Genomic DNA, 118,848 nt, shown 5'->3' with positions numbered 1-118,848 from the left:
TCCCGCAATGCATATTTTGCGAACGTTTAATTGGCTGCAATTATTAACTAGCACGGACGCTGGAAACCTGCCAGTCAGGGAAATAATGAACCGTTTTAATACAAATTCAGCCCGTAAACAAACGCGGCTGCGGCCGCCCGATGCTCGGCGGTGATGCTCGAGGAGGGGACTGAGGTGGGAAGCGCCGTTTCCATTGTCCCACTCGGGTCCACGTCCCTGGGAACGGCCGTGCCCCAAATCCCTGCTGTGGGCACCTCCTGGCATGCCCTGTCTGTGCTCTAGGGCGGGATGGGGCTCCCCATCTCAGATGGGGGCAAATCCATGGGGACCCTCCGACAAAAGCAGCCTGTGCGCCCCAAAGCTCTGCTGCTGTATTTCTGCTGGGGAAAATATTCCCGCAAAGGTGCAGAGCGCGGCTCTGCTGCTTTTGGTTTATTCTAAAAAGGGTACAATTCTCCATGCTTAAAAAAAAAAATCTCTCTTTTTTTCCTTCTATTTTTTTTTTCCCCCAGTAAAATGGGCTGATGCTTCTTTTAACTTTCAGTAATTTATAGAAATTAATAATAAAAAAAAAATAATTTGCTACGCGACCCAGATTTTAATAGCACTCGAAATGAATGTCTCGGGGCTTTGTTTTATTTTATTTATTTCTTTCTTTTTGGAATGAACTCACTCCCAGATCTGGATCTGGATCATATACAAGCGGTTCTGAATTGTTTCCCTGATATAAAATAGACGCTTCCGACCAATGAATTGTTCTGCGTCTGAATGGAGATTAAAACCTTCTCCCTTTCGCAGGCAGAAGCATATTTTGCCATTATAAAATCTAAATTTGGTAGAACGGGGGTATTTAAAAATGTGTATGAATTAGTGGCAAGGTGGAGCTGTGTGTCTCTGCTGTCGGGGCCATCGCGTATAAAGGCGTTTGTGCAGCTGTCTGGGCTCGGCGTATTGATGCCTTCAGCACTGACTCCTTCCTGTGGATCAAGCAACAAGGTAGCGAAGATACAGCATTTAGAAGGCAAAAAAAAAAAAAAAAAAAATCAGGCACAATTTATTAAACAGCCACAACGTGACAATAAATAATTTTTACGTCAATCAAAACCTGATTATTGTCACTGAAATTTGGATTGAAAAGATAAAAGCCTGAAAGGGAGAACTGAAATCAAACCGCAGAGAAGATCCCGATCCCTTTGTTCTGAGCGATAAATATTTTGGGTGATGGCTTAAAACAGACAATTCTTAATTTGGGGGGAAAAAGGTTGAATGCGGTGAGCTTGGAGGAAATTTACTAAGAACGATGTACTAAGAATACACAGGCAGCATGCACGCAGGGTTGGGAAGCGGTGAGAAAAGCTTTTGCTTTTGTAGCAGCAAGGAAAAGGATATATATTTTTTAATTAAAACAGACGAATAATTTAAAATAATTTCTGCTCATCGCAGTGCAGCGGTGGCAGAGAGAAAGATCTCAACTCACAACACTCCCCTGCGTCCTTCCGCGCCGGCCAAACAGGGAAACAGACTGACAGGGACGCGGTGGCTGAAGGCGGGCACGGCGGGGCACAGCGCCCCGGGATCCACCACGTCTGCCGGCACTGCGAACTTCAAAGCTGCCGTGCAGCTGCCGCAGCACAGTGTGGGGACGGGGATGCGGCTGCCAGGGACACAGCTGGGGACACGGCGTGATGGCAATGGGTGCGGGCCGGCTCTGCCCTGCCTGAAATTGTTTCTAAAGGAAAGCGAGGTGGCTTTTAAACAGTGGGAGAAATAATGTGTTTTCCTGTAACCCCTTTTTGGGTGCTGGAGGAGTGAGATCTTTTACCCGAGAGCGGAGGCCAAGGATGCAAGGTGCATCTGCGTCTTCTTTTTTACCCCAAAATGAGGATTGTGGAGGGGGGCCTGGGTAGCCCTGGGCTGGGGAGGTGTCCTGCTCTGTGCTGCCCTGACCCACCTGCACTGTGCTGTGGCTTGGCACTGTGTCCAGATGGTGCCTCATTTGGGGATGAAATGCTCATATTAAAGCAGAGTGGCAAAGGCAGCAACGCTCCACACGACGTTGCAGGCATTCATCCCAACAATGCCTGGTTCCTCCTCACCTCCCTGCTACTATTATGGTCGTACAGGCAGGTTGTGGTTGAACTTGATGATCTTTAAGGTCTTTTCCAAGCTGAGCAATTCCATGATTCTATTATTATTATTATTGTTCTTATTTTGAAAGGATCTGGGGACACCACATCAACAAATACACCTATAAACATCCACCTCCATAGAGGTGCCCAGTATTGGCTATGGGGATGCAGTGATTTCCACATTTGCTCCTGATGCTGATGGATGGGTGAGGAGGACCCTGAGGGGGCCGCATGCCTGCCATCAGCTACAATAGTTGGGGGAAGAAGGGACCTGACATCCTGTATTTGTATAAATCACACCCATAAAAAACAGGGCGGGGGGGGGGGGAAATAAATGAAGGGGAGATGGCAATGCTTTTAGTGCCAACTCAGTCCTGGCGTTGGAACAAAGCTTTGCCAGCCAGAAATAAATGACGCTGCGTCTTAACGGCTCTCAGCCCTTCCCTGGTGCCTGGGTGAGATGCAGAGGTGATGGGAAGCCGTGCCTGGGCCTGGTGCTGGTCTGACTGGTGCTGGCAGTGGGGCTGGCAGCAGGGCTCGGCCCTGTCACCCCGCTCCTGGGGCCATGCTGCCGGCGGGCTCCTCTCTCTGCTCAATTGCACAGCGCGCAAATGGAATCGCTCCGCTCGCTGTGTTTGTGGCCACGGGAGTGGAAGAATTACATCGGGCTGAAAATAGTATTTACTTTTACTGATTGAAAAATAGATGTTTGAAAAAAAAAAAAATGCAAAAGCAGGAATTGAAACTATAATTACAACAAACCGTATGTAAACTCCCAGGTAAACACTGATTATACTGTGTCATTTCAGCCAGACTTTATTAGCAAGGGAAGAAGAGAATCTTCTCTCTCTCTGCCTGCGGCGGATGCAGCGCAGGATCCCACCTCCTGCCATTTGCAGAGAGCACTTTTCACTCTCCAAAATCCCGTATTTGTGGCCTCTCACCATCCCAGCCATGCACATACACGGGTGAGGTGTTGGGCTCTGCAGGGCCGTGCCTCGGGTGATGTACAGGATGAAGCACTCCGGGCATGGTGCAATGTCATTGCTTTGGGATGAGAAGGGATAGGATGGGATGGGGTGGAATGGGATGGAGTGAGATGGGATGGGTGGGATGGGATGGGATAGGATGAGTGGGATGGGTGGAATGGGAGCCCTGGTTGCAGCATCCCCTTTCCAGCAGGAAGGCTCTAAGCTCAGGGAAGGGCTGGTGCCAGCCCAAGGCTCCATGCACAACCCCACCAGGCCCACGCTCGCACCCCATCCTTCAGCTGAGCCCCTTTGTTGAAGTGATGGGAGCGGAGTGGGCACCCTGCACCCATGCAGGTGGGCACCTGGTGGGTGAGGCAGCATCTCCCCTCACTCACAGCCCAGAGCCGTTGGGATTTCTGCCCCCGCTGGGACTGGATGAGATGGAGTCTCACTGTCCCCATGTCAGGACACCATGGAGAGACTGCATCACCCTCCCTATGCCATTCCCTCGGGCCGAGCCCCGGGGTGTCCTGCGTGCCCTCAGGCTGTGCGATTTGGGGGGAGCAGCACGAAGCCCAGCGCCAGGTAGCGCTTACACAACGGGGCCACTTCCAGCTTTGCCATAGTGGCACCCTGTGGCAAAACGCATTACTGCAGCCACCGGGGCCCTGGCAAGGGGACACGGGGCCGGAACCGGGGATGGGGGACGGTCTGAGTGCGGTTCCACTCGGGGAGCGCTCCGTCGGGGAGCGGCTGCGGGGACGGGGACGGAGCTGAGCCCCGCGCGGTGCCACCCGGCGTCGGGGCAGCGGGACCGGGAGCCGGGGGGGGGGGGGGGGCGGCACCGCGCGGCCCCTCGGAGCCGGGGGGGGGCGGCCACGGGAGGCTCTTTGTCTGCCTGTCACGGCTCCCGGCGTTTCCCAGCCACCTCGCGCAGGGCAGGAGCTGTTGTGGAATCTAAATGGGGCTGCCCCGGCCTCCGGCATCCCCGCCGGGAGAGATCCATCACCAGGCAGCCCCTGTGACAAAGAGGAGATTGGGGAAGGGTCGCTTCCAGGGGAAGGGCCGCCTCTGCGAAGGGGAGAGCGTGGTAAAGTCCCCACGGAGGAGAAGCAGGGAGGGAGGTGGGCAAGGAGGTGATTGTGCTGCGGAGCAGGGATGGGGAGGGCTATTGACACAGAGGGCACGCTGCTAAAAATGAAATTCTCCCTTCCTCAGGCAGTGTTGACAGAAGAGGATGGGTAGGAGATATCGGCAGCAGACACGTGTGTCCCAGGAGAGGATCTGCAGGACTTTGGGCATCGTGCTGGAGAGAGAAACGAGCACGAGCATGGGGAAAAACCTCAAATCATGCGTGAAAGCTGGAGGCCCCCAAAGCACCATCTGACATCTTCCCCAGTGCTGGGGAAGGTGATGTAGTGAGAAGATCCCTGAACCTGCTGAGCACGAGGCTCCTGGTCCACACACCCAAAGACGAGATGTGGAAGATGAGATCCCGGGATTTTCTGCTATGGGATAAGGCTTGGAACAGAGACGCTCCACTTCCACGAGCCCCCCCTTGCTGTACTAGGTATCAGCATGCAGGATCGTTCTGGCACCCAGAATGTTGGCCTGAAGTTTATACATTTGAAGCAAAAGCCAATGAAGGAGAAAAAAACCATTTCTGGAGCAGTTCAGGTTCAACCCAGGGCACCAGGCAGGTGTTTATAGCAAATATCGGGCACTGTGCAGATTCCAGGGATAAGTGTGATTTAAACGGTGCTGAAGACGTTTTGTGAAGGATGAAACCAAGATTTAGCTCCTGTCAAGCAGCCTCACGAGGGCCAGAGCTGCCGTCCACCACATCCAGCCATCTCAGAGCCCCCTCTGAGAGAAATGGCACAGACCAGCAGCTTTTGCATGCTGAAAGGATGCTCAGATCCCTCCCCCCTTATGGGGAGCACCCCCCATCTCCAGTGGGGGGCTGCTGGTAGTGATACCTGTGCTCATCCATGGGGCTCCGCACAAGCTGCATGCCCTTCCCCATGTATGCATTTACAGACCTCAGCAGATATAAGGAGGGGGAATAAGGAATGGGTCCTCCCTGGGCACTAACCACGGCTCTGTGCCCCCCTCTGCTCCTGTGCTCAGCACCTCTGTTTGCTCTGCCCTCCCTCTGGCTGTCCTCACACCTGCAGACAATTGGATCCCCAACCACCCCCACTTCCCTCCTCCTTCCAAGCTCCCCTCAGCTGTCTTGAAGCCATATCTGAAATATGCAGTATGTAGGAGGAGAAATTCAGTCTGACAGCAGTTTAAAACACTGCACTACTTGGCAGATTTAAATGCTATTTTAAATATAAGCTATGACACAACGGACAAAAATAGCATTGAAAATACCCTGTCATGTTCCATATTGCGAGGAGTAGAGAAGCAGACCAGGCTAGAAAGGAGCTCAGAAAGAGGCCAGATGGAGAAGAGAGGTTATTTCATTTGTTTTAAGGAAATGGGATAAATGTATTTTGCATGTGACCAGGTGAAAGTGTTTTCTGGAGCACGGAGCCAAAAACAAACAAATAAATAAACAAACAAATAAATGTTCTCATGAAAATCGAAGTTCCATGTGGGATCTGTCAAGCGAGTTTGCTGGCAAATATTGGGGTGAGAATGTATTTATCAGTGAGTGGTAACACCCAACGCCAGGACCACTAGGCTGCTATCGGACTGCATTTGGTTACCTCTGAGCCTTTTCTTATTTTTTATTCTACAATTTAAAGGGAATTTGATCTGCTAAATTCCCTAAAAAGATCCCCTAAAATAGCTGGAAGTGACAACCTCAGGCGCTGTGGGATGCGGGGCAGCTCTCCTCCCAGCTCCTTATCTCCACACATGCAGATGTACGGGGGCAGGACATGCAACACCCCCCTTCTTTGGTCTTGTGCCAGAGGAGCAGATTTCTGCTGTAGCAGAGCCAGGTGCCCACCATGTGGGTGCTCTACCCCCCATCCCAAAGCAGAGCAGGGCCAGCACACCTCAGCACACTGCAGAACATGGGCTTCTGGGACAGCGTCAGGCAGGGAGTGAGAGAGGAGAAAGCTAGCAAAGCTCCCAAATGGCACGGTGACCTCCTCAGGCTCAGAGTTAAGATGTCTGTCAGAGAAAGGCACCCACACCACTGCATCTCTGTGAAGATTTCAGAAGCCTCCAGGCGCTGGGATCTGGGTCCTCGCGCCCCACGTGTCAGCAGGTTTTCCCAGGCGCTGCAGCCACAAGCAGCAGCAGAGATGCTGAGTGGGCACGAGACGTTTCCCCAGCGTGGCCGCCTCACGCCCAGAGATGTCCCCCCTGTCACAGCACATCATGATGCTCAAGTACGGTGCACGGAGCAAGGGACTCGGTGCTGCACGGCCCGGCGGCATCGCCATCCTGCATCCCCTGCCCTGCCCAGCTGCAGCGGCAGCTCCGCTCCTTCCTCGCTCTTTGTTAAGCGCTGAATTCATCTGACAACTCAAAGGGAGCGAGCGAGGGAAGAGACCTCGTGGCCGCAGCGGCCGCAGCGGTTCCCCGGCTCCCCCTCTGCCCTCATTTGCAATGCTTGAGTGGGGATTTCTCTATTTACTAAGCTAACAATGTGGGTTCCCAGGGCCGGGGCTGATGATGACATCCCGGCGCTGGTGGGTGGTGGGGCCGGGGGGGGGATTGCATAATGCCGAGGCGGGCGTGGGAAACCCAAGCATCTGCGAGCAAAGTCCCTGCCAGCCGCTTTGAGCGAGGCTCAAAGGGCTCCCGGGGACCCGGTGCCGAGCGCCTGGCGTGGGAGAGGCTGAAGGCCGGGCGATGCCGCAGCCCCGCGGGCACACCATGGCCCCGCCGTCGGCTCCGTGCCCGGAAGGGTTAACGCAGGTCTCCTCATTACGGGGTTAAGGGGGAGATGGCACTTGCAAATCCCTCAATTACCCGGGCCAGAAGGCTGCTCAGGAAGAGCTTTATTAACGGTCGCCGTCTTCATTAACCGCTTCTCAACAGCTGCCTAATTACGGCCGCCATTAGACTTGGCGGGGTCTCCCCACCACCGCCCTGACCCCCGGCCCTCTGATTAACCTTAATTACCCCTCCTCGGCCGGGCGCTCACCTGAGCAGGGCCGGGGCCGGGGCTCGGGGCCGCCTAATTGCAGGGGCGCAGGGAGGGGGCCGGCGGCCGCCTGCTCGCTGCACGCCAGATGTTCGGCGCTGAAAAGCAGAGGGCTGCCCTCGCACTGAGCTAAGCGGCGGCAATGAGATCGCTAGCAGGGCATTGATGGAGGCGGTGAAAGGCGCTCCCACCTGAGCCGATGGGGCCGGGCGGGCTGTGTCTACAGGGAAGGCCGCGACAAGGGACGGGCAACGGGGCCTTGGGTTGCACTACATCGCAGGGCTTCCTTGTGCCGTGAGGGGACAGGATGACCCTCGAGGGACAGGGGATGTTGCACATGGGGTCCGCACGTGCTCGGTATTTTGGGCTGTCCCTCACGGCAAGGCCATGACGGAGGTCGCAGAGGGGTGAGGCCCTGCTGCCTACCGTTCCTACCCAAGGGCACAGCCACCAGCACCTCAAAGCAGCCCTGAGCATCCCAGGTGAGCCCAGGGACATCCCCAGCCTTCTCTTCCTGTGCCCCGGTGCTGTGACACGGCTCACGGCCATGACAGCAGTGGGTTGGGATGGTGCAGCCTCCTCCTGCCTGCCGGTCCTCCTCCCCAGGAGCTGCCACAAAAGGACGGCCGCTGCTTTTCTTCTCTCCGTCACCGAACGAGGTGAAGCGCAACTCTTCGTTTGCAGGGAAAATGGAGACTCTTTCTCCGTCTCCTGCTCGGCGAGATGCCCCCACCACCTTCTTCTGCCACCCCTCCTCCCCAGCGCGCACCTCCCTTTTGGGATCGAAAAAAAAATAGATAATAAAGTTCTTATTTCCACCACATTTGCCATTTCCTGGTCTAAGTAAAGAGTGTCATAAGAGTGACAAGCTAAAAGCCACTGATTACTGTGGATTCATGGCATTTATTCTCCTCGTGAAAAGAGCAAACATCAGAAATAATGTGGTCCGGCCTGCCTCAGAGCCTAACCCTGCAATTAATCAGCATTCATGTGCAGAAGGTGCACGAGCATCTGATATGCAGAGAGGGAGTAATTAAAGGCAGATGCAATCCCCGCTTCCCGCAGGCCTGGGAAGGGCGAGCAGCTCCCGCCGGCTCTGTGCCCCCACCCCATCCCCTGTCCCCAGAACCGCTGCTCCTGGTCACCCCTCTGCACCTTGGCTGGAGGCTCTGGGGTTGAGCGCTGCTCTGGTTTTTTTGCAGCAGGAATAGGGATGCGCACCCCACGCCGCGCCCCCAGCAGCACTGGATATGGCTTTCCATCCAAGCGTTGAATCCAAGGGGCACGAAATGCAGAGGGAGGATTTGGGGAAGGCGGTATTTAGCCGAGCTTCCGATGCCTTGAACCCTGACACGGCTCGGTGACACCGCGAGGAGGGGCGAGGTCCCCGCGGGCTGCTCGGGGCTGGGCCCTGCCCGGCACTATCGCTGTCCTCCTCCCGTCGGGGTCTGCACCGCTGCTCCCGCTGATCCTGTCGAGACCTTTAATCCGTGGGGGATCAGCAAATTAATCCACTAAAGCATGAAGGGCCTGAGCTGTGTTTAATCGCTCCCTTTTGTGTCGGGGGACGGCTAAATGACCATACAAGAGAAAAACCCACAGAGGGGTCAGAGGGGAGGCGGTGGGCGATTAACCCCCGTCACCTCCCTACTGGCTGCGGCACGGGGGGAGACGGAGCCGATCCCACTCCCTGCATCCCCGCGATGCTGGTGGTGAGCGTGCTGTGCTCGGCAGCCCCCGGCCACTTCCTATCCACGGGCAAGAGGTCTCGGCCCGGCTCCCAGCGGACGCGCTGTTATCACAGCAATTACACCCCGATGCGCCCTTTGGGAGCTATTTGGGCCTAGGGGTCAGCGGGGCTGACGGTGGCCGCATCCTCCCCTTGCTCCCGGGGAGGAGGCTGTGCCGAGCTGCCTGCCTGCTGCAGCGCACATCGTGCCACGGTGGATGCTCACAGTTGGTACCCTGCAAAAGTATCCATGGGGAAACCGGTGCCACCACCTCCCCCTCACCATCCTCACGCTGTAAAGCCCTCGGCCCCTCAGGGGCAGCCACGACAGCATGGGTGCTGCGGCCCCCTCGGCCCTGCCCCCCCAGTTTGCTTCAAAAGGAGAATAACCTGCAATATCTATATATTTTTTTTTTCCCTCCTTTCTGGAAACTAATGGACTCCTTAAATAGCAAAAATTGCACCCTGTAATTAAGATCTTGCTTTTTAAATGATTAATCATTCTAACCCCTTCCAGCGGCATCCCACTTACTGCTGCTCTCATATTGAAATGCAGATCTGAGAGGGAGGGAGCCGAGCAGGTCTGCGGAGAGGAGCAATTAAATCTTCCAGCTGTCGCTGGTCCACCGTCCTCCTGCATTTTGGGAGCCCTGGGTGCTGTCCATCGGGGTTTGCTCTACATCCCACACCGCATCTCCAATTTTGACCCTCTGATCTCCCTATATCCAATCCATCTTCTGTTGTCTCCTGTTTCCTGGGCTCGGTGGTACCTCCTCACTGCAAGGTTTGACCTTTCATTCCCTGGGAAAAAAAAAAAAAAAAAAAAGTAAAAAAAAAAGTGACCTGTCTTTTTTTTTTCCAGGTGAGGGGAGGAAGATATCATCAACCTGGTGCAATGGAGAGCTCATGACCTCTGCGCCTGCACCAGGTCTCACCTCCCATCCTCCTCTTGGTCTTCCCTTGAACAGCATCCAGACCCCATCAAAAATAAAATCCTGAAAAATACACTCACTAACTGCAAAGTCTTCCCAAGACCTTGACATATCACCTCCTCATTCATACTTCCCTGGGACAAGCCATGGGTTTCTTAGGAGACTTCAGCAAGGAAACAGCACAGCTGTGTAGAAAGCACAGCCAAAAGAAGCTCATCCAGTTTCAATCCCACCCTCTCTGCCCAGGCTGGACATGAGGTGGACCTATGGGTGTGTGAATGTCAGCCAGAGGAAATATTCCTGAATTCATTCTGCTGGCTTGGGAAAGACACAGACTCTCTTGAGCAGCCACAGAGGAAGGACTGGGATGTGTTTTTCTATTTTAACCTTCTCCAACAAAACTCATCCCTGTCCTCCCCCTAAGCTGTTCTCCCTCAATAGCTATCCCAAGGTGGAAAAGGGTGTTCCCCATAGGGTGGCAATGACACAAGGCAGCTGCTCTCCATCCTTATCCACCTGCCATGAAGGTATCTGAGAGGGAAGAAGGTCCCTAGATTTTCCTCATGGAAAGGTGCTTTGGTCTTTGTGGTCATCAGGGTGGCTTGTAATGGTGTGCACAACGTGCCCTGGAACTTTATTTCCTGCTCAGCTAGAGGCCTTTTTCCCACAACAAAATGGAGACAACATCAACAGGCTTTGCAATAAAAGACGGGAATATGCAATCTGTCCTTTTGTAGCAGTGCCTCTTAGCAGCACTGAATTCCCCATTGCTTGGACACCCTTTCTCATACAGGTTGGTCTCTTCCAAGCACCCGATGGTCCTCTGGGATATGAAAGCTTTAAATGCCTGCTTTGTTCATGTTTTGGCCTTGGTTTAGCTGAGGAAACCGCTTAGGCAGCCTGGTGTGGAAAGATCCCAGGGCCAGCTGGCTCTGGGCTGGTGCAGCTGGAAGCACTGGGAGGGAATGGAGGGACCTGATGGGCCCAGATTTCCAAGCACCAGCAGGAAAGTGGTAAAAACCCACCAAGCTCACTATTTACGGGTCCCTGCATCTCCACACGGCCCCTTTCTTCCTTGCCTTTGCTTTCCTCTTTTTACTCTTTGCCCAGGCTCCAAGACGCAGGACCCCAACCCATCCCCAAGCCCCCTCCACGCCGTCATTTGCATTTCCACCAGCCCTGATTAATGCCAGAGCCTGTTTATAGAGTTACAATCTCCAAATTAGGTTGCCGAAGGCATCCCGGGCCAACCCTGGAAAAATCTCAGTGGCTGAAAGGAGCCATAACTAAGCCTTAAGCAGACGTCTTTATTCAGCTGTAATTGACGTTTAACAGACGTCTGTAACTTCGTCTGGACTTATAAAAAAAAAAAAAAAAAAAAGAAAAAAGAAAAAAAGTTCTCCCCTCTCTTTATGTTCCCCCCTTTTATCCAGCAGTCAAAAGTGTAAGAAACCACCACACAGCCCCACTCGGTCAGCCTGCAGCAGGGGCCGTGACAATAGTGGCGCTGAGACAAAGCCGCAGCCCACGCTGCACACACTGGCGCCTTGTATGTCTATTTACCTCCTAGAGTGGTTTATGCTAATTTATTGGCGAGCGGAGACCACTTCTGCATACTGATTTGCCTCCCTGTCTTCTTGAACGGGGGCCCTTGTCTGTAGGGTGGGGGCAGTGGGGTGATCCCCTCCCAGTGGCACCCCCAATAACGATTGGTTCTATCGGTCCCCATCGTTTGTCCCCCATGTCCTCCTGCTCCACCAAACCGCTGCTTCCATGGCATGATGGCTTTTTGGTTTGGTCTCTTTTGACGATGGTGAAGGTGAGGTGCATGGGGGCAGTCCAGATGCTTGAGCTACTCCAAGGGAACCAAAGCATGGGATGGAACCATGGGCACAGACAGAGCTGCTATAGATAGCTGTGGAGACAGCAGGATTTTCATATAAATATCTCTGCTGTGCGCTCGTTCTGCTGACATGTGTGAGGATGGGAGGGTGTGCACAAGTCAGGAAGACACTAGAAATCAGGATAAAATTATTTGCTTCTTTCCTGAGTGCTTATATTGTGTACTATTCTTTCCTGCACAATGGTTTATTTCAGCACCGGGACATGAATTCTCAGGTCAGGTTTTGCTGACTGTTCCTGGAAGGCCAATTTTCCTTCTTCCTACCTGAAGATGTGGTGCTGGGGAAAAGCCCCTGTGCTGCCCATGGGTTTGGCGTGGAAATTGGACAGCTGGACCCCTCCCAGGCCTGCCAGTGGAGCTTTCTGGGGCCTTTTCTATGCAGAGCAGAATAAATGGGTCCTGGTGCTTTAAGAGCTCCAGCAGAAATGCAAAGCTCTTGCCACAGAGTCCCTTTCAAGCAATGGTCCCAGCAAAGCCAAGGCCTGGGAGTAAAGCCAGGAGGAACGACTGAGGCAAAAATAATGAAGTCAGGAGCACTCCGTGGGATGCTGGGGGCCTGCCACCCACAGCACATATAGGTCCTAGATACCTGGTCACTGCCATCAAGATGGGAAGGTTGGGGCCAGTCAGATGCATGTCCTTTTGTCCATGAAGTATTGGGTGAGGTGATTGCAGACTGCACCGTGAAGGAAAGGGCAGCCTGTCCTGGCTGCACAGCAAGGCAGAGATCTGCCATCATCCCATGCTGGAGGAGAGCTCATCTTGCCAGAAAAGCCATTTTTTTTCAGCTGCTTTGTGCTGCTTGAGCTCCGGAAAGGAGCTGTGTCACAGGCACAGATCCGGCTTTTTGTGTTTCAAACCCAAAGGCTGGGGGGTTTCTTTCCTTTCGGTGCTGCTCAAAGTGGCAATAACTCTCACAGCCCTTCTGGCGTCTGGTTCAGCTGAAGGAGAGTCCCCTGCCCCCCCTTTCCCCCCGACCAGGGCACTGGGATGGTGCCAGCCCAGCCCCTATCCTGGCAGCGGGCAGCCCTGCCTGCATCACTGCCTTGCAGGAGAGGAGGGATGTGAGCACTATGGCTGAGGCGAGGGCACCTCATGCTGGCAGCTCCAGAAATCGCCTGGGAGACCTTTGTTTTAGTGATTTCTTTCTCACAGGGTTGGCTGGGGTGGGAAGGGGGTGAGGGTGCTCTGGAGCAGCATGGGGCTGCAGGGACCACAAAGCTAGCCCAGGGCTGAAGATTGTCCCCCTGTTCTCTGCCTTGTGTTCCCTTCTCACACTATAAGCAGAGGCATCAAAGCATGAAGACAAATTACTCTTGATGGCCCTTGATGGTGGCTTTTGCTTGGCCAGCACTGGAGCATCCTTTAAGGCCACTTCCCCAAGGTCCCTATGCACCTCGATCCAATGAGATACAGGGGCTGTAGTGAAACTCACATGTGTTCCAGCACAACCCAGACATTTAGGGCTGAGTTCCCAGCCCTGACACCACTCTGCAGAGCCTCTTGCATCTTCCCTTCCCCAGGACCAGCAGTGCAGCGGGGGCATCCCTGGGCCTCGCCTGCGAGCTGTTATCTGCCAGTCAAAGGTGGGGGAGAAGAGAACTCCCCCCCCCAAAACAAGATGTCTGGTGTGAATCTCCTGATCCCACTAACCCAAGGGCTCCATGCAAGCATGCAACAGCCCTGGGTCTCACTTAGCAACAGGGCACAGAGCAGCCTGTGGCTCGCGGGAGAAAAAAGGGCCTTTTCTTGTCGGTGAAAGATTCATCGTTGGGCTGAAAGTGGCCCCTCCCCTCTTTCAAATACTTGTCAGCGGGGAGAATACAGCTTAGATACTGGGCTGATCAGATCATGGCTAATCTGTTATTCCTGCCCGCTAAAACTGCCGGAAGACTTTCAAACAACTTCACTGGGAGCGTGTGCGGTGAGGGAGCAGGCGGAGGCGTGGAGCCACGGGCAGCCCCAGGGCATCTCCTGCACACTGGGTGCGTGGGGTGGGCAACTCCAGTCCCCTGTGGGCAGAAGTGATGGGTTGGCCAAAGTGTGCCCTGTGGTGAGAGCTGGGTCCTCGCAGTCCTGCTCCTCCCAGCCTGGTTTTGGAGACGCTTGTTGGTGTGGAAGGATGTGCCTGGGCAGCTCAGCAGTACAGAGTAACAAAAGAAGGTGGCCAGCTCTGAGGAAGATGCCTTCCTGGTTGTTTCCTCCCTCCAGGCTGATGAATTTTCAAAGGGAAAAAAGCCAGACCAGATGAATCAAGCAACTTATATTCAATAGCTTACAGGAATTTCATATAGCGGCCCCAGACTCCCATATGTGGGGGGTTAATCCCAGAGGTGCTGTTAGTGGGAGAGGCAGGAGCACACAAATGCCTCCTACCAGCACCCTGGGGACAATGCAGCCTGTGCCCCCCTGGCTGTTTGGCTGTGCTCTCACTGCTCCTCTGCTCAGCACTCACTGGATCCAAACACTGCTATGCTTATTCCTGAAAGCCCAGACAGGAGTCTGGTGGGAGTGAAGAGGGGCAGTGCGAAGGTGGTGCTTTTGGCTGGGAATTGAATACACTTTGGCCCAAACCACGGAATTTACAATCTTTGATCCAAAATGCAGAATTTTAAAATTCAAACACACTGTTCTGCCTCTCCCTAAGTGCTATGTGTGCCTGAGCATCTTGCCCACATGCCCTGCTCTGCTCCCTAGCTCTCTCACTACCTTGCCCTGCTGCAAGGACTGCCAGCCCAGAACGAAGCCAAAATGTTCCCGTTTGGCTCAGCACTAACCGTGGTTACCTTGCAGACCATCAGAGGGACAGCTTTGCCTGTGACAGAAAGGAAAACTCCCTGAAGTGACCTGAGCTAATGGAATCTGTTGGCTGGGACACAGGGTACCCAGCGAGCCTAGGGACAGGCTCACGCCCCAGCAAGCTCCTCTTGGTCAGGAATAATTAATTACCTTCTTGAGGATCTTAGCTTCAGCCCTTCCCTGCTCATACACAAGCCCTGGAGAGGAGGGAGGGAGGAGACGGCAGTGAAGAGGGTAGAGAATTAATTGGACATTGTGTTGGGAATCGCCTCCTGGTTGCTGTCAATCTTGGGAGTGAACAGCCTCTTGTCTCACTCAATAGGAACTTTATATGCTCCTTTAATCCTTCAGTCTGCATTGTCAGGGTTTCCCCCCTCCTCCTGTCTCTCCTTCCCACCGCAGGACTTTTGATGACCCCAGCTGTCTGAGGCAATACAAAGAAGCCCCTTAACAAACACCCTGTGATCTATACAGGCAATAAAGAGGCTCCCCTTGACAAGGATTTGCGGGCAGAATGTATGCAAATGCTGGGAGTGGGTGGGGAGGTGTGTCGGAGGAGCTTCTGTGCAGCTTGGCACAGCTCCCGGCCCTGCGACGGGGTGAGGAGGGGACGTGGTGCAGGTGAGGGAGGTGACACAAGCAGGAGCCAGCAGGAGAGGGCCCCGGTCTTCTGGGCTGCATGAGAAGGCATCCAGGGGCATGCAGAGGGCACTCCCAGGGGCACACATGTAATTTACTCCCTGCTGTCCCCAGGCAGGGTGGGGAAAGGTGGCCTTGGGTGGCAGTGGTGTGACTGAGAGCCTTGTGTATGTCTGTCACAGCGGCATCTGACAGCTCATGGATGCCTGCAGCATAGGTTCCTGTTACTGTCACCTTTTCCTCCATGTCCCCATAGGCTCAGGACAAGTGGCAGTGCCAGCAGGCAGCTCAGGGTGTGCATGCCCTTTGCCTGCTCACAAGGTATGAGAGATGTAGGCAGCATCTCTCCTTGTCCATCAATGGTGATACCATCTCTCCCTGCCATCATTCACCACCTCTCTGTCCATGCTGGTCTTGAGGTTTTGTTCCCTCTCCAGAGTCAGAGGGGTGAATCCCTTGGCATGGTAGAGCCCTGCAACGAGATGAGAAGCTCAAGAAACTCAACACTATGTCTTCATGTCCATCAGCATGCAGAGACCAGAAGTTCTCGCTGAGGCATGGGGAGGCAGCAGCCTGTGGACACGGGGCTGGGTGCGGGCACCGCGTGCTGCTCCTCGAGAGGCCACGGCCACCTCCTAAAGTCAGGAGGCCATGCTCCTTCCCACATTAGCACATGAATGGGGCCGGGGGTGGGGGGAAGGCGGGAAGGGGGGCAAGCCCCCACTGTCCACTCAAGCAAACAATTTGGCTAGCAAATTGACATAATTACAAGGGACAGAGAGAAAAGAAAGGCAAGCCCCCTCCCCTGCGCTCCAGAGGGCCCGACCCCTGCCGAGTTACTTAGACCCTTTGTGAGACTCAATGCTAGGTACTGATTAGGGAACGTATGCCCTTTTCAAGGGCCCTAAGTGATTGGCTGCCTTAATCTGATTACAATTTACAGCACTCCTGAAGAAGGGGCTGGAGAGTCTTTCACACAGACGTGGACGCACCAGGTCCGACAGGCACGCACTCGCACCAGCACAAAGGTGCACGGATGGGCACGGCCACGATGCGGCCAGACAGCTGGCACGTGTCCCTGCGGCTGTGGTGAAGGGCACACGCACGTGCAATGCCGGCACGCACCCGCAGATGTGCCAACACTTGGCACAGGGCGCTCATTGTGCCGGGCAGCGTGTGCGTGTGCTCAGAAAAAGTGTGTGCCGGGGGTATGGGCATGGGAGATTGCACCCACACACGGCAGCGTGGGCACCGGGACAACTTTGGGTGTGCGGTGAGCCCACAGCAGCCCCAACCTGGGGTGACATCGCGTACCCACACCTACACAGGCACACACACAAGCACAGACATAAGCACGTGTCCTCTTGCCGCAGATGGGGATCCTTTGCAAGGATGTGGAGGTCCCTGCCAGTCCGCACGGCCGTTCTCCAAAATCTCTGCAGCAGCTTGCAGGAGCGGGAGTGTGATCTAAGCCCACCACCTGCCTATTAAAAGCAGGATTAAATGGTGCCGTTCCCCCCTTTCCCGCCCCCTTCCCTCTCTCTCTATCATCCCCTTGGGGAAACCACCATCTTTACACGAGATTTTCTCTCCCTTTTTTTTTTTTTTTAACCTCTTTTCTGCTTCGTGTTCCATAGCTCCCAGGGGATTAGCAGCCAGGCTGGCCCTTCCAGCCTCCTTGAAGGAGGGTTGTTTCAGGCAGCCCCCCCATGGGAACCTGCCCCAGGACAGCTCTGGTCAATGCCTCCGGTGCTTCCCAGCCAATTTGTACCACCTAATCCCCATGGGTATCAACAGCTCCTTTCTCACACCTCCTCTGCCTGCCTGCCAAAGCAGGCCAATCCTCCACTCCCCGTTGAGAAACCCTCTGTCCACCGCTGGGGCCGTGACCACACTTCAAACGCGCTGGCCCGACCCCGGCATTGTTCATTAGGGAATTAAAACTGCAAGGCCGGCCCCAGAGAGTGATTTAGGTACTGAGACCAGACTGAGCCCCGCGAGAGCACGGGCAATAAAACGCTTCACTGCCCAGGAGTCTGGGCAATTCAGGTGTCTTCCCACGAGGAGGAGGCAGAGCCCAGAGGACAAGGAGTGGGGTTGGGACTCCCCTCCACATCAGCACATGGGGCAGGACTGTGTCCTGGTGCTCAGAGAGGAATGAGATGGGGGCTAACAGCTTTGCTAAAGCAGTGAAGGCTGCTTGGTTTTTTGGTTACTGAATCCTGAGATTGTTTTCAAGCTTTTGGAAAGACAGACCAGAGGCTCTGGAGCCAGATCTGGCAGCCTCCCCACAGTGGGACATTGCCTCCCCAAAATGTGTAGGCTGACGTGTCCAAAAACTCAAAACTCCTCATTTTCTTGTCCCCGTACCGGTTCAAAGTGGAAAGAGTGATCCAGCTGGACAGTCCAGGGCAGGAGCAAAACTATTCCGGCCAAAGCCTTCTGAGTTACAGACAACATCAGTGCCTGGCATGAGATGGGGAGATTCATAGCTCACATCTATTACTTAGGGATGCTGAACTGCTACACTGAGTGATGCCCCAAGCTCATCCCACAGGGGGCACAGCCAAGGAACCAGGAATGCCCCGTTAAATCAGCAATTTAGCTGAGCATCCTCTTAGACTACAAAGCTGTCTCCCTGCATCCTACGCTGCTGCTGTGCTGGTGATGATTCCTGTGGAGGATTTTAGGCCTTTTCCTTTTTTGCTACTCCTCTTTTTTTCACCAGTGAGGTTGTCTCAGGCTAAGCAAAGACAACCGTGGTTCAGAACAGTGCATTTCCTATGCCTTGCTGTCCCCGTCCCCTCGACATGGCGGGGGAACACAGTGTTTCGGCACCTCCTCCTCTGTCACAATGTTTTTCAGCTCCACCAAGCAAAGTGTCCAATTAGAGCAGAGCCTCTTGCTTCCATCTTTGCCGACATTTAATTAACATGCTGCTGCTGGCAGCCGCTGACAAATTCCAGAAACATGTTGTAAAGGGTTTTTGTCTTTACCCAGCATGGAAAATGAGGGTGTCATATCCCAAGGGGATGTGAATAGCTACTTTTGACTCCCCCCCTCAGGTGTGAGAATTACAGCTAGACACGGTGAAGAGACCTATCAGCCCTCCCACCTCCTTTTTTTTTCTTTTTTTTTTTTTTCCCCCTCTTTTCCTCTCCTGCTCTTCACATATCATGCTGGCAAACACACAGGTTTTAGGCCTGATTTTTACTCCTGTCTCCTTCGACTCTGGTTGAAACCTGATGTTTTTCCTGGCTGGAAGATGGTCCAGTTAACAGATGGAGGCAGTGATCTGTTGTTGGGCCGTTCCCACCAGAATAGCACCATAAAGTGGAAAAAATGGTGTGATCATAGAATCATAGAACAGTTTGGGTTGGAAGGGACCTTAAAGATCACCCAGCTCCAACCCCCTGCCATGGCTGGTGTCCCCCACCAGACTAGGCTGCCCAGATCCCCATCCAGCCTGGCCTTGAGCACCTCCAAGGATGGGGAATCCACAGATTCTCTTGCAGCCTGTGCCAGGGCCTCACCACCACCTCAGTATAGGATTTTTTCCTAATATCTAACCTAAATTTCCCCTTTTAGTTTAAAGCCATTTCCCCTTGTCCTATCATTACCAGACCATGCAAAAAGTCAGTCGCCCTCCTGCTTATAAACACTCTTCAAGTACTGGGAAGCCACAATGAGGTCTCCCCAGTCTTCTCCAAGCTGAACAAACACAACTCTCTCAGCCTTTCTTCACAGGAGAGATGCTTCTGCCCTCTAAGGATTGTTGTGCCCCTCCTCTGGACCTGCTCCCACAGATCCACATCCTTTTTGTTCTGGAGGGCCCAGACCTGGATGCAGTACTCCAGATGGGGCCTCACAAGGGCAGAACAGAGGGGGACAATCCCCTCTCTCTGGCCACCTCTCTGTTGATGTAACCCAGGATACTATCAGCCTTCCAGGCTGCAGGCACACACTGTGGGCTCATGTCTAGCTTTCCATCCACCAGGACCCCCAGGTCCTTTTCTGCAGGGCTGCTCTCAGTGGGTTCTTCTCCCAGCCTGTAGGCATACCTGGAATTGCCTGGAGCCAAGTGCAGCATCCTGCACACGGCCTTGCTGACCCTCATCAGGTTCTGGTGGGTACTGATGATACTGTAACAAACACGTGACACTGAAGAAGAGGAGAGGGCCTTGCTGGTCTGCATGCCGCACACAAACAAGGCTCACAAAGAGCTGGCTCAGTAAAGAAGCCAAGACAAAGTGATGACGGGCAGCACAAGAATATGGTCTGATTTTTAGGTGGTTCTTTGTGGAGCCAGGAGCTGGCCTTGATGATCCATCTGATTTCCCCCCCATCTCGGGACATTCTGTGACTCTACAAGCAGGCCTAGGGCAGCACTGTGAGCTCCCACACCCCACGCCATCAACCCCACATCACAGGACAGGGGCTCAGCCCCATCCTGGATGCCGTGCCCCGCTGCCCTCTGCTTTCACCAGAGGCCTATACTACAAAAAAGAGCCATGCTTTTATTTTGTTCACAGGAACTAATTACAAAAGTGAGCCAGTGGGGAAGTGGGTGTTCCCCCCCCCATGCTTTCCCCACGAGGCTTTCTCCTCACAGGCAGGGCGGTGCGCCTGACATGGCGGCCGCCATCTTCCCGCCCCCGGGGGCAGCCCCGCCGTCCCGCTGAGGCGCGGCAGCCCGGCAGCATGGCGGCTCAGGGCGAGGCGGCCTTGTCGGGGTTGTGCATGTGGTACACGTCGCTCTCCTCGTCCTCGGGCACCTGCAGCATGGCGCGGCCCGCTCAGCTCCGCCGCCGGCCCTCATGCGGAGGGCGGCAGCGCCATCTTGTGCCGCCCGCCACCCCCGGTCTCACCTCCCAGTAGATGTCATCCTCGAAGCAGTTCTCGTCGGCCGCGTCGCCCCAGATGGGCAGCTTCAGGATGGCTCCTAGAGCGGGGCCGATTGGGGCTGGTTTTTGGGGCTTGTCTCCCACAAACTCCCACCCCATCTCCCTGCGAGCAGAAGTGGAGGCTGTGGTCTGACCCACGCTTGCAACACTAGCGGCAAGGACCCATCCAGCCAAGGCAGAAAAGCGTGTGAATGTCTCCATTTCGGCTGCAGGCTCTCGCCTCTCCATGCTGCCCCCCTGCTTACCCACAAGGGTTCCCCCAGCGAAAGCCATCAGCAGAGAAACGACAATGCCGGCTGCCTGGAACCCTCCTTGAATGCTGGGCGTCCGCGTCTTGTAGCTGCCAGTGAAGTCAAATGCCTTGATAAACCTGCATAGGGTAGAAATTGTGAGGTCTGATTCTGACAGAAGATCTTCACCAGTCAGAAAAAGGTTGTGCTGAGCCAGGGTACAGGAGCTCTGTTGCCCTGAGCCCTTGTGGACTCCTCCTTAATCCCATCTGCCTTCTGCAATGGATTAGGAGAGTGTTGTAAGACATAAAACACTGCTCTTTTCCTTCTTTTATGGTTCATGGCAAGGTTTTACCTAGGAAGAGTTCAAAATACAAACATTTATTTTGTATTTCAGAACTTCAGCCTTACCTGAGCCCCAGAGCAAGGCAGAGCTAAAAGGAGTATTTTCACATCCTCTGTGCCCCAGAATATTACCAAGGAGTAGGGCTACGATTCACTTTTTGAAGACACCAGAAGTCACTAAGCCCAACATAGCGCACTCCATGTGAAAGAGATAACAGTGAACATAGAGCAAATGCTATTAATTGCTTCTCTCTTCCACCCCGAAGAGCCCCAGAAGTCCCAGAAAAAAACTTGTGAAAGTTTCAAGCTGTCTTACCCTTCCTTTCCATATACATCCTCTGTGGCTGCAGCTGCAGTGATGGCTCCCACAATGCCCCCTATAAGGCCTGGCATGCCATGGAGGTTGTGGATGCCACATGTGTCCTGGATGTGCAACTTGGACTCCAAAATAGGCTGAAGGAAAGGGAGGTAGAGAGAAATCAGAAGAATGAGTGTAGTCCTGGGAAGGATTAGTTCCTTTCATGGAGGACTGGGATAAGTAGAGAAAGAAGAGTGGTATTATGTGTCCCATTGTGTTCCCATGCTAAGGAGGGGGAATATGTAGAAAAATATGTGAAATGAGCTCAGGACAAAATAAGAGCTCTTCTCCATTCTCTTGCTGGGAGACTGAGCCTTACTTAGCATTTTGAGACAGAAAATGGAGTCAGAAGTGCATCTTCATAAGGGACAGTGGAAATCAAGATCCCTCAAAGGGAGGTGAATCCATTCCTGGTCTCCTCAAGAGAACAGGGCTGCAGACCTCCAGAGCAGCACTCACCGTGAGGTAGACAAACCCCACTGTGGACACAATGCCACAGATGAACCCAACAATGAGGGAGCCATATGGGGTCAACATCATCTCCGCGCTGGTGCCCACAGCCACTCCACCAGCCAGCGTTGCATTCTGGATGTGGACCTGCAGGAGTAACCACTCTGTCTTGGCATCTCAGAGAAATCACAGTTGTTCAAAGTGTGTGCAAATGGTAAAGCAGGAGAATCAGCTCTGAAAATACTTTCAGGGCAAATATCGGGGCCCACTTTCCTGCTTGCTGGTGAAAAACAAGAGGAAAAGAACAGGCAGCCTCTGTCTGTAGCACAGGCACACATAGACTCCCACTCTCCATACCACACACATTCTTTGCTTCCACCAATCTGGCTGGGGAGTTGTGATGAGATGGAAATTGTCTCACCCATGTGTCACGCCAGCTCTGCTGTCACACACTGTGCACCCACACACATAACACGTACAAGTCAGCCCCCCGATTGCTCACAAGCTGCTGCACAGGCCCTGCTCAGCTTGCTGGAGAGTGCTGCCAAACACGGCTCTGAATTATGCCCATCAGTAGCTCTCCTGGGAGAGTAAATGCAGCCCTTGCTGTGCCATCAGCACATCACATGCAGGGACAGCACCAGCTTGCACTGCGAAAACATCAGGATTCACTTCCCATCTGCTTTTTCAGTGCAGCCTGAGTTTCTGGTTGGAGGCCGGTTGCACCAACACTGTGAAACGCAGTGCAGCAAAGGACGAATGTCACCCAATTCCTGGGCCCTTGGTCAACTTCACTGCGAGTTCCCTGGCTAGTGTAGGGCTCTCTGCTCCCTGCTTACCATGTCAAGCTTGCCTTTCTTCTGCAGCATGCTGGAGAAGGCCATTGTGGTGAGGACACAAGCAGCCAGGGAACAGTATGTGTTAATGGCAGCCCGATGCTGGGCATCCCCATGTTCAGAAATGGCTGAGTTGAAACTGGGCCAGTACATCCACAGGTATAGGGTACCTGGTGGGATGGGGAGGAGGGAGCAAAAAAGAAGAAGGGGAAAGAAAGAATGTAGACGTAGAAAAAAGAACTCTACAGGAGGTTTCTGCAGAGCGAAGTTAAATTCCCTGGTTATGATGCTCCAGAGCTGTGCCCTCCATGATGGGATCAGCACCAGAAGGGGCTTGCAGTGAAGAGGAACCAAAATGCTGCCTTGTCTTCCCAGGCACCACCTCAGCCCAACCATTAGTGAGGGGAGATGAGTAGTTCCCAGGTGTTGAAAACTGGGATGCAGATCTTGGTCCCAGATCTGGGTTTTGGTCTGGTTTTCCCAGAGACATTTGAGTGAACAGCTCTCTGCAACTGACTGGTGCACAAATACCAATGCTGCAGAGGTTATGGCTGACTCACCAATCATAGCAAAGAGGTCAGAGTGGTACACAGAGCCTTCCTTGTCTTTACTCTGCTCCAGGTTGGGTCTGTATAGGAAACGTGTCACAGTGAGGCCAAAGTAGGCTCCAAAGGTGTGAATGGTCATGGAGCCACCCGCGTCCTTAACCTGCAGCCGTGGGAAAACTGAGGTTCATTTCTGGAGTCACTGCTTATTCTGGAGATGAGTTGTGGTCTATGTCCTGCCCAGCTTGTTTACCCATCTGTCTTTCCAAACTGTACTCAGTCTTGGGGACACGGGGTCTGTTTAAAGCTTACGTGAAGCAGCTCGAGGAGGATGTACTCATTCACTGCAAAGAGTGTGACTTGAAACAAAGTCATGATGAGAAGCTGTACTGGGCTGGTTTTGCCCAGGATGGCTCCAAAGGCAACACACACAGAACCCACGCAGAAATCAGCATTGATCAGGCTGGAAGAGGGGAAGGAAAACGGTGATTTTATAAGGAAATCCTATTCCATAATTACTCACCCTCACCCACACTGAACTCGAGTGATCCCACTGTAAGGCATATAGTCGGTTAGGTTTCCCATTGACTTTCCTCTCAATATGACATGTTGCCAGGTATGGAGCTTTCCTCCAAATAGTTTAAATAATGAGTATGAAGGATCTTATGTGCTCTTAACCTTGGGGTCTGTGGTGCTCTGCTTGGGTATTAAGAGATGGCATTCATCTCACATTTCTCATGTGACAGTACCACCATCAGACAGGTACCTGTGGACTAAAAGGTGGAAAGCAAGTGGGGTTATGTAGAAGGAAGACAACATTTTGGAGGCTGCAGTTTGCACATAACACAGGGACAGGCACTGGCTCTCATCCCAGCTCTTCCACTGTACAGTCAAGAGGTGGCACCCCATATCTCTCCTTACTTTTCCACTCCAATAAGGATCTTCCCATTCTGGAAAGAGTGGAACCAGCCTTGCATCAGGAGGGCCCACTGGATCCCAAAAGCAGCAAGGAGGAAATTGAATCCCACAGCTCCGAATCCATAACGCTTGAGGAATGTCATGAGGAAGCCGAAGCCCACAAAGATCATCACGTGAACGTCCTGGAAAGCTGTGCACAGGGAGGGAATCATCAGTTCTGAGGAGAAGGCAGAGCTGTCAATTGAATTTAGCAGTGAAAGGAAACAACATCAGTGGCTGTAAGGAAAAAAATTCAAGGAAAAATGTATGCATTTGCCCTGCATCCTCCCATTTCTAAGTCTGAAAATGGCTGGCTTTTGGAAGCTGGCTTTTTGGTGAAAAGGTTCAGTTTTGAAACCCAAATATCTTTGTTGCAAGCTGTGTGCAAGAGAAAACTGGACACTAATGGAGTGCATGAAGGAAAACTTCTCTATTCAGATTGTCTTTTTTTCCCATTAAAAAACCAAAACCAAACAATTCCAGAAATGTCACGTACCATGAACAGTACCAATGAATGAACCACACTAATTTTTGTTGTAACCACGACGGGTTAAAACACATTCGGGGTAAGCCTATGCAATATAGGGTCCTGATGGTGGCTCGGTGCAAGCGCTTAGGGAAAAGACAAGGAAAGTTTACAGATATGTTTTTATTTGCCACTGAAATCGGTGGCAAGATACTTTTGCCAGGAGGATCCCACCCTGTGGGATTTCGAGTGCTTAAACCAGAGAGACGCAGTTCTTCCAACAAGTGCTCATACCTGCTAACTGGAGCCCCTCAGATGCCCTTCCCTGGGGGAAACTATACCTGCATGAGCCTCTTGAGGGAAATTCTTGGTGCGATAAACCTGCTGTACTTCTTAATGCTAAACGCTTATTTCAGATAAGCATCACTTTGCAATTAAGTGAGCTGAAATGCTGCATAATTACAATCTGAACCATGCAGACCATCACACTGGAGGCCACTCCAGTGAAAAGAGCAGGAGATGTAATAAGCTCAGGGCAGAAGAAATTCAGTGATTAAGGATCTGCTGTGTCCCCTGACCCTGTGCTGGCTCTAAGGCATGCTGGCCATCCAGGAACATTGGAGCCCTCCTGCAGGGATGGTGGGGCTGCACCCACTGCCTCTGCTATGCGCTGGCTGAGGATTTGGGTGTGTGCAATTGCAGAAGTCTCGGCTTCTGTCCTCTGGTGCTTTACAAGATCTTGCAACTTGTGTAAGGACAAGCATTTGGACAGGCTCCAGTGATGTAGTGTCAAGTTGAGACAGGTTAATTTGTTTGCTTTCAGAAATGCCCCCACGCCTATGAAATTACTCATGAGAGATGAAGGAGACTAGACTGCAGGTGACCCTGCTCAGCTGAAGTCTCTTCATGTGGACTTCTCTGCACGCCCTAAGAAATGGTCTTGTTAACTCTACTTTTAACCATGCAGTCATACACACTTTCCCTCTGCAGCTATATTTTTTTCTCATCACCTTTCTTCTCAAGCCTAAGTGACACAATACGCAGCTAGAATTATCTGCAGCCGTGTGCATTATATGTATTCTTAATTTCATCCTGAAAGCAGAAATACACAGGTTGGAGTTAGGGCTGCAGACTGTGTGCCCTCTGAAAATACTGAGAATTTCCACCATGTCTTCTACCCTGTAAATGCCCAGGAGGAAAAGCAGGCTTTTCTTCAAACTGCACCCAGCCTAAAGCATTTTTCTAAATCTTGCCTTTGTTTTTCCTTTAGAAGAATAATACTTGTGTTGCAAGCAGCCCAGGTGCTGCCATGCTCAAGAGGTATTGTGACCTTGCTTTTGTGGGAAGGCAATTGCAGTCACTATCCAGAGGAGGTGTTTGGGCTTTGAGAATACTACCTGTGCTGAAGGATCTCATTTCTTTTCCCTAGAGAGCAGATGATTCACTCACTATGGAGTATCAATGTGTGATTATAAATTAGAAGAATGTGTCACGTTGCACTGGCAGCCCTGGCAATGGGCACCGCTGACACGACCGCACAAACATCCTGCAGTAGCTAATCATCTCAGGCTGTCACTGCTCCCCCACTGCAGCGTCTTTGGACAGGTCCTACAGGCAGTAGCAGTCACAGATGTGATAGCACAAATGATCCTCGGGTGTTTAGCCATTGCATTCTCTTCTAAACAGGGCTGGATGGACATGGATCAAAATGCTCGGCTTCTACCATCTTACCACTTTCATCTATTTTTGCAGAGAGATTTTTTCTGATTATGTAATGGAGGAAGAAACAACCAAAACAAAACTGATCTTTGTACACGTGAGCCCTTCCTCAGGTTTGAAACAGATAAAACTCAGCTAAACTGAGGCTGATTTAGCTGCGTGAATCCTCTCAGCCATTTAAGAGGGGAATATTTGGCGCTTCAAAGTGGAGATGGGAGATGAGGACAGTACAGGCGCAGTGTCCCGAGCTCCTACAGGCTCGTTCTCGGCCTCTCTGCTGCTCTCCCGTCCTGTCAGAGATTACAGCAGCACTGCTGCTGCTTCACAGCAACCTGTGTGGATACATCCACAGGTAGTTTGGAAGGAGAGCTCAGGGCAGCCATAGCATATACTAACCAGGTCAGCTGAGCAGCAAGTTTCTGCAGGCAAATCCTTGTCTGAACCAGTTAATCCTCAGCAGCTACAGGTTTCTATAGCTCCTTTGATTTAGCAGGTGTTTTTTAATGGAAATATTCTAAATAGATGCATGACTCAAGCCCGTTGCTTCCTTGGAAACAATTGCCTACAGAAGCAGCCTGTTCCCATCAGCTCACAAAGAAGATGACCAGCCACAGAGATCAAAGCCAGCCAAGTGCACCACTTGGCCTGAAAAGATTTGACCACCTGAGCGATCCCCATGGCAATAAGGCATAGTGACCGAAGGACCATGGCCAGCTGACAGGTTGGGAGGACTCATCAAAATGGCAGCAGCTAAAGAGCTAGTGAGGGGGAGGGCATAGGAAAAGGGGGAAGATGTCACAGGATCTCGACAGCCGTTCCTCCGTATGTAGAAGGAAACTGAGCGAGGGGGCAGCAAGCTGAAACTTGCAGGGTGCTGGGAATGCGTCAGCCTTATTCCTGGAGAAAAGGCATCACATGCTGGTGGCACCCTGTCGACAAATCCCCAGAGCACTGGAGGGCCACAAGGCTCTTCTCTCATTCTTTGGGGCACCCCACAGCAGTGTCAAGGTGAAGCTCAACTCCCCAGCAGTCACTGCAGACTTCACCTCTGACGGATTCTGTCCCAAGCCAGATTTAACTGGGAAAGACAAAAGAATCACTTAGGAACTCAGAACTACTATCCTGAAACCTCTCTATCACCTTTTCCCAAAACCCTTGAGGCAACAAGAAAGAGGACAGGATGGGATGGGGTGGGATGGGATGGGATGGGGTGGGATGGGATGGGATGGGATGGGATGGGATGGGATGGGATGGGGTGGGGGTGCGATGGGGTAGGACGGTGGCCAGCCAACACCGGGACTGGGCTTCCTGAATACTCACAGGGGTATCGGAAGTAGAAATCATTCTCAATGTCACTGGTAAGGTTCATCTGATGCTTCTCTTCCTCCCAGTGTGCATCAGCTTCAGGGCCGAAGTGCACAAAGACCCCAAAGAGGATGATCATCGCTACCTCCCAGAGGAGGCAGATGAGTGGCAGCCGCCAGCGCATGTAGGTGTTCTTTGCCATCCCCTGGTGCCTTGGCCGCTCCATCTGCAGGGATGCTGGGGCCCGGGCACAGTGTGTCAGTCCGTGTCCCCTGTGCCCTTGGCGAGTGACATATATATGTTGGGGAGCGCAAGGTGGGGCCCAGGGAGGTGCCTCCAGCAGGATCACATTTCAGACACGGGAGGCTCCACGCTTGCTCTCTGCTCTAACCCTCCTTGCTCTCTGCAAGGAAGGATGGGGCTCCAGCACCTCTTCTCCCAGCAGCTTGCTGCAGTAATGAGCCCTGCCTCCCCAGGGACTCCTAGCTATGGAGCCTGGGTGTCCAGTCCAGCCCCCTGCTCAGTCCTGCCCCACACCCTTTCCTGTCCCCTTCCTGGACCTGGGCCAGACATCCTGACCATGTCACCCTGGCAGCATCCCTGCCTGCATCACATCCTTCTCCCCTCACCACTGGTCCTGCTCTGTATGTGCCCTTCCCCAGCACCAGAACCGAGGATACCAAGTCAGCCTGAGTCACTGGGTGCAGGTCCTGCTGTTTGCTGATGGGAAGAAAGACTGTGGGACAGGCCCAAGAGGAAGAGGAAGATAGGTGCTTCCAACCAAAAGTCAAGATCATGCGCAGGCATGCAGTGACCTTGCCAAAGCTGCTGTGTATCTACAGGGATATAGAACTGACATGTCTCATCGTTTCCTGGTGGTTTAACCACCTTGTCCTTTTGACAGGGCAAGCTAAGCTGGTGCTGTGTGGACCAGGGCAGTGCCTTGAAATGGTCACAGAGAGCGGGCTGGAGAGCTTGGCACTACAACCCTCAGCTGCAGGGTTCATGTCCCCTCCTCCAGCACAGGGCTTCCTTTAGTGTTATATTAAACATAGCTTTCCTTTTTCTGTGGTTTTGAACCATGTGTTCCTTCCCCACGAGCCAAGTCCTTCAAACGCATCCCAGCTCCTTCCTCTGCCTGCAGATCCGAGAGAGGCCTGTCAGTCTTCCAGAGATGAAAGACTGCAGCCCAGGCAAGCTGCCCGAATTTGCTGATGGCATCTAATTGTGGCCTGCAGGCTGAGCAAGCAGCACTGATTTCTGTGTTGATTAGGCAATAATTTGAGTTGATTATTATTTCTTGTTTCCTTTCTTCTCAAACTGACAAATGGCAGAAAAATGCTGGGGATGATCCTGAAGAGACTGATGGCTACATAAAATCACTGTCAGATCTCATTTGGGCCCCATACAGGGCTTTGGAAAAAGCCTTGGAAATGCAGATCAGGTGCAAGGAACACTTCTCTATGGCAGAACAACAAGCCAGCAACAGGCGTACCATGTAGGGTCATCTGGGAGTAGAGCAGCAGGTAAGCTGTGCTGCTGCTGAGCTGAGCTATCTATGTGACTTTCACTGGGCATCCCATTACCTGTGATTTCTGCAGGGCAGTTGCAGCTGTACACACTGAGACCTTCAGCCAGCAAGAAGCTGAACCCCAAGCAATACTGAAGCTCTGATTGCCAGAAGCACTGTTGATAGTTGTGTGTTCTCCTAACATCCAGGACCAGACTTCCACCCTGCCCTGCAGCAGCTCTTAGAAATCTTGAGATAGGAGACATAGAGACACAAAGGAGCATTTTACAACATAAAGGAACTTGCTATATCCTGGTAGCATAGTCACTAGCAATTACACTGTATAGTTACATTTCAGCAGAAGAAACCACACTGCAAAGCTTTCCAATCTGGGTTCTCACTGAATTGGTGATGTCTCCCAAATGTGCAAAGCCCTGTTTTGCAGAGTCCAGGAGGATCTGCATGGGCCACCTGTGGCAGTAGCTCTGTCCCTGCCTCCCTCCCCAACTGCAGGCAGAGCACAAAAGATAATAGCTTTTCCACTGGCCTGATAGTCTCACCTTGCTGCACTGCCTTGCATGGCCCCTTCTTATCAATCTGCAGATCATCACCATGCTTCTACTGGCCTGTTGGAGCTGGCATGCTCTGCTGGTTGCTTGCACTCAAGACTCACCCCTCACCTGCTTGTACCCATAATTTGGGAACCTCTTTCAGTAGCAGCTACTCTCAGGCTGCTTGAATGGGCAATACTGGAAACTCCACATCAGGGTTGTCCCATCACATCCAGCATCCATAAAACGAGATTCATTGCAAGCTTCCCCTCCCTCACAGCAATTAGCACCATTGAGATTCAGCCACCACCACTTCCCCATGAGTATGTATGTGACTGTAAATGAATCTGAGAGGCGTCTTGCGGGGGGCCCCCCCCCCTCCAAGATTTCCTAAAGAAATCAGCTGGGTTGTGCAGGGGACTTGGAACAGGTCTATTTGTCCTTCTGATCTGAGACATGGCACTGGGCAGGTCCCGGTCGCCTTGGGAAGGCTCTGGGTGAGGGTTGTACCGTACTGGTCCCAGCTGGGTCTCTTCCAGTTTCTCAATTTTATGAGCACTAAAAACATTTGAGAGGCATAAACACAAAATCTGAAGTGTGCAGAAATCCCTCCCTCTTGCCCGGAGCACTCTGGGCAGTTTTGCCCAGGAGAGGAGGGCATGGGGACTCCTTGGTTCACTGCGAACTGTCCCAGCAGATCTTATCACCGCCAGTGCTGGGACACAGGCACTGGTCCCAGAGGTGACCTCAGAAGGTATGTGCCAGAGATCACCCTTGTCTGGAGGGAGAGTGGTGGGACATATCCTGCTCCTTCCTGGATTTATGCTGGAGCTCATGCTGGCAAACAGATGGCAACGGATCTCATCCATTAAGGAATTTGCCTCAATTGCAGGCAATCACAACACCGAAGCCATCTCTGCGGTCTTTAATGTCCAGCAAGCACATCCAATCCTCTCAATTTCCTCCTCCATAATTAGGAGCAAAAGAACAGCAGCCACTACCAGCAGTGCTGGGCACACAGCATGGGGAAGGTGAGGGGATGAGGGGAGGATCCAAAGCTTTCATGCAGCACTGGGCAGTGCCCAGGCATCGTGCAGCATCTCAGGTGACTTCTTTCTCGTGCAGGTCCTTGAGAAATGTCCTGTAAGCAAAGCATTTGAGGCAATCCAAAACAAAACCTTCTGCCTGGCTCGGCAGAACAGAAAACAAACTTTCCTCTGGGGCTGAAGAGAGCGTTCATACAGCAGGAGATCAGATCTTTCATTTAGGTGTGGGGTTTTGTACGCAGCGAGGCTTGCCAATAAATATCACTCAGAAACATTGGTAAAAGGTCACAGTGGATCAAGAATTTTCTAAGTAAAAGCAAAAATAAAACCAACTGGCAAGCAAACAAACCAACCAACAAACAAAAACCCCAAACCAAAACTTTTCAAGTCAAAGTGCCAACCAAACGTGAGCCCAATCTACAAATGATTTTTCTGGCATCCTTCCCTTCTTCCCATGAAACTGCATTTATCAGCAAGTAAATGATTGCCCAGCGAGAGTCCAATGACTCTGCTGGAAAGAGAAGTCAGTGGTGTCCTTGGGGAGAGGGCGGAGAGGGCGAACGATCCAGCGAGCAGCAGGGCAGTGTGACAAGGAGTGGTGTGAGCAGCTCCAGCTGCCAAACAAACAGGTTCCCTGGGGCTCAGCTATCTCCTGTGGCTTTCCTGAGAGCTGGAGCAAACACCTGGAGCGGGAAGGGAGGGAGCAGCACAGGGAGAAGGGAGGTGGCAGTCACCAGAGCAGGGCTGCAGGGTGCCACACTGGGAACTGCCACGCTGTCCCCATGCCCTGACTGTGTTTCTGGTCCCAGGCAGCCCACGGTAAGGCGGTTTCGGTCACACTGTGCTGAGTGTCCTGGAGGCTGCTGGGACGTATGCCAGCTGCCAATAGTGGCAGCGACGGCTCAAAAGCTCTTTGTCAGGGCTGGCACATGCTAGTGATGTATGGGGCTGAGAGCAGCCCCAGCACGGCTCCTGGCCCACAGGACAGGACTTGGGCAAGCCAAGGAATGGCTCTGATGCCAGCAAGGGAGCGCTGGGGCTGGAGCCAGGCCAGGTACCCTGGGCTGCCCACCTAGCCAGCATCCTTCCTTGCTCTCAGTGGGACAGCCCCAGCCCTGTTCCAACTCATTAACACTGCTCACAAATTTGGAACCCACATGAAGGCCTGTTTTAATTCTGCAGCATTCTGTGCTTAGGATCGATCACAAAGCAGCACCCCCAAACAGAAGCGCATTATTTATGTGTGGCTGTTCACAGATCGGTCCTTGCAGTTTCTAATCGGTTCCACTTTGCTGGGCTCGTGTGTTACGGGTAGAAGAGACCAGATTTGACACGGACAGCTGCTGTCTGGTTACCACCATACCCACAGTTTGGTGTGTGACCAGCCCCGAAAGAACCTAGAGGTCACTTACAGCATGCTTCCTAGGCCACTTATGGGGTACATTATCTCACGTGCGGCAAACTTGTGCCTAAATTGCCGTTTTTTCACTCATATTTGTGATCAGTTGTCTATATTTCCCTGTCCTTGGCAGACTTTGAACTCCCCTCTCTCAGGCTGTGAACCCGAGGTTTCTGTTTTTTTCTCCTCAGCCGACCGCTCCTGTTGCTTTATAACAGGCGCTGGTTCTGGGCGGGCTGCTCGAGCCGGGGCTGCAGGCGAGCACCGCGAAGCTCCCATCGCCCCCCGAGGCCTCAGCAGCCAAATCTGCCCGAGAGGAGGTGACAACAGTGACGTCACGGTCACGCGCTCCCTCCCACCTTTAAATTTTAAATTTGCAGCAGCGACCAATCAGCTCGCTCGCACCACTGGCCCCACCCCCCTCCTCAATGCCTCACGGACAGTGGCCAATGGAACGCCACGCTCCACCCCGCTGCGAACGGCCGCTGGCCAACGGGCGGAGAACTCCTCTCCAATGGCCGCCCTCGCTCCGCTCTTCCGCTCCGCCCTCAGCTGGTGGCGAGCGGCGCGGGCGCCTCACCGCGCAAGCGCGCTCTCCCCACGCTGCGTCAGCGGTCCAATGAGAAACGGGAGCGGAGGGGGTGGGCTCGAGGCGGTGGCCAATCAGAGCGCGCGGTGAGAGCGCGCGAGCGGTTGGAGAGGATGATGGCGGCGGTGGGCGCGTAGGGGTGGCCGCTCCGTGAGCGGCTGTGGGCGGGCCGGCCCGCTATGGCGTGCTCACCCAGCGCCGTGTTCTTGTTGGACACCGCCAGCCCGGGGCAGCGGGAGCGGCTGCAGCTGTGCGCCCTGCGCATCCTCAACCACCTGTGCTGCCGCTTCGGCCTGCCCCGCCTGCGCTGGGCCTACCGCTTCTTCGACTCCCTCGGGGGTCGCGGCGGGGCCTCGCGGGGCGGCGGCTTCCGTCCTCCGGCACCCCGGGCCTGGGCGCGCTTCGAGGAGGAGCTGGCGGAACGGCTGGTAGCTCGGGGTTCCGCCGCGCTGCCCGGCCCGGCGACCCGCCTCGCCCTCACGCACAGCGGCCTGAAGGAAACGCTCCTCGACTTCCAATGGGACCGCCCCGAAATCGCGTCCCCCGCCAAAGCGCCCCGCGGTAGCGGCGGGGCTGGCGGGGAGCTTTCCCCGAGCGACGGCTTCATGAACGCCGTGTTCCTCTTCTCGCCGTGTCCCCGCTCCAGCCGGGAGCTGCGGCAGTTCGTGTCCGGAGGCGGCGCGGCCCCCGCGGGGCCCCCCACACTACTGGAGGTGGCCGAGAAGCTGCTGCCCCGCAGCGTCCGCGAGCTGCTGGCTGAGCAGAGGATCATGCTGTACTGGGTGGACACCGCCGAGAGTTCGCAGGTGAGGAGCGAAGGGAGCGCGGCTCTTCGCTGCGGTGCCGATAGGCGTTTGTGTGCCGTCCTCCCGTTGGTTCTCAGTTGAGTGGGGGAGGTGTGAAGGGTCTTCGCTTACTGCTGAGTGATTCTGTTCTGCGCGAGGCTGAAAACGAGGAGCGATGATCCCTGTGGAGGTTGAGCTGTGTCAGCAGTTTATTGATGGGCTGTTTTGTGCTTGGAGTTGGGTGGAAGTTACAGGTATCCAGAGTGGTAGCCCAATAGTTCGAGTACCGTAATGCTAAATTAAAAAGGCCACGCTTGAAAATACCGTTTACACCTTAATTCAGTGGCAGTTTTACCTTCGTTGGATTTCTGAGAAAGTTCAAGTCCCTGAAAATACTTAGAAGATGCTGCATTGAGGTACTCTGTATGGATTTCTTATGCTGGTTCTTCTAAAATGATGCAGTGCAGTCCTTGTTGGTTGCTTGTATGGATGTAATCTCACTGTTATCATTAGAATCATAGAATCAGAAGGGTCATTTAAAGATCTAGTCCACTTCTCCTGTAATAAACAGCTCAGGTGCTCAGCGCCCAGTCTGGCCTGATCTTGAATGTTTCCAGGGGTGGAACATCCACTGCCTCTTTGGGCAGTGTTAACTCGAGGCTTTTCTGTGTCTTCATTTCAGCTGATTAAATCCCCAGATCACGATGGATACTGGATAATGCTCCAACTGCTCCAGCAAATAGGAGGCACCATTTTGCCATCTGAAACCTTAGTGCAACGTCCAAGTCACCACAGGGCAGACCTTGCTGATGTCTTTCTCAGAGACTCGGGTTCCCCACTGCCACAGACTGTGCCATGGACAACACTTCTGCCATTGGACTCAGCCTTAAACAGTTTGTTTTCAAAGCCCCCTGTATTTCGTGCAGTGTTCCCCCAACAAGAAGGGACGTTATTTCTCAGCATGCCTGGTAATCTTTCTTCTTTTTCTAAGACAGTATAATTGGTCTGTGATGTAGAGTTCTTGATGAGCTTCTGTTGTGAAGAGTATGTATGGCAGAAACTTCAGGTATTTAAAGACCTGTTTTTTTATTATGATTAACAAAGTTATCAAGGTGCTCTAATTGCTTTCATACCAGAGTTATTGGTCTGCATTCCTCGTCTGCTCTCTATGTACCCAGACTTTGGGGAAGCTTAGGAGTCTGATGAGCTCTTTGCACACACCTCTATAGTGTGGGTCCAGCACTCTTTTACATGCTTATTTCAGTGTCTTCAATATGGTTGAACTAAAGAAACTAATTGAAAGGCCTGTCAAAAGAAACAGATTACCTTTAAAGCAACATGTTGTGTGCATCTGCTCTTTCTTTAGTAGGCCCTTTCTGCACTCTTCTCTTTCGTGAGAGAAGCTGGAGGGAACTCACTGTGGATCTCTGTGATGTTGCAATTCATCTTCCTTGCATTGAAGTTCTCTTCACATAGATGAGAAATACATTTTGTACTGCTCTAGACTTACATTTTCTTTTACCCTTACACAGAAGGAAAGAAGGAAAGCTGTGCTGTGATTCTGGAACCTCTAGCCATGAGCCAAAGACAACTGCATTGTCCACTCAACATCATCCTGAAAGGCAGCACGATGAGCTGGAACTGGATGCAGGCTGTCAGCTTTCTCACAGAGAGCTGGATACTGAGAAGCTCTGAGACTGAATGCACAGAGCAGAACTGGTTCCATCAGCTGCTACGGAATCTAGTGATGAAAGAGCTGCACATGGTAAATCTTTCTCTTTGCCATCAGCTAGGAGCTAGTTCTAAATGAACTGTGTCAGGAAAGGTGACAGTCTCACATGTCATATCAAGACAATAGCAGTGGTATTTGTTATGCAGCAAGTTGGTCATTTGGAGCTAAATTAGAACATCCATCTAATTAAGTCTCTGTATATTTCTAGAAAATGTAGATACATTTTCTTTTTGAATGTAGATTGCTGAAGTGTCTCAAGCTAAATCTTCGTGCCCCTGCACTGCTGTTTTATCACCACTCTCTGAGAGTGCTGCTGTCCTCGCTCTGCTCTGTGCTGAGAAGACAGCTGAAGTTCAGCGGTGCAACCTTGAGGGAGCTGTAGTGGAGACCTCTTCCCAGGATGGTGCTCTGCACCTCCCGGATGTTGTACACAGTGTGTTGAGTGAAATCGACATGGCAGTGGAAGACTCTCTGGCTACTACAGGTAGGTGTTAGGAAATGCAAAGCAAGTCTTCTGTTCATCTCTAGATCTGATTTGGGGTGGAAGACTCTGGTGCTTATGAGTTCGTTAATGAGTTATGAGTTCCTTAATGAGGAGCCTCATTTCTTGGGGCTTGTTTTTTTTTTTTTTTGTGGCTCAGGCTTTGCTATACAGAAATCTGCTCTGATGTACTTTACAGTTTTATTGACAGTGTTAGTTTTTATTGGCTTATAGGTAAAGCACAGCTGCACATGCATGGGTGCAGGCTTTTATAATGAGGGTTCCTAAAAACTGTCACGTGGATCATCCCTGGCCAGTCAAATCTTTACAAGTGCTTTCAAGATAACTGCATTTGGCTCACCTGTTTTGTGTTGTTGTGAATCTTATGAGTCTCTAAGCCTGGCGAGTAAACTACCCCTCCATGAGCAGAGCTTTGGGAACTGCTGCCTTAGAGCCTTTGTGAAGGCCAAGCTTTCTACCATTTCATTTAGAGCTTTGTTCTGATATTTTTATTTCTCTATTCAGAAGAAAGTCCTATGCCAGAGTGGGTCAAACGAGAGCTGTGCAGTACGGAGGGCTGGCACCCTTCAGTGCTTGAAGCGTGGTATTCTTCTTCAAATGCTTGTGGAGCCAGCTCAGATCTGATGGATTCATTCAGGTACTTTTCTGAAACAATGCTATGCTTCTTTTCACTTTGGTGCAGTCCTTTTAAGATTGCTTTTTGTTTTTCCTCAGTGTTTCCTAGGTAAGGCTTTTAGGCTTTGGAAGAATACTGGCATGTGTTACTTGTGGTATAGAATTGTTTTCCCTACTGCTTGGATGTAGGAAAAACAGGTCCTGTGGAGTAAGGACAAGTAGTGTGCTTTCTTCTCCATTGCTTTTCATACCTGTATTGACTTGTCCTTGTCTGCAGACTCCTGCAGGTTCCATGTACTAATGTGAAGGATGATGCAGACCAATCTGAAGTGGAACTTTCAGAAAGTCTGTCTGAGCTGTACCAAAGAAAATCAAGAGAAATATCTGCTGGAGCAGGAAATAACAAAAAAAGACGTATGTACAGTGTGGGGTTGTGTGTATTTTGTCCAGGAATGATGATAGAGAAGCCTTAGTGCATAAACCATAGTGCTCTGTGCTCAGGATCTCGAGTAGTGGCATGCTTTAGGTTTTGTCTCCATTTTAAAGGCAGCGTAACTTACATACCAGTATTACTGTTTAGAACAATCCAAATGACTCCTAAATGCAGGGTGCTCGGTGACTGGCAGATCTGTGAAGAGAGCAGAGAGCAGAGCTCTGCAGTTTCACTGGTTCTTGGAACAGACTGCTGCAACTTCTGAACATTGGAACACTTCTACTTCATTTGAAAGTGGAGAAATTTCAAATAAGAGTTTCATTGCTTTTTAATGTACAAACCAAAGGTGCATATGAACTCATCTGATGTATACTTAAGTCAGCACAAGATTTCTTTCCTATATATACAGCTGCCAATTCTACTTCATAAGCAGGGCAAAAGCCTTCATCTGCTTTTGGCTTTAAGAACTTGCTGCCTCCTGTGCTGCTTGTACATCTGTTTTATGGAGAAATAAAAACCTTCTAGAGTGTGTTCTTAACTATTGATTACTTATCTTGCTTGACTGCAGTGCAGAATTCTATGTTGTGTTCTATCTTGATAGAATAGTTCCTACCCCACCCAGTGTGTCTGAAATTCCCTTCTCGTGGTGTTACAGGTGGGGTTCCTCGGACTCCAGTCAGGCAGAAGATGAAGACCATGTCCAGATCCTTGCAGATGCTCAACGTAGCAAGGTTGAATGTAAAAGCACAGAAGTTTCAACCTGATGGTATGCCAGCAGTGAGCGAAAAGGTTCCACAGAAGCTTCCAGCAAAAAGATTGGATGAGAAGTTGGAAGGGAAGGAAAAGGCACTTAAAACATCAGTAGGTGTGTACTGACTTACCCTTTATTCTGATGTGGGGTAAGGCTTCTCCTTGCAGCTGCACAGGGCTGGTGCTGTGAGCAGTGAGACATTACAGTAGCCTAGAAGCTTGGTGAAATGCTTGGGTCTGAAGTTTCTATTTGTTCTGGAGCTAAGACCACTTCTGTTAGTGTTCTGAGCCTTGCATGTGTATTTGCATCATGACCTGTATTCTGTTCTTCAGCTGGAGTTAGTTTATTTTTTTTCTACCAGTAATGTGTGGTAAGCTGATATTTGGTTGACGTGGACCATTTCCCTTTCAGACTTGAAAACTGAAGAGGAGCTGCAGTCTCACTTAATTAGGAGCTATCAAAAGGTGGTTGCTGAGGAAGTGCTTTCATCTGTGTGTGCACAGAATATGATCATGGCCATTAAAAGGTTCTTGAAAATACAGGATACCAAAGAGAAAGAGGTAGGTAAGAACACGTGAGCAGAGCTGTTACTGGTTTGAGTATGAAGCAGCAAGGTCTTTAAAACTACTTTTCCTTCAGTGTAAGTTATTTATATGCACACTTGGTGAAAACCATAACAAGTTGTTCTATCTGTGCTGAATCAGTAGTAGAAAGTATGAATAAAGAACACAGGGTAATCCATTTCAGCTAGTAGTTTACACCTCTGTGTAACACATTGAAATAGATTTTTGTTTCCCCGTACATTGACCTCCATCTGGATTTTCATTTCATTTAAAGACAGCGTTTTCAAAAAAGAAAATTCTTATAAGACAACTCTTAAAATATGGTGTCTGTTTTTGCTTTTCATGGTTAATCTAGGCAGATTAGTTCTCCAAGGGAGAGAAATAGTCAAAAGTATTTCAGTTTGAGTAGTGTTATGGATTGTAGCTGGCTTTAGCTAGAATTGGTAAGATTGTCACTAGTCAAAGCAAGTGCTTTCAGAGACAGATCCATAGGTACTGAAAGCCTGAAGCTGCAAGCAACCCTGTGCCTCTTGTCATTAGGCTGTATGTTTTTCTACACCTTGCATTGTGACTTTACTACTGGAAGCAAGAGAGAATTCCTTCCTTGAAGGAAGAGAACAAAATTAAGTTGTTCTAAAAAGACTGGGAGAAGAGAGGGGTGGGAAGAACCTGTCCTGCATACAAGGAGCAGACTTGACGTTTTTGCTCTAATTGTGTGTATCTGCAGGTCGCCTGTGTGGAAAAAGTCAGAAACCATCTCCTGAAGACAAGCAAGTTGCTCAGACAACAGGATGGCTCAGAGAAGGAAACCAAAGTCAGAGAGTATGAGACACCCTACTTCCTTTAACTCCTGAGATGCATTGGAGTTGGTTGCACTTCTCAGTGGTAGCTTTTTTGTGCAAGTGAAAATACTTACGGTGGTGAAATAGAAACATTAAATGCAAATACATGTACGTTATATGATAAGCATTGCAGCCTAAAGGTAAAATGTGGCATCTCTCCTGCTGCCAAAAGAAGTGCCAACCAAATTATGCTGTCCAGACCTTACTGCTTTATGAGCAATTGTTTTGGGGTAAATACCCTGTTCCCACCAGGAAACTGGGCAGTAAATGACTGCTTCTTTTCTAAGGTGTCGACTTCAGGTTTTTTTGCGGCTTGAGTTGTGTCTTCAGTGCCCTTCACTGCAAAACAATGCTGATGAAATGGAGCAGCTGTTAGAAGAGGTAAGTATACTGTAGAGAGCAGGAATATAGACCCAGGACTTGTAATTTTCCCCTGAATCTATTGTGACATTCTATGTTCCTTGCTAAAAACGTGGTGTTGACAACTGTTACACCTTAATCCTTTTTTCCACTTGATGTTCTCTTCCAGATGACAGATATGCTGCGCATTTTATGTCTGACTGAAGACCCAGGGTACCTTACAAAGTTCTTAGAGGAAATACTGGAATTGTAAGTTCTTTGGGGTGCCTTGAATGTTACTGGGTACTGTGGGTTTTGTCACATACCTTTTTTGAGAGAACAGCAATGTACAGATTTGATTTGGTGTGTTATTGTGATGTTGAGGGTTTAGACTATTGTTTGCTGCTAAATGTAGCTAATGAGCAAGTAAACTAATAATGCTTTATGTTTTGAACTGATGCTTAAAAACAAAGCTTTGGTTCAAGCCTTGGGGCTGTTAGTGTTGACTGTTTTGTTGGTGATTGTATTTGATGTGGGTTCTCTGATGTTCTAGGTATATGAATTCTATACCAAAGACCCTTGGAGATCTTTACTACAGTCTGGGTACACAAATACCCCCAAAGCTGGCTGCAGTCCTGCCTTCAGACTTCTTCAGTGATGATTCAATGACTGTGGATAGCAAATCTCCAGGCCTTCCACCATCTTTATCATCAGTCCTAACTCCCACTGCTGTTTGCCTACGCAGTGAGAGTGATCAGCTGGAGGAACTGCGCACTCGATCTGCCCAAAAGAGAAAGTAATAATCCCAAATAAGGGAGCCAGCTGGTTGTGATCTGACCTGTGTTGGTGGAGCTATCTGAACTATAGCTCAATCATTCTGATTTCTGTTGCTGAAAAGCTAGTTAGGGTGAGCGCATGCTTGCTGAGAACTCTGAGCCTGAGGAACATAGAAAGGACTCCTGTTTTTCACGTTAATTGCTTATTGTTACTGTGTGCTTATCGTTAGTGTGAACTTGGTGGGTTCTGTGTGTCTGCTCTATGCATTAATAGAGTTTGTAAGTCTTCTGTAAGAGGAAGAGGATGTTCCAGTATGCACGAAGTGACCCTGTATCACTGAAGTTAAGACTGAGATTTGCTGTGGACCTCTGTGGTGGGGATCCTGTGTTCATTTCTGCAAACTATGAGATGAGTTTTAATACCAACCTTAAAGTTAGCTACAGCTGTTTATATTGCAGATGAGTTGTAATGTAGGCGAGGTACCGCCACAGAGAATTTGCAGTCTGAGTTCAGGTTAAGGCTTTCTATCTCTGGAGTCGAGCCGGTGTTGAATCGTCAGTTAGATTGATAACTCCATTTCTGATCTTATTTTAACTGAATCTTTGTGTAACTTCTAAAGGAATAATGTATTAGCCAGACACAGGAGCATGACAGAAGCATCGCAGAACTTGCGTCAGATTGAGATTCCCAAGATAGACAAGAATCTCATCAGAAAGGTAAAACTCTCCCAGAAGCACTGTGGGTGGGTTGCTCATGCAGGGGTGTAGCAGTGCTGTGAAGTGACACGAGTGCAAAAAAAGATCTTGCTTTGTAACTCAGTAGGCATATAAGAACTACTGAGGAGTCTAATTTAATTATCACTGTTCTCTTTATTTCTAGGAGAGCTCACGTTCTTACCTTGCTACTGAGAAATCCCAACCAATGCCTTTGCTGCAGAAAGAAGCAGTGCAAGGTATATTGACTTCTAGCTTTTCTGTGGAAAGAAAAGATGTGCGCCTTCAGCACATTATCCCTGCATCCCTGTAAATTTCAGTGAGCTGTGGTGCAATCATGCTGAAGCGTGCTGGAATTCTGAAGGAAGTTTTGCTGAATTTTGAAAAAAAGAAAATAAAATTGAGAGTTAAAAAAGTAGTTGTTTTGTGTGCTTACACACAGCAAACTTGTATCATGAAAAGAAAATGCCTCAGGTCTTCCTTGGTTCTTGCAATTATTTCCATCTATTGGAAAAAAACATTGAGGACAGGAGAAAGCGTTTACACCTGGAAACACATCTCTCCTCAGAATGTTTAAGAGAATTAAATCCTGTATGTGTTCCCTGAGCCCACGTGTACTTAATCTGGGTAGCATACTTTCTGCTGGGATGCCTGCTAATAGCATATTCCTGTAAAGAATGAATAATATGAGCTTGTAGGAAGTCCAAGATAGATTTAGGGAAGGACACATTCTGGTAATAACTATTCCAATAATAATAAACTATATTCCAATAAACTATTATATTCTTATATTCTATATAAGATAAGAATATATAAGATCTATTCTTATAATTCTTATATTCTAATAAACTACTCCACCTCAAGACAAAAAAAAAAAAAGCCAAAACAAACCCAAACAAGCAGCCCCTCCCAATGTGCCTAATTTTTGTAGGTTTTTTTCCTACACTGGTATCTGATCCCTGATTGAAATATGTCTTTTTTTTCCCCTTTTAATTTCTTGCTTTCTCTCCTCGCACAGAGGTTACGAAGGTAAGGAGGAACCTCTTCAATGAAGGGATGCGTTCACCATCCAAAAGAACTGCAAAGAAAATGCCCAGAAGTCAGTCAGTATCTGCTGTGGAAGGCTTAAGATACAAGTGCACTGATGAAGGGGCTAAAGGTAGGATATGGCTTGTAGGTGTAGAACAGCTATAAGAGCTGCATTGATAACTAATTTGTGCATCCTTTTCAGTAAAGGAGAAAACGTTTTGGATCACAGTTGTTACTGTATAGTGAATAGGATGGTTTTGAAACAGAAACCTACTTTAGTTAGAAGTTGATACACCTCTCAAATGAAATGTTATAAATAGTTACAGAAATGATGTGTGAATGAAGGATGAGGAATGAAAGTTACCTCAGTAGGCCTATTATGTCTGTCACATCAAAGTCAGTACCATTAATAAATAATACTGAAGGAGTAGGGGATATATTTCAGAGTCCAGTATGTATAGCTGTGATTATAGCTTGTGAGTGCTGGGGGGCTGATACACAATGATTCTGTATTGGCAGGCATTCTTAAGCTGAAACCCATGTGAAACTACTTGTTCTAACTGCTTTATAAATATGTGCTGTTATATCCATTGCTTCCATTTATTTACTTCTGTTCTCAAGATCATCACAAGTTACTGACCAAGAGAGTTGCAGAAACACCACTACATAAACAGGTCTCCAGGAGACTGCTGCATAAGCAGATTAAAGGCCGGTGAGTAAGCTCTTAATTTCTTCAGTAAGTGCTGGATGTTTAATTAATGGCTATGAGCACGAGAACCAGCTCTCCTTTCTGTGGTCAAAGTGTTGTTTTCACCTAAGGTAGCAAAGAGAATTGGTGGAGGCATGTCCTGTTGTATGGCTGTGGGGAAAATCTGCTTGCTTCACTGTGTGTCCAAGTACTTTAATTCCTGCAGCAAGGTGCTGTTTAGGTTTAGTTTCTGCTTTAAGGACCTCCAAAGAGAAGGCCTGTGCTGGAATTTGTGCAGGTCAGGCTAAAACTTGTGTTTACTTCCATTTAAAACTGCTACTTCTAATACAGCTAGAAAGACCATAGTATGAACTTTACCTTCTATTATGCTAATTGCTGAGATGAGAGTACCTCACAGAGCAATATGTTGCTGTAGAATATGGTTCTGCTTCTCAGTTTTCATGGTAAATTTTGTTTTTGTAAATGTGAATGGTTTGAGTCCAACATTGTGTTGTTTCTTAAGGTCATCTGATCCAGGCTGTGAGACTGGTGTTGTAGAAGAGTCTCCAGAAAAAACCATAAGTGGTAAGCACTAATTTCTTTTGTTTGTGAAAGGTGTTCTTGCTGTGTTGAAGCACTCAAAGCACATTCATCCCATGAGCTACAATTTAGATAATGCACAGACAGGCAATACAGCATTACTATTGGTGGAGCACAACATCCCCAGTTATCTAAAGGATGGGTATCAAGAGGATAGGGCCAGGCTGGGCCCTAATAATGCTCTGATTTCTGTTGTAACAAGCAAGTGTTCTGCAAAAAAGTTGGCTGCTGCTGTTTCTTATGTGCAGGAAGGAAGAAGAGAAAGAGTATAGTTGGGTAAATAGGAAAGTAAGTCTCTAGTAAAAAGAGACAGGAGAACTAATTTTGTAATCTGGATGCTACTTGAACCGAATATGGATTTTTCTAGTATTCCTTTTGGTGTCATTGCTGGAGGGGAAGGGAAGTAATCGTGACTTAGAGGACAGAGTGCTGTGATTCGGAAGGAGGCTTGCATGCATTAGCATTCCAAAGCCCCTGAAAGCTGAATCTTTTCACACAAATGCCTCAGTATGTGAGATGTTAAGCATACAAAAGCTGCTGCTTAGAGCGTGCCTTTTTCCACTGTGATCTGTTCCTAAAGATGTCCCCATCATTGAAGGAGAAAGAAGGCTCAGTCTGTCATATTACATTTCAGAAGCAGGTTTAAGAAGAAGTCCTCGCATCAGACAGCTGACTTTGAATAGGACCCACTCTGGTGTTTTCTATTCTGCTGCACAGTCCAGCTCACAGAATTCACAGCAAGTCCACTGGGGACAAGAGGAAGAGCGCTGTACTCAGCAGGATGTAGCAGGTACCAAATGGATTTTGAGTAGGCTTATATTGCTGCTTTGAAAAGCTGACCTGGATACCTCTAAGTTTGATTTGATTTGGCTCTACAACAGACTGTGAGGAGCTAAGAGCTATTATATAATGTCATCTTTAGGCAGGATTAGTAATATTTGAATTGAGTAATATTAGTATTGAGAATTAGTATTTGAATTGAGAATCTGAATTTGGAGGATGGAATGGCAGCTTTCTCTATAACAAATAATATACTGCCAACTTAAGAAACTAGTCAGGCCTGTCTAACAGAACATCACTGATTGTCAGTCTGCATTCCTTAAATGCAGTGAAATCCCTGTAAAATGTGGGACAGAAATCCTAAAGCTACCTTCGGTCTCTTCTGGCAGCGTAAAGCAATGACTGATGGCATCTTTGCAGACTTTCTCTGTAGGATTTATCAGCTATACATGGTGACACTTAGTTCTTTATATCATATCTACTAGGATCCTTAGTTATGAACCAAATTTTTCTGATGCTATGAGCTATAAAACAGAATAGGAAGCTGAGCTATCTAGGTGTTTTTTTTTTTCCTCTAGAGCACCCCTCCTATGGATGATTATTAGATTGGAAAATAATTCTACTGAATCTTAAACATCAAGCAAAAAAAACCTGCTAGGGCTGTGAGAGGCTACCTGTCCTTACACTGTGAAGTGATTGAGACAATTGTTTGAATGGTACCATTCCACTTTTCTAGGTGCCAGGCTGCATTCTGGGTGTCCAACTCCCAAGAGATTTTTTTTTGGTGCAGTCATTGATGCGTGTAGTCCTGCAGTGAAGCATTCACCTGGAAGGAGGAGAACAAGAAAAGATTCCTTGAACTTAGAAGAGCTGACTAGCTGTCAGGTAGAGACAAACACTTGCTTCTCTCTCTTTCTTCAATCTGTTTATTCTATTAATGTTTAGTGGGGCTTACGTGTCTTAAACTTAGTGCTTCTGCAAGTCTAACAAAACAGTTTACTTTTTATTCACTTCTCAAGATTTGGAAGAATAAATAACAGTACTGGAGCAGAACAAGCTTAATTCTTTTTTATTTTTCTCCTCTCTGTAGACTCCTAGAAAAACACCTCGTAAGTCTGCACAGAAACTACTGAGTTCTGCCAGCAAACCGCCGAGGAGATCACCTCGTTTTCTTCACAGGACACCACAAAAGGTGGAGAAGATTCCCAGCAAAAGTCCAGCTGCTAAGCAGACTGTAGCTAAGTGTTTGGGAAAGTACTTTTCTCATCCTGTACAAAGGATCAGGTCACCATCTGCGTTAACAGAAGGCAAAAAAGCTTGCTTACTGCAAGTAACTAACGACTGTCCTCCAGCTGGAAAACTGTTATCTTCCTACAAAGATACTGGTTTACAGGTGCCAGAACACAATGAAATACTGAGCACTGTGAATCCTTTATTACCTCTGCAAGACTCAACTCCAGCTGCTGCTTCCTTACCTGACACCCAGAAAAGCATTTTTGCAGAACTACGAACTCCAAGACGTTCCTTGAGATCCGTCTCCAAATCAGTGTCTCCAGTTGGTGCTCGGAGGGAAATCCTTCCAAGAGAAATTGAGATGCAGCCAGAACTGACGTCTGAAGCCATGGAAAGTACTCCCAGGAAAGCTGAAGATTCAGGTTCAAAACTCTCAACCAGCCCGCTGAGTGATGTAGAAATGTCTCAGCTCACCATGAAACTGGAATCTCCCTTCAGTTCTCCTCTCTCTGAAAAAGCTACAGATGTTTTAGCAATCAGCTCTCCTTCCCACACAGAGACTAAGGAGTCTGACAGGGAATTTAACATGCCTGAAAAATCTCTTCTGAAATCTCCAGGTGTCAGTGGCTCTTTGCTGGAGTCCCCCCTTAACACTTCCAAGCAGGCCAAAGGTGAACCAAATTCTGGAGGGAAGAGCCAAACACGGGTGTGTGAAACACCTTCCAAAAGTAAGGACAGTCATCACAGTAACAGTGATGGTTCTTGTTCAGGAAGCCTCCAGTTCTGTAAATCCCAAATTCCTGGAAATACCCATGTGGGGGAGAATAAACAAATGGATGCAGTGGCTCAAAACTCTTCTCCGACGAAGGAAAACTTGGAAAAGCATTCTTCTCCAGAGCTGTCTGCTGGAGAACATATGCTGGATGCTGAGATGGAATGTGAGCCATCGAGTAAGGAGGGCAACTCCGGTGTAAGCACCTGTGACTCCTTCTTAAGCAGTTCTCAAACAAGCATCGATGAATTGGAACCAGAAACTCTGCAGAAAGAAGAATGTACAGGGAGAAAGGCACCGAGTCTTAAGAGACACTCCAGATCTGCCCGCAGTGCCTCGCGTCGCCTGCCTCAGTCAGCTCCTGCCTATTCCTTGCGCTGTACTGCAGACAGGAGGCAACGGGAGGCTGCAGCGCGGATGGGAAATCCAGAGCTTCCAGCCAAGTTCTCAACTCCTAAACTTCACTGCCAGCAGCCTTCTGAGAGCTCAACGACTTATGAAGTTGAGCTTGAAATGCAAGCTTCAGGCCTGCCCAAACTTCGCTTTAAGAAAATTGGGTCTTGCTCAGCATTAGATGTTCGATCTGAAGCAAATGTTAGCAAACCCAAGGGAGGGGAAAGCCCTTTTGGTGATCTTGCTATGACCTGGTGCAGCAAACACCCAGGAAAACTAGCAGCTGCCTGTGTTTCACCCTCCTGCTTTCGCTCTTTCCACGGTACACCTGGGAAGGGTGGAGGGCAGACCTACATATGTCAGTCGTACACCCCAACAAGCTGTGCTTCTAACACCACTTCCCCGTCCCCCTTGGAAGCAGAAGTTCCCTTGACTCCTCCAAAGCTGAAGGGGAAGACAACTCCTGATGCTATTAAGGACTGGCCTCGGAGAAAGAGAGCAGCAAGCAGCACTGCTAATAGTAGCTGTGGTCAAAGTGAGAAAAATGCAGATGAAGCAATGGCAACAAGCAGAGAAGGAAAACTGAAGGACTTGGAGAACTGCAGTAGCAAAGTAATGTGTGGCTTTGGAGAGTTTGGACTGGAGGGGATTTACAGACTGCAGGATCAAGTGTCTCCTAATGACACGGAACCCAGAGATGAAGAGAGATCTGCCATGGGGGCTTCTGGCTTGACATCTCGTAAGCGAGTCTTTACCCATCTATCACCGGAGAAGGAGAATCATGAGGCCAAAAGAGCTTGCACTGCTAAGTGCAACATGGTTCTCAGTGCCTTTTCCCCAGAAGAGGGCAACAGAAACAAAGCAAGGACAGACTCGGTACTTCCTGAGAAGCCCAGAGCGTGTTTGCTTCTAACTCCTGTGCGGCGCATTTGCAGAGGGGATGATGATGTCTTCCCTTTGTCAGGTAATTAAGTGGAACAAGTGACACTACTGAAATTCAGAGTGGGGAGAAAACAAAGACAACTGTTTTGTCTGACTGTCTGAGGGAGGCTAAGATGGAAGGGGAGAGTGGGTTGCAAATGGAATGTAAGCTAATTATGTGGAGAGGCTGATCAGGTGTGAGGAGTTCTGTTGTCATCACCTGTGAGCATTTAATCAGTGGAATAATAATTAAGAGGCTACAAACAGGGAAGAGTGGGAGGCTGGAAGAATTGAAATATTAAGAGCTTGGTTTTGTTTAAGGGAGGATCTCTGTTACAACCAAATGCTGTCTGTAGGAGGAAATACTGGAAACTTGAATGGGGGAAAAAAAGATGCTGTAAGGTAGCTGCAGTGCTCAGGATGGAATGGAAACCATGACTTAAGGGACTGGCAGCACTACACTGCAGTATGTTTTGAAAGTTAGACTGGGCAGCAGATTTGAGTTTATGTGGATATTCTTGGCTGTTTCTGCCCTGTTTCTATCCCTCACTGAATACAGCTGTCTCAAGTCTAAAGCCTCGACTTCTTCAGCGTAGATCAGCGCCTTGGGGGTTGATGTTACATGATGTTGGTATTTATTGGTGCTCCAGTTCTCCCCTGGGCCTGTGGCAGTGTAGCTGTTGAAAGCATGTATCAGAAACCTTTGCTCTGTAGCAGTGATATTGTATCAGGTGTTGAAGTTTAAGCAAGGTCTCTGCTTTTCGTTTGTGCCTGACCTTGATAAAGCTATCTCTTGGAGCAAGGCCCTGTGAATTTCAAATACTTCTAAAACAGTATTTATTGTCAAGAACAACCTTCAGCTTTACAGAGGACTATGGCAGATGGTGTTTTATAGTCATTGTGTGCCCTGAAGTGCCAGATCTCAGTGTCTTATCTCTTAGAAGAAAAGTTTTGTTCACAGAGGGCAGTGCCTTAGGTGTTACAACAGGTATCACCAAAAAAAAAAAATGAGTGAACTTGAAGGCAACATTAGACCATATTCAAGGTGTGAAATAACAGCCGTGCTTAACCTCGAGTTGGTTCTGTAGAGGACCATCTGTACCTGCAAACCTTATTTTTGCATTTACAGACTGGCTGTAATGGTGATTTTTCATTCAGGACACTTGAGCTGTGAGCAACGATACGTTTAGTAAAAGTAGAGTGCTTGCCTACTAAGCTAAATCCTTCAAGAGCTATTGCAGACATCTTTTGGTGGCAGAAATGCACTGTGCTAGCCTGGACTATGCTGGGGATGAATACCGAGTATTGTGCTGATGGAAGCTTCAAGGCAGAGTAAGGGCTGTGTTTGAGACTTGACTGAAAGAGCTCTTGAGCAGTCAGTTTGCTGCAGTCTGTCACTGTGCTTCTCCAGGTGCCACCCCTCCAGTGAAGAGCTCTCTGTGTGCCAGCAGCCTCCTGGCACTGACGCAGTCTCCGCTGCTGTGTAAGGGACAGATGCCGCCATCTCGGAGAAAGGGTGTCCAAGGTAACCTCTGGTGCTGGAAGGAAAGGCTGGGCTGTGCTCTGCGTGCCTACAACTAAGAGAGAACTAAAGCAGGCTGTGCTACGGGTTGTTCTTTGTGCAGAAAGCGTGTGGGTGTATTTGCCATTGCTGTGTTGTACCGTGTCTATCTTGCATGCTTCCAATAAGCTTTGCGTGAGCTGGGAAGTTGAGGAGGGTGAGGCATAAGCAATGATCAAAGAGTAGCTTAAGAAGTGCAGCGTGCTGATCCTGTCTGTGTTGGTTTTCTTGGAGTCACTGGGAAGTGAGTTGTAATAAATTGTGGCTTTAATTTCATCTTTGCATTCTGTAGATGAGGAATCTGATGACCTTGAAGTTCTTACCAATCAGGAGCTGTCTCCATTCCACAGCATGGCTTCCAGGAAGCGTTCCCTCAGCAGGACTTACTCACGGAAAAGGTTGCTGAGCTGAAGTCTGGAGCCAGAACACTATGGGAAGTACTGTGTTATGTGAGCTGTGCAGTATGGATTTCTACAAGGAACTCTTATTTGGTTCTGGCCTGGAGCTGTCTGCAGTGGTGTGAGATGGGATGGCAGTGGAAATAAGGACTACTCTAAATGTTTTAACTTGAATCGCAGCATCTCTCCACCCTTTCTGGCTCTTCTCCTGTGTATAGTTAGTAGTTGAGTTCTGCAGTGAAGGGTTCAATCCTGCTAGGTAAGGAGGGGGAATTGTCACTCTTCTACTTTACTTATAAAATAAACTGATGTGGATTCTCATTGTGTCGCTTCATCAGAAATCTGGCTTGTCTCATCCTGAATCCAGGCATGGCAATTCTGAAGCTTTTTGATTGGTTTTAAGGCCTTCAGGGGCTGATGGTGTCAAATGGAACTTGCTTTTCATGCAAAGGTATTTGCTTCATGGAAACCCTATTTGTTCAGAGAAGGAAAGCTGGCTGTTTCCTTCTTCAAGTGGAGGAATAGTGTCCTGAAGTGATAGGTGCACTTCTCTTATGAGCTTTGGGAAGTATTGAGCTCTAAGACTAATTATTTCTGAGAAAGTAGGATGAGTTTTCCCTTTCTCTACTGAATATCTCTGTAGAAAATAAAGGCTCTGATCTTAAATGTGCAGCTTAGCCAAACCTAGAGTGCTCAATAATGCTAAGTCCCTGTTTCAAGCACCAAAACCAGCCCTGCAGCCAAGATTAAGTGTGCAGGAAGGTGACTGTGCTTCAGATGCTGGCTCTTAGTGTGTTATGTCTAGAAGAGTAGTTGTGGTAGTGCTCATGATTTCAGCTGAAATCATGCGCCTGCTTCCCTCCCTCTTGCCCTCCTCAACAGGTACTTGGGCTTTTATTTCTTGTCCTGCAGGAGCAGAAAATGGTGCTGAACCAGGGCTGCTTTTATCCTGCATTTTTCAGGCACCTGTGTTGCTGTCTGGAGGTGCTTTGCCTACTTAATATAGGAAGCCTTCCACATTCCCTATGAGTGGAAGGAATGCTGAACTAGTAAATGAAAAGCCTTTTCACGAGAAGGTATTTGTCCAGATTATTCTGAGCATTTACAGAACCAGATACTCAAACATTAAGGCACCACTGTGGCACTGCATGGCTGAGTTCCCATGCAGTGAGCTTTAAACAAAGCATCTTTCCTACATGCCATGTCCACGAAGTCTCTGACAAATGACTGCTTCACTGCTTCGTAGAACTCACTCTGCTTTATTAGAAAAGTTACAGTAGGAATGTATTTCTTTAGAAAAGTTACTACAAAAAAAATCTATGTACAAATTCTCCAGAACTGCTGAGCATCTCCCTCTCAGGCTGTCAAAGCTGAGAAGGCCCTCCAGCAGAGTTTTCCAAGCTGTAAAAATGTTCTTAGTGTTAGAGGACAGGGTGGGAGGTGTCTCCTGCTTCCCAACCCTTCATGCTGAGGGTGCAGGAGGAAAAGTGTTGGATCAGTGCTGCCCAGACAGGCAGCAACACAGTGTAAACTGTCTGTCCCACACCTTGCACACTTGTTGCAAGTGAAAAGTTGTATTTCTTTCTTGGGCCTCGTCAGGCTGGTTTAGAGGGTAGAAAGGCTTCTAATCTCACACCAGCAATATCCTTCCTGCCCTGTGCTAGCTAAGCATTAAGCCTGTGCCTAGAGGGGATTTTTCCTAACATCGATCATTGCTGGGTGGTAAGGCAGGGGGGGGACGTTCAGGCTGGCTCTGCGCGGCTCCCGGCGTGGCTTGGCAGGGCCCAGGCTGCGGGGCAAGTGCACCTCATGCCTCGGGTCTCCGGTGCTGTCGGTGGGCAGGGAGGAACGTCTCCATGTTGCAGGCAGAGGAGCATGCACCAGGTCCCTGCTCTCATCCCTGCCCCTATGGTTCTCTTCTGCAGGAGGCAGGGGCAGCTCCACGTGGCTGAATTCCTCACAGGTCCCTGTGAGTGCATTTCTCTCCATCCCTGCTGGGAAAGAGCGAGATTAGTTTTAGGATCTCTACTGCTACATCAGACTGCTTCCTGGAAAGTGCTTGCTCCCTGCCGGTGCTATTCCTTGAGGGCTCAGCTGTCTTCCCACTGGGGAAAAGAATTTAAAATCCTGTCTTGAAGTTGGTAGGAAAAGCACCCCCCAGTGCCTGTTCTCACCTTTGGCTGCTCCTGGATGGAGATTAATGCTATTAAGCCTCTGGCTCAGCTCCTGGTTTGCCCGCATGTAACGGCTCAGCTCCTTTTCCAGCACCTGGATTCTCCCCTCGTACTGCAGCTTGCTGCTGGCCAGCCCCTCCTCCATGTGCTCTGCAAGGGAAAACCAGGTCATTGCAATCAATACTGCAAGCTGCGAGCCCTAGGAAAGGCAACAACAGTGCTGTCCTGGGAACTGGGCCTTTACCACGGCTCTGCTGAAGCAGCAGCTGCATGCTCTGCTCGTGCTCCTTCTGCTGCAGGGTGAGCTGCCGGTCCATCTCCAGGCGCTGCCGCTCCACGGCCGCCTCCAGCCAGTGCACCAGCTGCTGCTGCTCCTCCAGCTGCATCTCCAGCTCTGAGAAGGCAATGTGCTGCCGGTGCTGGTCTTCTCGCAGCGTCACCACCTGGCCAGGGCACAAAAGCAAGCTTCTTCAGAGTCTGAGCTTTCCTCACCCTGCTGTGCTTCACCAAGTTAGATTTTTTAGTGTATCATATGAAAGAAAAGCAATGTGTGGCTACACTGGCGTGGCAGAGCCCTGCAGGGACGTATGCATCCTATCCCTGGTACTTAAACCCTGTTCCCAGGTGTTGGGAGAAGCAGGGACTTAAAGGGTCATGTAGCTCTGCAGGGTGGAAAAAAAGGCAGCGGAGGAAAACAAGAGGTTGTTCACACACTACAGCTCCCTCCAGCACAGACAGCATTCTCTCCCACCTTGTCGAAGTACTTGCAGAGCAGAGCTCTTGTCTCAGAAGAGGAGAGGTAGCTGAGCTTGGCCATGAGGTTCATCTCACACTGGGACAGCAGGCTGGCTGAGGCCCGCAGCACGCGCTGCCGGCATGTGATGGATTCATTCTTGTACTCAATAGCTGCATCCAGAGCCTCGATTGCCTCATCCAGCTGGAACAGGATCCGCTCCTCCTGCAAATGCAGAGCAGCAGTTAGTAGAGATCAAAGGATTTCCCATGCGACCCCCATCCCTACCTCCTTTATCATCTCACAGCCAAGACAATGCTGGCGGGAAGGTGGGACGTGCGCCATTTGGGGACGCGGAGGAGCATCTGCCCAGCCAAAGAGCAGGTACCTCTGGGGACAGCAACGTGCCCTGGCGCAGCTTGTTGTCAAGCTCTAGCCTCTGCTTGAGCAGCTGGTCCTTCTCCTGGCGCAGGTTGCTGATCTCTTGACGGATCTGCTGCTGGTCGTGGGCGCTGCCGTGGCGCAGCTGCCCGTTCTTCTCTGTGAGCTCCTTCTCCAGGTGCTCCAGGCGGCTCGACACACGGACTATGTCATCTGTCAGGGCCTGCAAAAGATGTTTCAGGTTGGACATTATGAAAAAAATATTATCAGAGAGTGGTGAGGTGCTGGTATAGGCTACCAAGGGAGGTGGTGGAGTCACCATCCCTGGAGGTGTTCAAGAACCGTGGGGATGTGGCACTGAGGGTCGTGGTCAGTGGGCACGGTGGGGTGGGTTGAGCACTGGACTTGGTGATCTTAGTTGTCTTTTCTAACCTTAATGATTCTACGCTTGACTGCTCTAATGGGAAGTCAAGTCCCCAGCCCCTTTCTACTGCACCATTAAACCAAGCACTATCACAATAACTCGGTGAGGTGCAGCACAAGCAGATTTCCTTCCCCCTTCCCAACACCGTCACCTTATCCCGACGTGCAGCTTTCTGCCAGCCCCAGGTGGCACCGCTGTCTTTCAGCCTCCCACCTTTGCTGACAATGAAGCAGGGACACAGATGTCACACTCTTGTCCTACCTGACTGGAGCGCAACCTCTTGCTTTCCAGGCCATTCTTCTCCTGCAGGAGAGCCTCCTTTTTGGCCACGATAGCTTCACGCTTCCTCAGTTCATCCTCCAGCTCATCTAAGGCCTGGCGCTGCTCCAGCACTTTATCCATCTCCATGTCCAGCCACTTCTTCTGTTCCTCAATTTTCTGAAGGGAGAAGGCATAAGTCACACACATGCGTGCATACAGCAACAATTCCAGGGACTGCTAGACTCGAGGGCAGCAGAGTTGATTCCATCTCTGCTAACCCACGCAGCCCTGACATCGCTACTTCTATCATGCTCCATCTCCCACGACCGTTCTGCAAACGTTTTGCAGCTTTTTTATTGATGTTATGATTTACAAGAAATCCTGGTCCTGGAAGCAAGATACGATTTGAGTTTTTTGCTGTCAGATTTGAATGACACTGTGAGCTGATGGGCTGCTGCAGGAGCCCCTTTTGGCCAGGATGGTGCCTGTACCTGCTGCTGCTCCAGGCTGATGACGGAGCCATTGCTTCCACTCCGCCGCTTCCTCTGGAAAGCTGCAATTTCCTCTGTTTTGATGCGCAGGATTTTCTGGTGCTGCTCATGCTTCAGTTCCAGTTCCTACAGGGGAAGGAGCAACCGTCAGCCATCTCAAAGGGGCGTGAGCTGTTTCTATACAACCAAGGGCTGCGGGTTGATGGGCAGCTAATGTTCTCACAGCAGCGCCTCTTTGGCTACTCTTAAAAAGCACAGTACCCCCAAGCCCACTGCTGCACCGACCACAGTCACCCCTGGAGCTACCCCTGCTCCTGCTGGTTCCTACCTTGACACGGTGCTGCCGTTTGTTCATCTCTGCTTCCAGCCGCCTCTTCTGCTCGCTCTCCTCCCGCAGTCGTCTCTGCAGCTGGCTCTGCTGCCGCCGCATCAGCTGGATGTTCCTCTCCAACTCCTGCACTCGCTTCTCGCTCTGGGCCGAAAGCGACACCAGCCTCTCGGTTGCCTGCTTCTTTTTGCTCAGAACCTGCCGGAGGACCAAAGCTGCCCCTGTGCTCTGGGCAAGAATGTTGCCACCTCCCATCAGGGCAGAGCCACTTGCTCTCCATCCACACTCACCCGTGCCTTGCTCTGGGCAGCTGCCACGCGTGTGCGGTACTCCTGCAACTTGTGCTTCTCCCCAGGGTCCCAGGGCTCTTTGCCCTCCAGCTCCTGGAGCTGCTTCTGGCTGTCGCCCAGTTCAGCCCGCACCTGCTCTGCTTCCTGCTCCAGCTCACCGATCTTCTGGCAGTACTGCTTGTTCAGAGCCTGCGCGTCCCTGCCTGTAACACAACCACTCATGCTCACCTCTGGGTCCCTGCTGTCCCAGCCCTGCAGGATGGCAGGTCTATCCCCTCTCCCCCCCAAGGCCTTTGGTAGGTAGCTACAGAAAGTGCAGGGGTGGAGCACACCAGGATGTGAGGATGGAAGCAGGGACTGAATATCCCACATAGCAGCTCCCTAGCTGCCCACTGCACACTCTGCCCACCAGTAGCTCTGCACCTGTCTTGATGAGCTCTGTGATCAGCTCCTCCTTCATGCGGATGTTAATGGCCAGATCCCGGATCTTCTGCTGCGCTTGCACCAGTCTCCACTCCGAGTCCTTCCCTGCAGGGCGCTCCTGCTTCCTGCACGCCTCTGCAACACAAACTGCTGGGTAAGGATGCCCGGGGGACAGCAAGACAATCACACATAAGAGCTGCAGCCAAGGACCAGTGCAGCACCAGGAGAACTGCCCTTCAGCCTACAGCTGCCACTTGCCTTTGGGCAGCTCCAGCTGCTCCTCCTGAATCAAGAAGGGATGGCCTCTGCTCAGCTCCTCACTCAGCTTGCTGCTCACCTCTCTCCTACTCCAGCTGGGAATCCCATTTCTACAAAGATGAGCAAATTGATCACTTGGGTCTAGGCACCCCCTTGCTGGAGCACTGTCATTTCTAACTTGCACAACTGTCATGGCAGTGTGTAGTGTTGGCTCAGCCTCAGCTCACCGGCGCTGATACAGGGACCGCCTCAGCTCCCATTCTTCATCCTCTTCTGAGGACAGCTCAGCTGCCTTCTCCAAGCCCTGGCTGTGTTCCCTCCGCAGGGCCATGTCCCTGAGCTCTGCACTGTTGGGTAGGTTTGGGTGACAGCTGACTGAGTCCTCCTTTAAGGAGGAACTGCTGCTGAGCTGCTGGGGTAGAGAATTGCAAAGAGATGAAATGTGCTGCAGGACAGCCAGAATTAAGGAAGGCAGCTGACTCCCATCTGGGCATTGCTGCTAGGTACAGCAAAAAGGCAGAGCTCCAACTCACCTTCTGACAATGGCCCCTGAGGCTATGGGGCTGTGTAGCTGCCAGCGGGGCTGTGTGTGGTCGCTGGGTGGCAGTCACCAGGTGCAGGTTCTCCAGCAGCTCTGGCACACATAGGTTTGGCATCGCCATCTCCAGGCGCACGTGCAGCTCTGAGATCTTATCCTGCTGCTCTTGCAGTTTGTCACTCTAGGGAGGCAGTGAGAAAAATGTCACAAAGTAACACAGATCCCAGAGGTGCTGCAGTGGAACTCCAAGGCTGGATTGCACCCTGAAGCGGGGCAGGTTTCGTTTAAGAAAGCACATCCCAGCAATACCTGCAGCTTATACTGCTCCATGGCATCCTCCAAGGCAGCCAGGAAATCCCGGTTCTCCTCCTCCAGGCGCTCCACTTGTCTCTGCAGGTTGGCCACGTGCTTGTCCTTGATGGCCTCACAGCCTTTCTCAGTGCTCGCCTGCCCCTGGGATACAGAAGAGACATCAGTCTGCAGATACAGGACAGGCAGACAGTGCGTCCGAGCCCAAACCCCCCAGCCGTTTGCTACCTGAGCTTTGGGCAGCTTGCACCCCTGTGCCTCGAGGCTCTGATCCTCTGCAGAAGTGCTCTCGATGCCGCTATCCAGCCCGGCCGAGGTCAGCTCGCTCCTCTCGCTCTCCACCGCACACAGCCACTCCTTCACCCGCAGGATCTGCTCCACAGTCAGGTTGCTGTCCTCCTGCAGCTCCATCAGCAGCCGGTAAGCGGCATCTGTGCAGGTGCGGTAGTGTGCGCACTCAGCCAGCAGCCGAGCGTTGGGCTCCTGGGGGCAGCGCTTGGTGGCGTCTGAGCGGTTGATGATGCGTGTCTCGGAGCGGTGCCGCTGCTCCAGCGCCTTCTGCAGGTTCTTTATCTGCAGGTGGAGCTCCTCCACCTGCTCTGTTTCCTTGCGGCAGTTCACCACCGCTTTGTTCTGGATATTCTGAGCTCGGCTGGCGTAGTTCAGTGTGTTGAGGCTCTCGTCGAAGTCAGAGGAGGAAGGGCTGATGCACGCTATCATCACAGTCTGGGCATTGCCCCCCAGGGAGTCCTTCAGGATCCTGCACAAAGCACAGACAGCGGTGACTGAGATGGCTGGGATGCATGGTAACACGGCAGCCAGAAGGTTTCCAGTCCTTTCCAGAGGCTAAACCCAAAGAGAATGATACACGTGCTCTGCGCTACTGAAGAGAGCAGAATGATTAAACAGAATCATAGAATTGTTTGAGTTGCAAGGGATCCCTAAAAGTCATCTGGTCCGACTCCCCCATACCGAACAGGAACACTGACAGCTGATCAGGTGCTCAGAGCCCTGTCCAGCCCAACTCTGCGTGTCTCCAGGGACGGGGCATCCACCACCCTTCTAGGCAACCCGTGCCAGTGCCTCACCATCCTTACTGCTAAAAAAATATTTCTTCCTTATATCGAATCTACATGTCCTCTCTTACTGTTTGAAATAATTTCCACTTGTCCTATTACAACAGACCCCACTAGAGAGTCTGCCCCCTCATTCTTACAGCCCCCTTAGGTACTGAGAGGCCACTCTCAGGGCTCCCCAAAGCTTTCTCTCCTTCCAGACTGCGCTGCCCCAGCTCTCGGTCCTTTAGAGGTGTTCCATCCCTTGGTCATTTTTGTGGCATCTCTCTGGATGTGCTCCAACAGGTCTGTGCCTCTCCTGTACTGAGGACTCCACCTCTAGATGCAGTACTGCAGGTGAGGTCTCACGGAGCAGAGGCAGGATCTCCCCCCTCGCCCTGGTAACCACTCTGCATGCAGCCCAGAATACAACTGGCTTTTTCAGATGCAAGGGCGCATTGCAAACTTATGCCTAGCTGCCATCCACCAGTACCCCCAAGACCTTTTTGGTTGGTCTGTCTTCCATCCTTACATCCCCAGCTTGTACTGACAGTGGGGTTTGCTGTGACCCAAATGCAACACCTTGCTCTTGGCTTTGTTGAACCTCATGAGGTTCTCCTGGGTGTAGTGCTTCAGCCTGTATAGATCTCTCTGAATGGCAGAGGATAGAGGAGTAACAACTTGCATTGTGACCAAGTTTCTACCTAAATAACTGTTGGAGCCAGGTACCACCCAATTCTGTGCTTACTGGCATGAAAGCAGAAGGGATGTCTTGCCCTGTGAGCTTCTCCTGTTCAAGCCTGGGGTCTCTGCCAGCAAACCAGGTAGGCTGGGCATGAGAAGGACCACCAAGACGCCTCACGTCCCTGCTGCTGGGCCACCAGCCCACGGGATGTGTGGAGTCCCATTCCCCATCTGTACCTGGTGATTTTGGAATCCCTATAAGGAATGTGGCTGCCCTTCCTCCGAGGGTCCCCCAAAGCACTGATGACGTTGCCCAAGGCCAGCAGCCCGCTGTTGATCTGGATGCTCTCCTTCAGCCTCTCCCCAGTGTTTCCTGTCTTGACGATCCGTTCTGAGCCTGCCAGGTCCACAAAATGGAACTTGGAAACCAGGACCTGCCCCGAAGCAGGGATGGTGGGCTGGTTGGAGAGGGCAAGGCGAGTGACGCGGCCAGCGCTGCGCCGCTGCTCCATCGTCACCGTGAAGATGGTGTGTGAGCGGCTCGACTGCGCGTTGATGTGCGTGGCGCCCGTGTGCTTGGCCGTGTTGCCCATCTCCAGCAGGCTCAGCACCTCATCCAGTCCTTCCACCTCAGACTCCTTCACACCGCAGAGCACTGCAACGGCAAATGGATAAGGGACCCAACAAAATGACAAAACCAAACAACGGCCTTTGAGGAGAAAAGGAAGCCCAGGGCAGCTGCACATACCGATGTTGCCCTTGTCATCCTCTCGGATCTGGATGTCTTTGCTGGCTGTGTCCACCTGCAGAAGGTCCCGGAACTCCTCCTTGTACACCTCCACGTAGGACACGCGCACTGTGTAGTCAATGAGGTCGTTCTCGTCGATGAGCTGGAAGGTCTCTGCCATGGCTCGTGGGATGATGCCCTGCTCATCCTCATTGATGGAAGCTGGCAAAGAGACATGGACACGATCATGGGTTATGGCTTGTGCCTGAAGCCACGCTGGCTGGGGACGGGCTGGAGTCAGGGCTGCAGTGTGGGTTTCATCAGAGGGGAGCAGCCCCCCCGGCCTTCCTAGAGCTCTGCACTGCTTAAATTCAAACTCCTGCAAGGATTTTAGGACTTGGGGAAAACCTCACCACTGCACAGTGGTGGTGGACTCATGCAACAGTTTTTCCTCAAGAAGAAAAAAGGACGTCAGCGTTCCCACTGATAACAGATATTGAGTGCAAAGCTAAAGAGTGCTGCCCTTAGGAGCCAGCATTTCCCCATCAGCTCTCCCTGCTCATTATCTGCCTGCTCTGCCATTGTGATCTTAAGCTGTTCTGCTTTTGTCTCCAGCAGCCATACAGAACTGCAACTCCACACCTGGACCTACAGCCTGACCTGAAAGCAAAGCAGAGACGAATCTCAATGTATGGACGTAACTCAGCGTTCCCAAATGGCGAAGTTAACCAAAGCTGACCTGTGGCCACACTCACTAAGGTAACTATAGATCCAGTAATGCCACTGAAACAACTTTGGAAAGAGGGATGGGTGGGATGGGGGCGATGGGACGGCAGCAGGGGATGGGATGACGGGATGGGAATGTGATGGAGATGAGTTGGGCGGGAAGCCGCTGCCCGCCACTCACCGACGCTGGCTTCCCCGATGGTGTAGGTCTTGCCGGATCCCGTCTGCCCATAGGCGAAGACGGTGGCGTTGAAACCCTGGAAGAAGGCCCGCAGCAGCGGCCGGACGCAGGCGCTGTACACGGCCTCCTGCCCCGCCGCCTCGGGCAGCACGGCGGCGAAGCGGAATCGGCGGCGGTGGCCCAGCGCCACCTCCCCGGTGGCCGCATCTCCGCGCAGACAGGAGCGGTGCCCGCGCAGCACCTCCTTGGGCAGCAGCGGCCGTACCCGCACCGCCACCCGCACCGCCGCCCCCTCCGGGCCCATGGCGGGGCGGAGCGCTGCTCGGCGCGCTGCGATGGCGTCAGGCGGCTCCGCCCGGCGGGGCGGTGGGTGGGATCGTGGCGCGATGTGATCCGGCGCTCCTCAGGCGCTCGTAGAGTGGTGCGATGGCGTGGGTCGCAAGGGGTCTTAGGACCGTCCGGTTCCGTCCGCTGCCGCAGGCTGGTTGCCGCCCACCGGATCGGCTTTGCTTAAAACCCCATCCCACCCGATTGGAGCATCCGCAGGTTTTTGGGCAGGCGGTGCCGGGGCCTCGCTGCCCCGTGGAGAGTTCCACATCTGCTCGTACCCACAAGTCCATCACTTCTGAGGTTCTCCATCACTTGTGCTGTGCTCCGTCACGATGCTCCCCACCGCCGGAGGTGCTCAATTGCAGGCTGGATGGGGCGCTGGGCAGCATGAACTGGTGGGTGGCATCCGGCCCGCAACAGCAGGGTGGAGCTGGGTGATCTTTAAGGTCTTTTTCAATCTTAGTCATTCTGTGATCGATCACAGCATGCTCCATCAGCCTTGAGATGCTCTATCATCTGTAAGAGGATCCATTAGTTGTGATGCACTCCATCACTTCTGAGACACTTAATGTGCTTTGAGACACATCTTCCATTATGAGATGCTCTGTGGGTGATCCTCCAGCCTCCATGAGAAGAGACAAAAGGACCACATGTCCCAGCTGAGGAGCAGCAGCGTGGGCAGCCTCCTGGGATACTCTGCAGCCAGCCCTGCGTGCTGGGAGGTGACAAGGCCAGCCCCGGCACTGACGTACTGTGGGGATGATCCAACCCATAGCAACATTTTGAATCCCGCTGCCTGCAGCTGCAGGCAGTACCCAGTAGCCCTGGCAGGTCCCCTGGGTGCACGTGGAGGAGCTGGGAGTGCTGCCATGGGGCTTCGGCTGCGCAGGAGTGCCAGCTTCACCCCCGAGCACCCGGCCCTCCTGGAGCTGCCCAGCCCTGTTGCCCTGAGAGCAGAAGCCAATGTGCTGGTAATGGGAGCAGACAGCGTGGGGAAATCAGGTGAGGAATGAGCGCGAGCTGAGAGCTTACAGGCAGGAAAAACCATTTCTACTGCAAAAATAGGCTGCAGACTGCAGCAGGGTTTGCAGAATGAGCTGCAGAGAGCAGTCCTGCCTCTGCTGGTGTTCAGAAAGGGGAAAATCAGAGATCGGTCCCAACAGTGGGAGTTTGTGGGAGAATGCATCCTGAGTGTGTTCAGGTCTAAGCTGTGTGTGGGCTGGGTTTAAGATGAAAGTCTCAGAGGTTCGGGATTATTTTGTGATCCTTGTTCTCCCCTTTGCAGCCCTGACTGTACGTTTCCTTACGAGGCGCTTTATCGGAGAGTACGGAGACATGGGTGAGTGCTGACCATGCCAGCCCCGTTCCATTCCTGTTAGGGACAGGGAGGTTGCAGGGCGAGCCAGATCCTCCTGCAGTATTTGGTTCCTTCCTGTCCTCTCCCATATTATTCTATAGCTCCCCAGAGGCTTGATGTTCATGTTTGATCAGGAGCTGTACTGTCATTGTACTGGGGTGCAGAAAGTGCAGCTGTGCGTGGGCTGAGTCAGGGACAGCCCTGGGTCCCTAAAGGTTCTGGAGGAGATCAGCTGTGAGGGAACTGCCTGTAGAGACAAACAGCCTCAGACTCACTTTTTTTTGGCAGAATTCATCTACAGCCACACGTTGACCGTGGATGGCCGAGAGGTTCTCTTCCACATCTGGGATGTCCCCAGCTCACAGGTGAGAGGGCTCCTTCCCATTGTGTGCCCTCCTCCTAAAGAGGAAACCCAATCTGTTCCTTTTCCCCGTTCCCCAGGCTGATGATGGTTCCTCGGAGGAGAAACGAATCCAGTGGGCAGACTGCTTCATCCTGGTCTACAGCATCTGCGACCGCGCCAGCTTCAACCTCCTGCCCCTCAAAGTGCAGTTCATTAGGGCGGCCAAGGAGGGGCAGGAGCAGGTGCCCATCGTCATCGTGGGCAACAAGCGGGACCTGCAGCACCGGCGGGCTGTCTCCAGCGAGGAGGGACGGCTCCTGGCCCTGTCTCTGGACTGTGGTTTCTATGAGGTCTCTGCGGCCGAGGCCTACCATGGGGCTCTCATGGTGTTCCATGGACTGGCTGAGCGCATCCCCGACACCAGGCTGAAAAGAGGTGCTGGCATCCGAGGCATCGTCAGGACTGTGTCAGCAGTGTTTGCCCGTAAGCGGACGGACTCGCTCTGAGCAGCGTCTTTGTTTCTTGTTGTGTAGCTGGATGAGGCCTCCTGTGTTCTGTGCAGATTGGATGTGTCCCAGGAGCACGGCAGGTTCTCCAAACCCCAGGATCTGGGTCTCTGGCTGTATGTGACCAGCAAGGCAAGGGCCTTCCTCTGCTCAGCCCTCAGCTCTTGGCTCTGTTGTTGCCTGCAGCATCCCCAGCTCCTTCTGTGGGCTAGCAGGGAGGACATGCAGCTATGTCCTGCTCCGTGTCCCTGTTGGCACCCTGGCATCCTGGCCGTGCCAGTACTGAGCCTGGAGGACAGCAGGCAGAGTCCTTCACCCTCCATCCCATTGCATCTCATCCTCTCCCACCCCATCTCATCCTATGTGACTCTAAGCAGCGCTGTGCTGCTGACCTCCCTCCTGCAGCCTTTTGGTGACAGCCCAGGCTCAGCATGGGAAAGTCAGGCACTGGGCTTTTTCCCAGGGTGTGGGACTGTACCGTGTGTCTCATAAATGCAGACCTCTGAGCCTGCCTGTCCCTGGGGAGGAAGGGGAGGGAGGAGGGGGGCAGGGAGGCCTTTCCCCTTCTCTGCTGTTCCTGGGAATGCAGTGTGTAGGAAGGAGGTTGTGTATGTGCAGTGCAGACAGAGATTGCTCTGCACTGTTCTGCGAATGGAATAAATCTTTGGCAGGAAGCCCCTGGTGGCTCTGAGTTTGTACTCCAGGCATAGGAAGGGGCACGTACAGTGTTGGGCACTGCCCAAGCACTGCAAAAAGCCCTCTGCACCGTCAGTGCTCTCCCTCCCTCAGTGTTCCCAGCCCTTTAAGGCTCAGCAGCCAGTAGGCAGCTCTTGTAAAGCAGACTATGCAAAGGGTGATGGGGGGTAAGAGGGAAGGTTTATTACTGCAGCAGGTACAATCACAAGTTGTGGGAATGGGGCCTTCCTGCAGGAGGCTGGGGTACCGGTGCTCTGGTCTTGTCTCTGACCCCAAAACTGTGGAAAGAAGGATGAGGACCCAGGGTGCCCCGAGCTGTGGGTGCCCCATCCCTGGAGGTTCTCAAGGCCAGGTTGGATGGGGCCCTGAGCAGCCTCAGCTGGTGGGGGCAACCAGCCCATGGCAGGGGGGTGGGACTGGATGGGCTTTAAGTCACTTCCAACTCAAGTCATTCTGTGATGATTCTATGTTGTTCTGCGATGTTTGATGGTTGTGTTCCCTCCAGTCCATCTCAGTGCTCTGTACCTCACCTGTCTGACACTGCTTCTTTAACGAGCAGCAGGTGGCCCAGTGTCAGAGCTGGCTGGTCCCTTTTTCTCCTTCAATGTTTCTCCTTCACTCATCCCCTCTTCTCTTATCTACTCCTCCAACAGCGGCCCCTTGGGCTGCTTTTATTCTCCTCTTGGCCCCAAAGAGGGGACATCCCCTGGCACAGCTGTCACCGAGCCTGGAGCAGAGCAGGGACCCTCAACCACGGATGGACAGATGGACAACCCAAGATGGACAACCATATCTGTGCCATGTTGGGGATGTGGGTAAGCAGGAGATGTGGGATGTAGGTACATGAAGGCGAAGCGTGCTGGGGGAAGTTTGGGGCCGAGGTTCTCCCGCTCAGAGTCACTCCTTCTTGAAGGCTGGGCTGTAGAGGTTGGCATAGTAGGCCCGGCTGTACATGGCCTCGGGGCTGAAGCGATAGGAGCCCTCGCTCACGCGCCGGCTGTAGGGCGCGAAGGCCGATTTCCGCGGCACAGCCTCGGGCTCCAGGGCTGAGCTGCGGTACAGATTGCTGCGTATGAAGAGAGGGTCCTCCAGGCCCAGGAAGGACAGCGGGTGGTGGCCGCGGTACAGCCGCCAGTCACCCCTCAGCTGGGCCTTCTCCTCGGCGCTGGTGCCCACTGGCTTGCTCTCCTCCTCCTCCTTCTGCTCGGCCTCAGGACCCGGCTTGCTGCCCCGCGCTGCCGCCTCGTCCTTGGACTGCCTGCGGAGCTGAGGGCTGGGCTGAGCAGTAGGGCTCTCCCTGGGGAGACTTTGGGACGGGAGGTTTGTCCCCATGGAGGCCCTCAGAGTAGGGAGTAGGTGACCGCAGGACAGCCCCGGGGGGGGAGCAGGTAGGAAGAGGATGGGTGGAGGAAGGGAATGTGGTCCCAGTATTAACCTGTGCCTCGCCTTTATACAGGGAGTGGAACAGAAGGGGTTTTGCTGGAGGTGGGTGGGACCCGATCCCTGTGTGTCCCCAAGGTGCTGGGATGCACTCACCGGCACGTAGCTGTACAGGCTGCCCAGCAGGTGCTTAGGGGCACTGATGAGCGTCCCTCCCAGAGCATCCACCGTCTCCATGGCCCTGGACAGCCTGCGGGGTGTGAACAGGATCAACCCCTCTGCAGCGTCCCAGGCCACAGCAGGGACCTTCTTCATGCTGGAGATGCCAGAGGCACAGGCACTCTGCAGGTTGTGAGCCACGCTGCCCACCAGTCCAAGGCCATCCCCTGCCTGCAGACAGAAAACAGCATCACTTATGGTAGCCCCACCAGCCCTTTGGGACCTCACACTTCTGCTGCAAGTGAAGGTGAAGGGCACCGACCCCGACCTGCAGCTTTCTGTCCCCATGTCCCAGCAGAGCTGCTACCACCAGGGAAAGTCCTCCAGCCCATGTGCTGTCAGCAGAGCCCCCCCAGACCCAGGGTCCTCCTGTTCACTCCCGAGACCACAGTGGGAGTATGTTTTGTACTGAGACCCCAAACCAACAACTGGGAGCTAGGTGCCGATTCGGAAATTGGAGCACTGCCTGGCCCAGAGGCTGTCGCAGCCCTTTTTGGGAGTTCAGAGCTTTTTCTCCTAAGGCAGACTGAGCTAGAGATGCCGGTTGCTGGGTCCTTTGGATCGCACCCAGCCCCTGGGAGAATGCCAGAAGGGAAGTGCCTTGATTTGGTTTGCTGGAGAAGAGGCCGAGAACATGGTGGGATTGAGATGATGCTCTGGAATGACCCCATCTCACCACTACCTCCTTTTTTCCCTACCTCACCAGCATGGCTGTCCTCCTTCTTCTCTGCCTTCTCCTGCTTCTGCTCCGGCACCCTGCTCTGCCTCCAGCTGCCCGCAGTGCTCTGCCTCTCACCATGGCTCTGCGGCACCATAGGTGGGCTCGGCTTGGCCAGACTGCCCTGCAGGGGAGACAGAAACCAGTGCTCGGGGTGAGTTCCAGGCCCCAAGGCTTTGAGACAGGCTGGGACTCACCAAGATGGGGATCCAGACGACCAGTTCCTGTCCTTTGGCTTTGGCACGCTGGAGGTTCTGGACGGTGTGCTGGTAAGCACGGTGAGAGGCGGTGCTGACCAGGGCTCCAATCCGGCCCAGAGTGCTGGGAGCACTGCTGGGAGCACTGGGAGCACTGGGAGCCCTGTATGTCCTGGATTGCTGCTGGGAGACCTTTGCTGGTCTACAGGCCTTCTTGGGCTTCAGATCTAAAGGTAGAACAGCACAGGGAGAGTGTGGGATGTTACAGCCTGGTGGGACAGCCCTGCACCAAGATCTTTTTCTTTCCACCTACACCCCATCAGTGAGTCCCCATCTCCATGGGGACCGCTTTGGGTGCTTCCTCCACCCCAGCAGACCCCTGCCTTACCAGGACACCCCTCTGCAGACACCCCGAGGTGATCTTGGCCGATACTACCTGCTTCCTCCTCCTCTTCTGGCAACAGGTACTCCATCAGCTTCTCCAGCCCACCCAGGGCGGTGTCCATCCCGGCGGCTGCCATCTGGCTCACTGAGTTGCTCCTCGTGTACCTTGCTGTTGCCTCCACTGTGGTTCTGGTCGTCTCATAGCCACCCACCGCCAGCCCCAAGATCTTGTCCATGGAGTACCCGATGGTGCTCTTGGCACTTTGGATGGGGGTGGAGATGGTGTCCTTCAGTTTGGAGGCGAGCTGCAGGCAGAGAGATGGAGAAGAACCCTTCTGATGTGCTCTGGATGGCACAGAGCAGCTGGAGAGACCATGGGCCATGCAAGAAGACATCCCCTAAAGCAGCAGGACGATTTCCTATAGCCTGGGCTGCAGGTAGCCAGCCATGCAGGACCTGCTGGCCTATATTTAGGAGCAATCCAACCACACCTGTGGCCAAGTCCTTGCTTTGAGGTGCCCTCTGGAAGCCCCTTGCCATCACTGGTTGCCAGGTGAGAACCAGGGTTTTGGCCCAGAGGAGAAATCCTGTGGGCTCTGCAGGGGGGCTGGAGTGTCTAAAGGGTCCCAGAGGCTTTCCCACCCATGACTTACCTTCTCAACAGGATACTGAAGGGCTGGGATCTTCTCCTCCAGGTGGTCCAAGCCCCGACATGCCAAATTGTTGGCCACAGAGACTGCCTTGGGCAAAAGCATGCAGGGTGGAGATTAAGGCTGGGGGCTGTGCCAGGGGTGAGCGCAGGTGGTGTCCCACTGTTGGATACCCCATCACATCCCTGCTGATGGACTCACACTGAGGCTCCAGCCTGCGTACCACAGGCTCCACGCTCCACATGGCCAAGGCGCCGGCGCCCTTCACTCCCTGCTCATAGACCTCACACACCGAGGCCACAATTGGGTGGATCTCTTTGGTGCTGCTGTAGGTCCGCTGCAAGCTTTCACAGGTTGAGCTCACCACCGGCAGCTGCAGGACACGCTGCAGCACGTTCTCCTGTGCATCAGATGGGGACCAGTTAGGGGCCAGCCAGCAGCCACTCCTCAAGAAAAGCTGAGTCTGGCTTCATGGCCCGATTCGTCTGTGAATCTGCATGTTCAACAAGGAAAATACACCTCCTGCTAATTTTATCTTGACGTGGAGCCAGCTGACCCAGAAATCCCATGGATAAATACTGATACATGCTGATAGGTCCTATTAGATCAAGGTTACCTTTGTTGATTCTCGTTTGTTTTATTTCAGGCATGCGAGTGACGATACTTTGATGGCTGCTCTGTATTATTACAAGCAAAGATAACACACAAGACAGCACGGTATGAGCTATTCTCCTCCCCCTGTTTCCTCTCCCTCTCCCCACACTCACCTTGGCCCTTCCGTTCTGCAAGGGCTGATTCTTCTTCGCCGTCATTGTGCCACGTCCTCCTGCAAAGCAAAGTGCAGAGCTGCAGAGCGTGCAGTGAGGTCTGAGCCAGGCTGGGGCTCAGAGCATGATGTGCAGGGGTTGGGCTGGGCCACACAGCTCCCCTGGGAGCTGTGATTGTGGCATTGCCCAAGCTTTGACTTTTTACCAGTTAAACCCTAGAGCCGATGCTCCACACGCTCTTCCTCTGCTGGGGCAGCCCGTCCTCACTTGGGTCCTGTGCCTGGGCTGTGTGGTGTTGGGGCACTACTACCCCCAGGCTCCACCTCCAACCTGGGCTGGGCAAGGGGGGCATGAGTTGCTGGGGAAAGTGGGCAAACAGCTCCCCAAAGGCTCCCATCTTGGGGGATGGATGGCTGCAAAATCATCCCCATATGTCAAATGAGGAGATGATGAATGCAGAAGAGATTAAGACCTGCCTGTGTTTGTGCAGTACTGTGGCAGCACACCAAGGCGCTGAGGAGAAGAGGAGGATAGGGTATAGAATGTGTGAGTGTGCAGCTTGGGTTTGGAGCAGCACAGACGATGGAGTTGAGGGAGGGATGGAAAGGTGGCTGTGGTGTAGCCAAGCAGCAGGACAGGAGGGTAAAAGGACTTTGAGTGGGGTTGAGCAGGAGCACTTTCCCTTATCACTAATAAAGGAAGGGATTGTTGGCACAGGGAAAGTAGACCTGGCTGGATCCTTACTCACCTGGACCAGCAGGACAGGCATATAGGCAGTGTCCTGTGAGAGGAACAGGCTGCCCAGGGAGGTGGTGGAGTCACCATCCCTGGAGGTGCTCGAGAACTCTGGGGATGTGGCATTGAGGGATGTGGTCAGTGGGCACGGTGGGGGTGTGCTGATGGTTGGACTGGGTGATCCTGATGCTCCACGACTCCTGGAAGAGCCTGGGCTTGCTCACAGCAAGAGGCTCACCCTGTGCAGAGGCACACAGATGTCTGTCAGGGTTTGGCACAGTGCTGCAGTGATTCAGGGCTCTCCAGACAGTGGGACAAAGGGCAGCAGCCTGCTCACGGGTTTCCTCTCTTGGCCACGGTGAACAGGCATGATACCAGGGGCAGCGTCAGCCTTCCCTCTGCCCAGTGAGAGCAGGGATCAGCAGACAGCACAGCCTCTGCCTTTCCTGTGGAGCTCTGTCTTCCTGGGCAATCTCTTCAGTGTTTTGTTTTACAGAAGTTTCAAATGTCATTGCCCACAAGATTTGATTCTCCTTTGTGGCAACAGATATGTATTACCCCTTGGGTGGATTGGAGACTAATTTATTGCCTTCCACTTGACAGAAAACCCTCCACACGCCCTCCCTCAGTCACCTTTCCTCTACAAAACAGCTCATTTGATCCCTCCCTGGAGATGTTGCTTTTTAGACCTTTGATTGCTCCTGCTGCTCACCTGGGAATGCTGAGCAGCTCACTCTTCCTGAAATATCATGCCAAGTGCAATGTTAACATTAGGAAAGCCTTGTCTATGAGTAGATTACTTATCTTGCTTACTATTCTGCTGTTAATTGCTGCTATTATGAAATGAGTGTAAGAGCAGTTATTCAGAAGGAAACTCTTGCTAAATTGTTGCTGAATGCAATGCTTTGTGTGTTGTTCAGGGAAGGACATTTTGGAGCCTTCACGTTTGTAAAGTTCTTGTTGCAGGGGATAGGAGTAAGCAGTAAGAGCAGTGAGCTACCAGCAAGAGCTCACTTCTACTGGTTATCCCTTCCCCATCTCTCCCCATCTCTCCCCATCTCAGCTGGAGATGCTATCCTTCACTCTGCCCTTGATTCATCATTAAACATCTAACAGCTTCAGAAATCCCAGTGATATGAGAGGGAACTCCTTCAGAATCTCTTTTCCCCATCCTCAAAGTCACACACAGATGCAGTGTTATACGCATCAAAGTTTATTGCTTGTGTTCAAACACCTCTCCTTATTCCAACTGTTGTATTAGGAACATACACAGAAAAGGCACTAAAAGGATTTTCTCCATTTGATTGCAATTCTATGGCTTCAGTCACGTTACATTAAGGTACATTAAACTGTTAGCCCCCAGCAGGGGAGCAGAAAGGCAGTATTAGTGCTTCACATCCACTAGAGTTACTCCTGTACGCTCTGATCCATGTTACGCCAAATGGAGGTAAGGCTGAGGAAGGCTGAAAATTCATTGTCCCATGTCCCAGGTTAAGTCTGTACTTGCTGAGCCACCCCAGCCCCTCCAGGAGGAACACCAAGGTCTGCTTTGTGACTTTGCACAGCGTTTGCTTGGCACAGGGACGTGCATCTAGCCAGGGCCACGTCAGTGTGTGAATCCATTCCCCCTTGCCTATGAACTACATAGGAAAAAGAGGAATCAGTATGCAAACCAGTGTAAGATCTGTTTTGTACCCAAGAGGTCTCCTGAGAGCAATTCTTAATGCGGCTCTTGCAAGAAGAAAGATTCTGTAGGCAAAGAGTGCCCAGGGCTCTGCTGATACATCACCAAGACTCCTCTCCTTTCCTTACCGGGTTGCTGACACTGGGATAATGCTCAAATCTGACCAAGGGAGGGATTGGCCACACAGTGCCAGCAACTCAAAGGCACATTGTATAAAGAAACTAAGAAACAACAACAAAAACCCAACTGCTAAACAAGTAGCAAGAAAAAACCCTTGAGGACAACAACGCATTCATTATGGCCTGGCCTGCAGAGTGCTCTACTTTTAGTGGTATTCATTTCCATATTAAAAAGAAGAGCTGCTACAGGCCATATTCGGTCTTCAGGCACACTTAATTACCCTGCTCAGCAACCTCTATTTTCAAACACTTCATTGGCAGCCTAACGCTTCAGGTTCAAAGTGGAAGTAATTCCAAGCAGGACCACAATGACTTCAGGTAAACTGGGACACTGCATTTCCATGCCTGCTCAGCTCCACAGCCTCCTCCTTTAATAAAGGTGACTGGCACCTTTTAATTCTGTTTACAGAGAGTATCAGAAATCATAATCAAGTATGTTGGTCCTGGTTAGGATAATCTCTATTCACATCTCCTGACTGATTAAACAAGCAGCCCTTACAGTCAGAAAGCAACAGAACACACAGGCCTGGCAATGATGAAGAAAAGCAATAATTTTGTGTCCTATGCCACGTGCAAGTTTTTCTCAGATGGTGTTAGAACTGATCCTCTGCAAAGTCAGGAGCAACAAAGCACATCGTGTAAGCTGTTAGACTGCTGGACACAGCATTTCTCCTCTAACCTCGCTCACAACCCAGGCAATCATTCCAGCCAGAAAACTGAAGAGCAGTTATGCAGTCGCAGGGCAAACAAAAGGCATTTTCAAACGGTAGAACCAGTGAGAGAACACACAAGAAATCTTGCTGTCATGATGGAAGAATAAGAGAATCAGGAAAGAAAATCTGAAACATGAATGCCCAAATCCAGGTAATAAGCTTCTCTTCTTGAGGACGTTCTGATATCTGATCAAGTGTGACTCCATTCCCTCTGGGAGCTTACTCAACTGGAAACACCCTTGCAGCTTTTCTTACTTGACAAGCTCCAAGACGGCCTTTTCTCCTTAACTGCAGGTTCCAAAGCTCCTTATTACACTGGACTTTTTCAAGTAAAATTAAAACAGCAGAACAAGCTGCTTATCACACTGTCATTAATGTAAAATGGCTCACTTGGAATCACAGGAATTAAGGTGTGGATGTAATGGGAAAGGTAGTGCTTATGACAGGTTCCAGATTCACAGCTTCACTGCACTCAGATCCCTACAAATCACAGCATTAGCAGCAATGAGATCAGCATTTCCCACATGCTTTTCTTCACCAAAATCCTCAGCCATGGCCTGCTGGAAGAGTTAGTTGGTGGCCAACCCATCTTGGCTTGTATAATCAAAGGAAAAGAAGTTTTTGATTTCTTGAGATGTAAATTGGCACTCACCAAACTGTAGGTCCAGAGTAAGCAGTGCATGTTCATGTTACAGAGGGATCACTGAAAGCTCAGATGACACCACTTTCCAGTTATCATCAAACCACTGCCTACAGAAATCAGGATCCAGCAATCCAGTCCTGTCACAACACTCAGGCTTTACTTCAGGCTATCTAACCACGGTTTCTAACTTGTCTGAACATATTACAGAAAATTTGGCTATAGGAACGTTTGATTGCTGAATTCTAGCTTTCCTTTGTAAACATGATTAGTTATGAGTCATACACATACTACAGTAGTCTAGGCAGCTATTTCATAAAGCTGTATTAAAATACAGGACCATCAATATTTCCTTATCTAGCAGCCATGTTCCAAGTCCTTCTGTCTGTGCAATCTTACTCTGCCTTCTTCCACCTTTGCTCTGTTGGGCACCAAACTCATCTGCCAAGGCACAGGGAAGGACAAAGGGCAGAAGTGGCTTATTTGGAGGGAAACAAACTCATTTTGAGGTTAAAGTGAGACATCTTCATTTTTAAAGTGCCATGTGGAGAATAAGAACCTGTCAGAGGATCAAACCTGCTGGCTCACTGCGCACTGAGCAGTTCCTCTTACATCACTCCTACAGCTTCAGGTGTGGGCTTGCTAGAGTGAGGATCCCCACCAGAGAGGAGAGGAGCCCACAGAAACCAATCACGCCTGGGTTGGTTTTGTAGATCCCCAGTGTGTCCAAAGGACCAGAGAGATCACAGAGGTTCTTCACCAGATCTAGCAGCAGAGGAGGATGACTTCTGAGTATTTGAAACAGCAGGAAGAGAAAACCATGCAAGCCATTACATTTGGAAGAGTTTAGCTGCTGATGTTGTTTGTCCCAGAAATAGTTCTTCACCTTTTCTTCCTGTACAGCTTGTTCCAGCCTCCAAGAGACCTCATACCAATCCCTGGCCAGGTTCATCAGCAGTGAGAAGTAGTAGCACTTGGTAGCCCAGTTCTGCCACTGTGCTTTATTGATGTCAGACTGGAGTCCAACGTTCTTCAACCACAGCACCATGTCGCAGAAGAAGTACAGAGCATGGGTCAGGTTGGAGGCTGTCAGGCAGATGCGAGGAAGCACTTCGGGAAGCTCTGTAGTTTTCCTGGCTGCTACCAAGGCGTGCACCACATTGCCCAGCCGGAGCACTGCAAGAAACACCACGAAGGTCAGAATGGCTGCTGCAGGGGCACAGCTCTATGCACGACTCAGAACGTCACTGCTCCATGTGTACATTTCAAAACCTTAACAGGCCTTGGGCATTTGTATGTTTAAACAACTCCTGTCTTCAGGAAAATTGTGAAATCGTGCCTCCCCAGCCATGAATTTGTCACGCAGTTCCCTGCAAGCAGGAGCAGTATATTCCATTTTAAGCCTTACCACAGGGCAAGCTGGATTTCATCCCTCCTGCTGGTTGGGTTTCAACCCCACAAATGTTAATACAATAGTATGCAAAACACTTTTTATAACCTGCAGCACTACAACAGTGGCAGATGTTGGCAGCACCCAAGGTTAGTGGAACTGCAAGGCTCTGAATTTAGGCCTGAAGTCTGTTAGAGATTTGTTTTGCAAGCAAATTGATTAAGCAAGAGAATTACAGCTGTGCTGATTCTCTCTCCTAGAAATGATGATCCTCCAGAGTAATTGCAACAATAAAACTAACCTATGGTAATGTATTAAGTTTGCGTATTTCCCTCTGGAAGTTGTGCTGGAATTGAGCAATTGACAAGTAGGTGTAAGGTCAGCCTGAAAACAAACTGCAACAGCAGCAACAGCACAAGGGGAGCAAGTGTGACATGGGATGGAGGGATGCATTCAAGTTAGAGTGTGAGGAAAGTACAGAACGGTGCATGACTGAGCTCCCAGAAGCAATAAATGTCATTCTGGCCCTATTGATTCTGGCTGGTTACTGCAGGGACAAGGACTGTGGGCAGTTCTGGGAATACACTGAAGGGGGTTCTGCAGCCCAAAGAAAGCCCCCGAGGCCAGGAGCTGTTTGGATGGAAGGAGCACGTGGGAAGGACCCCTCTGCACACCGGTACTTACTTTTACGGCCAGAGCTCATGCTAGATTCCAGCTGCTTGAGTTTCAGCACCAGCTTCTTGTTATCAGCATGACGCTCTACGACATAGCTAAGCAACATGCATGTGTACTGAGTGGCTCTGGAATGGAAAAACGAGGAAAATGGCACGCGGGTGAAACGTGGACAATTCACAGGGATGGCAGAAGGAGGGCAGGGCGACTGTGGGAGCCGGGAGGGGGGGGGGGAGTAGTTATTGGGGACGGGATGGGGGACAGGGGGGAGGCCCGGGAGCTGCGGGGGCAGAAAGCGGCTGGGAGCCCCGAGGAACCCGGGATGGTGCTGAGCACTCACCGGAAGATCCTCTCCCTCCCCTGGCTGCGGTTGGTGAACTCCACGAAGCCCTGCATGGCGGTGGCAGCTGGGCGCCCCGGGAGGTGCGCGGCCGCTCCGCTCCGCCCCGCCCTTCCCCGTCTCACGGCGGAACCCTCCGCTTCGGAGCGCGTTTCCGGCCGAGCGGCGCCGTTGCCATGGCAACCCGTACACAGTGGGGCGGGATGGGGGGGGGGGGCGGGCGGTGTCACCTCTAAAAGGGTCCGCCCGGGAGCGCCGCGCTGGGATAGCGGCTCTCGGGGCAGGCAGCTGCGTTCATTTGCTGTCTTTTGCCTCTCTGTTGGGTTTATTCACTGCGAAGGCTTTTTTTTTTTTTGTCTTTTTCTTTTTTTGTTTTGTCTTTTTCCTTTCTCCCCTTTCTCCCCTTTCTCCCCTTTCTCCCCTTTCTCTCCTTTCTCTTTCTTTTCTCTCTCTTTTTTTTTTTTTTTTTTTGATTTGTAGCCCCCCAGTATCCGTGTGGCAGGTGTCCCCAGGCCATGAGTAATGCATGTAACAAGCAGAAATGTGCTGTATCTAACAGGCTTGTCTACATTGCAAGGAACCCCATTCCCACTTGGAGCTCATCGATCACCTTTCTCTTTTCCCCCATTACCTCATGAATGCTGATACTGTACGGCTCCTCGTTCTGCATCTCCTCTGGGGGCTGCATCTGTGCTGTGCTTTGCATCTGGAAAGGCAGAAGGATGTCTGTGCGTGTCGGGCAGCATCCCCTGGTGATTCTTCTGCCATCCGAGCAGGTCTGGAGGAGGACGAGGAGGATTTCTTCCCGCAGGATCCCAACCGGCTGTGTGATGCCGCACCTCAACCCCTCAGGATGGTCAGCAAAGTGGTGGTGTTGGTCTCTGACAGTCACTGAGAGAAGGGAGGCACTCCAAGAAGCACAAAAATGGAAGGCCTGTCCCACCAAATGTTTTCCTACAGCTGAATTCCAGATAGAGAGCACCTCAGAGCGAGGAGAACACTGATTGCCTTAGCAGTGTTTCTAGAGAATATCTACTGAATTGATTTTGCATCCCTCCATCCATCACCTTCCTCAGAACGCACCACCACCCCACTAATTCACTGCAGCTTCTCAGCTTGCCTGACAGGTTCTGCTTCTCACTCATCTATCACACCTCTCTGAAAAGAGAGAAGCAGATGCTAAACAGCACTAAATTCACCTTCTGCTTTTCTGCCTGGCTCCGCCCTTGCTTGCTCAGGAGAAGGTAATTAGTAGCATACAAATGAGTGAGCTCAGGGTTGTGTTATGGTGAATATTAGAGAAAAGGGCTGCTCCTGGGGCCACAGGGCTGTTTGGAGCAGAAGTGCTGCCTGTCTCATCTGTCCTCTGCCCCTGGGAGGTGCTGGGGTCACTGTCCCTGGAGGTGTTCAAGAGCCATGGGGATGTGGCACTGAGGGATGTGGTCAGTGGCATGGTAGGGTTGGGCTGACATTTGGACTTACGGGTCTTTTCCAACCTAGGAAGCTGTGTCCGCTGCTAGTTGGGTGCGCTTATCTTTTCCCTTCCTTGGTAGGTAACTGGGGTAGCCAATTGCCTGGCAGTGTCTGGAAAATACATCTTTGTTGGTCTGTGAGTGGGTATGGCTGCCTTCAGGATGTTTGACTGTAAGCAGGTCAGTGCTTGGGATGCAGTCAAGACAGAGGTTTGTACCATCAGCTCCACAAATTTAGGGAATGAGAACTGCACAAGCTGTGGATGAAATTGGTGAGCGGGACATGGGCTTCCCCATCTTGACTGGTGGGTTGCTGTGCTGAGGAGTTGGCAGCTACTTTATGGAAGAGTGCTGAATCAGGAGGAGTGTGAATATGGCTGACAGGTTTCCTAGAAAGCCCTGCTGAGAAAAGTGTTAGATAACAGATTGTAGGGTGATAGAGTGGCCCTAGGGCCTTGGGATTAGAAAAGGGTGTGGGTTCGGTGTCCGACTGGAACAGCAAAGGCCGATGTGGAGCTGAGGCTGAGTGCAATATATTTTAGGAATACATCGGACCAGACAGAAAAAAGCATTGCTAGGTGTCACCTCTCGCCTCTGCTTTGTTTCAGTACCTGGAATTGCACAGTCCTGTGGTAAATAGGTTTGTTTCTTGATTAATCTGAAGCCAATCATTTCTGGCAGAGATAGCTTTCAAATCCATTATGCATCACTGAGTACAATCGAGTGCTTGCTGGTGTTGACATAAGGAAGCCAATGAAAGTTTATTGCTGGAAGCAGTGGGATATTCTCCCACCTGCCCAGGAAAAAAATATAGCCCTGTTCACACCCCAGCGCGTTGTAACAGCCCTCTCTCAAGAGCATGGCTGCCATCTGCTCAGTTTCCTTCTGCTACTTCTGTATTTTCATTGCAGGGCTTGTTTGGCTCTTTTGCTTTCACAAGGAAACTTCCTGCTCATTAAAATCCTAAACGAGGTGGTAAGTACCGAGTCAGTTACCACCATCATGGTACTTCTTGGGTTGAAATGGACCTCAAAAGCACCCAGTTTCAACCCCTCTGCTGAAGGCAGAGTTGTCAACCATGAGACACTGGTCAAGGGCAGGCATATAATGTCATGAAGAGCACTAATTGCCCGTGACAGAATTTCCTGAGGTCAGCAGAGAGCCTATTCACTAAGCCAGTAGCATGCAGGTAGTTTTGTGATGTGATGTACGCTTCCTGAGTGCCAAACTCATTTCTGAATGTCAGATCTCAGGGGTGTATCTGCAGCAAAAGCAGCTGCTGGAGGTCCCTGATACCTTCCATATAGGACCAGAGGAATCAGCCTGCCTTTAGACTAGTCTCGGGGAAGTGATTTCCACTGCTTTTCAAATATTCCAAGCATTCTAGGTGCCTAGGAATCCTGTTTCTAACCATCCCCATTCCTCTTCCAGCTTAAAGAATTTCTTCTGTCACTCCTTGTCCTCTCCAAAAGGCCTGGTGTGGATCAGCGCTGATCCCAAAAGTTGGCTCCCTGGAACTGGTCAGTGCAGTTTCCAGTGCCAGAAGGCTCCTTGAAGCAGCTTTCCTTCCTGTGATGCTCATGGGACGTTGGGAGGCTGAGGAGGCTGTGGTGTCGGTCTCAGTCATGCACATGAATCCTTAAAAGAGAGGAGAGGTGGACTGCAGGGATCTCACAGGGATTTTGTATTTTAAAAAATAGCCACATGTTTTAAGGATGTAAGACAATGGAGGCTGCTTGCTTGAGAGACCTTTCCTCCTTGCTTCCAGTTGCTCAACAAGGTTTCCCAATGCAAGCAGCTCAAAAGTTTGGCTGGAGGTCTACGGATTGCCTAAGGATTCCTGGCTGAAGGAGACAGGAAGGAGTTCAGGGGCCCCAGCAAGGCTGACGTTTAGGGAAAGGAGGTCAAACGCACATCTGCAGTACAGAATGGTTCCCCACTCTCTGCGTGACTTCTTCTTATATCCTCTTGCCTACAGGTCTTTCCCCAGGTCTTGCTCTTGCAAGCAGTGACAGCAAGATACAGGCTGAACGAGTCTGACAGCCCAGAGGGATGTGTCTGCAGCTGCTTCAGCCACCCAGCCCACATTGCACAAGGCCTTTGTGCTATTGGGACATGTGTACTCTCCCTGGACATGCTTTCCAACAGGATTCCTTCGGTCCCAGGGCCAGCATTCCTGCTGCCCCTCCCTGAAACTGCCTGCTCCTTTCCCAGCAGCGTTGCCCCATCCACCCTTGCCCTCTGCGAGGGTATTCCCAGAGCTTCTCCCTTGTGTCGCTCAGGGAAAGTGAAGGAGAAAGCAGGGAATCAGACCTTGTACCTCCATTGGAGAGTCTGGTCCTGGTAAGGACAGTGACTTGGGTTCATGTTTTAGATTGCCTCTGAGGGGAGCCTGGTGGGTTTGTAGCTGAATCCACCCTGGCACAGAGAGCTTGTAGGGACTGAACACTGCCGCTTCTGTTCTTCGGCAGAGAAGTCTGGAGCAGCACAGAGATGATTCTGCAGAGGTGGTAGCTGACCTCAGTGAATGTTCCGAGCTGTTCTGGGGAATTTTAAATGCTGAGTCAGTGCGAAGCCTTCTCCTGTGTCACTTTCACCCTCTTAGGTTTCACCTCTATCCACCTGAGGTCTCACCTCTTCCTTGTCAGACATGGTAGATAATTTAACCAGAACTTCTCCGTTTAGCTGAGTCCTTGGTGTGTGTTAGTGTGTGGGTGGTGGTGGGGACACAGCAGTGCGGCTCCCTTTAGGATTTTCCGTTCCCAGCATAGCATGCCTATGAGCTAAAGTCCTAGGCTCTCTGAAGTTGAATCTTTCCTTGCACTCATCAGTACTCTGCAACCTTTAGTCCTGCTTCTGCAGCTTTATTTTTTGCCCAGTCTTCATTATTCTGTTGCAGGAGTCTCCTGTGTCTGCAGACAAAATTGATGTAAAGCTGAGTCTCCGAGTGCTGCTGCTGCTGAAAGTGAAGCCACCCAAACCCATTACAGGTCAGAGGCTGTTTCTGTACTTGGAACATGCAGGTGGCAAATGAATCATGGCCCTTAAGTCTACAGAACAGCCAGAAAGTTTCAGAAATGTCCTCCCTCCTTCCTCTCTGTGCTGTCTTTGTGGTTACCTGCAATCTTGTAGTGGGAGCTACTTGTTGCCCAACAATCTCACGTGTCGCTTTTGTTAGCAAAAAATACTTCAATGTGTCTGGAATCAGATGTCACATGTCCTTGGCTTCACTGCCACCAGAGAGAGAGGAGGCTGCTTCCTAGATTCTGGCAACCTGACAGCACCCTTATCTTATCTCTTTGATCCTGGATTCATAAGAATGTTCTCTTCTGCAGACGAGATGGGGAGGGAGCTAACCTTGTACTGAGATGATGTCAAAACGCCTCAGAAAGGCAAGGTGAGCTGGGTCCTCAGATGACTTCTCCTAATTTCTCCCTTCAAATACTGGAAAATGGGCTAGTGATATGTAAAGTCCCTAGTGTATGTTCTTAATGGTGAACTACTTCTACCAGGAAAATGCACTGTGGTCCTTTTCAGGACAGTGTCTCCCTGAAGATGGGATACTGAATTGTGCATCTGGGTTCTTCTCCATCTCCATAGTGTCTGTTTCTCCCAGGGCTGTGACTCTTTCCTTTATGTTTCTGATCTAGGAGCAAATTTCCAAGGCCCTTTGGATGCCTTGAAGAAAGCAGATGATGGCAGCATGCTGGGTTTGGGGCAGAGTCACCTGAGTGAGGACTTCTAGTGGGAGAAGCAGGCAATTTTTGCAGCACTTACAGGGTATCTGGAGGGTGAGGGTGAAAATGAGAGCAAGGATGAGGTCCTCGGGTGAGTGGGAGTCCCAGTCAACATTCTGTTCCATGAAACTTCGGTGTGGGACATGTGAAGTGCAGATGGAACTGACTTGGTTCTCCTGTTTTCATCCTAAGGTTTCAGGAGAGGGGATTAGCATCATTCCAGATCCTGTTGCAGTGCTAGCTACTTATCAAGGCCTTTCTTTTACATATATTTCTTTCCTTTCTTACTCAGACATGCTGTTTTTCATTTTCTCCTCCCCCGCTGGATCCTGTAGGTGCAGGATTACCCTGTCAGGTAATCCAACTGGGCTAAAAGTTGTTGACATGTGAACTATGTCACTGCATGACATTGAGCTCCAGTTAGAGATCAGTGACTCTGGGTTGGGTTGACTCTGTAAATTCCATCTTCCAGAACAAAAGTTTGGCTTAAACTGTCAACCCTATGCCACCATGAAGTCAAACAAACTTTGCTCCTTGGTTTGAAATAAATGAGAGAGCAGTAGGCAAAGTTAAAAAAAAATATATAAATCACAGGTAAGGGAGGGTTTGTTGTGTTCTTGTTTGTGGGAGCAGTTCCACAGCAGTTGTGAGAGCTCTAACAAAAGTTTTCTGGTGGGGTTTTGGTGTCCTGAATTGTTCTTTTCTTCATTCCCTTGTCTCCTTCCCACATTTATTGTCCCCTTCTGCATGCTAGATGTTCCAGCTGGTACCAGTGTGCACTGGGATGGGAAGCACAATCTCTGCTTCAATCATTTGGGGACAGGGTAAGAACTTCTTGCTTTCCCTCTCAGAGCACTCTGTGGGGGTGGCAGTGTTCAGAGGCCAGTAGCTGTCACTCAGGCAGTTCTTCACGATTTGAGGAAATGAGGAATGAAGAGGAGAGCAAATCTGAAAACAGACTTTTTAATGCCTCCCCAGGTTACCCACTATTTGGCTGCCATTCTAGAGGATTGTCTCATCTGTTGCATCCATTTTCTGCAGAGTGCTGCAGCTGCCAGCAATGGGACATCCTGCCCTGTGGTGTAGATTCTGCCTCTCCCATTGTGGAACTTCTAGTGCTGCGTACAGTGGAGTCTGTGTTTGGTGAGAGCACGCGGGGCCAGGAAGTCCAGCATCACCATGCACGTGTCAGACAGGTGAGGCAGCATCTGGTAGATCTGACCCTGAAGAGCAAGGTGTTACAGTGCCTGGGTCCAGCTGGCAGGCTCAGATTTTCCACTAGTTTCACCCAGCTAGCTTTGCCATGCCACACAACTTGGTTTTGTGAGGAGTTGGTCCCGGCCCTGAAATCCAGTGGTTATGCTAGAACTACAGGTATTCCTGCTCCAGGGCTGATGTTCAGCTGGTCAGCTCTCTGCCAGGTACCCAGGGCACTTTTTTCTTATTCCTTCTGTTCTTGACAGAGTAACTTCTACCTGGAAGACAGAATAAGTGTCTCCTGCCATCTTTCTATCAACTCTGCTGCTCTGGGGATTGTGGTTTCCTGCTTGCATGGCAGATGGGACTTGCAACTCCAGCATCATTCTGAGACAGGTTTTGGGGGCTCTTCTTCAAAAGGAAGCAGGCTTTGTTTCCATAGGGAAGGGGATTGGCTGGAACCTCACACCAGCCCCTTTGCCTCATAGTGCCACTGTCATTATTACAACCTGCTGGTACACAAGACATGTCAAGCAGTGGCATAATCCCGAGTCAGGGGAATGTCTGAGAGGAGGGTGGGAGCACAAATTCTCACAACATGACCTCGTGGGTTAATCTACAAGAATTGCTCAGAACTGACTAGCTGTTATATACCGGTACATATTGGTACATCTCTACAGTCCTTCACTGTTGTTGTCTCTGACTGAGGGATGAGCAGCAGCAGCAGGCAGATGCCTTGGCACAGAGCAGAGCCAGTCACAGCACCATCTTCCTTTCTCACGTCAACTCCTACCTACCGAAGGAGGCTTTTCCAGAGAAGCCAGATTTGCCTTTCAAGTCCTTAGAGAACCTGCCATTAAGAGACGTAACATTTTCTTCAGTGATTTGTAAGCGCAGAGGTAAGTAAGGTAAGTGCATTATTGCAAGCTGTCGTGCCACATCCATGCAAGTTCTCATCTTGGAGCTTGTGGGCTCTTCTGTGCACTGTGACACAGACATCCGTCTGCATAAGGTTGATTTCAACTAACTGCACCCCTGCCAGCGGCCCAGAACGTGTGTCCCTTCCTCCTCTCCTTTCTGTCCTCCCTAGGATAACACAGCTGTAAATCTGGGTGCCTGGGACAGGCCTCTCATTCCAGGTAAAGAGCGTGCTGGTTCTAGGTGGATTTGTGCAATGTAAATCACAGTGCAAGGCTGTCAGATAACAATGCTTGCTTAACTGTGTGCCTCTTCGTTTGGTCCCCACAGCCAGGCAGAGTTGGGATCTCTTTGTACCACGCTGCTCCCCACCATTCCTAGGTCAATTCCATACTTAAGCAGGTTTGTGTTGTGGGTCTTTTGGTTCGAGGGGCAACCTGGCACCGGGTGCAGAGCTCAGCAGGTGCACTGAGTTCATGCTGTCACTAGATGGCAATGTGATATCTCTTATTGGGTCACTTCTTCCTTCAATTCTTAACCTGGAGCCAGATCCACGTCAGCAACATTCTGTTCATTCTTATCACTAACTTTTAATTTTCCAGTCTGAATTGGAACAGATGGGCACAGGTATGACCTTACAGCACTTACTACCTGAAAGGCTTCCCTAAATTCCTTGTATCCAGAGTGAATCCTGTGGTGTTATCTGGTCAGTTAGGGACTGAAAACTTTTATCCCATGCCAACAGCTCTGTGCCTTAATCTTAAAAAGCTGGAAAGGATGCTCTTGTCTGTATTATGTCAGCTGGGAGAATAGTAGGGGCTGTGCTAACACTCTCCTTCCCTTGTGAGGCAGCAGTGACTGCTAGGATTCAGGGAGCATTATCTGAGCACTGAAGTGGATGCAGGTATGAGCAGCAGGGAAAGTCAGAACATAAAGGGACAGAAGAAGCTGTAGTCAGCCCTGCATCCTGAGGGCCAGGCTCTGCTCTATCACAGCCGTGCAGACCTATGCTCCAGCACAGATATTTTATCAGCAGCTCTGTTCAAATCCATCCTGCTTCTATCCAGCTTGGGTCAATTTGTCATGTGAACTGCCTGCTTGCTTGCCACAACTGCAGCCACCAGGATCTGTAGCCTGCCTCTCTTCTTTCCTAATCTTCAGCTCCTTCCAGCAGGGCTCAGCTCCTCCTCATCAGGGACAAACACAGCTGATGGAAGAGTCTCCAGGTAGGAAAGAACTATTACTGAGGTGACAGGTTTAACACCTGCATGCTTCAGCTAAGGATTTGTGCTGAGTGTTTGAGTCCTCTCAGGGCCCTGGAACATCAGAGCAATATGGTGTGTTACAATTCCCTCCTGAATAAAGCCTTTCCTCCAAGAAATGGTGTTTTACCAGACTCCAGTCTTCTGTCCTTCTTGTTGCTGAGTCTCATCTCTATGTCTTGTCTACTGCTCTGAGCCAGGTGGGTAGGCAGCAACATCCCTGTGCTCAGACTTGGTCTTTTTAATCCAGGCAGCAGATCAGCCATGAAGATGGGCATCTCCAGAGTACAGCAGGGCAGTGACACTGCAGAGTGACTCAGGCCTCACCTGGGCCAAATGCAGGTCAGAGGCCATAGAAAGGTGAACCATCCCTTTGTATTTTCAGGTCTGTAGTTGTGTGGCAGCACCTTGGTGTTAGCTGCAGAATATGACCGCTCAGCTGGGGGGCTGACTGCATTTTTGCACTGGACATCTTTGTTTCCTCTGGTAGCCAAAAGAACTTGAGGGGATTTAGGAGAGGAGACTGAAAATATGCATTTCAAGCATCTACAAAACATATTGGCCTGGCTCCTGGCACTGTGGAGCTGTGACATTGCAGCCATCACCTCAGGAGGGGCTGTGTTAGTGCATGTAACAAAGATTTATATAAATACCATCAGAAAGCTTCAATCTCTTTACAACTGACTGTGCTTCCAGGGTGACTGTGTAATCCACAAAGAATGTACCAAAGCTGCCAACAGCCGTTCCTGTGTGCATGGCTGAGCTGTATTTTTTCCACATCTCCTGCTGGTGACTCCCCCGAAGGTTCAGCAATGCATCAATACATGGAATTCAGCAGAGCTAAGCAGGCACTCCCATACCGAAGTCCCACTTTGGGTTCTCATAGCAAATCGTCTTATTTTGCACTGAGTTTTGGTGAGAGATCTCAGCTCTTCTGGTTGTAAAAGCAACCAGTCTGGTGCGGAGGTAGGAAACAGAGGAAGCATCCCAACTGTTCTGCAGTTTCCGATACAAGTATTTGAATGTAAGCCTTCCTATTTGCTGCCTTGGTGAAGGGTTTTGAGAACCCCAGTAAGGCCCTTTGTGCTGCCATTTTCCGTCTGCCACAGCTTACAGCTCACAGCTCGTCTGATTGTTATGGATATCGATACTGGGCTGTGTGAGCACTTGCCATCTGCTTCTGTGCAATGCCAAGCTGGTAAGCTCCAACTGCCTCCAGTGCCTGTTTAAGCCGAACCACCTGGTTTAGCAATGAAGTGAACAAGAAGCAGTCCTCCATCCTTTGCTCTGCTCTTGCTGTGGTGGCAGTAACGGCTGAATTATTTTGTTTCTGTGGCAGTTTAAGAAACAATGGACCTTCTGCCATATCTGGGCATGGGGGATTGCTCCAGGCAGGATTTCCCATTCTGCAGACAGCCAGCACAACGAATATGTGGCTGCTCCAACAGCTAATTCTTGCTGTTTGCACACACATGAAGGGCTTGGGGACCTGAGTCCTCTAATCACACCCCATCTGCTGCCTGCCCAGAATCAGGACAGGGCTTTCCTTGCATCTATAGGAGAGGTAGGGCAGGATCCGCTAAGAAGTGAGATGTGCTGTGCATCCACCAGTTTGTGTGTGTTCATCTCAAGATGTGCTTGTTTGTTTGCAGTTGGAAGTTGCTCTAAAACCCTAATCATGTGCTTGGCCAAGATAACCAGAAGCTGGCAGCTGCATAGAGAAAGGAAAACAACAAGCAGCTGCAGGAGGCTGATGAAGAGCCTTTGTTTTTCCTCATGACTTCAGCGGGGGACCATTTGTTTCTGCTTCTTTGGAGGGATACAAGAGAATTGGTATGATCAGGGTGTTGGCACGTGTGTTGGTGATGGAGCTGTGCACTGAGCTCATGGCACATTCTGCAGAGGATCAGGGGCACCTGCTGGCCTCTTCCAACAAGGATGCCCCCGCCAGTTCTTTTGTCATTCCCTTTGCTCCGTGAGCCCCAGGCAACTGTAGATCTGAGCCAATTTGGGCTGTTTCACTGCTGGAAACTACAGAAAAGCTTCCAGAGGTATTGTAAAGATGACTGTCAAAAGATGAAACATAGTTTTCCCCGGGCCAAGTGACAAGCTGAGAGTTACTACAGTCAGGCTCTATGTTTAAGGAGGGAAAAACATCCCAGCTGGTGGATTGTGTTCAAGAGGAAGAGGGCTGGGATCCACAGAGAGGCGCTGGAGCAGCACTGCTCAGCACAGCCTGCCTGCTGCCCAGCTGGGCGGAGATGGTGTCTGGGGGAGAGGAGCTGCTCTTAATCTCTCTAAACGATCTGCTGTTCTCTGCAAGAAGCCAAATGTCAGCTTACTTCTTTGCATGTGCTGTGGAAGTGAAGGAAATTGGGCTGATCTGATAAGATTCTGCCACTCCTGAGGGCCAGCAAAGGACTGTTGGGGTGAGCCCTGTTGGTGGGGTTGGAAGGAGTGTGGTCCTGGGTCTGTTTGTTCCTTGCACCTGTGTTGGCAGTCCTTATATCCCCCAGCACTTTGCTAACATGCAACTTGAAGCCATCCTGAGGAGGAATGTGCAAGGAGCTCTGTGTCCTGGGGGGGCAAGCTGTGTCACTGCAGCTCACTGGGATGTACAGCGGGTACTGGAGCAGAGTAGGCCCAGTAATACTTGTTCTGTTCTCTCCGGATGTAGGGGCATAGACAGGTGTAGGGGCAGCTCTAGCTCCTGGATATAGCGGAGCCAGGTACTGCATCCCTATCGCTTCTGTTCTTTGAGACCAGGCTATAGTTGGAGTTGTGCTGTTGAGCCAAAGTACACAGATTTACTCTTTAATCTTCCCTCGTGCTTTGTGCTCAGGCATCTCAGTCTAGTTTAATTTTGGTTTTCTGCAAACCCCTTCCAGTTGTCCCAGTTTGTGGTTGCACAGTAGTTCTTGTACTGCTCTGTCTGGGACCCAGGACAGTATTCCACGTGCTGTCAGTCTGTCCTGGGGCATGGAGAGCCTGGCTTCACTGCCCTTTTTGCTTGATACTGGCTAGGATGGGAAGTCAGCTGTGTTTCTAAGGCCAAAATGAGAAGGAAGTTGGCTGAGAGCATCAGAGAGAGGGGATGTACATGATTACTGGGCGATGCTGCTTTCTGGCTGGAGCCCTGCAAGTTTCCAGGCACCTTCTGGGGTGGAGACAGTCAGAGCTGTGCCCTCTGAGGCCAGGGGCAGTGCTGTGCTGTGTACATTAGGCAGCGCAGCAGTAGCAGAGGGTTTGTCATCGCCAGAGCCAGGCCCTCCTGTGACACACATCTCTGTAGTGACATGTGCTGGCTCAGCCCCAGGAAAGTCCATGCTCTAAGAGGAGAGGAAGGCCAATGACTCACATCACCATGCAGCATCTGCAAGGCAAACTGGCCTGAGCTGCAAAGGGTGAGATGCTTCTCCTGCCCCCAGCTCCTCAGTGGGATTAGGGGCTGGGGGTCAGCCTAGTTGAGCAATCAGCAGTTCCTGTGTGTGCAGGGCCAGGTTGTTGTTCCAGGGCCAAGGGAGAAGGAATAAGTGGGCGATGTGAGGGGGTGTGGGCAGGAAATGGAGCTCTGCAGGGGAAGAAAAACAAGTCCCGTGCTGAGCTATGAGGAAAAAAACATTAATTAGGTGAAGAGGATGAACCTGCCAGTCCGCAATCCTCACCTAACAACCAATTATATATGTAATATGGCTCCAATGTGTAACATGGCTCTGTCACGCAGAGTAAACACAACAGAAAGGATGCTTCTGACTTAACCCTAGTCTGAAACACATTGATCACTTGAAAATCTGCTAGCCCAATTTTAGGCTGTCTGTCTGATGGACTCCATCACAGCCTGTGGTAAGTTGTCCCGGTTGCTAATCTACCTCTGTTGCCCAAAGCTGCGCCCCATTCTAGCCTGAGTAGGTAACATTCCAGCTTCCCAGGGGTAAAAGCAGGTGTAGAGGAGAGAAGGAGGAAGCCCAGAGTCATTTTGCTTTGCTTTAATCACTTTAATCAGTGGTTTTCAGGAGCAAGTTGTGTTTTTCTTCAGCGCACATTACCACTGTCGTAAATCATCGTTCCTCAGGGATCAGAGGGGCTGAGGTTATTTACCTGTGTGAACCAGAGTGCGTAGAGACTTACACGGTTCCTTTACAAAATGAATTGAATCTAAAGCCTTCCTCTGTAAATTTTCCACCTAAGGGAGAGGCTGAAATCCAGATCTGAATTTCATGTTGCTTCCCTCTCTGACCACTCTGAACCTTCCAAATCTGCTAAGAAGACATGGAGCACACTTAGGCCACCTGCTCTGCATGTGGATTTCCATTTAAGTTGGCCTTAGCAACTCTTTCTCTTACCACATCCTGCAGTTAGAAGGTATTAGCAAGGCACTGGGCTAACAAAACAGACTCACAATCGAAAATAACCAGTTGTTGGTGGAAAAATCAGCCAAGCAATGCCTTCAGCTGCTGCAGCTCCAAAGAGACGTTCCCTCCCCCACAAGGAAGATCAGGCTCTGCTATGAATTCCTAAAGCCTCTTTAGAGGATTTAAATCGCCGTCCAGGTGGAAGCTGCGGACTCACGTAGCATTCTGGCAGTAATATTTTCCCAAGGATGAACTGATCCTGAACAGAACGGCCACTGAAGTGCATTTTGTATCGGAGGGATTTCAAGTCAGCAGGAGCTTATGGTTATATAAGGAAGGTGAGTATAATCTGTCAGAAAGTTGTAAGCATTTCCCCAGGAAGTTTGAAAAACCCTTGTGAAGATGTTTTCAACTTTTGAGTACAAATCCAGGGTTTTTTGCTTGTCTTCATTATCTAATTAGAGGAGCAGGGGGAAGAAAAAGGACCTGAAGGAAGCACTCATTTCAGCCCTCCTCTCGGTTTCAGTGCGCCCTCATCGCAGTCAGGTTGATTATATGTGCTAATGTCCTCATCTCTGGTGAACAATATTGCTGCTGTGTTTAATATGAGAGAGGGTTATTACAGTATTATGCGGAATGAGCCGTCACCATTATATATCGCTCTGCATCTCAAAGCTAGTTTTAATTAAATCTGCCAATAACTTTGGAGGTCTTTGCCTTCTGGAGCGGAAGCAGAGGAACAAGGTGCTCAGGTGGTTGCACCTAATGGCACAACTTGTGCTCAGAAGGGAGGAGCTGGCCCTGCTGGCAGCCCAGCCCTGCAGCCAGATTCCAGCCAGGCTCCCAAGCACACGGTGCATTAGGGCAGTGGTGGGTGCCCCATCCATAGGGACACCCGAGGTCAGGCTGGACGGGGCTCTGAGCACCTGATCAGCTGTAGGTGTCCCCACTCAGTGCAGGGGTGTTGGACCAGATGATCTTTAAGAGCCCATTCCAACTCAAATAATTGTATAATTCTATGAATATCACCTGGTAAATGTATGCAGCAAATATCCTGCGCTGATGTCAGCCAATGGGCCGTTTCCTCACTTCAGGTAGTGATGGATTTCTTCTGTTCACCATCACTGCTCATGCACTTGGGGCTGTAATTGCTACCTGCAGGAGCAAAGCACTCCAGATTTACCCTCATAGGAGATTTAGGCTCAGGTTTGCAGCATGTCCTGGAACACCACCAAACCATCCATCCTTTGGCTGGAATGATAAGGTTAGAGGCCTTTGTAAGCAGCCCTGTATATTTTGGCTTTATTTTGGTACCTAACCTTGTCATACTGAATCAAAATTAGCACCATAATACACAAATAAACCCAGCTTATTTGTTTGAGAAAATATAGGCAGGCAATGGTAGGATGTATGTGTGATATTCCCTCTTAGCGGTGCCTTGAAACCATTTTTTCTCAGTCTGGGTCTCCAGTCTTGTTTTCCTTAATAGCTTTCATTCTGTTCTCCTTCCTCGGCCTTAAAAGTTATTTACAAGGTACTTCTGAGAGGGGTGATTTTGGCTGCTCTGATTCTGGGTTTGTTTTTGTCTCATCACATTGCCTGCTGACCTGCAAGCAGTGGCCAAATCAGCCTGAAATTAAAAAGGTGGTGGAATATGCCCCAGTCTCTCCTCAATCAATACCAGCCTAAATTACTGCAAACCTGGAGCCATGGTGCACGTAATACATCATTTTGTAACCCCATAAATTGCTTTTAGCCAGTCTCTTCTGATTCCTTTTTAATGGCCTTTCAGCTAAGATCAAGTGTAGCATCAGTTTCGCATCAGCTGTGTGCCCTGCCTGGGGACCGTCGTGTTGGCACTGGGATGATCTCAGCCAAATTGCTGTAATTTCTCAGTGCTGGTCATTTCTGAGCTGCCTTTCTGCAGTGAATGGCATTCACAGAGACCGTAGTTGCCTGCCACAGACCTTCACATCCTGCACAGGGCTGGGTTTTTGCTCTTCTCTTTCTTGTTTTAATAAAGTAAGCAAGAGAATAGGTTGGATTTGGGATTTAACCATGTCATGGTTTTATGATTTTTGGTCATCAGTATTCCACACCATAACATCATGTAATGCACTGGGGGTGGGGTTTGATATCTGCCAAATGTTCGTCCGTCGGAGAAGAACTACATTTCCCCAGGAGACTTTGCGGTCAGCAAGGGGATATAACTCCAAGCAAGGTCACCTGATTCTTCTTCTTCGCCTGCTCTTCGCTGTCTGCGCTTCGCTATCTGCACTTTGCCATCTGTACTTCAGTCACTCAACTGGACTGCACTTCTCATCCCAGCATTGTGGTGAGGTCTATACAATTCAAACAGACTCTCTCTCTCTCTCTCTCTCTCATTGTATTTTACTAATACTATATTTAGTAAAATCATTTGTTCCACCTCAGATCAGTGCTGTTGTTTTCAAGTATTTTGGGGTCCCCTGCTTCCCCTTTCCCAGAGGCGCGGATCCGCAGATCCCTCCGCCCTGCTGGTCACAGAACTGGGCCGGACCAGCCCATAAACCGTTGACAAACCACTGAGTTACATGGCTCCAAGGCACTTCCTATGGCTTTTTTTTAGCTGATGGTGCAGTTCCCCAGTAGGAACCAACCTACCCTGCAGTCACGGTCCCACAGATTTTTCTGCACATGTCTGGCTGGGAAGAGAAGTCAGCTGGAGGCTGGCTACACCATCTGCTCCAAACACGAGTTAAAAAACAATATAAAAAAATATTTTCCCCTAATTTAAGTGACATTTGGGCTTGACTTGAGGGACAGATGCACGGGAGCAGGTAAATGTTTGGCCACGAGTTTTCAGAAGCCCAGGAAGAGCTCATCTCCATCCCCATCTCTTCATCTTGTGCCACTCACTCCCCCTCTTTCACCTTTCCTAAGCTGCAACATCCTGAAACAATCACATGGGCCAAGCTGCAGATGTTTCAGGTGCTCAGAGACAGTCAGAGACCAAGTTTTCCCACCAGAAGTGTCAAATACCCCCTCCTTCCACCTTCACAGGAAAAAGCATCCAGGGTGACAAGCAGAGACTGCTGCCTCCCCTCAATAGGCTTTGAGTGAATTGGCACACGACTGCTTGTGCTGCTTAAGTGGTGCTGCCCTGGCTGCACCCAGGATAAGTGCCACTTCTCCGTTATTCCCCACTGGGAGCCTTATAGCTCAGATCTGTAAGGAGAGAAGGCACACATCCACCTGCAGAACCTGTAGGTAGGCAGCCCCCAGTGCCTTTCTACACCTCTATGGAAGATTGCAGGACTTAAAACTTTCTGTTAATAATAATAATAACAATAAAGATACCCTCTTAATTAATAGAGCCCGTAATAGCCACTCTGGCATAACAGAGCAAAACGTGGCAAGAGGATTTACTTCTGCAGGAACATAATAATGAACGTGTGTGCAGATCACAATGCTGATAGGCGTAATGTACTGCATCTGGTTTCAATTTGCATTTCTGACCTTTTGTTGGAAATGAATTTTAATAGGCAATTGACTTAAATAATTGGTATGTGTTCAAATCAATACCAGAACGTGATGGCTAAGTGGTTAAAATAATTGAGGTGTGTGAAAGGGCTGTGAAAAGACTTTCAGATTCTGATCAGAATGAGAGCTTTATGGAGATGCAAGCTCAGCTCCACGGCTGTGTTCTCTATATCTATAGACACATCTTTTTTTTTTATAAAGTGCAATATATGCCCTTTGCTGGCCTTTATGTCTTCACTTTTTTTTTACCACATAGAAATGTTTGTTACTTTGTATGGGAAAAAAGAAAAAACAGAACTGAAAAGGCCACTGTTGGCTTTTTGCATTTGGACAGCCAGCTCTTCCTCTGCACTGGCCTCCTTTCTCTCTCCCAGGAAGCAACACAGATTTGCCGTGAAAGTCACACATTTCTTCCCTGGGAAATGCATATAGGGGGTGAAATCCATCGAGGGATGAAATCCATCGTTGCTTTGCAGGGCACAATGCAGTGTGGATGAAAACACACTTGAAACCTCCACGGAGCTCAATGACAGCTTTTCTGCAGCAAAGAAATTGAGGTTTTGAGCCTTATTGTTTTTCTTCTACAAGAGAAGAAAAGTATGTAAAAAACGGGTATCTTGTAAAACCACTCAACTTTGTGCTTTGTCAAAACCTCAAGTTTTCTTTAGAGAAAATGATTTGATGGGACCCAGATCTTCTATTGCCTGGGAACAACTGGCTAACACAAGGCCCAGCACTGTTACTTCAACACATCATTATTTTCCAGCTCTAGGAGCCTGGAATAAAGATCTTCAACTCACTGGATATTTCAGCATCTTCTTGCACACATCAATTTTACCAAAACATCCTTCACCATCAGGCTGACCCAACTTGCAAAGCACAGAAATCAAGGCCTCCTAAACAGGAGGCTTGGTGGAGGGGGGAGGTTAGAACCTCCAGGTGAAGAAAGTGAGATCTTTTGGTGCATTGAATCCACCTGAAAATCATTAAGGGCCATGGTTAATAAAGGCTCGTTATCTTAAAGGCTCAGGTGGATGGTGGTAGGGGTAGGTTTTTGGGTTGGTGCCTGTGAGATGAGCATACTCTGTGGAAGAAAAGCTGGTTGCAGGAAGAGGAGCTGCTTGGGGGCCTGGCTGGAGTTTGGTGTGGTGAGTGCTCTGGTTTTGTTGTGCTTGAAGCAGCAGCAGCTTTGCTTTGGGGCTCAGCAGGATTGCTTCACCTGGTGCTGGAGAGATCCTCTGTTGGCCTGAATTTGCTCCAATCCTGCAGGAGGTGCTTGGAGATGCGAGATGTGCTGTTAACTCAGTAGGAAGCAATGTGGTCTGTGCTATGGTGCGATTTCTCTTCTGATAGATATTTGTCATGGGTACCGAGGTGTCCCTTGATGCTATGGGCTCTGTTGTGTGTGGTGCTGTTGTGCACAAGAGCAGCGTGGAGAAACTTGTGTTCCACCTGTGTGTTTGCTTGGAGGAGCCCAGCCTGCCTGGCTAGGAGGCATCTTGCAGTGCTTTATTCCCTGCAGACCAGCCTTGTTCAATGATGGTTTTGCAGCGTGGTCTTAAGCTAAATTTAGGATCTGCTTAGGAAGAGTTTCCCCTGTTTTTAACTCAGCCTATCAATCTGGTTTTATTGTGCAGCTGTCATGGAGGTAGTAGTGTGGGGCTGAGGAACTGGGATAGACCATGAGGGTGTCCTGGTGGGTATGCCCAATGCACCCCTGGCGTGGGGCTCTGATCTCCCCAGAAGGGTCAAAGTGGGAACAAAAGATAAAGAACCTCTCTGCAGGGTTGGGTAGCAGTAGTGGCTGTGTCTCTGCCATGCCTGGCACCAGCATCTTGGCTCGGACCAAGCTGAACCACACTCAGCACCACTGGCAGTGCAGCTATGCTGTTGTGCTCTACCCAGAGAGGAATACAGCCCCAAGGCAGGTGAGTTTGCAGCAAGCTGAGGCTGGGCAGCGTCTGGCTCCAAAAAAGATTTCCCTCCTTTCCTTTGCTCTCATAACTGGACTCCTGTAAGGAGACTGAGCAATGGTAGTGACATCCTTGCCTGTGTTTTAGCAAATGCTTCGTGCTCTTAAGGCTTTTTTTCCTTATTATACCAGTCAGAAGTGGAAGGACTGTAAGGAGAAATCTGTTTTCCATAATTCTTCTAAGTTGTAAATTTTATAGGATAGAAAACACTTTTAGCTGTATTTGCTGTCAGAGCAGAGTGCTGCCAGCTCAAATATTTTTGTGTTGCTTCTGTAAATAAGGCTCACAGGTATGACTGATACAGCCATCTCTCACTGTGCCAAGTGGCTGCTCTGCACCATGACTGCAATTTGATCCCAGTGCTGAATTCTTCATGTAATGTATAGGGGCAATAGCCACCGCTTGTTTTCCCAGGGTGTTGCTTCTCTAGGAAGCAACTTCTCAAGTCCCTCCATCAAAGCACGTTAATTAAATGTGTGACTATTGAAAGTCTTGTGGCACTCTTCTGGGATATGTCAAAGATGAGTATGGCGTTGGGCAGTATGTGGATCTGACACTGATAGAAACACAAGTGGAACAGATCTACCCTTTTCTCTTTGAGTAAGTGGACATCCTCAGCAGTGTATCTGTCATAGGACTGTTGAGATAATCCATCTTCCAGAGCAAGAAATCTGATAGGATTTGAGAGTGACAGAGTGGGAAATGGAAAATGTTTTGACTCTGGGCATAGAAATCTCTTCCTGGGGTGAGATTGATGGCACAGGGAAACCAACTCCTTTGGAGCTCAGGTTACAGCCATCGCACTTCTATTCTTCAGAGAATGTCAGTGCAGTAGGAACTGGCCTTCTGGGAGCTGTGCTTTCAGGTTTCCTGCACTTGCCTTGGTTGAAGTGCTGCGTGGAAGTTGTTGTCATAGAACGCTTTCTGCAGCTGTACATTCTGTACTCGAGCAGTTTCCCAGCACCGAGGCAATGTCTGGAGGATCAGTGCCTTCTGGAGATATTTCATCCCAGTGTCTTCTGGAAAGTTCATTGCTGCCTTGACAAAATTCAGTTTTTATTAAAAATGATTAATGCCTAGAAATTTAATCAATGCGCATTCGCACGGAGGCGGCTTTACTAGTATAGTTTGATTTTAAGCAGCTTGTGTCCTGATGCGTGAGGTGCGTTATGCTATCTGACAGCAGTGACATTTATATTTGTAATTACTAAATGGCAACAGCCCACTGGTAAGCCTAGCCCACTGGTAAGCCTGCCCCACTGGAAGGAGCAGAATGGATGCAAATGCACGGCACTGAGAAGCACAAAACTCACAATATATCAGTGGATCCTGAGATTAAAAAGCAGGGGATGACATTCTCCTTCCAATGGAAGCACGTGCGTGTTCTGAGACCAATTGCTGAGTTCTAATTATTTCTTTGCATTTATGAAATAGTCTGTTCCTGTTCATTGCCTGACCCTGTTGCTTCTATTTCATCATGTGGGAACATCTTGAAAACAAAAAATGTGGCACGCAGGAATATGAGCCTCTTAGGGTTTGATTATAGAATGCTGAAAAATTGGGTGAGTCAAGCTGGGATAGAGATCCCAAATTTGATATAAATCTTGATAAATTGGTCGGGGAGAATATTTGGAGCTGCTGTTTTTTGAAGTGCTGAGATGTAGGATAAAGTTATCAGCTGGTGGAAGCTATTTTGGAAGTGGCTTTAGACTATTAATGCTGTGCAGATACAATCCTTTCCCTGCAGGAAGAAGCTCACTATTTATCCAGGTGCCTGAAAAAGTGGGGCAGTAGGGAGCACAGATATCCCCTGGCCTGTTGGTAATTAATAGGATTATCTCCTAGTTAAGAAAGAGTTATGGGATGCAATTAGCTGCTGAGATTGGGCAGACACAGAAAGCATGCAGAGCTTTGGATGTGATTTGTAACTTACCTAGATTATGTCGTTACACTCAGATGTCTCATGATGCTGGGCTTAGTTTGTCCTTCAGGCTCATCTGTGAGGCATCCTAGAGCACTTTCCATTGCCAAGCTGGATATCTGTCCTGTTTACAGAGCAACTAATGGGAGAGAGAGACCTCACTGAATGTGCACAGCAACTAGAAAGCCCATTCAGGACTGGTCCTATAGAAGGTCCAAGTTCTTTCTAGCTGACCCTATGACCCTCTGAGATGATGCCCAGCCATGGCATTGAGCACCTGGCTTTGGTGCATAACAGATCTGGCTCTGCTTAGCTGCAGCAATGTACACCCATCTTCACGCTGTGCAAATTGCTGCTCACAGTGTTTGTGCTTCTTGCTCAGCTCCAGTTGCTGAACAGGTCTCACTGAGAGCCCTCTGCCATGAGCTGTAAATAGCAACCTTGTGACTTCCTCCGGTGGGTGTTGCACCTGGGTATGTCTGATAGTCATAATAAACATTTTCTCTTCTTGTGTACTGGATTTATCCTTTGCAGACAGTAATTTACCCTGATTGCAGCTCATCTTGTCTTGCCTGCCACAGCGTTCCTTATGCTTTCTAATTTTCTCAAGTGCACTGACAGCCCAACGCGTGAGGAGCACAGTACTGAATCCTTGCAGAGCTGTGGCGGTGGGATAACCACTGCCAATGGCTTTGTTCTCTAATGTTTCATTATGATAATCCAACGATGGCAAAGGTAGCAAAAGGTTTATGATAGCCAGCTTAGTTAAAATCAGAACACTGTCATAAATAAGTGACTAATTTGTCATCCTGCCTAGGGTCCTTCAGTCACAACTAAGTGATTTTTTTTTTTTTTTTTTTCCTTATTATATACTGAAGCCTTCCTCCCCAAATGGTTTGCTAGATTTTTAATCACATCTTGCTTTCAGGAATGATCTATAATCTGCAGCAGTATTTATGTAAAAAAAGAGCTCATAATTCAGCATGGAGAAATGAAATATTTAGGTAAGATTAATCCTGAAGACATCACTGCTTCAGATGTGCAATCATTCATCCAATGTCATGGGCGTATTTGTTTGGCTACTAACTTTTTCTTTGAAAAAATCCGGTTCCAGCGCAGTTTAAAATATGAAGTAAGGTTTGGATAGAAAAGGAACACGGTGTGAGAATGGGAGCTGCAGGCCCTTAATCCTAAGGTAAACTGCTGTAATCTGTCACAGGAACAAATGTAATCAAAATTGCTGCGTTCTGAAAGCAGTCCCTGACCATATGTGTCCACTTAGTGCAGCTTACAGGTTCCTGTCCACAGTGTCCATTGCAGGCTGTGGGGTGCTGGTGTCACACTGCCTGACTGGGGAAGAAGCTCTGGTGGCTCTTCCCACCATAGAATTGTTTGAGTTGGAAGGGAGCCTTCAAGGCCATCCGGTCCAACTGCCCCAAACAGGGACACCTACAGCTGATCAGGTGCTCAGAGCCCCATCCAGCCTGACCTGCAGTGTCTGCAGGGATGGGAAACCCAGCACCTCTCTGGGCAACCTGTGTCAACTCCTACCATCTTCACTGCTCTTTAGAAGCTGCAGTGGGTAAAGCTCATCTTGGCTTACCATTAAGAAAAACAGCGTGGCTTTCTGTTTGTGGTCCCCCCCATAGATGAAATCTTGACCTCCACTACAGCTACTTCTGTGTGAGCTGGGGAAGCATACAGCTGCTCTTTTTTTTGTTGTTGTTATTGTTTTTTAGGGGGTCTGTGCTCTTGTTCTTCTGGGTTGGCCACCATGGAGTTGTCCTGTTGGGTGACTGCTATCTCCAGCCAAGTGCTGCTGTGTGCCACAGTGCACTGCAGCCGGCTTCATTAAATGAAATTGAATTTCAGATGTCCTGAGGCTGAGAGAGATTTTGCTTACCTGTCTACAGTATTTCCAGACCTAAAGCCTGATTGCTGTTGTGGCAACCTTGAACTTTTGTCGTTTCTCATCTTGCAGCTAAAATATTCAGCCTGGCAGGAGGCTGGTGAGGCACTGAGCTGCTTATGAATGCATAGCTTATATCAATAAGGAAAATGAAATAATTCCTCAAAACCGTGCCACAAGTCAGTTCAGCCACAGTGTAGTCGATTGCTGGATTTCCAAAGCTGATTTTTTTTTTTTTTTTTTTTGCTGAAACATTGTGGGATTGATCTCCTGCTCTTTTGGAGGGTAATTAATGACACATGGTCAGAATAAAATCCCAACCCACCCAGGTCTTGGGCAGTTGGAGCCCATGGGTCTTCCAGCAGGTGCTGGATCCCCACCTGGTGCCCTGCCCTGCCATTTTCCAGGCACTTTGGGACTGGGATGAGGAATCTGGGTATGTCCTGAAAATGCAGTTCCTCAGAGCATGGGAGCAAATGAGCTCTCAGGTCTTGTGCTTGTCTGTTTTCTGTTGTTGTTGTTGTGTTGTTTTTTTTTTTTCCTATTAGAAAAGGGCATCCTGATGCCATCCCACAGGGGAAGGAGTCACTGTGTTTACAGCAGGTGCTGTTCTGCAGTCAGGCTGACCTCTGCTCCATGCCAAAACATTCTTGTGATGCAGGGCTGTACTGGAGTGGAGACAAAGGCCTGAGGGTTTTATTGGATGAAGTATGAATGATAAAACTGTGCTGATATTCCTGCAGTTGTATAATTGAACGTAAGTTACAATTAGTTTGATTCTGCTCCTAAATTATTAATTTTCCAATATTAGATTTCTTTCTCCTTCCTTTTCAGAAAAAAGTGTATCTGCTACTTGGAAATATCCAGTGAGGAGAGCTTCTAGAAAGGCTGGTATAGAAAATAAACCTTTTTCTTGCCTTCATCCAAGGCTTAATCTCATAACTGACCAATGAGTTCACTCTGGAAATCAAAAGAAAAATTCCTCTTCTGCCTGAATGATTTCTGTCTTATGTTGCCAGTGGAGATCAAAATCTCTTCAGATCTTGGGACTTGGTGCATAAACAGACAGGGTCTGATATTGGTAGTCTCCCTGATCTGGTCATAGGCTGTAAATGAACCCCCAGTCTTTAATTTTCAAACCAAAATGAGTTATTTCAATCCTCTTTTTCAGAGATTAGCTAAACATCTACAATTTTTTTTCTTTTTTTGCACCTTTTCTGGTCTGAGTCCGTGTTGAATTGGGATGCTTGGTCTTGCCCTGGTTTTCATATTCTACTGCTGCTGAGCAATGGCAGTAATCTTCAGCTTCTCCTGAGCAGAGTTTCTGAAATAATTACAGAAACTCATTAGCCTCTCTTGTGGCCCAGTTGTATCATTGGCTTGTTCTACCAACACATTCACAAAGGTTGTTGTCTTCCTGGGGGCTTGTGTTACACTCATCAAATATAATTCACAGACAAAATTACTTTCTAACTCTTATTGTCTGCGATGCAGTAGTTTTCCTGTTATGAATGTATGGTAATTTCAGGATCTTTACCTATGCATGGGAACTTAAAGCATGTCTCTGAGGGAGTGAAGGATATCAAGCAACACTGTTGAATTTGCCCAGCAGTTCTATTGGCTCAACTGCAAGTTTAAGCAGCTGTAATAGGGTTGATCCTGTCTGCCCTGCATATAAGAGAGGTATTTGTCTCTTGTGGTTGTGGCACAGATGCAATTGTAGGCATCAGCACAGATGCAATTGTAGGCATCGGCACAGAGCTGTGTGGTTTTGCAACCCATTTTGCCCTGTGCACTTCAAGCGGTCAGAGTTTAAGCTGTTGAATCAGTATTTGTTCTCCAGTGAAGTCAAAGGAAAAGCAAATATGTTGTACAGCTGCTGTTGGTTAACAGTATTATCTAGTGATTTCTAATGGTCAGATTCCTTGAGCACTCAAAACTGGCCTCTTGCAGAAAGCTGCAGTTGAGGTTTTTCCTGCGCTGGGTGGAATAATGCATGAGGCATCATCTCTGACCATCAGGTCAATTCCTGTGAAAGAAAATCTGATCACAACCTTAATTTATCTTCAAGCGAAGATAGCAGCAGCACATTGAGAAGACTCTTATAAAAACCACTTCAACCTTAATAAATCCCAGAGAATAAGACAGCGCTTAACTTTCCGGTTGGCTACATAGAATTTGTTAAAGCTGTATTTGGTGAGAGTTGGCTCTTCCCAGCCAGTGTACAGTCAGTCACATCAGGCCTTAACAAAGGGCCTCTGTGAAGCAACAGATGAGCCCTGAGACCTGAATGGCAGTGTGGTAGGGAGCTTAAAAATTATTAGAGGAATTATTAGTGCCTGTAGGAGTTACACAGCTGCTTTAGAGCACTCAGTGCTCTCCAGAAAGAACAACTTGCAACTAGTAGCAGGAAATACTAATTGGTTCAGCCGAGATGAGTGTGTTTTGAATCTGCAAATTGCTCTAAATTTCCAGGTTTATTTGGGGTCTTAAAGTTTATCATGTATTTTTTTTTTTTCCCTACCAGCATTTATGATGGGAGTAGATCGTAACAGTTTTTTCCTACCTTGTTGATTCTTTCTTATCTACCTAAAATGAAATGGGGCCATGTAAATTGCCTGATCTCTTTCTTCATGTAAACACTTGCTGATTCCTAAATCTGCTCTCAACTTCCCAAAAGCCAGCCTGCATCAGATGGAATGCCCATGGAACAAAGCAAGGCATCAGGGAGTTGGACTTGATGATCTCCAGAGATCCCTTCCAACCCCTATGATCCTACTTCCATTGGCTCTCACTTATGAATGAAGTCTACTGTCACACTTGAGTGGCTGATCCCATTCTTAACAGAGCCTTTGCCTTACTGGGGCTGTGAACATGGGAGTTCCTTGTGACTTTTTTGTAGTGGATGTTATTCTGTGAGTTTGCCTTCTGCTGTTGTCAACTGAGTTGAGACCCACACTGTAGGGAATATCACCATGAGGGCATGAGCCCTCCTTGCTGAAGGAGAGTGGTGTGTTTGTGCACAGATATAATACATCCACCTGCCAGCTCTGTTCTTGATTCCAGTGCCGTGCAGGACTCTAGTATTTGCAGAGCAATCCTTCCAATATTTGTTAAAGCTATCTATGATATTGGGTAGGGTTTCCTCTTGTGTTGAAACAGTGTTACTGAATGTATGCACAGAGGTGTTTCCATTAGGATTATTTTATAAAGCAGAAAACTAACTGAAGAGCAGCCCAGCTTGACAAACATGTTGGATTTTTCTTTAATTCCTATTGCACACAGAAATTAAGGCTGTTCTTTTAACAATTTCCCCTTGCAGGCGCAAACTTTGATGTGAGCACTTGCATGCTACTGCAGCAGCTGTAGTGAGGTGGGGGTTGGCCTCTTTTCCCAAGTAACTACTGGTAGGATGAATGGGAATGGCCTCAAGTTGTGAGGGAGGTTCAGGTTGGTTGTTAGAAGAGAAAGCAGTATCTGAAAGACTGGTAATGAATTGAAACAGACTGCCCAGGGAGGTGGTGGAGCCAGTGTCCCTGGAGGTGATCAAGAACTTGTGAAGATGTGGCACTGAGGGATGTGGGTGATAGGCATGGTCAGGATGAGTTGACAGTGATCTTAGCCTATCTTTTTCCAACTTTCCGATCTTAATGATTCTATGGATGGAACTTTTAAAATAATGACTCTTAGGGTTTAATTCATGACTTTAAAGCTGTTGGGGCTGTGGGTCTGATGACTCCAGGAGTCTAAGGTATATTGATAACAGTAATAGCCTTTTTGTTGTTTGAGCTCAAATGAGAAATGCAGGACACCAGCTGTGCTTGGTAACGATGGTAGGTAAGTGACAAATTCTGGGCAGTCTCCTGTCTGAACGTACCTGGGGTGTCTTCACTTGGCAGGCGTGAGCCTGGACAGTTTAACTGGATATCCTGACTTGGTGCAGATAGGCTGAAGACCTTCTCAGTGAATGGGAAGGCAGGTCCCAGTGGTGGTGTCCTGGCCCTTTGTAGTGCCTCCCACTTCAGCGTTGTAGAAGTACATGGTCTTGACTTGTGTTTGAACCTGGTATTAGAGCCATCACTTGGGGGTTAAGCTGTCTGTTGAATATCAAAGGGCTCTGTTGGAGTTGCATGAAAGTCAAATCTCTGGGTCTAGATGATTAATGATTAGGAGCTGCACTGCAAATCCATGAGTTCTGCTCTGAAAGGAAGAGTAAAGCAATATATCCTGGCTGTCAGGATAGTGGCAATTCAGGCAGGCTGTATCGCTGGGCTGGAAAGCTGTTCCTTTCCAGCAAACAGCCATATGAGTCCCTACTCCCTCCTCATCTGAATGAGGAAGCCAACCACCCTGTTTAGCAGGCAAGTCAGCTTCCCTGCAGCCTGATAAATGCTCCAGGCTTGATAGTCTAGCTTCCTCCACAGCAATGCTAGTAGCCATTTGCCAGCTGTTTGCTCTGACCTGCAGCCATCAGTGTCTATCAGCACTTTTTCAGAGGTGACAACATGAGATCCAACAGACATCAAGTAATCTGCAGCATTGCCCAAAGATCTATTAGACAAACTGAGTGAGGCAGGAGCCAGAGCTGGAAATTGCCTTATTCCCCCAGTCTTAACTGCAAGAGGTATTTTAAAAACAAGGCTTAAGCTGGATAAAACAACAGGTATAAGGTAGGCTGCCTGGAAACAGGTTATAGCGAAGTATCTGCTTAGACTAACATTGCTTGGGTTTAAGTGGAAATATAGGAGGAAAGCAGCTGTATGCGAGTTTATGTGCCTTGCACGTGGGAGCAGGAGAGTTCTGCAGTGGATGTGTTGGTTTATGCAATCCAGACAAAGCTTCTGGCCAGAAAAAGTACCATCCAGGAGAAAGGATTCTAAACTGTGCTGAATGCATAGAATTTTTCTGCATATGCCATAAATATTCTGCAGTGAATAGCAATGGCTATAAAACAAATGTATATGATTTTGTTATCAGCAAAACACTTGTGCTGTCATTTGAATTCTCCTCAATCAGAAACTTTGCCAGCGCAGCAGTTTTTTTTTTTTTTTTATTGTTGCAACCGACAAAGTTTCTTGGAAACAAAATCACACTTCAGAATTAATAAACGCTGATCTGAAAGTTCCCGTTCAGGGGGATGATTTGCTGGGCAGGAATTCAAATGTGCTGGTTCTCCTGCAGCAGCTTGTTCTCTTCTGAAGCACCAAGCGCATCCCCTGTGCCACGGAGCAGGAGCTGCCACCATGACGGGGTGAGAAGTGCCCATCTCAAAGCTGCCTGCGCCTTCCCCATCGACACAGCGTTTAGGAGCTGGAGGACACCAAGGCAACGGCCCTGAACTTAAGGCTGAAATAGCAGTTTTCTGTCTGAATATGGAGCTGGTGCTCAAGGCAGTGTGCCATGGCTGAGGAATGAGGTTAATGGGCATGGTGGGAGAGGCTGACAGCTGGACAGGATGAGCTCAGTGGTCCTTTCCAGTCCTCATGATTCTATGGCAGAAAGCAGCGTCTCCCCTTTCTGTAGTGCAGAGAAGCCTCCAAGGGTCACATCTGCTCTTGAAAGTTTTCAGTGACTAGAAATAGAACAAGAATATTCAAAAGCTGTTGTCCTAAAAGAAGAAAGTAGTGGTGTGGGTTTTTTTTTTTTTGAGGTCACTGGTTTTCCTGTGTTAGACCCTAATACCCCAATGAGCTCAAATTCAATTGCCTCTGTATTTAAGTCAGCTAGATATCTCCACCTGTAATTTCATGCCCTAAAAACACTTCTCAGTCGTCTTCAATTCTTTTCTCTGTGTTCCCAACTGTCCATCAGCGCAGTTTCACTTGTTGCCTGCTGTTTTGGGTCTCAGATTAGCTCTCTCTCTTCTGTCCCTTCCTTTTTCTCCCTATTAGGAGTTTCCTACAACAATGCCAGACCTGTCTGTCTGCCTCAGAGTGGTCCTTTAACCCTTTCTGATCCCCTTTTCCCAGCTCACCAGATGGTCTTGCAGCAGGTATTCCTCCTGGACAGTGCGGATGGGGCAGCTGAGAATCTCATGGTCAATTCATGCAGCTATCCCTGAACACCCACATCCATTTCGTGTTTTCCCATGTCTGGAAGTAGAGTAGGGGAATTATGTGGTTGGCAGCCCTGCTCACAGTGGGGATTGGAACTAGATGATCTTTAAGGTCCCTTTAAATCTAAGCCAGTCTATGACAAGCTTTGCCATGTTAAGCTTTGGCCTAAACAGGGGTAGTACCTCATTTTCCTGAGTATCAATCGGAGTATCGCTGCAGAAGCACTCAATGGTTCTCAGTATTTTCCATCCAATCATGTATCAAACAACCCTCAGTGGCACGTGGAATGAATGAATGCTGGCTAAACTCCCCCATTTATTGGGGTGGTACAGCAGCAGCCGCCAAACTGAGCCACCATTCCTGCTTAATTCTCGGCTGATGGATGAGCTGTCTGGTTTCTTGAGAGCAGGTGCAGATGTTTTTTCTTTAGGTTATCCTCATTTTTCTCCTTTTCATTGTATTTCTTCTAAGCCTGTAGCCTATAGTAATAGATTAAGGAGAAGCATCTCCTTGGTGACATGCAGTAGAACCTCTGGAGAGCACAGTATGTGAACGTGGTAAGTTGATGTCTGTGTTTTGCAAAGTAATCTGTGCCTAGTGCTTTGGGAGAGCTCTTGGCACTGGTTGTTTCTGTTAATTGGGCATCACTGCTGGAGCCCTAGAAATTCCTCAAAGATGCAATTCAGCCTCACAGCTTTCCTCTGTTCTTGTCTCATCTCCCTGACTTAAACAGCAGAAGCCTGTGATGGTGCATTGCTTAACATGGGATGTTTTCCCAAGCTGCAAAGCCTTTGGCAATGCTTGCCAAGTCATTGGCACTGAAATAGGACCTGTCTTCAGGGGATGAAGTAGGAATACTCCCTATCCACCCAGCAAACCCACTGCTGAAACATAGGAGGCAAATCAGAGATGTGGGGATTTAGAGGCTTTCTAAGGCTTCTGCTGCTGCTTGGGACCACTTCTCCTGCTGTTGCAGACTTTTCCTTCCCTTAGGCAAGAGGAAAGGACGGATGAGCAACTATTCATTTGAGTCTTGTTAGCTCTTCTCTACCTTTTGCTGTGTCTCTTCAGCAGCCCTTTCAGGAACAATGCTATATCTGAAGACCCAATATGCTTGAGGGCAGGAAGGATGACCTCTTTGAGTACCCTGTGAGGGAAGGTGAACCCAGGACCTCTGTGAAAATGCCTTATTACTGAGTGTGCCTTCTTATCCATCTCTTATTTTAAGAGCTCTTTGGAACAGTAGCGTTCTTCAAGATTGCTTTCATTAACTTTGGCATTAGTTTGAAGGAAATGCTAGATTACATCTTCCAGCAGCAGTTTTTAATTTTAAGAAACACTGTACTTGAACCTATCAGAAATGCTGTTTGCATACAAAACAAAAATTAAGTCCAGTGAAACTTACTGAATAAGCACTAATTGCTTCAAGTTCATTAAATATGATATAGGTTGTTTTCAAGAGAGCCTTAACTGAAAAAGAAGCTGGAGACATTTAACTGTTTGTCAGCCAGTCTAGGCTAAATATTGACTATATCCAGAGCAGAAAATGTAGAAAAGCTGAAACTCTTTCCATTGACACAGAATGAACATTCAGAAAATAAAGAGCACTGTAATACCCTTGCTTTGGGTTTCAAAGAACTTCTCACCTGGTAAGAGTTGGAAAATGCTGCAGTGTGACAGTCTTATCAAAGCCTTTGAAACTACTGAATCATTAGGGTTGGAAAAGACCTCTAATATCATCTAGTCCAATCATCAACCCATCTCCAAGCCCACTAAGCCATGTCTCACTGCTGTATGGGGGGTGGTGGTTGTGAGAGCACTTGTAAAGCCTTGCCATGGTGCATCTCACTTGATGCAGTTGCTTGAGCACTGAAACCAGTACTTAATAAAGGGGAAGTTTTGTTGTCTTGTATAGGACCTCTTCAACATTGACCATTTTGCACCCTCCTGTTAGGAATGCTGCTCCTGGGCTGGAGAGCTGTTGGACTTGGCATCCAGTGAGAATGCTTTCCTCCAACTTAATCTCCAAGTCTTCTGGGAAGAACTCCAAATGGACTTCTGCTCCTCAACCCATTAAATGCTTTCTGAAAAATATTTTCCCACTTTGTGAACTTGCTGGTTTCTGTGGCTCAGTCTTGCTTTAAGTAGATCTGTGGGAAGCCAGCCCTCATGAATACCATGGACTTCTGCCAAGGCTCTGTACAACTCCCATTGTGCTCCTGTGGGCAGCAGGAATTGCTCCTGTGCAGGAGTTTGTGCAGCTCTTGCTCTCCAAGATGACTCCATCAGAGTTGCTCTGCCTGCCATCGCTGGGCTTCTAATCAGTGCTATGAGCTGAGTGGAAGAAGTGTAATTCACCATATATTGGGAAGAATAAGCAATTATTGCTTGTCAATTAAGCCTTCAGTCAGTGCATATAAACATCTGGTGATGCAGAGCTGTCTTCATTTAAAATTAGCAAACCTTTTTGGAGAGCCTGTTAATTTCCATATGCTTACCAAATTCCTTTCCTATAAAAAGCCATATCTTGAAAAATCTGTGACTTAATCCTCTTGGTCTCTGGGGCAAGCGATATATTTTTAGTGACTAGCTAAGTGAGCATGTGGAAGCAGAGGGAGACTTGAAAGCTGCTCTGTGAAGAGCTCTGCCCCTCGATCGTTTGGGCAATGGTTGCTGGCTATGATCCGTTGCCAGCTGTTCCTGGCTTGGATGGATGGGGCTGGACTCCCTCAAGGAGTGTGCTCCAACCCCATGTGCTGGGACAGGGCATGGGAGAGTGTGGGGTTGGTGTTGAGGTGATGCTTCTTGACGAGCATTGCTAATAAGCTATTATAAGGCTGAGTGTAGCATGCATGGCAGTTAATTTTGGCTTTAATTTTATTTAATAGTTCATAGCATTTAATCTCTGTATTTAACTAGCTTAAATAGAATGAACATCTTGTGTGCTTTTTATGTTAATTGGCAATATTTTGTTGCTGACTGTTCCTGTGCTCTTGGTCCTTCTAAATCTTTCCCTTGACCTAAACTGATGCTCTCTGAGCCTTTTGCTGTGTTACAGTAGAGGCTGTTTTTGTGCTGTTTTTTACCATTTTGATGCAGAGCATTTATAAAAGAGCAGGGGAACTTGAAAGGGAGCTTGCAGATGCCTTGGTTCCCCAGCCTGTCTGGGGCAATTTAGTCTCCTGGGCACATCTGCAACCACCATTCTCAAACACAGCTGCTTTGAGCAATGTGAGGCCACATACAGGATGTCCTTCCAAGGGGAAGGAGAAAACTGGAGATTTTGTCCATGACCAGTATGCTCCATTGACCAAAAGAAGTCAAATTTATTTTCCTTTGTGGCATTGCCACTGTTTTAGGCCAAAATGGAGTTTACCAAGGAGTGGAACAAATTTATATCACTTTGGAAGCATGTGAAATGAGTGGTTTGGGAAATGGTTGGCTTGGGGGAAGATGCAGAAGTGAAAGAACTCGGCCAGAGATCAGAGCCTATTTTGGGAAGAAAATCCCCCCACCCCAGCACGGCAATAATAATTCTCCATCAGCACAGCTAAGCAAGGATCATTTTTCTCCTTTCAAGTGATGATGGGTGGAATAGCACTGGAAAACTTGTGTGCTACCTGCTGTCTGATTGAATTTGAGTCAGAGAACTTCTTACTGTCCACTAACCTCTTGCCTGGTGCTCGTAAAATGAATGGAGTACAGTAATTCATCCTGTGTTCCCCTTAATAGGCTACATCATATTAGAGGTCTAATAGGCGCTGGGAGCTCTTCTGTATAACTCATCAGCAGTGCATTTCTCCCCACCTTTCTCCAGGGTACCTGTAAATGTGCAATATGCAGTCTGCGCTCGTTGTTAAACTGGAGGTAGTCGGTATTATTTCTTCTCATGAGATGACAGAAGCTGGGGCTGCGTAAGCTCATTTGCACCAGGCAGGGTTTAGAGGCCTATATCTGAACTTTGTCCTGTCACCAGAGTTAATACACAGTGATAGATGCTGATAGCAGAATGATGGATTGGCTGAGGTTAATTTCTGTGGCGGTTGAAGGATACGTGTAGAGAAGGAGTGCATCCATCTCACAAATCAGTGCTCTATACTTACATAGGGAGCAATCGCTGCTGCTCAGCTCACCAGAAGAAATAGAAATGTGACTTTGTCACACAAAACCAGGGTTCTTCATGTCTCTGTCACTTTTCCTTGCCCACTCTTTATTCTCCTTGAGAAGCTGTGCTCATACAAGTAAGAATTTATGAAACTCCATGACGTGTTTCTTGAAGTGTGTATTACTATCCCTGTTTCTGCCTCTCCCATGGGTCAGTGAGGTCCCTGCTACTTGCACTCCAGGGCAGCCACAGCCATCTGGGAGCAATAATGAGAGCAACTGCAGCTTTGCAAGAGTTAACAGTGCTCTTTATTGAGTTCTGTTATAGCTGCACAATTAAGCTTGGAATAGTAAGTTATGGCTAATGTGTTTATTAGGAAATCTAGTGAACCAAAGCAAACACATCCATACCTGATCTGACAAAGTTATTTTCCACTGAAGTTAATTAAAGAAGAGAACTCCTCCTGACTTGATATTTTTTGCCTTGCATCTTAAGAGCAGGTCATTTGAAACTAATTGTGTTGTTAAGCATTCTCAACCAATTGTAATTCTGGCTGCAGGGATTTCCTGGGATGTAGCTGGGCTTTGTATCTATTGGGCACCCAGCTGGGCAGGGTTGCTGTGCTGCAGAAGGGCGGTGTTGTGGTGTTTGGCAGTGAGGAAGGGGCCAGCTTGGAAGCCAGGAGCTGGGGTGTCCAAAGAAGTCCTGGAGTGGCTGGCCTTGGCCTGGGTGATCTTGGGACCCCCAAAACATGCAGGGGGACAAACACCCCCAGGCAAGTGGTTGTTGTGCTGCTCCAGTGGTGGATGATTAGGGCTTGGAGTGAAATAGTGAAAGATCGGTGTCAGCTTTCTTGTCTCTTGAAATATATAACTTCCTGCAAGTAACACTTAATCATCTGTACATTTCTGAGCCTCTTACACATAGATGGCTCCCAGTGAGCTCCCGAGATGCTGTGAGACTGGAACTTTGCAATCAAATTTTCTTCTCTGAAGACCAGTGTAGAGGTACTGTCAACTCTGTCATAGTGTCCAGCTCAGCATTACAATCTCTTCAAAAGCTGTCATAGCCTCTGCCACCTACTAAGCAGGAGTGGTATTGTTTTTAATAGTGAGAAAACACTTTTACTTATTGAGTGTTATCTAAGATTAAAATCTTTATTCAGTTACCTTCTGAGTGGTATCTTGGTACGATCTGATACACGTGTAGTAATGTGAGCTGATTTGATTTTTTTTGACTGAAATATTCATCATGGGATGTGAAAAACCAAAATATTCTCCAGAAATAAATTTATATTCTGCCCCTTCTCATAAAAGATCAAATGCTTGCCACGTTCATATATTTTAAGCTTGCTAGGATTCCAATTGTAGGTGTTACCCTTTGCAAGGAATGGCTGTTTATTCATTATTCCTGCAATAAAAAGTGAGCTCTGGCTCACTGTCATTGATTTCTGTTCCACTGTGGCTGAACCTGTAGTCTCAGGGAAAGCAGAGCTGTGAATTGATGCGTGCCTGAGCTGCTTTAAAGCAGCTAAATGATTACAAATTACATCATGACAGGTCCTACTTCTGTTGCTTATTGGCAAGCCAGTGTCCAACTGTTGATGCGGCTGCTCTTATAGGTGTCTTCCCAATGGGTTGAGCACCTTCCCATCCCACCCCCAGCCTCCCCTCAGCATTCTTCACCACACCATGATCCAAGAAGGGCTTGGCTGGGAGGACCATAAAACACATCCAGTTCCAGCCCCTGCCGTGGTCTGGTTACCACCCACCAGCTTGGGTTGCCCAGTGCCCCATCCAACCCAGCCTTCAGCCCTTGACCAGGGATGGGACAACTTTGGCAATCTGTTCCAGTGCCATACCACCCTCTGAATAATGAATTTCTTCTGACATCAAACCTATATCTCTCCTCTTCTAGTTTAAATCTGTTCTCCTTCATCCTATCACTATCAGACTGTGTGAAAAGCCAGTCCCCCTCCTGCTTTTTATAAGCTTCCTTCAAGTAGTGGAAAGATGCTGCTGCCAGACACCACAGAAAGTAGAAATAATCCAAATTATCGTTCACATCCTTGAGTAGGTGATGTCCTAGCAAGCCTGCTTGGTGCAGAACTCTGCTCTTCAGCAATCTCCCTGATAGCTTGCGTGCTGTTGGCTGTTCTTGCAAATAGCTCCTGAACCTGAGATCAGGATGCTTTTGATTAGAGCATGCTGGGATGGAGGCAGAAAGTGCCTGTGTGGTATTTTTAAAATAGGCACCTTTGCAGCACTGCTACATTATGGCCTGGGGACAGGAAAATTATGTGCCAGCTTTCTATATTGTTTTTGCTCTACAGTATTCAAATTGCTTCCTTTTAATACTCTGGCTTGCTGTGGTTGGGGTGAAGAGCTGTATGAGGTCGTGCAGCCTGATTTGAATTTTACAGCAGTTACACCGCTCAGTGTGAGCAGCCTTCCCTGATTTTATTTCTTTAATTGCCATACGTATGCATTCATGCTGGTGAACTGCCACTGCTAGTAATGGGAAAATCATGCTTTGTGGGGCAAATAGCTGGGGCAGCAAGGAGAGCTTGGGTGGATATGTGTTTGTGAAAGCCAAGAGGAGGATGGCTTTGAGAGATCTCCTGAGCACTGTATGGTTGGCTGCAGTCTGGACCAATGTCATTCCTGCAGGGTATCAGATCTTCCTGTGGCTGAGGGAACTTGTGCACTGGGCATTTCTGCAGTGATTGCTGTTGGGTTTGCAGCATAGTATTGGTTAAACAGTCATTTTAAAAAATGCAGTAAGCTCCTCCATTTGATGGCAGGAGGATGGTCCAACATCTTTTCCTTGCTGGTAGGTATCTTTCTCCAAACTGCTGTTCTGCACTGTGGAAAGAACTACATGACTGGGGAGATTAGAAGCATGATGTTTTATGATGTGAAATTCCTACAAAACATTTTAAAAACAAAGGAGATTTACAGCACTGTCACATTCTGCTTCTAAGGACAGGAAATTGTTGAGCTCCTTGAAACAAGCTCATTCTGCGTGTAGATTTATAAAGCATCAGAAATGTGAAAATTGAATTTAATCTACTATAAAAAAAAAAAAACCCACAACAGCAGTGACCTTAATCCTTTAATGTTTGTCTAAGGTAAGAGATGGGAAGGCAAGAACAAAGCATGAAGAAAACATTGTGCTGGCAACTGGTTAGTGCCAAGTGAGATGTGACTATTAGCTGGGCAGGGATTCGTGTATGTCACCAGTAAGGATCTGTTTGCACCGTATAAAAATGGCAACTCAGTTTTTAGAAGAACAGTATTGCCATTCCCAAAGTGGTGATTTCATAACCACATGTGGGAAGAAGATCCTGAGTGGATTTCCTTATGACCTCAAGTTGCCCCAGGGGAGATTCAGGTTGGGTGTTTAGAAATAATTCTTCTCTGAAAGAGTGATCAGATGCTGGAAGGGGCTGCCCAGGGAGGTGCTGGAGTCACCAACCCTGGAGGTGCTCAAGAAATGTTTAGATATTGTACTGAAGGACACAGTTTAGTGGGAAATACTGGTGATATTCTAGCAGTTTATTACCAAGTTCTTCACAGATATCCAAACAGATTAGATCTACCATATTTCCCTTGCTGAGAACCAGTTATCTTTCTAAAGAAAGATACTGGATTTGTCGGCTTCCTTTTGTAAATCGTGCTACTTTTTATACCACTTTCCATTAACCACCATATCTTTTAATTACTGTTCCCTTCATAACTTGTTCAGGAAATCTTGCACACATTTGCAATTGAATTAATGGGCTTTTCTTAAACATTGTTTTACATTTGCAGTTCCCTAGCACCCGCTGCCATCTTTGCCTTGATAGATTTACTTTTTTTAATTATTGCTATCCTCAGAAATTACCCAGTTCCCCAGACCTGACTGTGCTAAGCTCTGAGTTTTCTTCCACTTCAGATGGGGATGATTTCCATTTCTATGAACTCCTTTGTATTAGTCATCCAGTTTAAATCCCAGAGCTCAAAATCCATCTCTCTGAGTACATACTGAAACTTCAAGTGTTCAGTTAGTTTTGGGACCATACCAAATGATATTTTGTCCATAGAAGTTGTAGGTGCACCATCCCTGGAGCTATTCAAGGCAGAAATGGATGGGCCCTAGGCAGTCTGGTCTGGTAGCTGGCAGCCTTGTCCATGGCAAGGGGATGGAACTCAATGATCTTTAAGGCCCTTTCCAACCTAAGCCATTCTATGGTATTTATTCTTGGCTCCATCCTGCTGTGTGGGAGGCCACTGGGGTGGATGCTGCACTGAAGAGACGATGGGAGCTGGTGGAGTTGTGCAGGCAGAGCACAAGGGGAGCAAAGTGTGCAGTGACTCTTCCCTGTTGAGATTTGTCTTTACTTCCCCCTCCCCATACCCAGGAACCCAGAGCCCTACTTCATGTGGGATGGAGGGGGGGGGGAGGGAGGGAGAAACAGCACTATGGGAATCCACCTGTCCCTTGAAAGGCAGTGACTAAGCTGCAGGAAATTCCCAGGGCTGCTCTGAGATCTCTATCGCTTCCTGTAGAACCATAGGATCGTTGGAGTTGGAAGGGACCCTTAAAGGCCACCTGGTCCAACTCCCCTGCAGTGAATAGGGGCACCTACAGCTGGTCAGGTGCTCAGGGCAGGAGACCCATGTGTGCCCTGTGACTCTTCCAGTGGTTTTAGTGGATGCTTCTCAGGCTCAGTCTAGACACAGGGTTGTTTACTCAAAGACCTGCTTTTCTTAACAGCAGTTTAAAAAATGGCCCCTGCTAATGCAGTTTGCTGCTCTCTTTATCCCACAGCACAGTGTTGTTTAAAGAAGGAAAAAAGATTCAATTTAGTATAAGGCCGAAATCTGCCCTGAAAGAGCTGCTTGCAGTTTCTTTTTGTATGAGAAAACAGGAGTATGCAGCCTGAAAGCCATTGTGCTCACAGGCTTTTATTGTGATCAAAAGAAATCCTTTCAGCTCCCTATCAGCTCTATGTCTACACCCAATTTGCACTGATGTGGCTGTGCAGGGCCCCCAGATTTGTCTTGATTGGTATTTGCAAATATTTAATTGAAGGGCTTGATGTGACTGTGTGTGCTAGGACCTTATAGGTTAAGGGAGAGCATCAAGTCTTGCAATGTTAATTAGAAGAGGTAAGCAAACTACAAAGGGAAATGCATACTAGCAGCCTGCTTGGGATGGGTCTGCTGTCCCAAGCGTGGTGTGGGGAACTGGAGGGTCCAAAGGGCAGAAATAACCAGGACCAGAGAGATCTCTGCACTCCAAAGAATGGTAGAAAGAAGTCTGATGAAAAGTGTCAGCTAGAAATTGCTTGTAGTTATTCGTTAATGACAGCTTGCTTGCATGGGAAGAGTTTTCCTGTTCCAGCTGGGGGGTGTGATGGAAGGGGCCTATTAAGTGCAAGTAGAATATGGAAGAAAGGAGAAAGATGGGGAAGGGGGGGATAGGAAAAAGTGCTTTTTAAATTCAGCATAAAGAAATAAAGATTAAAACTTGCTTGCTGAATCTGGAATGCTAAGGAAGTGGTGCACAAGGAGGTTAAGCGAACCAGAGGCCTTGATGAGATTGTTTGGACAGAGTAGCATTGAAACTGATCCCTGAGCAAAACATTGCTTAAAATCTTGTAAACAAAGGCTGCTGGGAGCACAAGACTGGAGCAGCTGGGTGGGCTGCAATCCGACAGCACTCTGCTCTGGACATGGCTGCTCAGAAACACTGCTTTCCTTTTATTGCTGTAAGCACGGGGGTAATTCATCAGTGTGTTTTTCTTTTATTTTTTTTTTCTTTTTTTTTTTTAAACATCGCTAACCCTGCAAATTAAAAAGGGACCCATGAGTAATTAGGCTTTTCTTCTTCCTTTGTTAAGTGAATAAGTGATGGTGACAGCTGAAAAATGCACGTGTTTTTCTCTTTCCAGTTCCGCAGACCTTGGAGGTCCCCGAGTGCAGGAGAAAATGTTCCGAGATGCACATTTTCTTGTGTTCCCCACGGAATATTTTTCTCTGGCTTTTCAGTGCTGTCTACACAGGTTATAAATCTAGCTCAGTAGAAGCAAGGCAATTTTTAATGGAATTTTTTTGTTAAAACTAATTAAACATCTGTCTCCCTCATCACCACAAATGGACAGAAGATTAACTACAAAATAATGGCCGGCTTGGAATTTGAGCAAGGAGTTTGGAAGACTTAATAACTTGCATCCACCTCCTGCTTTATAGGTTACTGTGTTTTCTGGGTGTTACAGGAAATTGCTGGCTGCTCAGGATTGTGCCCACTTGAGATGGCCGTAGAGCAGAGTTAATGCAGGCAAGCATTCAGAGGGTGGGAGCTAATTAAGACCACCATCTCCAGCGGTGATTTTTATTCCCTTAATCATGTCTTCATCATCTGCAGTTTGCAGGCGAGCCTTGACTTCGCGCATCACGGTTCTGTCAAAAATCAAACTGTCTGTTATGGAAATGCTGCAAGGCTCTTGACAAAATTGGAGCAGACACCTTTACTTTGCTCTGACATTTAGTTGTAGGCAAGGCTTAATTAGGTTTTGAGAGTGATCACCCTTCCTGCAAATGGCGTTTTTGCCAATATCGTGCTTTGTAATTGTGGGAGATGCTCACAAAGTAGCCCTCCCAGCACCACACTCATCCCTTCCCCTGAAGGTAAGCAGCTGCAGATGTCACTTCCCCCAGTGTTAAGGTTTGTGGCTTGATGAAGGCAAGCACCAGAAAGCCTCTCTCCATCTGCTGAACTTCAGATGGGTGCTGTGGGCTTGGGGCATAATTGTCATAGTGGTCTTTTCCAATCTGAGTGGCTCCAAGATCACCCAGTCCAACTTCAATTCACTCCACCATGCCCACTGACCACATCCCTCAGTGCCACGTCCCCATGGTTCTTGAGCACCTCTAGGGATGGGGACTCCACCACCATCACCACAGCTGGGCAGCTGTGCCACTGCATCACTGCTCCGTTAGAGAAGAAATTTCTCCTAACAAGGGCTCTCCTGCTTAGCAGGAGCTCCTTGGGACTGCAGAGAAATCTCTTCAGTCAGAGCTTCTTTTCATCTTTTATTTAGTTTTTAATTGTTAAGCAGGTTGATTTAACGCTTCTGCTCCTATTATTCTGTCCTGGTTTCAGATATAGGAGTCCTTCAAATATTTTGGCAAGAAATCTGCGAGTGCATTGGCTTGATATTCTCCCACATTTAATATTTTGATGTAGCTCTTATATTTCCTTCTCCTTTCTTTTTCTCTTTCGGCACCCCCACCTTCATTTGTTAAGGAAACAAATCTTCAAAACAAAAGAACTTCTTTGTGTTTATAATGCTGTGAATAAATGAATGTGGGCTCTGTGATTAATGTGCCTTTATGCAGTGTATCATCATGAGGGGACAGCGAATGCTTCGTACTCATGTTCTGGAGAGCGGGCAGGGAGCTGGAGGCAGCATCCAGCATTCTGGGAGAAAGAAACAGAAATGAAAGGATGATGATGCTCTGAATGTAGAAGTAGTTTATTGCAAGAAGTCAGAGATAAGCTTTAAATCTAATGATCCTGTGGTTTGTGCAGGGCAAAACTAGGGAGAACTGTTTTCACAGTGACCCTGTGGTTCCAAGTCAGGAGGGTGCAGCTGCAGATCCTTCTGCTTCCCATCACTGCCAGCAATGGGTGGTCATGCTTTGCCAGTGGGCAGAACCCCATGGCAGAGTCCATAGTGATTTCAGAACAGAAATGAGGTGGTGAATCCATGTGTAAATCATTTTCCCCCTCCAGGTGGTAGCATGGAAGTACTGGGAAGAGAAGAATGCCGTAGGGCAGGAGGAACCTCTTCCCATGACAGCTTAGCTTCCCCATGTACCCAGGCTGATGTTTGCCCTCAAAGGGCTGGGCTCTGTGAGCAAGCACAAACAAAACAGAGTGGTACTTTGGCACTAATAGAAACCAATAGCATGGTGCCAAAACAGGGTAGATGCAAACCCTATAAAAACAAAGGTTGGAGCCAAGATCAATGTCTTTGACATTCAGCTGCTTTTAGCACTGAGCTCACATAGGATATTCACTTAGCAGGAGAAAATGAGGTTAACACTATTAGTTGAGAGAATAATTAGGCAATCTCCAATTTCTTTTTTTTTTTTTTTTTTTTTTGTGAAAGTTCCATTGTTTTTGTCTGACCAAGGTTGTGAAATTGAATATTTCTGCTATGGAACATCTTCAGGAGGGAATGGGGGACAGGCATTGGTACTTCATATCACATCTCCTGCTTATTATCCTGAGGGATGATGTGGCTTTATGCTCACTTCCTTGGTGTTGTCTGTGCTGGAGATAACTGCCTTCGTCTCACTGAGGTCTTTGAATCTAGCAAGGCTCGACATCTAATGCAATTTGAATAATCAACAGAAGCAGATAATGAAATGTTGGTGTCAAGAGGAAAATTCTTACAGCTTAATGTCCTAGTGCAGAGCGTGGCAAGATGTGCTAAGAGTTTTGTAGCCTACTAAACTAATAATGAGGCTGGCTGAGCCATCAGCGTACATATGTGCCTAGAAATTAACCTTTAAAGCTGCTGGGTTCTGTCTGGGAGTCTAGGCTGAGGGATTTTCTGTATAGAATGAGGGTTGCTGGTTCCTCACCTGCTGTAGGACGAGTGAAGCTTTGGGTTGGTTTGTGTAGGAAGGTTGAATTTGTATGTTTTCATCTGTCACTGTCTGCACCTGTGAGCATCCAGGAGGGTATACAAGGAATGCCTGGCAAGAGGTGCATCTCTGCCCTGATAAAATCCCTTTGTATCTAACAGCACTTTATGCAGCATCAGAAAGATTATTCAGATGTTCAGTTTTTGGATGATAACAGGAAACAAGAAACTTGAGCTATGTAATAGTTCCAGTCCATTTGGGATAGAGGGCATTAAAACCTAGCAATTTCTGTAATAGTGGTGTCAATAGAAAGCCTGGGGAAAGTGAGATGAAGGAAACGCGTCTTCCAAATGACACAATTGAGGTGCATGTGGCAATGGATGCTGTTTGGAAGAGGATGGAGGAGCCTGTCTCTCTTACCTTCATGTTAAATCACAGAAAACAACTGTTTTGAACTTTTTTCAGGGAAAAAATAAACATGGGGAAAAACACTGCTAAGCAAGAACAGTCTGTCTTTTGAGCTTGGAGAAAGCACGTGCGTGTGATATAAAATCCAGGCTATGTTATGTGCTGGAGGCTTCACTGAAGGTCCTGGCCCATGCATTGCTCTGCCCATATCCTGCTGTGGGTGTGCAACGCAGAACAGAGTTTGCATTCATTGCTTGCACTCAGGGAGCCAAATCCAGCTTGACCTGAGAGTTTTCTGGGTTTTGCAGATGTTTGCTGTCCTGATGCAAGCTCCCACAACAGTTTTACAGATGGCTTCACATGCAGGGCAGGAGGAGAGAAAACCCCTCTGAGTGGACTGGAGGCTGGAATGAACCTGTTTAATTATGCTTGTGTGCACTTCATTAGTCCGTTTGCGTTCTCAATGTGTTTAAGTTGAGGTGCAGCTGTGTTAATGAGGCCAATGTTGTGTGCTAATCAGTGTGATTAGCACTAGTACAATCTCCAATTGTTTTCCAGTATTTTCTTTTGCTGTGCTTGTTCACTGGCAACTGATCCTTGTATGCTGGCTATGAAAAAACATCCTTCTCCAAAATAACGTTTCATTCTGGAGGGATTTCAGACATGTTTAAGAGCAGAATTCCTGCAGTGACTTCTTGCAAGCCCACACCATTTCTCCCTGCCACTTTCATTTTGAACTTTCCCTGTCTTCTGCAGCTGTTTTCTCATGATTATAAAATTCTTTCCTGTGAAAGGCTCTGATATAATTCTCCTGCCCTGGCCAGGACAAGTTGTGCTTGAGTTGTGTGGCAGAGTGAGATGCTCCATGACATAGAATCACTGAGGTTGGAAAAGGCCATTAAGGTCACCCAGTCAAACCATCAACCCACCCATGCTCAGTGCCGTATCTACCTTTCCCTTGAACACCTCCAGGGACTCCATCACCCCCTTGGGCAGCCTGTGCCACTGCATCAGCACTCTTCTAATTAGCATTTGTTCCTAGTATCCTTTCCAGAGGAGGAGGGTGGGGGGCTTTAGGAACCTAGAACCCAGTAAGAACCACCCAGTGCCAGTGTTGTCTGGAACTGGGGCCCCGGGCTCCTAACTAATATAGTCTCACCCTATTTGTTTAGGAGTCTGGAGTTTGGTGAGAAATAACTCTTCTGGAAATGGGTGAGACTGCAGTAAAGCCCAACGTACTCACATTGATAAGAGCAGTAATATGTAACCCAGTTCTGGGCAGGATCTGGGATGCTGTTCAGTCTTCTCTGGAGTCACCAGAAATGAAAGGAAGGATGGGGGAGAGAAAAACAGATGTCCCAGATACAGCATTTCTGATAAGCTGACTCCCAAAATAATCTTGCTTTGTAAAAATTGATTTTGCTCTTCTATCTACAAAGAACAATAGCGTGAGTTCCTGCTTTCACAAATCCTCTCTGAAGGCACAGCATTACATAAATCAAACTCTGTTTCGGAGACTTTATTTATTTAATCTTTAATATTTAATTTAAACCATCAGTTTGGAATGATGCGTATTCACTTTCAAAGGGCGTCACTCCTTTATTTTTCTTCCTGTGAAGAACAGGTGTTGCCCTTTAGTAGAAATTTTACATCACGTGAGGGGAATGGGGAAGGCTGCAGCCTTCCTTCCCCCAACAGCAGTTTTTTCCTTACGAGTTCCCTTGATCCAGGAAAAAAACACTTTAAGTTCCAGCAGTAAGTATTGAAATGAATGTGTTACTCTTCCAAGAGTTTGTTCAGTGTGGAAATAAAATCTGCCTTCACACACAGGCAATCTACAGGGTTTCAATTTACAATTCATTGGGCTTCATAGAACAGCGTGTAACTTTTTTCTTGTGCGTGTAGAAGTGTATTGAGGAGCATCTTCATCTGCATAAACCGGGGAGTAAATGCTGGTTGAGGATTCATAGGCCTACAAAAATGTGCGTTACTCTTGATTTATCCTCCTGATAAGATTTATAAAGAACAGCAATGGTCTCTGTTATGGGGAATAACTCCAGCTGGTATAAATATAGGTCAAATTGATGGCAAAAGTGGTGTTATCAGCCCGCAGAATAAGAATCAACACGAGCTAAGAGATGATGTCCAGAGTAGAGGAATGCATTTCTTATTTGTGCAGAAGGGATACGTGAGCTCATTTGGGTATGCAGGAGAATTGTCATGCATGACATGAAGCAAGAGCAATGAGAATGATGTTGCTATTGCCCCACTCATTGAAATAACTGTGTACACTTAAGTCTCTGCTGCTGGATTCCACTCGTTTATTGCTAGATCATTTGACGCTTTCCAGTGTGATACAGAGACTTAGAATGCATACATCTCAGGAGCCCTCTATCTAATTTCCTTGCAGATTGCAACAAAATGTAAAAGCAAAGCCTTGCATTAGTTGTATGCCATCAAATCAGCTCTGCTGCCGTAATGTAAAAATACTTGAGAAAATGATGTATTTGCTCTGAGAAAGAAATGACTCAGGGAAGATGCTGGAATATCTTATCTGATGGGGAGGCAGCATACAAACAGCAAGCCTGAGTGTGCTGTGTTGAGATCTGACACAACAGAATGACATCCTGGGCTGCATCCCCATCTCTGGGGCTGGGAATGACTACTGGTCTTGGTGCTGGTTTGCTGGGTGATGAGTGCTGCAAGGAAGGCATGCAGGGTGCTCTGTGTCCCTCCTGGCTGCTGGGGTGGGAAACGACAGCCTTGTAAATAAGAAAATACAAATCTCTTCGAGGTTGTGTGAGGGGAGCGGAGGCTCAGATTGCTCTGTGAGTTCAGAGTGTCACAGGGTTTGTGTGCTCAGTGGCTTTTCTCCTGGCTTTGAGCTGGGTGTTCTGAACACACAGCTCATGTGGGGCAGTGCCTCCCCCTGTTTCTGCACCTTCCCAGTGATGCTCACCCTGTTCAGTGCCCTACAAAGGTGGCAACACCCTTCTGTGGTGCCTAATGCCACTGAGTGAATGAGCGTCTTCCTGCTCTGTCTAGGAGTAATTAATGAAAGCATTAACGAGACAGGTTCATTCTGTGATGAAATCTGTTGAAAAAGGCTAGCAAATGAATCTGAGTTGCCACACCTGCAATAACAAACTCAGACAAATAAAACATTCTTGGGCACCTCCATTTTTCAGGCTGGGTGCAGTTAGCTTAACTTCAGGTTGCAGCCTTGTCTCAATATATTTAACCACTGTGGCTCCTGCAGGAAGAAGTTCAGGTATGATGGAAAGCATTTAGCAAAGAGAGGCTGCAGAGAGGTTTGTCATGAAGGTGGAATATCCTGTTTGTACTCTCAAACTTCTATCATTCTCCAAAAACTGCAAGCTAATGTGGTCTTAGCTGAGCTGGTGTGATAGATGGCTGCATTATAATTGAATTAGTTGGGAAGCATTGACCTTTTTGATATATAATGTCTCTGAATGTGAACAACAAATACAAACTAATGCTTTTATGAGTTTGCTGGGTGAGTTTTGTCATCAATTGACTAGTGATAAGTAAGATGTTGTATACTCCAGTCAATGGAAAACATGTTTGCAGGTCCTGTGCTTATAACTTGTGCTCTGTGAAAGCACCTCTGCAGGCACATATTACTCAGGTGCAGCTTTTATATTCTGAATTGTACCCAAATGTGAAGTCAGGTCCTCAGAGGACCTTATCCTTTTGGGTAATGATGAGCCCAGCAGTCAGTTCTTGGTGTTAATTGTTTGTGCCCGTGCTGTGTGGTCAGATTAGCTGACAGCGACCTGATGAGATTTCTGCTGTTTCTGCAGCACCACTCCTGGTCAAAATAGTTGTAAATCGATAGCTGTTACCTCCACAAGTCATACTGAAAGGGAAGTTAGAGGGGGAGTGCCATTAGAGGAGAGGAAGCTATTTGCAAATTGTTCATGTTGTTTGTTTGTGCTGTGTTGTTGCACCCTGGGTCCTCCCGACTTCAGAGCAGGAAAGGATCTGTGCTATTTATCTATTATTTAGTTTGGTTTTGATGGGAAAAATCACTATTGCTCTAACCTGAGACATTTTATTAGTGACTTCTTTGCCATGATAAATTCACATAGTGCTACCTGCCACCGGAGCTAAAATAATGTGGACAAATACCCACCACCCCAAAGGCCCCTACTTGGAGCAGGAAGATTGCTGTGCCTCATGCCTGTCTGCAGATGCAGTCAATTCAAGGTGTCTTCTTTGAGTTTTCTGCACTTTCCAAGCACAGTTTGTAGGTGCTTTCTTACCCACAGGAGTTACCAAACTCCTTTCCAGATCTGAGCCTTGCCTGACATCAAGCAAATAGCTCCACAGCAAAAGCCGCTTCTTCTGGGTACTATTGATTTAGGTAAAAGCATAAACGTTGCCTTCCTCCAGTCTGTGTCTCCGGCCTCAGGCTCTTCCTTTTCCTCTGTGGGATCAATTACCTTCTTATCCTCTGATGCAGAGTCTGGCATGCCCTGCTGGAGTGCAGATACAAGGGCACCTCTGTGACAGATCGGATCAGATGGATCCCACTGATGCAAGGTCTAGTCACTGTGGAGAGGCAGCAGCAGACATCTTAGGGAACATTGTAGAAATGCATTCCCAGGGCACAGTGTT

At 49.1% G+C, this 118,848-nt stretch overlaps 6 protein-coding genes across 9 annotated transcripts; 2 read left to right on the top strand and 4 right to left on the bottom strand.

Moving 5' to 3' along the window:
• Window positions 1-19,898: 19,898 nt before the first annotated feature.
• RHCG (Rh family C glycoprotein) lies at window positions 19,899-27,582 on the bottom strand. The gene is made up of 10 exons (XM_042876068.1): window positions 27,344-27,582; window positions 23,803-23,989; window positions 23,194-23,344; window positions 22,897-23,044; window positions 22,340-22,506; window positions 21,510-21,647; window positions 21,009-21,145; window positions 20,363-20,487; window positions 20,082-20,155; window positions 19,899-19,988 (listed from the first exon to the last, which is right to left on the bottom strand). Exons 1-10 carry the CDS (start codon window positions 27,552-27,554, stop codon window positions 19,923-19,925), a joined length of 1,404 nt encoding a protein of 467 aa, XP_042732002.1. The 5' UTR covers window positions 27,555-27,582; the 3' UTR covers window positions 19,899-19,922.
• A 4,986-nt stretch (window positions 27,583-32,568) lies between these two features.
• Window positions 32,569-49,171, top strand: TICRR (TOPBP1 interacting checkpoint and replication regulator). 2 transcript variants are annotated; one of them, XM_042876199.1, is made up of 22 exons: window positions 32,569-33,229; window positions 33,891-34,176; window positions 34,741-34,973; window positions 35,181-35,424; window positions 35,947-36,079; window positions 36,335-36,471; window positions 37,146-37,355; window positions 37,653-37,801; window positions 38,532-38,626; window positions 38,934-39,027; window positions 39,176-39,255; window positions 39,539-39,781; window positions 40,382-40,478; window positions 40,642-40,714; window positions 41,494-41,634; window positions 42,126-42,216; window positions 42,716-42,777; window positions 43,430-43,582; window positions 44,309-44,457; window positions 44,663-46,934; window positions 48,303-48,416; window positions 48,745-49,171. In XM_042876199.1, exons 1-22 carry the CDS (start codon window positions 32,603-32,605, stop codon window positions 48,861-48,863), a joined length of 5,802 nt encoding a protein of 1,933 aa, XP_042732133.1. In that variant the 5' UTR covers window positions 32,569-32,602; the 3' UTR covers window positions 48,864-49,171. The 2 variants fall into 2 exon arrangements, with proteins under 2 accessions (XP_042732133.1, XP_042732132.1); XM_042876198.1 differs by having other exon boundaries at window positions 43,427-43,582.
• A 922-nt stretch (window positions 49,172-50,093) lies between these two features.
• KIF7 (kinesin family member 7) lies at window positions 50,094-59,472 on the bottom strand. Its single transcript, XM_042876090.1, has 19 exons — window positions 59,442-59,472; window positions 58,834-59,232; window positions 57,948-58,148; window positions 57,437-57,854; window positions 55,689-56,220; window positions 55,461-55,604; window positions 55,147-55,332; window positions 54,841-55,025; window positions 54,614-54,723; window positions 54,356-54,490; window positions 53,933-54,135; window positions 53,643-53,840; window positions 53,315-53,440; window positions 52,824-53,000; window positions 52,146-52,361; window positions 51,776-51,982; window positions 51,269-51,467; window positions 51,025-51,174; window positions 50,094-50,844 (listed from the first exon to the last, which is right to left on the bottom strand). The coding sequence occupies exons 1-19, from the start codon at window positions 59,470-59,472 to the stop codon at window positions 50,534-50,536; spliced, it is 4,128 nt and encodes a 1,375-aa protein (XP_042732024.1). The 3' UTR covers window positions 50,094-50,533.
• Window positions 59,473-59,967: 495 nt separating this feature from the next.
• LOC122182639 (ras-related and estrogen-regulated growth inhibitor-like protein) lies at window positions 59,968-62,034 on the top strand. Its single transcript, XM_042876100.1, has 4 exons — window positions 59,968-60,165; window positions 60,449-60,502; window positions 60,809-60,885; window positions 60,962-62,034. The coding sequence occupies exons 1-4, from the start codon at window positions 60,033-60,035 to the stop codon at window positions 61,367-61,369; spliced, it is 672 nt and encodes a 223-aa protein (XP_042732034.1). The 5' UTR covers window positions 59,968-60,032; the 3' UTR covers window positions 61,370-62,034.
• Window positions 62,035-62,845: 811 nt separating this feature from the next.
• Window positions 62,846-66,691, bottom strand: PLIN1 (perilipin 1). 3 transcript variants are annotated; one of them, XM_042876280.1, is made up of 9 exons: window positions 66,586-66,690; window positions 66,381-66,439; window positions 65,815-66,013; window positions 65,617-65,699; window positions 65,016-65,268; window positions 64,580-64,806; window positions 64,363-64,506; window positions 63,602-63,835; window positions 62,846-63,331 (listed from the first exon to the last, which is right to left on the bottom strand). In XM_042876280.1, the coding sequence occupies exons 2-9, from the start codon at window positions 66,423-66,425 to the stop codon at window positions 62,963-62,965; spliced, it is 1,554 nt and encodes a 517-aa protein (XP_042732214.1). In that variant the 5' UTR covers window positions 66,426-66,439; window positions 66,586-66,690; the 3' UTR covers window positions 62,846-62,962. The 3 variants fall into 3 exon arrangements, with proteins under 3 accessions (XP_042732214.1, XP_042732215.1, XP_042732216.1); XM_042876282.1 differs by having other exon boundaries at window positions 63,185-63,371; window positions 66,586-66,691; XM_042876281.1 differs by lacking the exons at window positions 66,381-66,439; window positions 66,586-66,690 and adding an exon at window positions 66,230-66,368.
• A 1,619-nt stretch (window positions 66,692-68,310) lies between these two features.
• Window positions 68,311-72,825, bottom strand: PEX11A (peroxisomal biogenesis factor 11 alpha). Its single transcript, XM_042875914.1, has 3 exons — window positions 72,734-72,825; window positions 72,406-72,521; window positions 68,311-71,507 (listed from the first exon to the last, which is right to left on the bottom strand). Exons 1-3 carry the CDS (start codon window positions 72,787-72,789, stop codon window positions 70,951-70,953), a joined length of 729 nt encoding a protein of 242 aa, XP_042731848.1. The 5' UTR covers window positions 72,790-72,825; the 3' UTR covers window positions 68,311-70,950.
• Between the last annotated feature and the right edge of the window lie 46,023 nt (window positions 72,826-118,848).

This window comes from Lagopus leucura, unplaced genomic scaffold (assembly GCF_019238085.1).
Source record: "Lagopus leucura isolate 7727_CA_CO unplaced genomic scaffold, USGS_WTPT01 Super-Scaffold_100015, whole genome shotgun sequence".
In the NCBI taxonomy this organism is placed as follows: domain Eukaryota; kingdom Metazoa; phylum Chordata; class Aves; order Galliformes; family Phasianidae; genus Lagopus; species Lagopus leucura.
Note: the sequence above shows the minus strand (reverse complement) of the source record. Positions and strands in the feature narration are given on the sequence as shown.

What these genes read in the sequence shown, in the direction of transcription:
- RHCG (XM_042876068.1), bottom strand. Translation starts at nt 27,554, where the DNA reads ATGGAGCGGCCAAGGCACCAGGGGATGGCAAAGAACACCTACATGCGC. An exon ending in AGAAAGGCAAGCTTGACATG is followed by an intron (nt 21,648 to 22,339) that starts GTAAGCAGGGAG and finishes TTACTCCTGCAG; the next exon opens with GTCCACATCCAGAATGCAAC. An exon ending in CGCTGGGGGAACCCTTGTGG is followed by an intron (nt 20,156 to 20,362) that starts GTAAGCAGGGGG and finishes GCCCCGCTCTAG; the next exon opens with GAGCCATCCTGAAGCTGCCC.
- TICRR (XM_042876198.1), top strand. Translation starts at nt 32,603, where the DNA reads ATGGCGTGCTCACCCAGCGCCGTGTTCTTGTTGGACACCGCCAGCCCG. An exon ending in AAGGAAACCAAAGTCAGAGA is followed by an intron (nt 38,627 to 38,933) that starts GTATGAGACACC and finishes TTCTTTTCTAAG; the next exon opens with GTGTCGACTTCAGGTTTTTT. An exon ending in TCGGAGAAAGGGTGTCCAAG is followed by an intron (nt 48,417 to 48,744) that starts GTAACCTCTGGT and finishes TGCATTCTGTAG; the next exon opens with ATGAGGAATCTGATGACCTT.
- KIF7 (XM_042876090.1), bottom strand. Translation starts at nt 59,472, where the DNA reads ATGGAGAACCTCAGAAGTGATGGACTTGTGG. An exon ending in CACAGAGCTCATCAAGACAG is followed by an intron (nt 54,136 to 54,355) that starts GTGCAGAGCTAC and finishes GTTGTGTTACAG; the next exon opens with GCAGGGACGCGCAGGCTCTG. An exon ending in TCAGCCTGGAGCAGCAGCAG is followed by an intron (nt 53,001 to 53,314) that starts GTACAGGCACCA and finishes TTCTCCCTTCAG; the next exon opens with AAAATTGAGGAACAGAAGAA.
- LOC122182639 (XM_042876100.1), top strand. Translation starts at nt 60,033, where the DNA reads ATGGGGCTTCGGCTGCGCAGGAGTGCCAGCTTCACCCCCGAGCACCCG. An exon ending in AGACAGCGTGGGGAAATCAG is followed by an intron (nt 60,166 to 60,448) that starts GTGAGGAATGAG and finishes TCCCCTTTGCAG; the next exon opens with CCCTGACTGTACGTTTCCTT. An exon ending in CGGAGAGTACGGAGACATGG is followed by an intron (nt 60,503 to 60,808) that starts GTGAGTGCTGAC and finishes TTTTTTTGGCAG; the next exon opens with AATTCATCTACAGCCACACG.
- PLIN1 (XM_042876280.1), bottom strand. Translation starts at nt 66,425, where the DNA reads ATGACGGCGAAGAAGAATCAGCCCTTGCAGAACGGAAGGGCCAAG. An exon ending in TGCAGAACGGAAGGGCCAAG is followed by an intron (nt 66,014 to 66,380) that starts GTGAGTGTGGGG and finishes TCTGATGCACAG; the next exon opens with GAGAACGTGCTGCAGCGTGT. An exon ending in GCCTGTACAGCTACGTGCCG is followed by an intron (nt 63,332 to 63,601) that starts GTGAGTGCATCC and finishes CCCAGCCCTCAG; the next exon opens with CTCCGCAGGCAGTCCAAGGA.
- PEX11A (XM_042875914.1), bottom strand. Translation starts at nt 72,789, where the DNA reads ATGCAGGGCTTCGTGGAGTTCACCAACCGCAGCCAGGGGAGGGAGAGG. An exon ending in GGGAGGGAGAGGATCTTCCG is followed by an intron (nt 72,522 to 72,733) that starts GTGAGTGCTCAG and finishes TTTCCATTCCAG; the next exon opens with AGCCACTCAGTACACATGCA. An exon ending in CATGAGCTCTGGCCGTAAAA is followed by an intron (nt 71,508 to 72,405) that starts GTAAGTACCGGT and finishes TGTTTCTTGCAG; the next exon opens with TGCTCCGGCTGGGCAATGTG.